The sequence below is a fragment of the Peromyscus maniculatus genome, chromosome 10 (assembly GCF_049852395.1).
Source record: "Peromyscus maniculatus bairdii isolate BWxNUB_F1_BW_parent chromosome 10, HU_Pman_BW_mat_3.1, whole genome shotgun sequence".
In the NCBI taxonomy this organism is placed as follows: Eukaryota; Metazoa; Chordata; class Mammalia; order Rodentia; family Cricetidae; genus Peromyscus; species Peromyscus maniculatus.
The window spans coordinates 99593456-99733251 of NC_134861.1; the positions used below are offsets into that span (position 1 = coordinate 99593456).

A 139796-nucleotide genomic window follows, 5' to 3' on the forward strand; every position below is an offset into this window, starting at 1 on the left:
CAAATTTGACTCAATAAGAGCATGTTATCACAACAATGATGGCTTTGTGTGTAAGCACTGTTTGCATACATAAAAATGTAAAAGCTTAATAAATGAAATAAATGAAGACATGTCCTGTTTTCACACTTGTGGGAGAGGAAATTCCCCAGACCTTGGCTCCATGGAGTTCAGCATATGCAGTGGTGACTCCTCGGCTTGATGAATCCTACTGGGATACCGTAGCTGCCCGAGGTATTTCCCAGGGCCACATAAAAGCAGGGTGCACATAGCCACCAAACATACTGATATGCATATATATTTCATTTTTTGTCCAGTTCCTTTATGAATACTATGAACGTGCTCCTAACAGTTACATCTGTATAGTTATCACAAATACATCTTTGTATTTACACTTGGAAAAAACATAAACTACTATTATTTTATTGTGTAAAGTTGCATCCTGTCATGTTTCTAAGTTTCACAAATAAATCCTCTTCAAAATGTTAATACCTTAAGTATGTCATTTAAATAACTTCAAATTGCTTTTTCCACAATTATTATTTGAGGGTTATGATATTTCTGGGTTTTAGACCTTTGGAATTTTGATCTCTAGATTTCCATGTCTAGGGTTAGGACATTCAGGATGGTATGCTGTGGGATGGTCTTTCTGTACGCTGTGAATATGTGTTGCTACCACTGGTTAATAAAGAAGCTGCTATGGCCTATGGCAAGACAGAATAGAGCCAAGTGGGGAATCCAACTAAAGATACAGGTGGAAGGAAGGCAGAGTGAGGAGAAGCTGAGCGCTGTCGGGGGAGCAAGACGTAATGGAACACAGGTAATGCCACAAAGTCACGTGGCAAAACATAGATTAATAGAAATGGATTGAGTTAAGTTGGAAGAGCTAGTTAATGATAAGCCTGAGGCCTAGGCTAACAGTTTGCGAGTAGTGTAAGCCTCTGTGTGTTTCCTCGGGACCAGCAGGCTGCAGGACACAGGAAAGCTTCTGGCTGCAATGGTATCTCTCCAGAATTATGGCCTAAACTGCCCATTCCACCGAGATGTCACATACACTCCAGAGCGACCACCTGTCCTCATCTGGCTGTGCTACTGCCCACGGAGGTATGTGTTCTAGTTTTGACAGACAGTCCCAAAAGTCCACAGGCTTGGTGACCAATGAGTGGGGCATGGAGAGCTCTACCCCAGCCCGCTCGTAGCATCTGTCTCCTTGTAAATGGCAACTGCACCACTGTGCTCGGGCAGGACACACAGCATTCTACGAGGGCACTGCAGCCCCGCCCCTTGAACTCAACAGGCCGAGCTCCATGCTATATCACTCCTACGCCACTCGATAGCCACAAACTGGAAAAAGCTGGTGTTCATAAACTGGTGAACAGATAATGAAGATGCAGTGTATTTACACAGTGTTACTAAGAAAAATGAAAATTTCAAGTAAATGAATGGAGCTAGACAAAGTCATCCTATGGAATTCAAACCCCAAAAGAAAAATATCATATGTTCCCCCCCCTTATGTAATGTTGTTTTAAGTTTTCTATATGTGTGCTACAATACAATCTGAATAACCACAGAGGTTAGGAACCTAGTAAGGGACCAGAGAGAAGAGAGGCTCTTCTAAGGAAGGGGAAATAGGATACAGTTTTTCTGGATGATAAAGGGGAAACTAGGGGGATTAAACTGGGGGGGGGGAGGTAAAAGAGGGGACATGGGGGGAAAACAAATGCTAAAGGGCATTACTTACTATTATAGAAGCTGCCTAAAATATATGCATATATGAAAGGAATCTATATGGGTCACCATATAATGGAGAGATGCCCTAACTAAATATCTTTGTCACCAAGTAAAACCTCCAGTTCCAGGGATGGATTACACATTGTTGGCCAAAGGCATTCCATGGGACCTCCTAAACACCATAGGCTCTTGCCAAAGCTGTAGCTGCTAAGATCTGAAGGAAAGGCCCCGCTGCTGAAGACAACACTATGTATGTCATTGAACATGGAGAAGCTGAGGTTCTGCCTAACTACATAAGATAATCACCACTATACCTAGCTATGAACCCACCTGTTATACACAGGTGTAAGAGTGCACCAATAGTGTAATACTGGCATACTGGTGCAACAGTGCACAGATTTCATGGGAGTAACTGACCACCGATTGGTTTAGAGCCAACTCCATGAAATGGAGCCATTCCTGACACTGCTAAAGTGACCCAAACCTGAAACTCAGTAGGCCATGGGCCTAGGGAAAAACCTAACACTAGTATTCTGCCAAGGGAACAGAGCAATAAACCAACTCCTAAATGATGTTCTGCTATATTCGCAGTGTCTCACTCAGCCCACATCTGAGAGGCTTCTTCTTGCAGCAGGCAGGAGCTAACACAGAGACCCACGACTGGACAATGTGCAGAGATGGAGAGATTTTGGAACACCCAGTCCTAAATGGGATTTTCTTTTCACCAAAACCCTCCCCTTAAGGAACAGGGATCTGTGCAGAAGAGAAGGCAGAAATGCTGTAAGCCAGAGGTAACGGTTGGTGTTTCCAAGGAACAGTGTCATGACTGAGGCACATGTGGACTCACTTGCAGCAGGCACAAGACCTACACAGGTTCAAGGCAGATGGGGTCCCAGCTGAGACGGGGAAATGGACACAGCCCAGGGTCCCATGCCTAACCAAGAAGCTAATTGTAATTGAGACCTGCTTGCAAAGAGAAAATCAGTTCTCTCCCAGAGTATCACTGAGAATACCAATTACACTCCAGGGCAGGCCCCATGGCCAGGATTAGTCCCAACATAAAAAGAACTCCGTGTTTTGCTTCTTAGACTTTTGTTTTAGCATTTCTGTCTTATTGTTCTTTTGCTTGCTTTTTTACTTTTGTCTTTTGTGGGTTTTTTAAGAGAAAGTGAGGGAAGGGTTGGAGGAGAGAGAGAGAGAGAGAGAGAGAGAGAGAGAGAGAGTTAGGAGGTGAGGCAGTTCTACAAGGAGTTGAGGGAGCAAGGAAAACATGATCAAAATGTATAAAATTTCTTAAATAAAAAGTAAAATTTTCTTTATACACTTTATATTTATATAATTTTTGCTTAAACTTCAACTATTATTAAACAATGTATTTCCATGATGTACTGCCAGCCTGCTAAATGAGTATGCCTCATTTGTTTTCAGTCTCTTCCCTTATCTGTCAATCTGTCCCTCAGTGACCTCTTGTTCCTATTTACTCTGTCTTCTAATGCCCTTTACACTCCATTGTCTAGAGACTATGCAGCTTTGCTACTTGTAAAAACTGGCCATGTCTGTACAGTGTCTTCTTAAGAAGTCCAGACATACCTCTTATAAGAATCTAGAACAAAAACTTTAAATCAGAAAACATTGGTAATAAAATTTGATGGGCATAATGTCGATTTAAAAAAACTCTTAGCCAGGTGGTGGTGGTGCACGCCTTTGATGCCAGTACTCTGGAGGCAGAGGCAGGTAGATCTCTGTGAGTTCAAGGCCAACCTGGTCTACATAGTGAGTCCCAGGACAGCCAGAGCTACACAGAGAAACCCTATCTTGAAAAAACAAAAACAAACTCTTGATAACATCACCCATATCTTTATCACATTTTGATCAGTCACCTATTACTGATGACCAGGTCATATTCATCTTTCTAGGACTGCAGGGTTCAGCTTGACATAGCTACAGCCATCTTGTTATCAATGCCATTTGAGCTTCCAGGTGATCCTGGCACCCACTCCAAACCCTGAAGCATAGTTAGCCAGGTCTGGATAGTCTCCTGCCTGGCGTTTGACACATTCACAGTTTTTGAGAAAGCCCAGGTATGTTCTAGCTGTCCAAGTCCCAGTTTTGTCTAGCCTAATGTATAGTAGCTGTTTAACTAGTATTTACTGAATAAAAGAAAAGTAAGATGTTTGTCTGTTTTCAAATAAAGCATATCAAATACATTCAAATATGCAAATACTTATATATAATATAATATAATATAATATAATATAATATAATATAATATAATATAATATAATATAATATAATATAATATAATATAATATAATATAATATAATATAATATAATATATGTCTGAACCTCAAAGCTGTAAACACAGCTTGGGTTACAGACAAAACTGTGTCTAGAATGGACTTATTAGAGGTCACAGCTAGAAAACAATCCCCTCACACTTTTAGGACAACACAGCTGAAGAGTTCATTTTACATTTACATTTTACATTTCAGACCGAGTTTGTAAATGTGAGCATTGAGCTATAAAAGCCTTACTATTAGGATCTAAAGTTAAAAAAGTGTGGAACCAACCTGACTTCCAGTTCTGGCCTACCAGTTATTTGCTAAGAATCCAGGGACAAATAATTTAGTGTTTTGAAGGATTCTTTCTCACCTAAATTGAAGCTTTGAACTACAGTTTCTAAGTGTCATTTATGGCACCATTCAATTATTTCCCTTACTTAGAATTATATCAGCTAATGGTAAAAAGAATAAAAATATTTTTATAAGCAAAACTCATTAAAATTGGTTGTTTAAAAATTTTGGTAAGTTTTTTTTAAAAATAAAAAATAGTAGTAAAATTATTTGGGCTAAAGGCAATGTTTCTGTTTTGGAGATAAAGCTTGGTGGTACAGAGCCTGCTTGGAAGGCCCAAGGCCCTGGATTAAATCCCCAGGGTAGATGTAAGGGTAAAGTTCTAATTTCTAACTGGTAAAAGGCTTTCATTTTCCAAACTGATCACAACAGAAGCTCACAAAACAAAAGAAACCAAACTACAATAACGCTATTGTGTATGCAGTTCCTAAAGGCCGGCAACCGTCTGCTGTCATAAAGAGGCAACATAATCAACTATAACTCCTTTATTATTAAAATTATTATTTTATGTGCATGAGTATTTTGCCTGCACATATGTCTGTGTACCTCATGCATACATACCTACAGAGACCAAAAGAGGGCACTGGATTCCTAGAACTGAAGTCACCGAGGGTTGTGAGCCACCATGTGGGTGCTGGGAACTGAACCCAGGAAGAACAGCCAGTGCACTAAATATCTCTCCAGCACCCTAATTCCTTTTATTAAATAAAAAATTATAGTTCTAACATGTATGTGCAAATACCAGCTAATGTACATTTTTTTCTAAATCATTTGGAATGAACAAGTATGAGGTTTTTGTTTGTTTCTGTGGTTTTTTGTTTGTTCGTTTGTTTGTTTGGTTGGTTTTTCAAGACAGGTTTCTCTGTGTAGCCCTGGCTGTCCTAGAACTTGCTCTGTAGACTAGGCTGCCCTCAAAGCCAGAGATCTGCCTGCCTCCAGAGTGCTGGGATTAAAGGTGTGTACCACCACCACCCGGTGTTTCTATGGGGTTTTGCTGAAGTGTGTAAGGCTCACTGAGGGATATATTAGGCTAGGGGAAGGTTTTTAAACTGAAACAAAGATGACTCTTCTGAATTATCTGCTTTTATTATGCTAATTAAAATAGAACTCTAGAGCCCTTAGATCTTTGAGTACCCCTCAAACTACACACCCAGCTGATGCACGAGAATTTTAAATGTAATTACACAGTTGGTGAAGAATACCTACTCTGAAAGGCAATTAAACAGAGCTCTGTCATTATACTGTAAGTAGGAAACATAAGCAGGGCATAGTGGTGCACGCCTTTAATCCCAGCACTAGGAAGGCAGAGGCAGGCGGATCTCTGAGTTCAAGGCCTGCTATAGAGCGAGTTCCAGGACAGCCAGGGCTACATAGTGAGACGCTGCCTCAAAAGAAAATAACAAAGAAGGAAACGTGCAGAAAATAGGAATAATCATCACTCTGAATTATGTCTTTTGGAATAGATTCTCTTAAAATTCTGATATTGCCTCCTTCCTTTCATATATAGGAGTTCCTTACACTTTAAACCTTGTTAACATTCAAATTCTGACTGAGGCCTGGCTTTCCCATCTACTGGCTCCCCTTCATAAAGGGTGTTTGCTTTGCCCTGCTGACCACAGCCTAAGGAGAGTCCCAGCTTGACTATGTTGTTGGATGCTGTGCCCCACTCTTCCTTGCCCTAACTTCTTCGCTGGCACCTTTATATCCCCATGGGAGCAAATGTCTTCATTGCAGACACCGGTTAGAATCCACAACTCCATAGGTAAATATGACCCTACGGCCTCAGGCCTTTCAAAGAGTGTTTCCTACTATGCCTGATGAGGATATTTACTAGAAATAGGCTCAGAACAAAGAAGTGATTCTACTGAGGAGTAAATCAAGCCAAAATTTACAACAATGAACAATTCAAGTTCTTTGGTTCTAGAATAGAATTTCCAGAACTCTTTTGTAATTACATTTTACTTACGCTAATAATAATGATTTATATGTTGTGATTACACACCAACTAATAGTGTTGATGAGGAGCAGATATGGGTAGTGAGATATGTCTGAAAGGACCAGAAAGTACAGGAGTGAGGTTTAGGAACAGTATTTTTATATGGATGATACATCTCTTGAAGGTTTGTTCTCAAGTCCTTATGTAATTCAAAGGAATATTCCACTATCTCCTCCTACCTCGCTGCTCAATAGAAGATTTAAAATGTTTTTCAGAAACGTGTGTGTGTGTGTGTGTGTGTGTGTGTGTGTGTGCAAATAGCTACCACTTACTGAACACAAACTATGCATCCATTTTTTGAACTAAAAGCTTTTATGTAATGACTTATTAAGTTCTTAAAACATACCTGTTAGATGGATGCCATTATGCTAACAAGATGAAAAATACAGCCCACTGAGGAACATCTCAAATGAGAAAACTTTTGAAAACATTTAGCTCTCAAAAGAGATTTTTAATTAATCATTTTTTATGTGTATGGGTTTTTTGCCTGCGTGTATATCTGCACACCACATGTGTGCAATACCCGTGGAGGCAGAACAGGTTGTTGGGTCCCTTGGAACTGGAGTTAGAGATGGTTGTGAGCTGCCATGTAAGTGCTGGGAACCAAACGTGGGTCCTCTGCAAGAGTAGCCAGGGCTCTTAACCACCAAGCTGTCTCCAGCCCCACAAAGAGATTTTATTAACAGCTCTAACATATGGCTCATTCAATTAATAAACAAAATCTAACTTGTAAATAGGAATATTTAGGGTGATTATTCATTTTATGAAAAGAACAGCAGTAATTGGTCTCCTCTAAGGGGTTAGTATATATAGCTGGTTTTCTGTTGGAATTACACATACTTAACACAGTAACACTTGTCCAGGAAACTTGTAAAATGATGCATAGCTATAACACTGCCAGCTTGACATTGGTTTTTATTACTTAAGATAAGAATTTAATGTGAGATTTCCCTAACTGACCTGATTTTAAGTATCATTTGTGCCAGGTGATGGTGGCACATGCCTTTAATCCCAGCACTTGGGAGTCAGAAGCAGGCCAGCCTGGTCTACACAGCAAGTTCTAGGACATCCAGGGCTACACAGAAAAACCCTGTCTCTAACCTCCCCCCCAAAAAAAATCATTTGACATGTTGATTTAATCTACAGGATTCCCTAATCCCTCCACTGGAGGGAATCACTAGATCTCAGGTAAGGTCCATGAATTTGTATATTTAATATACTACACATGCTTTTTATGATAATGCAAATTTGAGAAACTTAGTCTACTGATTAAACCTAGGCTTCATTTCATGACCTGCACAGTCTGGCATTGTTACAGTCTAAACCTCTACAGCATTAACATATGTTAAAAAAAATTGATTCACTATTCTCCAAACAGATCCTTTCCTCCTTGGATCTTTGCTTAGACTGTTACCTCTTTCTAGAATATCCATTTCTTATATTTTCCCTCAACAAAGTACCACCCATTTTTTTTTAAGAGTCAAGTTTTAACTTCTCTCTGAAGTCCTCCTTAACTCCATAGCCAAGACTTTGATTACAGTGTGGTCCCTGGACCTTCAGCACAGCGCCTTTAGGGAATTGGTTGGAAATGTAAACCACTTAGGAACACTCCAGACCTAAGTCAGAAACTCTGTGTATGTCGCAGAGCATCCTGTCTACAAACAATCCCTCCAAGTGACTGCAATGCACTGCTCCAATGCACTCTGTATGCTCCCTCTATGGGCACACTGCACCTTATTTTCCTTTATTTTATTGTCCTTTGCAGATACTGCATTGCATGTAAGCTGAAGGTGATGCAACCCCACAACAGTTCAGATGATTGTTAGCATTTTTAGCAACAGAGTATTTTTAAATTAAGATACCCACACTGCTTTTAAAGATATTAATGCTATTGTATACATAATAGGCTACAACATAGTATAAACATAACTTTTATACTCACCAGGAAACCAAAAAATTAATACAACTTGCTTCACTGTGAGATTCACTTTATGCTAGAGGTCTGAGGCATGCCTGCACTTTATTACATCTCTCACTGTCTCTACCAGTGTGTAAACTCTGTAAGAACAGAAACAGTGGCCTCATCCTTTGCAGGACCAAATACAGTGCTTTTCACTTAACAGATCACACGGAAATGAATTGTTATTTCTTTAGTACCAAAGAAGAAGATAAACATGTTTTAGTGTGTCCATTTTTCATTTTAATAGATCTGAAGAATCTTTAAAGATTGTGTATGATGGGTTCAGATACAGAGACACCAATCATAAAGGCAGGCAGACTTCCTTAACAGAAGACAGACTTCTTAGCTTTGTTCTAGGCTTTTGAGGGAGGTATAGTACATATTCCTAATAATGTTTGTTAGTAGTGACAATAATCATTTCACTAACAAGCTCCTCTTCTTTCCTTCTCTGGCCTCTAAATCTTTATGCACAGAGACAAATCACTGTTCTAAAATTTAAGTGGTTTCCACTTAACCTATTATTTATACAGTAAATTAGAAACTAGCCTAAATTCTTACTTCTCAATAAATACGCGTGAGATGAGACTTACGGTAAAAAATAGAAACTATCTTTTGCTATAGTAAAGGCAGAATAACAGTTTTTAGATCTCATGGCTCTGCAAAGTCAGGGAAACATGGCTGGAGAGAGAGAGTGGCGGCTAAGAGTGCCTCCTGTTCTTGCGGAGAACCCGGGCTCAGTCCCCAGCCCCTACATGACTGCTCACAACCACCCACCTGTAACTCCAGTTCCAGGGGTCCGACACATTCCTCTGGCCTCTGTGAGCTCCTGCACTGACAAGGTACACATAAACTCATGTAGGATCATATATAGACACATAAATAAATAAAATACCGTAAAAAAGAAAAGCAAGGTAAATAAAACAATAATTCATACCAATTAATATGTCATTTATTACTGCTCAAAGTGAAATAACATTTTCAAAAGCTACTGGGTTCTTGAAAACCCAGGAGTGAGAACAACAGAACAGAGCACAGGAGACCGTGTGAATGAGGAAGCTGCAGATTTACGGGCAGCATTGTTTTGCTTTCTCAGATACCTTTCTTAAGAAAATAAAAAAAATCTTAGTTTCTATTAAAATTGGTTTAATAACAAATTACTTATAATAACTTAATTATCAGTTTGCTGAAGCAAAACTTTCTTCAAGAAGTTACAAGAGAAATAAAAATGTATCAGTTCATATATTTTGTTGTAAGAAAGTCAAGAAGTGAATCGAATTTGAGAAAAATTCTGAATGATTATCAATTATTTTTAAAAACAAAAAGCATTTGGGAGGATTAGATATGTTTATACTTTGCTCATTAGCAAAATAATTGTTTCTTTTTTCTTTCTTTTCTTTTTTTAGAAAATGCCATTAAATATTCCCAGAAGAGCCTTCCTTTCTTCAGCTGCATCATCAGGATAATACTTACTGGAGGAAAAAGCAAATGAAAAAGTGATTTTTTTTTTTTGTAAACTAGCTTATTTTAAAACACAGAGTAAATAATGTAACATTACAGTGTAGGTAAACTTGAAGATTACTGTGAGGCTAATACAAAAAACATACTTAGTATGAAAACCCTGTCTGTGGGTAGTTTACAAGAGACTGTAAACTGATTATTTCTTTAAATATGTTGGAAGTAATGCTACTTAATAAAAAGCATAAGCAGGTTTCTAAGCTTGGACTCTTAAAGGAAAGAAAAACTGTTGCAGAGTTCCCCTCTTAAAAATGGCCAGCAGCTAGGTAACAAAGAGAGACACATGGATTTCCCTGGGAAGGGGAAATGGATGAGATCTCCTGGGTAAACTTGGGTGGTGGTGGGGGACATGAGGGAATGGGATGGTCCACTTGGGGTAGGACGAAGGAGGAGAGCAATAAAAGAGGTATCTTGATAGAGGGAGCTATTATGGGGTTAGGGAGAAACCTGGTGCCAGAGAAAATCCCAGGAATCCATAAGGATGACCCCAGCTAAGACTTCTAGCAACAGTGGAGAGGGTGCCTGAACTGCCCTTCTCCTGTTATCAGATTGCTGACTACCCTCCATCCAGTAACTGCTGGAAGTAGATGCAGAGATCCACGGCCAAACACTGGGCTGAGCTCCTGGAACCCAGTCAAAGAGAGGAAGGAGTGATCACATGAGCAAGAGGGGTCAAGGTCATGATGGGGAAAACCACAGAGACAGCTGACCTGAGCTAGTGGGAGCCCATGGACTCGGGACTGACAGCCGGGGAGCCTGCATGGGACCGACCTAGGCCCTCTGCATGTGTGTGACAGTTGTGTAGCTTGGTCTGTTTGTGGGGCTCCTAGCAGTGGGATCAGGACCTGTCCCTGGCACACAAGCTGGCTTTTTGGAACCTATCTGCCAAGCAGGGATGCCTTGCCCAGCCTTGACGCAGGGGGAGGAGCTTGGTCCTGCTTCAACATGATATGACATGCTCTGTTGACTCCCATGGGAGGCCTGCTCCTTTCTGAACTGAGGACGAGTGTATGGGGGGAATAGAAAGGAGGTGGAGGTTGGGAATGGGAAGAGAAGAGGTTGGTATGTAAAATAAATAAAAAATTTAATAAAAAAAATAGCCAGCAGTGAAGGCACTGATTAGATTTATTACGACTGTGACATTGAACCTGTTGAACTGTGAAATAGCTGAACTTCTGTAAGTTAGCTGATGTCATTTGTATTTCTCCAATGACATTACAGCTTATACTGTCAATAAAACATACTGCACTCAAATGAGTAAAAGCAGCTTTATCAACTCAGTGTTTTACAGTTAATAGCATTAAACTATAGGTTTTAAAAATTAGTCTATCTGCTCTTCATGGCTCTAAGAATCTCAGTTCTCAGGAGATCTAAAATTGCCATGCTTTAAGTAAGTAAAAGGTGTCTTTGATCTTTAAAACGAACAAAGAAAGGTCTGGAGAAATAGTTCAGTGGTTAAGAACATGCACTACTTTTCCAAAAGACCAGCATTCAATGCCATCACCCACACCAGACAGTTCACAACTGCCTGTAACCCCAGCCCCAGAAGGACCCAACTCCTGCACTCACTTGCAAACACCCCCCCAACACACACACACACACACACACACACACACACACACACACACACACACATCTTTAAAATGAACCAAAAAAGAATGTGAATTTCTTTATAAAAATTTTTGCTCATAAAGCCTTGAAATGTTCTTACCTGAGATCAATTTCCTTTTTAGAGTCACTGTTTCCAATAAAAATATCCACTTCCTTAAAATTGAGGGACTGTTGTGTTTTCTTAGAGTGGGTAAAGCATACCCTCTCAATCACTGGTGAGAGAGTTAGCTGTTTTCTCTCTTGTAAATTTACCTATGTTTTAATGTAAAAAACAGCAACTACTAAAAGTTAAGTATTCAAGCAAAATTTAAAATAAAAACAAAAAGTACATGGCTTACAAGATTTTCGTTTCCAGTTTGTTGAGGTAACTCTGCCACAAGAGATGGACCAAACTTGGACATGGCACAATCTGATGGATAAATATCTGGCTTTTCATGTGATGAAACAAAACTAAAAATTAAAATAAATTATTTATGAAATATGAAAAACAAACTCTTCTACATTAATACTCTATAGAGAATATTAAGCTTATATTTATTACACAAAAGTTGACATTGTTTCCTATACTCTTTGAGAACTTGGTATATTTTCTTTCTTCCTTCTCTTCCTCCTCCTCGTTGTTCTCTTTGAAACAGGGTCTCACTATGTAGCCCTGGCTGTCCTGGAACTCACTATGTAGACCAGGCTGGCCTCAACTCACAGAGGTGTGCTAGGACCACACCTGGCCGTTTTCTTTCCTTAAGAACAAATTCAATTTGCATATTCAACATTAGTAGGAGTCCTATTTTAATAAGTAATCACTCAACAATTTTAGGATTCAATGTTATGCTTAATTTTCTATGACCTAGAAACCTGTAAATCTTTTCTAAACTCCATTGCTTAACCTTGATCCTCCTTTCTGTATTCTGGATTCACATAATTACCATCTTCCTTCATACAACTACGTACTAGACTTCACAACATTTATTAAATTCATAGATTAGAATACATTTATTATTTACTATTATATGCCATATATTAGCTAGAAGTAGATACAAAGTGGTAAACAAGCCAAAAGTGAGGTATTATCTAACACAGAAATAGACCATATGCGAAAATAAAAGTCACAGCTGGAAAAATAGTTTAGTTGATAAAGTGCTTGGATTGTAAGCACTTAGACCTGAGTTTGAGCTCTAGAACCCTGTTAAAAACAGATCAGTGTCATGGTGCATACTTGTAACCGTGTTGGGGAGATGGAGATAGGTGGATTATGGGAGCCAGCCTAGCCTACTTGGAGAGATCCAGACCAGTGAGATATCCTGTCTCAAAAAACAAAACATAAAACAATAAAAATTCAAAAAAGGTGGGTGGTGGTGGTGGTGGTGGTGGTGGTGGTGGTGGTGGTGGTGGTGGAGGTGGTGGTGGTGCACGCCTTTAATCCCAGTACTTGGGAGGCAGAGGCAGGCAGATCCCTGAGTTCAAGGTCAGACTGTCTATAGAACGAGTTCCAGGACAGCCAGGACTACAAATCTGCCTTGAATCCCCTCCCTTCAAAAAACCCCCAAACAAAACAGACCAGAGAGATGGTTCAACATTGAAGCGTGAAGTCCCAAGGACTGGAGTTACAATCCCAGCACCCACAGAACAAGCCAGGTGTCCCTCCACACCTGACTCCAGCTCTGAGCAGGGCAGTTGTAGAAGGCTCACAGGTGCTTGCTGACTCCCAGTCTAGCCAAGAAAACATGAGCCTCAGGCTCAGGGAGAGACGCACTTCAAAGAAATAGATGGAGAGTGATAGAGGAGGATACCCAATGCCCTCTTCTGGCCTGTATGTGCTTAACATATTCCTTCCCTACTTGTGCATATATGCTCACATAGATACACAGAAATAAATAAAAACAAACAAACAAATAGAATTATATTAATAATAAAATGATGTACTGCACCGAGGTATGAGACCCAAGATTGTCCTTTGGCTTCCACAGACACACACATACAATGTGTACAAGCATCTGCACACATACATACATTATATGTGTTTATATAGTTATATGTACAATTATAGGTTCTGAAGCTTGTGAGAAAATTGTCTGAGTAATATCATGGGAAACAGCAGTGTGGAAACATATACCTAATTTTGAAAGATGGTCATCCATGCCTTGCTGAGTGGGCGACAATTAAGATGTCATTTAAAGACTAAAATTGATAGCCATGTAAAGAGCAATGAACAGTGCATACAGTAGGAAAAGTCATATAAGCTGACTGTATCTTTGTAGTTTTGATTAACAAGTATTATGTACATAGAAAAGAACAAAGAGAGTGAAGGGGGCATTAGAGGAAAAGCAAGCAGCCTTGCATCCCAGGTCCTCAGCTCTCATGGGCCTTCTCCCCTGGAGCAACTTCTGATACCGTTTATCACAGGCTTCTTGTGAGCACACATTTTAAACCATTTATCTTCTAAATTATTCCAAAATTATTTGTAGCTTTTTTTTTCTTAATGTGTGGGGCAGAAAACAGTTTTCATGCTGTTTTTTTTCTTCTATTTCTTTTGCTATTTCTATCTGCTTATTTTATCAGACTCAAACTTAGAATCAATAAATGAAAGGGATAAAGGACAACTTTTTAAAGATGTTAGATAGTCTGGGAGATCCAAACCCAGAGCATCTTAGGGAGGATAAGCTCCCAGCTCGTGGAGCAGTCTTGGCAGACTTGTGAGAGACTCGATGGTGTGAGAGCACTGGTCTAAGGCCCAGTGGCAGAAAAACGGAACAGCATGTAAACAAAGCCAACATCTGCAGGTCTCTGGAACCAATGGTCCTGTAGTACTGATGCTCATAATCAGTAAGTGATTATTTATATAAAATACTGAACCCTAAATAAAGGGCTGCCAGCATTTCTTGTCTGTTGGCCAAAATTCCTCTCCTGTCTTGATTTCTAATCAAGTGCAGTATTTCCAAATGCACTTTGCACTTTGACAAAACTTTTGAATTGACCTTTTCTGAGATGATTTTTTTCTTTTCCAAATCTATGGTTCCTGTATTCTCAGATAATATTTCCATATAACTAGCTGCAATGTATTCTTTCCTCACCTCCATTATCATATTCTATTAATTATCAAACTGAATGGAATTTATCGCTGAGATTTTAAAACTCTCATCTTTAAAATTAATTTTTTACATTTACTTTGTGTGTGTGTGTGTGTGTGTGTGTGTGTGTACACACGTAGGCACAGGTATGGAGGTCAAAGGACAAGTTGTCGAAGTTGTCTCTGTCCTTCCAATATTCGGATTTTGAAGGTCAAGCTCAGGTCATCTGGCTTGGTGACAAATACTTACTCAGTCAACCATCTCACAGGAACATCTCTGAGATGTGTGAAAAGTCCAACTCTAATCTCTTTTCCCCATCATCTCTGCCCAGGTTAGGTCTCACCATGTTCTGTCTTTTTTATTGGCCACAATACTTCTGATGGTCCTATCCTCTATGATTCACTCTTCATCTGCTGCTGGAATAATTCTTTTATGATTAAATTGAATGTCTGTATCATCTGTCATGGAGGGGAACCACTGGAGACTCCTAAGCTAACTCTAGCCTATAGAGATCCCTGTTGAACTTTGATGGAGGTGATGTCAAGTACACTAATTTCTTTGAACTAGATGCCAAAAGTTTAAAATTATGAAATGCCACATAAATGTTACATTCCTAACTTTCCTTGGAAAATCACAATGTCTGCCAACACTAAACCTGTATTTCATATAGCAATAACTAGCTGGAGCTTAGTGTGGTTTCCCTTTTTTTTTTTTTTTTTAAGATTTTTATTTATTTATTACGTATACAGTGTTCTGTCTGCAGTCAGAAGAGGGCACCGGATCTCATTACAGATGGTTGTGAGCCACCATGTGGTTGCTGGGAATTGAACTCAGGACCTCTGGAAGAGCAGCTAGTGCTCTTAACTGCTGAGCCATCTCTCCAGCCCATGGTTTCCCTTTATGGGACATTTCACAATTAGTCTTGGTCCCTGAATCCTGATGGCCTTGAGTTTGTGAATCTTGTCCTCTTAGATGTGGTACTGACTGCGGCATTCAAGACCCTTACACTCAGACTCAGCAATTTCATCCTTACTCTGCAGCCACACAAAACAGACCTCAATGATCCTTGTGCATGGCCCGCCCTTTTAAGCCCTATGTCCTTTTGTTTAAAACAATTTAAACCTAGAGAGAACGTCTATTTGCCTCTTTCTCACTTGTTTTAGAATATGAAGTTCCTGGACTCCACCCCAGAGACCGTGACTGCTTAGGTCTGACGTGGGCCAAGAACTCATCGTCTTTAGTAAGCACTGCGGATGGTCTTGATGAAAGTGGTCTGACAGCAGCACTTGGAGAGACCTCTAATGTCAGCAGAGGTTAGGTTGGTTGACGCAATAATGCTTCTCTGACAGCTGGAGAGTTAAACCCAATTTCCAATTACGTTTCAAGAGAATGCAAAGTTCTAAGATTTATAGACCAAAGTTCTGAAGCTTGCCTGTTTGAGATTTCTCTTTGGAATTTGCTGCTTGACTTTTGGAAGGGTAGCTTACTTCCCCTGGGACTTGAACGACAAGTGTCTTCAAATCCTGAGAAGAGAGAACATTTTGAAATGAAATGCTAGTTCACAGTTAATGGAAGTGTGGTACAAGTTTTACAAGGGATCTCTCAAGCTAGGATTAGTTAAGAAAGACGTGGGAGGGCTGCGGAGGTCAGTGGGTGAAATGCTTTCTATGCAGGAATGAGGACCGCATTCAGCTTTCCTAGAACTCAGAAATCGGGACATGAGCTCACAATCCAGTTGGTGAAGCCATAACAAAGAAAAAAAGAAAAGGATGTCCCAGTTTGCTTTTGATTGCTGTGATGAAACATCAAAAGCAACCTGGGGAGGAAAGGGTTTATTTCAACTTACAGCTTATCATCATGAGGACATCCGGGCAGGAACCTGGGGGTGGGGACTGAAGCACAGACCATGGAGGAGTGCTGCTTACTGGGTTGCTGCCTACGACTTATTCGGTTGGCATTTGCCTTCACAGGGATGGTACTGCCCACAGGATGGCCCGCCCACATCAGTCATTGAGAAAACGCCCCCACAGACTTGTCCAAAGACTAATCCGATGGAAGCTTTTTCTCAACTGAGGATCCCTCTTCCTGGATGACTCTAGTCTGTGTAAAGTTGACAAAAACTAACCAACACAATGGCTAATTCTCAATAATCAAAACTGATTTACATAGAGAATATAAGGGCCAAAAGCTAAGAAAATAAAACTATGAAACACATACGTTAGTTTATCAGCCACTGTACTTAAAGGTCTTAAAGTCAATACTATTTACTTATTTTTTAAAATTCAAGTGTATGACCAAATTGAAACTTAATCAGTATTCTCAATGCTCCACATATAATTGTCTTAAATACTCTACACATGGAGAAAAAGGTATTTACTGAAAATGGTTTTCCCAGTGATGACGCTGTGTCTTCACAAGATTAGGTCACCTCAAAGGGTCAGCATACACCAACTTCTAGCTAGCAGGACTCATCAACAATCAAGTTAGAAATTAGCAGTTGTTCAGTGATAGAAGAAATATGCCCAGGGATCCCACATCATAGAGCTCCAGGCCTATTCTGTGCAGGTGATCAAGTTCTGATCTTTCTGAGAAAAGCTTGAGCTCTTTAGGATTCCAAGCCAACAGCATTTGAACTTCTCACTGGTTCTTGTAGTTGTTGCTTTGTATTATGACTGTTTAGACAGTCTGAGGCAGAGGACATCAAGAAGCAACTGTGGAGGAAGATGCTCTGTTGGTTGAGGAACTGGTTTCTTCTGTCTGGCCACATGGGAAGAGTATCACCACTTTTTCCTCTAGTCAAATAACTGCTAAGAGTTTCAACTATCTGTTTAGTAAATCAGAACAAGTTTGTCTGTAACCCAAATATGTAAGTCTATGATTTTGGGTTTATTTATGGGTTAAACACACCTTCTAATAAAGCACTAGCCCTTTTTACTTGTTTGTTGATACCTGAAAAGTGAGCATTTCCACTAGAAATAAAGGTTATTTTCTTGCAAGCAGATGAATACTCTTAAAAAACATAGTACTTTTTTATTTCACAGAGCAGTAGACCCCCTGTGAACTCAGAAGGGAGGCCAGGGTACTCTGTTTTGTGAGGGACAACTTAATAAACATAAGGATTTAAACAGGACCTTTCAGAAGTGACAGGAGGGGTAGAGAGATGACTCAGTGGTCAAGAGCACTGGCTGCTCCTCCAGGAGACCTGGGTTTTAGTTTTGATAAAAATTCTAATCTTACTTAAACAAATACATACAAAAAGACAAAAAAAGCAGTCTCAGGGACCAAAACAAAAATATCCAAAAAATTCCTAATGAATTTATGCAAAAACAGTTTTACCTGATATAGCTGTCTTCTCAGCATCAGATGAAAAACTCATAACTTCTATTAAGCTTTCATCATCAAAGTCATCCCAAACTTCATTTCCCAACTCGAAGTTCACATCCAAAACTTCAGAAGACTTGTTTTCATCTGCAACACTGTGATTTTCAGATGTGTTAGTGTGTCTGTTGAACATCATTGTTTGAGGAGTCTTTTCATTTGAAGTTGTGCAAGAGTTCCATCCAAGAAAATCTGTCACACGTGTACAAGAGTGTAGGCACTTGTTAAACCACATAAGCATTATTTTGAACTGATATATAACACATCTTTCAACTGCCATGCAGAGATCTTGATCCCCAATTTTCAAGAACACATGTTGTCAAGCACTGGTGGATGTTTTCTCCAGACAATTCTATTTACTGGATCACATGACTGAGAGATCCACTAAACTTCATTTTCAATGGATTAATTTTTATCATTTTTACTATTGTGTATATGTGTGTGTGTGTGTGTGTGTGTGTGTGACATGTGCATGAGGGTGCGCACGCCACAGAACATGGGTGGAGGGCAGAATACAACTTGAGGAGTCAGTTTTCTCCTTCCACCTGTACGCGGATCCTGGGGATTGAACTCAGGTCTCTAGACTTGCCACCACAAGCTCCTGTACCCATTGAGCAACCTTGCCAGTCCCATCATTTCAATTGATTTTAATTCCCAGAGTAGACAACTTTGCAGCACCACACTCTACAGTATTTCCTATACAGAAAAATATTAAGAACACCACTAGTAGTAACACACAGTAGATTAAGAAGTTTTAGATTTTCAGCACTGTCATCTTTGTTTTTAACATAATTTATTTGACTGGAATTTATTTATCATAAAATGTTTAGTATCAAATTTATTAGTACTTTAACAGTGTTTGAAGGATTTCTGACACTTTAACAAGAACTTCTCGTAAGGCAGTGAAGTCTTAGTTAATTTCACTTTAAATATCCTGTCCTCTTCCTCATCTGTTCACACCTGCCTCTTCTGTCAGCTGTGCCCACAATTACAGTCACATTATTACACTTTTGTATGTTGACACACACAGTGTGGTATGCACTGAAGACAGAAATAGTATTAAATGCCATGGAAATGCAGTGAAAAGAACAACTGGAGCAAAAGACTCCTTTAAGATTAAAAATGTGTGAAAGAACAGTGGTAGCTCCCTCAGGCTGTGGAGCAGGCACACTATTCTATCCAGGAGAACAGCACAGTAGAGGTGAGGAGCAGTGTGAGCAGAGAGGGCAGGAGCTAGGAGTTTTCAGAATTCAGAGCGCAAAGCAAGAGAAAGAAGGACCCATTGGAACTGCACAGGCAGGCATGTATCAGATCATGCCGAAAGTAATTTGTCACGATAAGTATTTTCTCTTCTTATCAGCACAGATGACTACTGAAGATGCTTCTTCGAGAAGGTCAGGCGCCTGTTTGATCACTTGGGATATTTATGGATCAGAGGATAATGAGACTGAAGCAGGGGAAATGTAAGAAAGTTATCAAAATAAGGAGAGGAAATGAGCATTTAAGCCTAAGTATCAGTTAAAAATCGTAGATGAAGAAACAAATAGAGGAGTGGTGTAGGACACAAAACATTAGGTCTTAGTGCTCAGCTACATGTAGAGTAAGAGGTTAGAATCCTCCTTTCCCTGCCTTTAGCAGCACAGAAGAGTCATGCACTGAGCTGAGGAAAGAGAAGGGATGGAATGCTGCACAAAGACCAGAGCTCAGGTGCAGGAACGGCTAACTTTCTGGCAGCTATACCCAAGAGGGTGGTTATAGGAGTGGGTTGTACTTAGAAAAAGACAGACTTAGCAACCACGGAGAGTTAACTGGTGAGTGAAGATATGGCTTAGGAGGTAATGTGTAGAAGTTTTGCAGTAAAAAGAATAACGAGGGAGGAAGGAGGAGATAGGAACAGTAAGCAGAGGAGGGAATGAGGTGAGGAGGGAGACAGACAGGAAAAGAACAGATGGATTCATGTGGAGCATCAGCAAGAAGAAAAGCCCAACAAGAGTCTGAGAAGTAATCAATAGGATGATTGAACTGGATCCAAAGGAGAGACTTCCCAGAGGAAGGAACAGAAGCGTCAGATCCTCCATAGAAGACTTCACAGAATTGAATACCTTAGTCACTAAATGCCCAAGGAAGAACAGCTTCAAAGTAATGATGAAGAGCCCAAATTTTAATGAGTGAGTAGTAACCAAGATGGAAGAAATAAGTATGAATCTCTCAGTACTTTTTAGTTTGACAAGAAAGTAAGATATAAATATAGAGAAGATCACAGGATGATGATGAGGATGATGAGGATGATGATGATCTTTCTGGCTTGCTGAACTTTCTATCAGTAGAAGCACTCTTCTTTTCCTTTGGGGAAAACATGCCTCTGTCATTTAGATAATCCTGATGAGGCCATTGGCCATGATACTCTGCTTTCTTGGGGCCAAAGGGACAGAATGACCATCCCCAGCAATAGAGATTTATCCAGGATAAATACATTACTCAAAATAGACTAGTTCAAATGAATTCACATCTGTACAACTACAAGTGAAAACTACCTTTCTCTAGTGAGATTATTAAACTGGAAAGATGAAAATTTGGGAGGGCTTGCCATGTGAGAAAGCCTATTTAACAAGTGGAGCAAATTAACAATAAACATAGCTAAAAGACTGAGAGAAAGCCAGAGATATAAGATCATCTGAGTGCCTGGAGCTAGCAAGATTAAAGCTAGATGCCTACTTGGACTTCCAGTTTATAGGAAGATAACCAGTTACCTCTTTTGTGCATAAGTCCCTTTCAAATCACTTATTATCACAAGAGGTCAAGATTAGCTAGATGGAAACTTGTAGCAGCTGAAGAAAGAAAAGACTTAAGCATATTTATATGCTAAAAAGAAAAAGACAATAGAAAGCAGATAGTGTGGGGTGCACACCTGTAATTCAGCATTGGGAGGCAGAGGCAAATTAGAAGGTAGTATGGCCATCATAGTGAGTTCAATGCCAGACAGAGGTCTATGGAGAGACCTTATCTCCAAAAATAAACCAAAACCAAAAAGTAGACAATGAAAATATTGAATAGAGGAGCGAATAACTGGCCTTCTAAATTTCCAGAGAAAGCAAGATTAGAAAGAATTCACATTAAGCCTTGAATAGAAGAAAAAAATAATTCTTTTAAGACAATAGAGGGTTAATGATAGATGCAAAGTCAAAGAAATACATCAGTTGGGTGAGCTGGGATGAGATAGCAGAAAGTTGAAAGAGTTCATACACTATAAGTTCAACACTCAATTTTCTACTGATAACTAAAAGTCAATTTCATTTTCTAGAAATGGCATTGGACTGGGAATCAGGAGATATGGAATCTATTTCTGGCCTGCCATTAATTAGGTATGTGATTTTGGGCGAGTCATTTAATCTCTTAGAATCTTGGCTTCCTTTACTGTAAAATGAGAAACTGCACAAAGGTCCCTTCCAAATTAAATTTTATGATTCAAAATGCTTTCTCATATAATTTCTAATACTTTTTTCTTTTTCTCTTCGTGAAACTGGAATACAGATAATAAAATTGCCATGTTTTTCTTACAAGTCTCAACACTTAAAATGTTTTGATGGCCGGGCGGTGGTGGCGCACGCCTTTAATCCCAGCACTCGGGAGGCAGAGCCAGGCGGATCTCCGTGAGTTCGAGGCCAGCCTGGGCTACCAAGTGAGCTCCAGGAAAGGCGCAAAGCTACGCAGAGAAACCCTGTCTCGAAAAACCAAAAAAAAAAAAAAAAAAAAAAAAAAAAAAAAAAAAATGTTTTGACAATAAAGACTAATGTGTGGAAACTATAATAAACATACTTAACTGCCATCCCTGAGAACAGCAAATATTACTTTATGAGCTTTATAAGCACTATCTCATTTAATACTAAAATGTCTGAAATAATCAGGTAGGAGAGTTGAGGTAAAGTCTGTAAGTATACTATGAGGGTGACAGTGAATGGCAGAGTTAGAATATGGACCTCCAAAGACCGTTTTAGATCCTGTCAGCTTCACTACTACATAGACGGTCCTTCCTGACAAAGAAAGAGACAGAGGGAGCCTGAGAGCGGGAGGAAGACCAGGTGGCTCATTCAGTCAAACGAGAACTTTGGGTTAAAGTAGCTAGATGAGGCTTTTACACCACACTATAAATTAGAGTTTGGGTAATGAGTAGAAAAAATGGGAAACAACAAACATACAAGAAGCAATCTGGGGGAAGTGTAAGCCGTGCATCGGAGGAGTAGAGACTAGTGCAGCAGCATAAGAACAACAAGTCAGAGGGCTGTGGGCTTAAAAAAGATAAAATAAAAAGATCAAAACATCAGCTGCCTGTTTTATAATGATTAGTTTTGATAAATTTTCTGATTGTCCAAGTGAGATTTGGAAACGTCCCTGATCTCATCTCGGGCCTAATGGATGTCATGATGTCATAAGAGTTAGCAGATCTTCTTAATTATATATCTAGTTATTTATCTAGTTATTTATTTTGAAATGTTGTGATCGAGCCTAGGATGTCATGAGTGCTAGTCAAGCACTGTACCACTAAGCTGCATACACAGCTACTAGCGTCTTAAATTGTGACCAAAGGAAACATGAAGTAACATAATGAAGTCAATGCCAAATGTGAAAGTGTTTTCAGGAGACTCCAAAGCTCATCATTTCACTTACATTTACATACAGCCACTTGAACAAATGACTCACAGGTTAGGGCTATTTCTCATATTTCAATATAACGTGCTATTAATAGAATGAAGTAGGGAAATAACTAATAATATAGGTATTCAAAAATAGTGCTGAAGAATTCATATGTATTACTTCATTTTTAATGGCAAGACACAGATAAAAGCAAATCTAGATTACAAAATTTCTATGCCTTTCACAGTTTATCATCTCATTGTATCTAGAAATTGTAAGAATCATAGATTTAAGAATGGAAGAAATACTAGTAATCAGCCATTTTGATACTTTCATTTTATTTATTTATTTATTTATTTATTCATTCATTCATTCATTCATTTATACTTTGTTTTTGCTTTGTTTTGAGACAGGGTTTCTTTGTGTAGCCCTGGCTGTCCTTGACCTCACTGTGTAGACCAGACTGCCCTTGAACTTAAGAGATCCACCTCCCTTTGCCCACTGAGTGCGGGGAATAAAGGCATACACCACCACTTCCTGGCATAATACTTTATTTTAATATTTTTTACATTTATTTGTTTGTGCGTGCATGTGTGTGTGTGTGTGTGTGTGTGCGTGCGCGCGCGCGCGCGCGTGCACGCGCACACGCGAGAGTGTGTGTGATTGTACACATGCCATAGTGTGTACGTGGAGATCAAAGGACAACATGCAGGAGTGAAATCTCCCCTTCCACCAAGTGAGCTCTGGAGAACAGGTCCTCAGGAGCAAGCACTCTGACCCACCCAGCCATCTCACGGGCTCCTAATACTCTCCTTTTAAAGATGAAACGAAGACCCCAAAAGGTTAAATAATTTCCCCAAGGTCACACAACTATTTTATGAAACTGGACTAATTTTAAAGTCATTATTTAAATTTCTAAAAAGATATAAAAGTAACAAGTCATCATTTTAATACTTTGTTCACACGAAGATTTCTAATTCTCCTAGTTCTTCCTCATATTGTTGTTTAATAAAATAGTCAACACTTTGTAGGAAAGATACTTAAAAAAAAAACTCTGACACATAAGACAATTTTAAATAACCTAAGGATCTGAAATTGGCTCAAAAATCCAAGAGAAAACTGTTTTCAGTTGATATTTATAATCTTTTTAGATGCTGGGTTTTCACTTAAATGACTTGTTAACCTTAGTGATATCAAACTCCCTCGCCAGTCAATAGCAACAGCAATTTACCTTTGTCATGATACTCAGATGGTTCCTGTTGAACTTTTCCATAGATTTCACTCTGACTCCACTGTTCCAATACTGGTAATTCAGGGATGTTTAAATATTCTGACCTTTATGAAGGTAACAAAACCATAAAAAAGAAGTATAATGAATTTCGCCTTGGAAACTACTTATTCGTATAAATAAAAAAGCATAGTTTATTCACTGGAACATTCTGTGACAAATTTATTACCTGGGATAGTAAAGGGCAAAGACAAATGTTGAATGGAAGAGGCCAATATGTAGTCAACTTTACACGCCCCAGCAGATACCTGCCATCATTACAGTCTTTAAAAATCGACTGATAAGGCTGCTCTCAGCTAGATAACAGAAGTCAAGATCTCTAGAAGTAGTGGTGGGATCTAGACTTCTGATAGGTCGGCTCTTATTCTATATTGGTTGGTAAATAAACAGAATGTCATCTCGGTAGATAGGATTCTATCCCTCCTCCTATCTGAGAGACACTGACAGTTTGTGTGGGCTGGAGGGAGGGGTACCACTTTCTTCAGCGAGGTAGCCACTGGTAAGTTGCCCATGCTCCAGTAAATAATCTCCATCAATGCTTATGCAAAGGGTTCTAATCACACTCAGTGGATCACATACAGAACAGACAAGACAGTCGGAGTGTGTGCCAGAAAGAAGTGTTTCAGTGGGAAAAGGGAAGTGGGTAAGAGAAAGAAATAGGGAGTGAAGATACTAAAATTCATTATATGCAATATTAAACTGCCAAAGAATAAAAAATTAGTTTAAAATGCAGAAAAGAATATCCTGAATAGGATAAGCTGAATAGGAAATTATATATGCAATATTCTCTTCTCTGAATCATGATATAAGAAAAGAACGATGAATTATCATCTGAGGTCTTCTGCTTATTAACTGGGAATATGAGGTTTGCTTTTTTATTAATAAAATGAGTTAAACATCATGTATTGAGATATACAATTACAATTGCAGCACCTGAGAGGTTACAACAATAGGATTATGAGTTTGAGATCATTCTAGACTATATAATTAATTCAAAGCCAGCCTGGGCTACATACCAAGATGTTTCAAAATACCAACCAGTAAATAAATGTTATAAAATAGCATAAGGTAAAATAATTTTATGAGCTATGTTGTTATGAAGGTCAAAAGGTATACTGTACAAGCACAATTTCAAGTTATAAAGTATTTTCAAGCCTAAGGCATTATTAGCATGAAGGGAGCACCTGCAGTGAAAATCAGACAGGAAAGACACCAACACAGGCTTCCTTGTAAAGCACAGTGTGTCCTGTCTCTCAGAAGCAGAGAACCAGGGGAGGACATAAGGGATGGGTAGTTTCTGAGAAGAGGAGATGCACGGAATGGTAACATATAAGATACTGAAACCCTTATGATAGTGTTGCTATATAAGGAAACTAAATGATTCCTGTGATGGTCATTGAGCAGTCAGTGACTAACTTCCCTTGAATAAGTGGCTATCCGGAGGAGCAACATTTAAATGAATACTTTACCTTAGATATTCACATTGTATTTGTACCTTGATATGCTGGACAGGGAAGGCCTTGGAGTAAAACCAAACTCTTTCAGGTCCACATTTTGAGATTTGTTCATCTGTATCTGTTAATAAAAAAATGCCATCCAAGTTCAACTACCACTTTTACAAATAAACCAAATAGTAAAGTTACTGCTGGTAAATAAAGCCAGAAATCAATGAATTAGGAAAATGTTAGGCTAGTTCTCAACTCAAATATTTTTCTGAGACCCTTCTGAGATATAAACAGCTTTTATTTTGCTTTTTGTTTTTTTGTTTTAAATTGGCCTTCTCCTCTTGTTCTATATGTGATGTTTTCAGAAAAAAAATATCTTTTGACTTTCATGGCTTAAATTATCATCCTTCTGTGGATGACTCTCAAGTCTGTATTTCTATTTCACTTCCCCTTCTGATTTCCAGTTATAGCCAACTGCCTCTAGGAAATCTTTATGTGGATATCTTATTTTTTTGTGTGTGTGGTGGTGGTTTTGGGAAATTGAACTCAGAATTCAAATGAGAATCCCCACACACACACCGCCATGGGCTCATGTATGTGAACATATGTGAACACCTGGTCTCTAGCTGGTGGCGCTCTTTGGGAAGGTTTATGAAGTGTGGCATTGCTGGAGAACAGGTCGCTAGAGGTACACTTTGAGAGTTTAACGAATTCCACCATTTCAAGTTGCTCTCTCTGTTTCACGCTTGCAGCTCAAGATGAGAGCCCCGAGCTTCTGCTCTGGCCACCACGCCTCCTGCTTGCTGCCACGCCTCCCACCATGATAGATCTGACCCTCTGGAACCACAAACCCAAATAAACTTGTTGTGAGTTGCCTTGGTCATGTTTCATCACATCGAGAGAAAAGTCACTAGTACACACTCTCTAGGCTTGCACTGAACCATTGAGCACTTTACTATTCCAGCCCTACATCCAGCATTTCTCAAGTAGACTCTACTCTGTCTTTATCCCCAAACTTGATTTCCCTTTACTCTCACTGCCCTAGAAGGGCCCAACTTCTCTCCCAGTTCACCAAGCCAGAAAGCTGGACATTGGTTTTGCCCACTACTTCTCCCACCTCACCCCTCACAACCAATGAAGTACCTCTGAAAAAAGTCCAGTCACTGACCTAGATTGCCATCAGTTTGGTCAATTACACAACCTAATGACTTTCCATGTTCCTATTTTTTAATCTTCTAATTCCCTTTTTGTCATTGCAGCCAGAATGTCCTTTATAAAACCCAACTCTGATCAGTCCATTAATTAAAGCACTTTAGTATTTCGAAATAGTTTGATAAAATATAACTCTCTAAAAATAACAAAATGATCTGCATGATCTAATTCCTATTCACTTCTTCAGCCTCATTGCTCTCTATTTACAATTAATCTCCAGACATACTGTGCTACTTCAGCTACTTGGAAGATCTCTTGACCACCACCAAATACTCCAGAACTTCAAAATTTCATCTATCAGTCTCCATCATTATTATGGTGCCCATTCTATATACTTGGATTATCCTTTCAGTCTCAGCCACATCTATTAGGATCCTTTCCTGGCTCATCAAATATGTATTGAGTACACTTTCTATCTAAAACCAAGTGTCTTACACTCCTGTCACAGAACCACTCATCACATTATACTGAAAAGGCCTATTAGCTTATTTGTATTCTCTATTCAACTATCAATTCAATGAGGATTGAGACTAAATTTGTCTTATCACTATAAATGTGGCATACTGGCATAGCCTTGATTCTTTAAAAGATGGAAAGAAACAAGAATATAAAAAGAAAAGTAGGAATGAAGGAAGGGAAAGAGGAAAGAAGGGAGGAAGGGAAAACTTAAATCATTTTCATTGTTTTTGTTTTGTTTTTCATTTTTTTGAGACAAGGTTTCTCTGTGTAGCCCTGGCTGTCCAGAACTCACTCTGTAGACCAGGCTGGCCTCACACTCAAGAGATCTACCTGCCTCTGCTTCCTGAGTCCTGGGATTAAAGACATGTGTCACTGCTGTGGGATGTTCTGTATGGCAAATGTGTTGCTCTGATTGGTCAATAAATAAAATACTGATTGGCCCATGGCTAGGCAGGAAGTATAGGCGGGACTAACAGAGAGGAGAATTGAGAGAACAGGAAGGCAGAAGGAGTCACTGCCAGCCACTGCCAGGACAAGCAGCATGAATAGATGCCGGTAAGCTAAGAGCCCCGTGGCAAGGTATAGATTTATGGAAATGGATTAATTTAAGCTATAAGGACAGTTAGCAAGAAGCCTGCCACGGCCATACAGTTTGTAAGCAATATAAGTTTCTGTGTTTACTTGGTTGGGTCTGAGCGGCTGTGGGACTGGCGGGTGACAGAGATTTGTCCTGACTGTGGGCAAGGCAGGAAAACTCTAGCTACATGCCACCACCACCCTGGCCACAAAATTATATTCTCAGAAGACAAGGGTGATCACGTTATATCTCACGGTTCTCTTTTATATTAGGGTTTCCTAATATTCCCTTTGTTTAGCCTCCCTGCACTCTGAGTGTAGAAAAGCCTACAAAAGACTTTTCTAGGATGTGATGACTTAGGCTTAAGGAAAGTCTACTTGTGGCTATCCCACCAAGCAACAGACACTCATTTCTTCATCACTTGGAAGGAAAGCTCTTGTTCATTCACACACTGAGGTGCAAGAATCCAAATTAACTTCAGAATTTCCAACCCAGTCCAATATAAAGCCAAGACATAGGGCAAGACTATTTAGTTTTAACTATTGCTGAACTAAGTCAAGCTCAGACTCTTCTCTTTTTCTAGTTCTCTGGCTTAAACACACACTAGCATAAGGTGAGGAAAGGGCTGGACAGTTATGTTCCAAAATAGATGGAGAGGTTGATTATAAATAATGATCATATTCCTAGTCAAGCCCATAAATAACTGTAAAGAATACTGTAGATCTCTACCTCCTTAGTGATGCAGGGGACAAGTGACATTTACATTCATTTAGTTGCAGAACAAAGGATAAATGCTATTAAAACTAACCTTGAGTCGTTTAACTGGAGGAAGAGAAGAAACAGCATTTCTGCTTTTTAAGTCAGACAAATATGAAGACATTGCTGACTCTTTAACTTCTGGCTTTTGTGGAACTCCAATTTTACCTATTAAAAGAAATTGTAGATTCTCCTCTTGTTTTTGTTTTTTAAGGCAGAATCTTGTTATGTAGCCCAACCTGGCCTTCAACTCACAATCTTCCTGCCTCAGCCTCCCAAGTACTTGACAATAGATTTGACCAACATGGCCAGTGAAATTTTAGAATTTTTTGTATTACATTTTTGGTAGTACTAAAAAACAAAAAATTAAATGTCTTTGAAATGTCAAATCTAACGTTTACTTTTTTTCATGTTGTTCTCCCCTACCACAAAGGAAAACTATTTGAAGGGTTTTAATTTGAATGATATAAATATTTACTCAAGATATTTCTTTTTTAAATTACTTTTTATCCTTAGTTATATGTGTGTATATGTGTGCACATGAGTGCAGGTGCTCTTGGAGGCCAGAAGAGAGTGCTAGAGCCGCTGGAAGTGGAGTTGTAGACAACTGTGGGTGATGGGAACTGAACTCAGGCCCTCTGCAAAAGCAGTCCATGACCACTGAGCTATCTCTTCAGCCATATTCACCAAAGACATTTCAGTTTTGAAATAATCTCAACAGAACTCACAGCAGTCATGTCCACACATGTGTTTATTTTTACAATGATGATTGCATTCTCGGTTCCCAGGTTTTTTGCAGGTAGTCATCCCTAAATTAGTATGAGAAAGAAATACATTTGTTATTACCTCCACTATTATAATTTTAGTACAAATACTTTCAATCCACTTTCTTTTTCCCCTAGGTAGTAGCAACAATATGACTTTCATACCTCCTCAAATATTAACCTATACAGCAAATAAAAAGGTATTTCTAACAGCACTCCCTGTCCCACTGTTAGCTCCATCAGCTTTGCCTGTGACATCCTGTAAGCTGCTTTCAGTTTCTCGAAGTACAACCAAATACAGCAGAACACCAGCAACAAAGTTTATCCTTATGGAAGTAAGAATGAAGGTGGGGATTTAAAACTTTGTTCCATACTCAAGACTGAGCATTTGGAAACAAGCAAATATCATATCATTGTGATGATATCTTGACTAGTTAGTAGATAGGACATCATAAATATTTAGTAAGTTATAAATAAATTCTTTAGGGACATAAAATTTACTATAAGAATTCAAAGAAAGAAAAGAATGCTTCCAGGTTAGTGTCTCTAAACTATAACAAATGTATCCAAATATATAATTTATTAATATATATTATATATGTATATCATATCCACCTATATGTGGGTTTTCTGGGTTTTTTTTCTTGTTTTGTTTTTTGTTTGTTAACAGTACTAGGGGTTGAGTCTAGGGCTCTGTGTGTGATAAATAAGCACTCTACCACTGAGATGTATATGTCCCCAGCCTGCTTTTCTATATTTTGTTTTGAGGAAGCATCTTACTAAATTGCCTATGCTGGCCTTGAACTCATGAGCCTCCTGCCTCAGTTCCCCAAACAGAATTACCAGCCTGCCACATTTACTATGCTTTACATACATTTTTCTTGATCTTAGTTCTGGCTAGTAACATTGAGGAGGGGAGAATATTATAATTGTCCTTATAGGATAGACAGGATCTGGGCATAGGAAGGGGACAAGGAGAAGATATTCCAGATAGAGGTCATGATACTCAAGAGCAACAAACCAGATTATGGGAACTAACACCTGCCTGCTTTTGCTGGAACACAAATTTTAAGCAACCTGGAAATACTGAACAGCTTTGAAGACCTTTACAACCATCCTTGGCATTTTTATTTTCAGTGTCATTGTTCAATCAATCTTTTTCAAGTTAGGGCACAACTAGATGCTTATATCTGTAGCAACCTTGGATAAATGGATGAGGCTTTTCTCTAGAAAGGCAGGTGTCCGGTCTCTTTGAGGACTGAGGTGGTCAGTATGCTGGGCACTGCTATGGTTTGGATGTAAAAGGTCTCCCAAAGGCTCAGGGGTTGGTCCCTGATTGTTGATCACAACCACTGCAATGTGACTGATACCTACAGGCTCTCGCCTTCCTCCGTGGACTATTCCATCCATGGTTTTATAGTCTAACACCATTATTGCAGGTATTAGGAAGTGGGGTCTGTCTCTATAAGCTTGCCCGAGCAATGGCTTTGTAAGACCTGTCCATCCCTGGATCCTACTTGTTTCTTCCTGCTTCTAGATCCTTCAGGTGAGCAGCTCTGTCCTACTACACCCTTACTCCATGGTGAGCTACCTCACTACAGGCACAGAATTATTGCAGCAGCCAGCATGGACTAAAACTACTGAGCTGAAATAAATCCTTCCTCTGTTATGTTGTCTCGGGTGTCACAGCAATGAAATCTGCCTGGCAGTATAATAGTCACGTGTCTGGTGCTGGGACAAACATCTGACAGCTACAGAGACAGACAGCTCAGTGGTTAAAAGCACGTACTGCTTTTGCAAAGACCCAAGTTCAGTTCACAGAAGCCACACGGAGTGGCTCATAACTGCCTCTAATTCTGGCTCCAAGGAGATTCAACACCTCCAGCCTCTGTGGGCCCTGCATTCACGTGCACATACCCAAACACAATGACATACACTTTTCTGAAACCAGAAATGTGTTTCCTAGGTGAAGATAAACCCAGTCAAGTTCACAGTGAAGAATAACCATCTCACACAGTTGCTGATAAAGTAATAATAATAATAATAATAATAATAATAATAATAAATCTGTGGCATCTGAAAGTAGAAAGTTACACCACAGTGTTCCCAACTAAGCCTGACTTTTAAAATACAAACAACACTAAGATAAAGCCATTGTTGACCACAGTGGAAGACATATAAGACCTTCTGTGTAATTATTTCTGAAACTATAGATAAGAATGCTCGAGAACCACAACTATAATGGAACATCCCCATCTTCTGGCTAATACAGATGACTACTAACCTTAAAAATCTACTTTAAAAATAAAAGTGTTAAGACGGGGTGTGGTGGCCCACACCTTTACTCCCAGCACCTGGGAGGCAGAAGCAGGCACCTCTGACTTCGAGGTCAGCCTGGTCTACAAAGTGAGTTCTAGGACATCCAGGGTTAAACATGAAACCCTGTTTTGAAAAACAAAACAGTGTGTGTGTGTGTGTGTGTGTGTGTGTGTGTGTGTGTGTGTGTGTGTACACAACTTGCCTGCGCTGCTTCTTTCCTGCCATGTGGACCCCAGGGACCACACTCCGCTCTCTGGCTGGCAGCAAGAGCTCTCACCACTGAGCCGTCCTGCCTGTCTTCACGGTCTTTTGAAATGCTGCAATGACGCCTCATTAGCAGATTTTCTTTCATCCATCCTAACAGGAAGTGCTCTTTTCTGATGGGCAGATTTATACCTCATGGTAGGTCTCAAAACTTTTCTCCACTTTTCCCTCTGATTTTGTTTTGTTTTCTCTTTTTTAGAACACTTACTCAACTCTAGGCTCCTGGGTTGTCTCTGTCCGTTTCCTTGGTCTCTGTTTTGCTTTCACATAGCTTGTACTTTGTCTCCCACGTGTGCATCTAATCACAGATTTGACTTCTATGTGCCTATTCTTGTTCTTTTCGGTTATGGCCTATTATTACATTTTATAGTAGCAATATGTTGCTTAATTTCTAGGAGGTTGCTGTTTTAATATTTTATTACGTTCTGGGATTATCCCATTGCTCTTTTGCCCACTTTTGTTTACTTTGGGATTTTTACCTGTTCCACATTTTCCTCCACTATCTGATCATCCTTAGCTGTCTTCTACTGTACATCCACTGTGCATGTGAGGACCTAACTCACAGCAGATGCAGAGTACATAATAAGTACTGTGAGCTTAATACACAGAAAATGGGGGAGATTCTGGTCTCTGTTGCCAACTCCCAGACCTTGTCTCTTGACCATCCCACCTCCTGAATCATATTAGCAGTGTTGATTCTCCCCCAAAAGGTTCACTTACTTCACTTAAAGATGCGATGACTAGGAGGAAAGGCCGTGTAAATGGTTTTTGGTCATAAAGCCTCTTAATCAGTCTTTTGAAAGCTGCACTTTGAAACAGTGCCACAAGATGGTGCACCAGGACAGTGTATGCTCCTGCAGCCCCCCCCTCAGCAGAAATTAACAGAGGTCTAGAAGCCTGACAGGAATCCTGCGAGCTCCCCAGTATTTCAAGGTAGGTTTACAAAGGTCTTGCCAGGAGTGAAGTAATTTTGTAGATATCTGTTAAGCCCTGTTGACTGGTAATATGATTCTTTTTTTTTTTTTTTTAAGTTCCTTTGCTGTGTTTTAGTTTGAAAGGCCTCTCTGGATATGAGAGTGAGTTAGGGAAGTCTCCTACTATCACTGTGTCAGGACCTACGTGACCTTTGATGTTGTTACTGTTTGTTTCAAGAAACTGTGGGCCCCAAGACCCAGTCCATAAACATGTGTAATGGTTATATCCTCTTGATGAATGGTTCCCTTTATTAACATGTGGTTAAAATGTTTCTGAGTGGTTTTGGTTTGAAGTCTACTTATCAGTATGGGAATCACTAATCCAGCCTGTCTATGGCTTCTACTTGCTTGGTAAGTTTATTTCTAACCTTTGACTCTATAAATTTTTAGTTGTCTTTTCTAGTTCTGTGAGTCTCCCCTTCTTTTCTGTTTTCTAATGTGACTGTTCCTCACTGGGTTGTCTTCCCTTGGATTTATGTTCAGGAGAACACTTGATGAAGTAATAATTGTGATGGTTATTGCCAGCAGTCCTGGTGTCGCTTAGCTCTGTCCATTGGGATACAGCAACAAGTTCCACTACAGGCTTCCTGTGATTCAAATAGCTACCCCTATTGTGGCACAGTATAAGAACTGCTGAAATGACTAGAGGCAAGCCAAAAGGGTTCAGGGGACAACATGGTACACCTAAGTAATATCAAGAGAGTATATTCCTTATATGGCTATGAAACAGTAATTTGAACACTGACTCAGTAATGGATGGCATTCATTTTTATGTATAAAATATAGCCTTAAAAACTTTGCCATTTACAAGCTTACAATGAAACATTTACATTGGAATGGTGTGCTAGTTGGTATTTGTTTCAGATTATAAAAAGAGAAAAGTGAAACAAGGTATTGGGTACACAGTAAAAGCTATGAGTTGATTCTTATTTAAGGTGGCTAGTGAGTATCTAGGAATTCTTTACACACTTCTGTGTATGTTTAAAATTAATCACAATAAAAAGTTAGATCCACTTTCACTCTGGTCTGCTTCATCAAGAATGTGGATTCCCACACATCACCATCTCCCCAGAGGATGGTCCTAAAAGTGAAGTGCATATGAAAAGGGATAATGAATGTAAAAACCAATCAAATCATTTGTTGCCCAACTAATATACCAACTTAAAAATATTAAGATCAGAGATAATTCCTACTATATATTATTAGTATAATATGTTATTATTAAATGAAACCTAAATATTTAATTCCAGAGACCAACAATTTGAGTGAAGTCATCCTGTAGTAACGCTCCTCCTAGGCCACATTGACTTTTTATAGAAAGCAGAAATTAATAGTGCTATTACCTTTACTGGATCCTGCTATAGTAGCTCTGTCTGAGAGTTTAGAATGAGAAATATCTGTTTCTAGTCTTCCTTGCATAACTGTTTGGTTTACAAACCTTCTGGGTCCTAAGTAAAAGACTGTAAATTTCTGCTGAATATCAAGACCAACTGGAAAGAGAAAAATATGTATGCAAATTCTTATTAAAATCATATTCAGTCTTTACATGAGGCTATTTATTTCATTTTATATATCTTATTATAGCACTAGAGCTAAGAAGTATGGGAAATTCAAATATTTTTGAAAAGATTAAAATAATGACAAATGAAAATGTGTTTATCTTAATATTTTTTAATTCTATAATCAAAATTTAACTATCTTAGAAAACAGAAGTCTATTAGTGAACAAACAAAATTGAATTATGTTATTTATATATATGAAATTTTCCTTAATGTTTACTCGTATACGTATATTATCTTTATTATTTTTCTGTACCAGCTAGCATAAAGGAAATAATTTTTAAATGCTGTCACATTTTTGTATTGATATCTTCATTACTTCGACTAACTTACCATAATCAGAACTAATTAGATTTATGCTAAGATCTTCAGATGTAAGAGCTCTCTTCACATCAATTTTTTTAGCCCAATTTCCACTTTTTAACAAAACAGAATCCCTGAAAAACAGTAATGTATAATTTAACATGATCCAAACCCTAAATGAACTAATATATTGATTTCAAGGATGAGTTTTTCTTAAGATGGGTCTTCAATAGTAGTAAACAATACTGAAAACTACTTTCACCAGATTGTGAGGAGAAAGAATGAAGTGTGCATGGAGATTTTCTGTTTGTTGTTTGCCCCTCAAACCTAGTACGTAACCACGAATACCCTGGAACTACTGGTCCTCTTGCCGTCACCTGATTGAGGCGCTGAGATTATGGCATATGCTACCACCCATGACATGGAGCTAGTTATTTTAGCAGTAGTTGATCCCAAGCTGCACTGGTTCACTTGAAGTCAAACAGAAATATACAGTTATTATTAATAAGACATGAGTTGTTTCTGAGTCAATACCACTTTAATGTGGTTTGCACAAGTTCTATTTCTTTGTGAGAAACAACTTCAACAATCTTTTAAATTGAGTGTGAAAGAGTTTGTGTCCAATGCTGACACAGACAAGAAAAAAATCACTGAACGTATTTCATTCTCATGCCCCAGGAACATGGATTTGCACAATGGTGTGTCTCGCTCGCTAAGTGTGCCGGGGCTAGTTGTAGGAGAGCAGTGACTGTGAGAAGAGCATCCTGGTGCTGCAGCTCCTTTAGAAATCTCCCTGTATCCGCCTGTATCCTGACGATTAGCAGACTACAGTTGTAGATTCTCTGCCATTCCTAAACTCAGCAGTGTATTAATGGAGTGAATGCAGGCTCTGGCCTGAGGATGTTAGCATCAATGTAGCCTTTGTTATCAACTAGCTACATGATGTTGGCATATGTGACTAAGACCTGTTTCAATTTCTTCCTCTACAAAATGTACATTATGGTAGCACCTATCTTATACAAATATTAAGTAACTCAGTATTTTGAGTATTAAGTACTAAAAAAGAACTAGCAATTACAGAAACTGGTATCTTGAAAGTTTACTTATCGCATTTTGAGGGAAAAAATAATATCTAGAAAACACTGAAGTAAAACTTATAAAAGGCACTTTAGAGAACAGATATATCTTCCTTATATGGTTGATCTGACTGCCTGTATCCTCCAAAGGAGTTAAAGTAGCTGTTTACATGTTATTTTAGAGACAGAATTTGGAGATAGAGGGTATAATCTGAATTGAGTACTGTATTCAAAAAGTAGTAAGGCCATAGAATAAGAAAAACAGAAATCGGAAGGCCCAGAGGCATCTGTTCTCTTGTCACAAGTCTGGTGCTGATCTTTAGTTGGCAGCTGTTCAGAGTTTCTTAGTGGTGACAGATTTTATACTATCTCCATCTAGTTCTAAAGAGAATGACCTAAAGCAACACACCCAGAGTTTGTATCACCCCTCCTTAACAGACAAGTGGAAAACTTGCCCCATTATTACACCAGGGAACTGTAATTTAATTGATTATGTGGTGATCTAATTATTGTATCTTATAGTAAAATTTTCATGTACAAAACACTTAAAAATAAAATCAAATAGGTATTTCATAATTACTCACATAATTTTGTGCTTAAAAACGACTTGATTATCTGCATCACCTATGATTAAGGTAACATAGTGAGAGTCTGGTGCTGTTCTTTTAGTTTGCAGCTGTTCAAAGTTTCTTAATATAATGGTCACCAGTATTTCCGCCTTGGTATCACTATATCTTGCAATCTTAAAAAAAAAAAGTATAAAATGCTTTAAAATGATCTTACTGTTCATTCTCAGCTTCAGTTGTAGTCATGGAAAGCTTTACTTTTAAAAAGACAGATTATTTAAGAAAGTGGGGGCTGGGGATTTAGCTCAGTGACAGAGAGCTTGCCTAGCAAGCTCAAGGCCCTGGGTTTGGTCCTCAGCTCCGGGGGGAAAAAAAAAGAAAGAAAAAAAGAAAGAGAATACTCACCTGCTCCACTTCAAGTTCATACTTTGGTAGATACATCACAGCTTCTTTTATCTGGGTTCCGAAAGGCGGATGTCTGCTTAAAATCTAAACATATTTTATCATTATACTCTTACACAACACTTGGAACTCTCATTGAAATACTTCTTAGAATCTATAGATTTCATTGGGTTTGTCACTCCAAGCATCTGTAGTTGAAACACTTTTGACTGTTACCACTGGCTGTCTTCCTCCACTGCTCACCACCTTGGTCTTCAGGAGACAGGGTCCTCACCGTACCTGGTGCCCACTGGCTCCTCTAGAATACATGGCCTGCAAGTCATGTATCTTCCTGCGCTCACCTCTGAAGTGCTGGGTTATAGGTGTGTGCTTCTAGGTCCAGTTTCTGATGTGGTGCTGAGCTCTGAACTTGGATCACAGGCTTGTGTGACATGGACTTTACCGACAGAGCCACCTCCCACATCCAAACAGTTTTAACAGAAATGAAGACATACACAGTGGGGTTCGGAATTCAAATAGAATTCAGTAACACTGGGAACAGAGAATACTACATACCAGTTCAATTTCTCTTGCATTTGCTTCTTCTATTTTTTTAAAAGAAGTCAAACCTGCATTTACCATGGTATTTGACAATGATATGCCTGTGGAAAATTAACCAAAGAGTAATTTTAAGTCATTTTAGATGGAATCAAAATGTAAGCAACTACACTAATAAAAACCCTTTCAGCGGGGTGCGCACTTGGTGGTAGAGCACATGTGAGACCTAGTGCCGATCCTGAGGGCCACAACAATCCATCCTTAATTAACCCTTAAAACAGTCAGTCAAATATCTAACAATGCAGTTTGTGTGCTGTTGAGTGTGTCCTCCAAAGGACTGTGCACTGAAGTTCTTTTCCCTCAAGGTGGCAGGGATAAGCAGGTGGAAGATTTAGAAGGTCCTACTGGAAGGTAATCAGGTCACTGGGGGTTTTACCCTCCCCTAAATGGATTAATGCTAATGTTTTGGAACTGCTTGGGGCTAAACAAAGCGAGCAGATTCAAATAAAAAAAAATGGGTTATTGCATAAAGAAAAACCCAGGCATCTCCCCCATCCTTTTGATTCCTGTCTTTCCATGTATCTCGTCCACATGAACATCCTGCCATCTTGATGCCACACACCACAAGACCCTCATTAGTGAGAACTGGATGGCAATGCCATGCTCTTGAACGTCCAGAAATGCAAGATAAATTAGTACTTTCCTTTAAAAGTCCCCAGCTTCCAATGTCTTGTTATAGGAACATAAAACTAACTAGTTTAAGATTCAGACTTCTAATGCATATATATATATGCATTGTGGACGATATCTATATCTATATCTATAGATATATAGATATAGATATAGATATATAGATATATAGATATAGATATAGATATCTACACACACAAACACACAATCTTCCTGGTCTATATAATGATTCAACCCTCAGTTTTACTGAATGTAAAGTATGACACACCTATTTCCGTACCAAATTTTCAACTCTTCTTGGGAAATTCTCACACTCATTCCTTAGACACAGTCACCTCGGTGGTGAAGGGGGTTCACTGCCAAGCCTGACGACTTCAGTTTGACGCCTGGGACCCACACGGTAGGAGAGAACCAACTCCATCAAGCTGTCCTCTGACCTCCACATACGCAGTGTGGCGTGTGTGTAAACACTCACACTCACATACACAAATAAATAAGTGTAATTTTTTTTAAGACAACCTCTGGCATTTACAACTCCTTAATATTCATTTCTTAACATGGCAAACATCAACAGGAAAACATAATCATACCTGAATCATAAACAAAGGCGACGTGATTCAAGATAGGAATGTTCATGAAGCTATAACTCGCTGAGCATTTCTGTCTTAAAAATAAAGCTCACTGTTTCTGTACCCAGCCTACATAGTAACAGTTTATGTCTCTGCCTAGAACTTCGGATGCATTTGGATAAAGTGTCAACATTGTTTCTGTAGCTGAATTCTCCTAGCTGTCTGACTTGACCTAGCCTAACTGCTTCCATTTAATTTTCTGCCCTCTACTCTGACTGAGGACTCCTCAGTCATGTTCGCTTTTATTTTGTTCCTTAAATACATCAAGTTCATTCTACTTTTGGACTACTCTATTTGTTTACACTTTCAGAATCTATCATTTGTTTTATGATAAATTTGTGCAAATCCTGTTTAGAGGGTACTTTAAGAACTGTGTGATTCCAAACAAGGCCTCCTCATCTAGAATGCGCATCACTGGTGAAGGTGTGAGACATCTCACTCCTTACTCTCTTTCAGGCACACTTTCTAGTATGAACAACTCCTTCATATTCCCTGTTTGGTTTTTAGAACTACTTTCTCTTTTATGTTCAGCGGTACTGAGTCATGTGTGAAAGCAGACTGCTGCTTCATACATCTGGAAAGACAGAATCCAACAGACACTCAGACTAACAGCACTCTAGAAAGCAAGAAGAGTAACTGAAGCAGAACAAAGCTGATGTCATTTAGCCAATTTGTCTATAAAACGCCATTTTATAAATGTTGTACGGAACCTCCTTTCCCAGTTTAGAGTGCCTGCCTTTATCCGTGACTGAGACATTTAGTTTGCTAGGCCTTCAGTGTGACAGTAATCTTCACCGTTATTGACTAGATTAGGAGTCACCAGGAGGAGCACCCTCTTCTGGCCTCCAGCAGGCAAAACACCCTGAACACAAAAATAAAATAAAAACCACCCAGGGAACATCTCTATGGGCGTGTCCATGAGAGTACCTCCAGAGAGGTTTAACTGAAGAAGAAGCCCCACTCTGAACGCAGTGGTCCTGTCACACAGGCCAGGGTCCTAAGCAAATAAAAAGGGAAAAAGCAAGCTAGGCAGCGGTGTTCCCCATCTCCTGACTGAGATGCAGGGGGGCAGCCACACCACCCTCCTGCTGCCAGGCCTGGCCCCTTTGTGGAGTTCATGCCATCAAACCATGAGCCAAAACACTCTTCCTTTCTTAAACTGTCATCCTCGATCATTTGGACACAGCAATGAGAGAAGTAGCTAATGTACTGAACCTTTCCAGAGGAATTTCTACTCTATTTTTATCTTACTTTCACCAGCGAATCCCACCACTATCCCAGTTTCCAGGGATTTTTGGCCAGTTCTGTCACCCTCATTGACTTTGAATTCATAGAAATTAGAAAGCAGGACTTGCAGAGCATGGTGGCCCACACTTTTAACCCCAGCACTGAAGAGGCAGAGGCAGGCAGGTTTCTGTGAGTCAGAGGCCAGCCTGGTCTATGTAGTGAGGCACACATCAGCTAGAGCGTTAGCATAAGAGCTTGTTTCAAAAAACAAAACAAAACAAAACACAGTGGGATTAAAAAGATCAGCTGGAGATCTTCATTCAGACAACAAAGCTGTGGTTAGAGGGATGGTTCAGTGGTTAAGAGAACGGACTGCTCTTCCAGAGGACCTGGCACTCTCTTCTGTAATCTGTGGGTATGCAGGCACGCACGCACGCGTGCATGCACACACACACACACACACACACACACACACACACACACACACATATATATAGAAAATATTATTTGTTTAAAAAAGCTTTGTGATAGTGAATGCTTATAATTCCAACCTTCAGGAGACTGAGCCAGAAGGATCACAAATTCCCCAAAGTAGACTGAGCTATATATAGCCAGATCCTATTGCAAAAAACAACAGGATGAGGTGTTGGGGCTGTAGTTCAGTGGTAGAATGCTTGTGCAGCTTGTACAAGGTCCTTGGTCTGATCTATAGCTCCTCTCCCCCGCTGAAAAAAAGAACCCAAACCAGCTAAATGATAATCCCTAAAGATTCATCACATAATTTATTGTTTGGTCGCCCCAACTGTACTTCCTGCCTGGATGCTGGCCAATTAGTGTTTCATTAAACCAATTCAAGTGACAAATGTTTACAGTGTACAGAGGATTATTCCACAGCATCTCCCCCCTTTTGTCTAATGTAAAAGGAAGGTTTTAAACTTTAATATAGTGAGATTATATATAACAAAAACAGTTACTAAGTGAGAATTACAGTAACACTATCTAATACATTTGCATTTGGCAAAATTAGAGAAAGTACTTAATTATCTACCTTATCTTGGAGAGTCTCAAGTTTTGTATCTGATTTTCTTTCTCCTATAACTAAGGAAAACTGTAACTATTTAGACTTCAACTCCATCAAAGACCACAGAAGAGTGGAATGTTACCTAATGACAGGGACATCAGGCTGCCTGGACAGTCACCCAAAGTTCCTCTGCAATGTTGGGTCATCCAGCTCTGGCCTATAGGCCTAGAATGTCTGACAGACTTTCCTGTGAAGCAGGGAATTCTGAAGGACTGTCCTACCTTGTCTTGGCAAAGTCTGGCAGTAGCCTTTCTTGTGTCCTTCTGGTCCAGTTTGGACAGTAACTGTCAGCAAGTGAGGCAAGGGCAGTCTCTTTGTCCACATGGCTAGATTTTGCCATAAAGAAAACAAATTCCATATGGAGTTTCTTCAATTCCCATCAGTTAGGGTTTTTTGGGGGGCAGGATGCTTTTCTAGATAAGGTTACTCTGTATGGCCCTGGCTGTCCTGGAACTCCCTCCTAAATCAGGATGGCCTCAAACTCAGAAAACTGCCTGTCTGTGCCAACGAGGATTAAAGGCATTCACCACAATGCCCAGCTCTTTGGTTGGTTTTGAGACAGGGTCTCACATATTAATAGTCCAGGCTGTCCTTATACTTACTACATAATCAATGCTGGCCTTGAACTCCTGATTCTTTGGCCTCTGTATCCTGAGTGCTGGGATTATAGGAGTGTACTACCACACCCAGATTCCATTATATACCTTTTAATTTTCCCAAGACACATATAAAGTCACAAAACTAATGAGGCTGTCAATCTTGGGATAATAATTCTTTTTATAATATTACTTATTTAGGAAGTAGGGTAACAAAGTCAAGGTAAGAAACTGGAAAAACACCAGAATTCTTCAGTCTGATCCAGTTTGTATGACTGGCATGCTGTAGTATTTTAAAGTGTCCTCTAAACTGGGTCCTAACAGAAAGTCAGGAACAAGCTTCTGTCTGCAGAAACACTAAAATGGGCACTGATATCCTGCTATTATTGAAAACAGAAATAATCAGGATACATCTGATCTTGAAAGTTTTATATCTTGTCACTAGTGACACAGTAAATTATTCATCACAGAAGTAATAGATAATACGACATAGTTACATAATTACTAAAACAAAGTCAATTAAAGAACAAGTTTCAAAATGAGAACTTTAAAATTAGATTTCTCGTATATTTTTGCACTTGATTTAATTATTCAGTTGGTTTATAATAATTGATTGTTTTGCATTCACTTATTTACTTGTGTGTGTGAAACACACAGGGGAGGTCAGAGGAGCAGGTTCTCTTTTTGCACCATGTGGGTCTGAAGGACTGAACTCAGGTCATCAGGCTAGGCAGCAAGCAGCTTTACCCACAGAACCATCTCACCATCTCTTATTGGTAATTATTTAAGCAAGAACAAATAAAACTCTGGTTTTTCAAATATAAGCATAGTATTCTACAAAGGCATATTTTCCTTAAAAGTACATAATCATCATAAAATAATATTATTAATAGTAAAATATAAAAGAAATTGCAGACAATGACAAATGTCTGTCTTGAGTACCTACCAATTTTATCCAGCTGTTTGGATACATGCCGGGAGTTTTCCCAGAGTTTACACTTAAAACATTTAGCTAAAATCACACTGTTTAAAAGCACAACAAACTTCTTTTCCTGGGAAGCCACAAAATCTGACAACCCTGAAAAAAAAGTTTCCAATATTAAATATACTATATTAATTTACTGGAAAAAATGAAGATCCATTAATGATTTAACATACATCTTGCAATTCGTGAGCCATTTTTGAAAATTTTCGAGGTATCTTGTGTCAAAGCAAAATCTTGGATAGGAATGCATCCCAGCTGTGCCTGAATAAGACTGGAGAAAACATACTTCATTATTTCCTTTTAAAGATCACTATCACACAGGACTTGGCATGACTGACTGAAGTATTCCTTAGAATTTCTCTCCCCTTTGGTCTGTATGGTACTAAGAGTCTGTTTATTTAATTATTGTTGCAGGTCACTTTTGACTTCCCTTTCCCAACCTGCAAAATAACATATTATCTAACTTAAGGCAGGGTTGGTAAGCACTTCACATACAAAGTATTCTACAGATGTCTGTGAAAAAAAAATCTTGATTTGACTTAGTAGTCGATACAAGAGAGTATACTGGGAACAAAACATGAAGTTAAGAGTTCTAGCTGCAGCTTAGTTTCCCACATAGCAACATACTTGGCCAAGCCATTGCTTATCTGAATGTCATTTCATTTGTGCAATAACAAGATTGGGTCATATGATTTCTAAGGTCTCCAAAGCTGTTTGAATTGCTGCAGAAATATAGTTAATAAACCATATTAACTTCTGCTCCAAGCCGTAGATCTGTATGAAGAATTGCAGTGAGAAGACTGTTTTTATGAATATCTGGGAGATAAAATTGAAAAATATCCTAAAGAAAGAATAACTTCCTCTAGCTAAAGAAGAAAAAAATTCCTGTGTTAACTGGCTTCACTGAGCTAAGTTTAAAAAGTCATTTTACTGGCCAGGCATGGTGGCACATACCTTTTATTCTAGCACTTGGGAGGCTGAGGCAGGCAGCTCTCTGTAGGTACGAGGCCAGCCTGGTCTAACTAGCAAGTTCCAGGACAGCCAAGGCTACATGGAGGGAGGGACTTAGTCTCAAAACAAAAACAAAAGAAAACAAACAAAAAACTTTTTACTTTGAATCACGTCATTTAAATCAAAAGACCTAAGTATCAAGACCTAAATATCCAAGAAATCACTTTTCATGTCAGAAAAGTAAATCTTTGCATTTGCAGTTACAAACGGGGCAAAAGTCAGAGGTCACAGTCTACCTTAGTTTATAAACCCAGCAGTTCTTCTATATAAACTCCCCATTCCTGACAGAATGGTTATCCACTCACATGTGCATTCATGCACTTGGGGTTGGTTTGTGGGTTTTTTTGTTTTTTGGTTGTTTTTTTTTTTTTTTTTGGTGTGTGTGTGTGTGTGTGTGTGTTTACTACTTTTCTCTCCTAGAATTCCATGACTATTGAATTTGTGCTTATTAGTTATGTTTTAATGATGCCAGTTATTTCCACGCATGTTTCGTTCATGCTGACTTGGAAGCATAAGTACACTGTATTCCTTTCGTCTACTTTGCCTCCACAGAATATACTGCCAACAAGTGACTTATCTAATTAAGATTTTCTTTCATCTCTTTGTTACACCTCTGCCTTTCCTCCCCTTCTTTTCTCTCCCTTCCTTCCTTCCATAGTAGTGGGGCTGAAGGCAGGGCCCTGTGCATACCTAGGCAAGCACTCTACCACTGAGTTTCACCCCCAGACTCTCAATTTATTTTAACTAAAGTCTGAAAGTTCTTGGAAATTAATTTCACATATAAATTCCTTATTTTTCTATAAACACATTATTTTTAAATTAAAGAAAAATATATTTTAAAACTGAAGAAGAAACTGGCATGGTAGCTCACATCAGCAGTCCTAGCACACAGGAGGCTATGGTCGTTTAAACTGTGAGATCTGACACCAGCTGGAACTATATATGGAGACTTCTGTCTCATAAAAGGGGGGGACCCTCATACATATGAATCATGAATGTATATGCAGTATTTTAGGATGTTAAAAAATAAATTTTCATTACCAGTTCACTTTCATTTCTCTTGTTTTAATTTTCCCATCCATTGGAAATCTGTAAATAAAACACATGGAAAGTGTTTTATTATTTAACTAAATATAACCTCTGAAGTTATAGAAAGCATATATAATTTCTATACCTGATCGTTATCCGGTTTGGGTCTCTGTTTAAAGCATTCAATGCTCTCTTTTCATTTATCCTCAGCTGCACGTCTAGAAACTCATTGCAGCTGGCTATCATTGAAATCTATAAAATTTAAGCATTTATCAATTTAACAAATTGCATTTTAAACTTTTTTCTTACCCCCTTTCTCTGAATTTACTTATTTTTCATGCTGCCCAGGGGCACTCTGGCTTTATTTGTTAGCAAAGCAGAATTTAAAGACGGCTTTATGCATTTTATTTCTTTAAATATTCTATCACTGACAAATCCTTAGAAGTTTCTATATGCTAGATACCGTGAGATATAATGTGATCAGCCATTAGGATAATATCAGTAAGACTGTAGCCATGAACAAGGTCAGATGTTCCATGTAGTGCAGAGAGAGACACTCAGTGCATGCTGATCTTCTTATTAACTGTAATTGCTGCTCTTCATCCTTTCGTAGTTTACAAATCACCATCCCAATGACTTAGTAAAGGGAAGATGTTTTACATACTAAGAAATTTGGATTTGTAGACTAGCTCTGGGAGATAGAACTAAGTGTTCTAAACCTCTCACACAATAAACTCAGCCAGATGGTGCTGACACTGAGCATTTGTTCATTTTGACTTCTTCTTAGAGAAGACTGACTAATATTTACACGGAAACACAAACCAAGTTTGCTCACGTGACTCCTTAACAATAACCAGGATTTCTACTGTGCAGTCTTTAATATAATAACCTTATCGTGGTAATTAATTGATAATTAAAATAGGGATGCAGACATAGGGCACTGCAGCAACATGTTGTCATGTTATGACTCAGTCATTCATTCATGGCACACTTTGCTAATATATCATACTATACTCGCTTGGAATCCTTCTCACATATTATATTTGGAGGCACTCCTGAGGTAAGCATCATTACCAAGTAAATTGTAAGTTGTAAAATAGTAGCCACACCTATTTGTATATAAATTTTCTTAGCTTTGATAAGAAACACAAATGAAAATACAATGTATTCCTTGGAGTTATATTCCCTATCTCATGATCAAAGGCAGACATGCTGTGGGATGGTCTGTATGTCAAATTACTCTGATTGGTCAATAAAACACTGATCGGCCAGTGGCTAGGCAGGAAGTATAGGTGGGACTAACAGAGAGAAGAAAGAAGAGAACAGGAAGGCGGAGGGAGTCACTGCCAGCTGCCGCCATGACCAGCAGCATGTGAAGATACCAGTAAGCCACGAGCCACGTGGCAAGATATAGATTTATGGAAATGGATTAATTTAAGCTATAAGAACAGTTAGCAAGAAACCTGCCATGGCCATACAGTTTGTAAGCAATATAAGTCTCTGTGTTTACTTGGTTGGGTCTGAGCGGCTGTGGGACTGGCGGGTGACAGAGATTTGTCCTGACTGTGGGCAAGGCAGGAAAACTCTAGCTACAGAGACATAACCATTAAAATGATTTTCCTTTCTGCTCATTCCATTTTAAATTATAGGAGATATATAAATCAGTTGTCTCTCCAATATTATTTTTATTCTACAATTATTAATTTCTAATGAAAACTTACTAAATCGGATAAAGTTTCTTTTCCACTGATTGTACAAAATTTCTTCACTGTCTCAAATGTAATATAATACCAAGCCATTTGTCTTCCTGCCTCTGTTAGAAAAGATGGAAAAATAAACATTTCCATATTAGCTGATACAACACGCTTTTTAAGAAATCAGTTAAACATGCATTTTCTTACCATCTACTTAATGGGCACTGTGTGCTTGTAATGACTCCTGAGCAAAGACACCCCACAAACCATAGAAAACACAACCTGTGGACCTTACGGTTGATGTAAGCACAGGTAAGCTAGAGAACAAAGTACACTGAACAGTAATGTTTATATACAAGCTGAAGAAGGGAAGAAATTAACCCTAAGAGAACTGTCAGTATGGGATGACCTAATAGAAAAAAATGAGTTTTACGCAGTGACTAATATGACTTGGCAGAGAGGAAACAAAGCCATTATGACCTTGGAGAGAATCAAGATTGATTTATCAAAACTGAAAAATTAAGAAGACTATCTTTAGACTACTTTAGAAAGCGATATGGCTTGATGATCACTGTGAGTTCCAGTCAGCTGACCTAATATGAATCTTCATTTAGTACATGGCAGAAGATCATGTGTACATGTCTTAATATATCAGGAAAATAGAAATACATGCCTCAAAGTTTGGTTGTAGTGCCTAATACTTTGTAAGTGCTGCCTAATTTTTAAAATGAAGAAATGATGACTAATAAACTAGAGGGCCCCAGGGAGCTTCTAAGGCCATTCAAAGGAGTTCAGAATGTGGATCAGATTTGTAAAACAACAGGGCCACTTACAATGCTTGAGCAATATTTTTAGTTAAATTGGAGTTTCAAAAAAATTGTTTTGAAAAATAAAATAGCAGGAAGATTGGGAGGGAGGATGAGTGAAACAGGGATGAGGAACTGATGGAATAAAATTTACTTCAGAGCCTACTGGATCTAATTGTTAATTGTCCAAAAGTATCTCAAAGAATTCTAGTCCTAACAAACATACACAGAAGACAGCTGGGAAAAGCAAAGTGGCAAACATGCTCTCAAGGGAAGAGCTAGTATTACATGTGAACCACAGGTTTTCTCAAAGAAGGGAATATTTTTGGCATGTCAACAGAGTGACAGGCATTGAGGACATTGTAAAATGGACAGAATTAACAAACAGAGCTTGAGAAGGAACTAGACCAGTTCAGAGTCACTGTCCCAACTAGGAGCCTGCTGAGAATGCAAATGAAAATGCAGGTAATGCAATGTCAGGAAGGGGGCTTCTGAAAGACCAATGTGATGACAAGAATAAGGTTATTTGGGGAATATATTTAAAAATGGTCCTTTCACCATCTGTCCAAAAATTAATATAAAGTATCTCCCTACTGCAAAATATAAAAAAACTTAAGAAAAACATATATTTGTTGCTTTGTTAATTGGAATGAAGCTTCTTAGGTTAAAAAAAAAAAAATCTAGAGAAGAAACCATGAAAAAAAAAGAGCCAAAGTCGAGGGATGGGAACAAAGTGGAAAAAGGCTTTGGAGTAAACAGGAGTGCAAAGCAAACTTGCTAATATAGTTATCAGTGGATAGACGTTCTCACAGCAGTGAGTCCAGAGTCCAGGGTAGAGTGTGCAGGGCAGAGGCAGGGGAGCTGTGAGAATGCACCTCTCAGGTGTCTTACTGCACGGAATATTACTGACCAACAGTTCCACTTGTACGAATCCATCCATCGCCATGAAGTTAACACTAAAGTCTCACTTTCACTAGAGCCTCCCAGCTGGTGCACTGACACAATGAGCAGGCGTACAGTAAGAGACTGCCCCAACAGACAACTTTATCTAAACTCAGCTCCCATCATTTTGGTCAATTGAGCCTAAGATTACAATGCAAGCTAAAATTTGCCCTCCTGGCATTCTTTCCTTTTATTTCCTCCCTCCACGGATGATCTCCATCCCAATTGAATGACTGCCAAGCTTCTTACAGATACCAGCTGTTTTTAAATGACTAATCTCTCTTAAAATAGGAAAAAACCTTGTTAAGCTAACAGATAAAACTATCCAAATATCTGAGTATTGTGACCACAAATTAGAAAACAAAAACTATATGAAGCACACTATTAGAATATACAGATAGAATTTATATATAAAATAATAAACTCTAGCAGATAAAACAAGATATTAGTAACATGAAGGAACAAGAATTCATTAAAAAAAAAAGAACTGTAGTTTCAGCATTCAAAACAAAACAATTTAAAAACCCAAAGAAACTAGTTAGAAACAGCAGCTAGGGACTGCTATCTACATTAATGGCAGTCTAAATAATTAGGAAATAGCAGTCTGCCAAAATAAACTAAACCAGCTAACAGAAATACAGCTATCATTTATAAACTCTCAAAGAACTAATAGAATATCTTATCTGGGTAGGGCTGAAATCCAAAAGATTCCTTTGATTCTTGTGACCTGTGAGACTACCCTATGACTTAGCTTACCAAAAAGGAAGAAAAATAGGAGGAAAAAAGTTCCTTAGAAATCTTTTCAACAAGCTCTGGTGGTGCACACCTTTAATCCCAGCAGAGGGAGGCAGAGGCAGAGGCTGGGGGATCTTTAAGTTTGAAACCAGCCAGATCTACAGAGTGAGTTCTAGGACAGCCAAGACTACACAGAGAAATCCTGTCTTGAAAAACCAAAACCAAAAAAAAACTTTTCAACAAAGTAACAAAAGACACTTAAGTGTGACTCTCTTTGAGGAACACATGTCCACGTATGCATATTATCCTTTCTCTTTCCCTTAATGTCATGTCTGAAATCCTCTTCTGTAGTAAAAGTCAACAATACTGCTTCGCCTGAGCAGAAAGGTCTCTGAGAACTCCTTGAACTGCTGCACATGGCAGCACAGAGCCATGTTTCCTGTCCAGCTTTGCTGCTGCCAACACACAAAACTGCAATTCTTAATGACTTATATAAAGTAATCATAATGCGTCTGTGAAGGTGAATTGTATTTAAAAAGAATGGAAGCATAAACTGAAACAGATCCCAAGCCTGAAGCCTCCACAAGCAGAAAGGTCAAGAGGGCACTGTTAGAATCAGGAGAACAGACACAGCAGTGTCCAGGAGGTAAAGTCAGGTAGCATTCACTGATCACTGAGGAAGAAAAATATTGTGTGATCATTTATTAGATGTGTTTATTAGCAAAAAGGATGGTTTCAGTGGTGTCGAGGGACACTGTGAGAAGCTAGGCATGCGATCTCCGCATTCAGAAGGACCGGCTGGATGACTGCTTCAAGCTCTAGGCTGGCCTAGTCAACAGAGTGAGTTCCAGTTCCTGTCTCAAAAGAACTCAGACAATGATAACAATAAAACAGAAAAATGATAGTGAGAACATGAATTTTTTATGATAGTAAAATATCGAAGAGTAGGCAGGGAAGTTACATTAGAAATTCTCATGGTCCCTCTCATTAGACAATCAAGAACACAGAAGCCAATAAAGGCCCAGAAAAAAAAATAGGAAAGGGTTAAAACACAAGCTGAGACTCAGCAGTAAACTGTTTCAGAACTCTAACTTTACACTGGCTACAAATGACGCATGACACAAACTCCACATCCTAGAGCATGGCCACAAATATGTAAAATGTTCATCAAAAGTAGAAGGATACATACCAAATTCAATAATTATGAATTTTATTAAAAATCCCATATACTTTTAATTATAATGATTAATTTAAATAATGAAGTCAACATGTTCCTCCAAAATCAGTTCTAACTCTAAATCCTAAAAACTATGAAACACTTTCCTCTTTAATTCTTTTTCTAAACAAAACTAAGCTGAGAAAAAAGAGAAAGGCAGAGAGAAGGAGCCTGGAGAGGGAGGGAGGGAGAAGCCAGTGAGGGAGGGAGCTCAGGAAAGCATGGCATCTGGGCAGGGCTCAGTGCTCCACACTGAGAGACAGCATCACAAGAAGGTGACTTTCCCACAAAGTCATGACACCCTGTGCCTCCCCCTCTTAAAACATTAAAAGTATTTCTTTTCATAATTTAACTGTATTTTTATAAGAGCATAAATTTTGTAAATATAGAAACATTTTGTAACATGTAAGACTCAGATCTGAGGTGTTTTAAGGCTGTGAGTGTTGCATGGGGTGACATCATGGGCTGTGCAACGTGCATGTGTGTCTTTAGAATCAAGGCTGTAGTGAAATCACACGGTGCACCACGGGCAAGCACTGCAGAAGCAGAGAGGTACCTTCCTGTGCCTGGAGGACAAAGGACTCCAGCTTATGCACAGCTCACAGCCCTGTCAACAAACCTGCCATGGGCAGAAGGGGATGTTACTTTCCTGCATAGAGGAGCCTACGTAGCCACCCAGATAATCATGGTTGAGCATTCAAATAGCAAAGGTTATTTGTACTAGTTATAACCGGCCTAAAGACTTCAAACCCTCTGCCGAGAATTACCAGAATCAGTGAGGTCTTGTGTCAAGAAGCTGTAGTTTCAAAAGGGACTCTTATGAACTGACGCTTTACAGCTAAAAATGATGATATGCTATTGAAAACGACGATCACAATCTAGTTTTACTGTTGTCTAAATTTTAGTAAAACAAAATTTTAGTGACATCATAAGGAAAAATACCTGTTGGTTTGAAAAAAACATCTTCATCCATTTTTATCAAGTCTAGTGATGATAAATCTTTCAGATTCTTCAAACATAATTCTGTTCAATTATAGAAAACACATTTTAAGTTTAGTAAAATAAGGAAGAAATAAAAATAGAGATTTACTATTAGATATGTTAAAGATATGTGCTATAGCATAACTTTTCTGGAAGAACTGAGTCTTTTAAAAGCCAAGAAAAAAACTTGAAATACATGTAAAAAAAAAAACCAACACCCATACATATAAAAAAACTTGAAATATAATATTCAATTAATATGCTAAATACCATTCAGCACTTGGAACATTTGAAATTTTATATATATATATAAATTATGTATATTTATATATATATTATGTATATAAATTATAATATATATTACTTTAGTTACTTCTAAAAATTATAAAATAAAGTATGAGAAAATATTACTTCCATATACACATTAGGAAACTAGAGAAGTGAAGCTGAATGTCTTGTTCCAGGTCTGAGGAACTGTTTAACTATCTGTTCTCCATTATGACTTGTTTCTATCCTTTAAACTTTGTTTGTTTTTCAAGACAGGGTTTCTCTGTGTAGCCTTGGCTGTCCTGGAACTCACTCTGTAGACCAGGCTGGTCTTGAAAAGATTCCCCTGCCTCTGCCTCCCGAGTGCTGGGATCATAGGTGTGTGCCACCACCATCTGGCTACTCTTTTAAACTTTTATCAAAGATAGAATAACACAAAAACAAAATACTGGCTGATACCAGGATTAAAAGGGCACCTCCTGAGTAGTTCCAGGTTCTTCTGCTCCAGATCAAAGAAGTGCACAGAGCCATGTAGATAGGTGTGGGGCATTTACCCATCAACCCCACAGCTCCCCAGAGTTTTCTTGAGTGTGAGCAGCAGGAAATATTAGATAGAAGGATTTATAGCGGAGAATCTTGCGGAGATAAACAGATAGAAAATAAAGGACAGCCTCAAGAGGGCCTGGAACCTATTCCAACGGGCCCCGACTATCTCTGCCCCAGGGTTTTTACAGAAACGCCAAGGGGTGGAGCAAAAGACCTCCTCCCCAGCACAGCCAAGTGCAGACCATCTCAGACACCTGCACTCAAGCCCTGCACTCATAGATCATCCTCTATGTGGACCTGCTGGGTAAAGCCACGAGGAACCCTAGAATGGGCTCCCACAGATAAGAGCAAGAAAAGCAACAGAACTGAAGTAAAGACATACTTCAAGGATGAAGCAGGCTGGAGAGGGAGAAAGTGCAGCAGCTCCATTGCCTAACTTCACAGAGGCTTAGGGCTGTCTGCCTCATTTGCAGAGAGGAACCCAGGGCATGCTCTATCTGTTGCACACAGTTCTACATACTACTTCATTCATGGCATGTCTCATTAACATCTTAACTTTCAGCATCATGAGCCATAGGTTGCTTGCTGTGGGATGGTCTGTATGTCAAATCTGTTGCTCTGATTGGTCAACAAATAAAGCACTGATTGGCCAATGGCCAGGCAGGAAGTATAAGTGGGACTAACAGAAAGGAGAATTGAGAGAACAGGAAGGTGGGGGGAGACACTACCAGCCGCCACCATGACAAGCAGCATGTGAAGATGCCGGTAAGCCACAAGCCACGTGGCAAGGTATAGATTTATAGAAATGGATTAATTTAAGATGTAAGAACTAGATAGCTAGAAGCCTAAGCCATTAGGCCAAACAGTTTAAACAATATAAGTCTCTGTGTTTACTTGGTTGGGTCTGAGCGGCTGTGGGACTGGCAGGTGACAGAGATTTGTCCTGACTATGGGACAGGCAGGAAAACTCTAGCTACAGTTGCTCTCTACACTTCTTGAGTGCCTCTGAGCCAGGAACAATGACTTGAGGTGACTCTAGCTGGCCTTAGCAGAAGAGGCCATTACTGCCTTCCTCCTTGCCAGCCTAAGTTTTCATAGCTGCCTTTATAAGGTTTTGTGTGCTGTTTATGGACCTCACTCACTGCCCATTCTCTTGCTTCAGAAGTATAGAGTCAAAGAGTTCAATGAAGTTTGCTCTCAAACTCACCAGTCTTCCCTCCCTCATTCCTGTTTGCCACTTTATTGAAACAATCACTTAATTTCTTTCTAGCTGATGCTTTTAGTTATTTACTTCTATTTCTCTGGAGAAGCTGCCATGTGTACCTGAAGAAATCTCTGAATAGGAAGCTGCAATTAATTGATGGGAACCAGTAAACTACTTGTAATTATAGCCTACCACTTACTGTTCTCACTGCCCCATGCAACAGCCCAGAAGGGAGGCAGCTCAGAGCAGAGTGAGCAATGCCCAGTCCTAAATAAAGGGACAACTCATAAGAAGCCCTTACATCCCTTACAAAGATTAGTGTCATGTAGACAACTTGACACACTTTAACACATCTGATAACTATGGCTTTTCAAATATTTTCTAATTCTCTAAGTTAAAATTAGTTCACTACTCACTAATTAGTCACTCAATCAAGGGAGATTCTTACTGTCCTGTATGCTGAGCCCCACTCTCAGGTTTAAGTTTATAGAAGTGGATGGCAATGATCCCATATGGAGAACTTTCATTTTAGTGAAAAAAATCAATACACAAATAATACAGTTTTGGTATTGAAAACTACTATGAGGAAAACTAAAGCTGAGAAAGGTTTTAAAAATAATATATTTTAAGCTCTTACCTAAAGTCTGTATGCATTTTTATTTAGCAATATAATTTCTGTATAAAATAAAGATATCCCTAATCTTCACAATAAAGACATCTTTTCCAAGAACAAGAAAAATAGTAACAACCACAATATGAAAGTCATTTCATCTTTAAGTAAAGATAGATTTAAATAAAGCAGTAAGGAAGAGTTCTCTGACAACTGATATTTGAATAGAGACTTAAATAAGTAAGATACAAGCCATGTAAAACACTTGACAATGTTCTGAGGGCAAGGAACAGACAGAGAAAAAAAGCCTGAGTGAGAATGAGCATGGTGTAATTAACAAAGAAGGGCCAGTTTGGACATAGAAAGATAAACCGGGCAAAGCGACAGGAGCAGAAGTCAGAGGAACAGACAAGGGCTCTCATGCTGTATCTGCAGGCTATGTGAAACTGCGTTTTATTCTAGGCTCTCATGCTGTATCTTCAGGCTCTGTGAAACTGCGTTTTATTCTAAGCATCTGTACAGTTCCTAGAGGCGACTGACCAAGACACATAACCATTTAGTTAACAGCATACCCTGTGCTACTGACCATCCTAAGAGATTTAAGGCAGACCTCCAAAGGAAATGTCAGGACTCAGAAAACACTAAGTTCCAGCCTCAGAACAGTTAATCAGACATTCCATTGCCTTTCTGTGGAAAGCACAGTCACAGAGCAGCCTCTGTCCTAACCAACATTCCTAAGAGAAGTTCTTAAAACCTTCTTTCCAGAGGAGTCCGACGCCATATTCAGGGGGAAGAAATGGTACACAGGGAGGCCAAGAGAACTCAAAGGGCACAGACCATGCTGTGTTCCTCATGCTCATGCGCATAGACGACAGCCTTTTATTCAGTCATGTAACATCACAGCTATCCACTTCTTTATCAAGCAGCAGTTCTTGAGGGCTTCATCTCCAAAGGCTCCCACGACAGGTAAAACTTTGATTAAATATTTACTATGTTTCAACCTTTTGTTATAGGGGTGTGGTCCATGGGCCTTGTGTGGTAGTATTCTAATTGTACTGAAATGTGATTTTGATTGTATGTTAATAAATAAAGTTGCCCGGGGGTCAGGGCTATTAGAGCCATAGACAGAGTGTGGCGGTGGTGGCACACGCCTTTAATCCCATAGATCTCTGTGTGTTCAGGGTCAGAGCTATTAGAGCCATAGACAGAGTGTGGCGGTGGTGGCACACGCCTTTAATCCCATAGATATCTGTGTGTTCAGGGATACAGCCAGCATTGGAGACATATGCCTTTAAGACCTAGGGGGCTGTACATTCAGACAGTGACGAGGCAGTCACGTGTTTGGGTTTACAACCAATGAGAAGGCAGAATGACTATGAAACGACTTACACACAGGAAATAGCTCTCTTTCGGGAAGCTGGGACACCACAGGAAGAAGGGTGAGATTTTAGCTCTGAGCTCTGACCTCTCGGCTTTCTCTTTTACATTGGTTCTGTGTTTCTTATTTAATAAGATGGTTGGTTACATCTACAGCCTTGCAATGAATGAGAAACAAAAACCTATTTTCCTCTCCTATAACCACAGCGTTTTATTAATGTATAAAATAAACAGACACCCTTCTACATAGACAAAACTCATTGTATCAATTAATAATGGAAAATAAGGCAAACATGAACAGTGATTATGCTAACTTAACAGAAAATAAAACATTAAAGTTGTCAGACTAGAGCAAGATATAATTTTACCTATCTGATTTCTTATATGCAATTTATCATTATCATAAATGTACTATTTAATTTAAGATTTTCAATTACAAAATGGTTCAAGAGAATAATGTAACTATTTTATAAATATATTTTAACACCATGTTCAATAACATATTTATTCTTTTTTTTGTTGTTTTGAGATAGGGTCTCACTATGTAGGCCTGTCTGTCTGGAACTCACTATTGAGCAGGCGGGCCTCACACTTGCCATCATCCTTCTGCATCTTCTTCTTGAATGAAAGATTACAAGTATATGCCACCACACCCAGCAACATATTTATTCCTCAAGTGAGCAATTTATTACTTTACCCTTATCTCTGTATTTTTATTTGCCATATATAAATATTCAGAGAACAAATTAAAATTAACATTTTTAGTAGATTCAAAATTCATTGTTTATACTGAAAGTCTCAACACAATGAAAACATAATAATGTTTAATTAAAATAAGTGCTTATTGAATTTTTATAAAGACAGGTAATGAAATACATTAAAGTTAAATCTTAAAAAGTTAAAATTTGAAAAGGAAATTTTGCACAGATCGGGATGAGAACCCCACAATAAATCTAGGATTATATTTTCAATTAAAATTAAGCTTAAAAAGGAAAATAAAGTGTTTATTAGTAATGTTTTCAAAGATCAGAGTCATTTTAAAAACAAAATCCAAACTAACCAAGTTAACATACTATATAAGGGCAAATATTCTGACAGAATTAATCAATAAATACAGAAAAGCTGTACATGCCAAGTTTTGTGTATGAAAAATAAATAATTTTTAATAATTTTTTCTCCAGATAAGTTTACTTTTAAAAATAATTAACATATCCTTATTTCTTTAGTAACTGACATTTTTTCTCAAAATTTATACACTATATATAGAAATATTAGAATGAAATACATCTAACCTTGTAATTTTGCTTCGATTCCATCTTTGTTCAATCCAGATACAAAACCTGTGAAGTCATAAAACTTTATTTAAAAAATCAGAGTGTATTTAATCAGCCTTTATAGGTTCAATTTAAACTTCACATAAAGAAGAGCATCTATATTTCATATATATTAATAACAGTCTAATGAGCTCAAAGAGGCTTAACTATTCATGCAACACAACCACTATTTTGAAATCTTTTCAATATCAACTGGCTATATTTTGTTTTTTAAAATGGTATTAAGTAATCAGAAATACAATATTTCAACAAAAACTACTATGTAGAGTCAGCTTTAAAAATCTATTTTTGTTATTTTAATTATGTGCATGTGGATTTGTGTAGGGACAAATGCACTTGAGGCAGGTGTACATAGTCAAAATTTGTAAATGATCTATTTTTCTATCCACAAAATAGTTGATTAAACTGTGGTATATTGATACAATCTGGGGTTGCACTATAATAACAAAATTATTACTAATAGACTCAATTTTATGAAGCAACCTCATGAATACTATGAATTTAAAGGAACTGAAGACACACTGGGCAGTGGTGGCACACACCTTTAATCCCAGCACTCAGGAGCAGAGGCAGGTGGATCTCTGAGTTTGAGGCCAGCCTGGTCTACAGAGCGAGTTCCAGGACAGGCTCAAAAAAAAAGAAAAAAGAAAAAAAGAAGAAGAAGAAGAAGAAGAAGAAGAAGGAGGAGGAGGAGGAGGAGGGAAAGTGAAGAAAAGAACAAATACTTCCATTTACCTCAGGTTCAAGATCCAATGAAACACAAGGGGACTTGTGGAAAACCTTCTATATACTGAACTGGATTGTGATTGTATGTGGGTGTCTGTGTCTATATGTGTATATTTAATTGACTTTTATACCTAAGATTTGTGCAATTTACTGTGATCATGCAATATAAAAATTCTCTATAAAAATAAATTACTCATGAGAAGAAACAAGTGCAAATTAAGAATAAATGACACTGGTAAGAAGATACAGTGTATACCGCAGGGTTTATGTGAATGCAGTACACTCAACCACTGTTGACAGCTATGTACGCCATTACGGGCAGCAACCTAGCAACAGCTATTACATACATAAGATGCATGTACCTTCTGACCGGGAAACTTCATTTCTAAGAATTTAGCATGCAAATGGGTTTGCACAGGTGAAAACACATCGCTGATATCAGCAGATCATTTTTAGGATGAGCATGCGCATCAAGTGAACTGCTTAGAGATGACCTGGGGCTGGTTAAGAGATGGCTGCTCTTGCAGAGGGTCTGGTTTGGGTCCCAGCACTCAGGTCAGCAGTTCACAATGGCCTGAACCCTTGCTGCAGGGGATCTGATGCTCTCTTCTGGGCTCTGTGGGCACCTGCACTCCCGTGCACACACACCCATGCCCCACACACAGACATAAAATAATATGCAGATAAAAGAGAGTATTATTAGCTACTTTTCAAACCTTACAAGTCAGTGTGGAAGTTCCTCAAAAAACAAAGGGGCTAGAGAGTTGTCTCTTCAGTTAAGAATGCTTGCTGGCCAGGAGGTGGTGACACACACCTTTAATCCCAGCACTCGGAGGCAGAGGCAGGTGGATCTCTGTGAGTTCAAAGCCAGCCGGGGCTACAGAGTGAGTTACAGGACACCCAGAGCTACACAGAGAAACTCCTGTCTCAAAAATCAAAACAAGAACAAATCAAAATAACAACAACAACAAAAGAATGCTTGCTGTTCAGTCACGAGACTGGAATTTGGATCCCGGTATCTACCTAACAAGCTGAGCATCCTATACATGCTCATAAACACAGCTCCAAGAGAGGTGGGAACAGGAAGATGACTGGGGCTGAGAAAGCATGAGCTGCAGGTTCAGTTACAGACCCTACCCGAAGGAGTACAAAGAGTGACGGAGGAGGCCATCTGACGCTCTTCAGCTTCCACTCACGAGACAGGTGCACTCATCCCTACCCACCTATACATGTGCACTCACACAGACACATATACAGACATATGTAGACAGACGAATGGATAAAGAAAGCACGGTAATCTATACACTGGATTTTTCCAGCCATGAAGGAAAATGAAATCATGACATTGGCAGGAAAATGAATGGAACTGGAGATCATTATGTTAAGTGAAATAAGCCAAACTCAGAAAGACAAAGACCACATCTGATACCATATATGTAATCCAGATTTAAGTGTGTGTATGTGTGAAGAGAGTAGACTATGAGAAGGAGAGCTTTTAAGAATGATGGGAGAAGGTAATGGATCAGTGACATGAAGCAGAAGGCAGGACCATTTGTGGGGATCTAGAGGTCCAGTCACGGGGGCTGTGGAGGTAGAGAGGGCAGGAGGAGGGAGAAAAGCAAGAACACAATGACAGAAAAGCATGACAATGTCATAGTGAAGCCCATCACTTTCTATGCTGGCCTAAAAATTAATCAATCAGAAAGTTTCCAGGACATATTAGGGAAAACTAGAAAAACAGTGCAGAACAGCAGAACAGTAGCAGTTAAAGTACACTCAAAGACGACGACAGTGGCACGCAGCTCTACATGTCGAGTGGCTAAGGCAGGAGATTTCTGTGATTCATGGTTTGCCAGGCTACATAGCAAGAACTTATCTCTTTAAAAAATGTTCATAACAATTTTGATACTCTTGCCTCCAAAAAGTGAATTCCTTAATTCCTCTCCCCTTCATGTGGCTAGGAGTACTAACTTGTTTTTAAAATAAGTGATAATGTGTGACCATGGTTACAAATAAGGAAATGCAGTGTTTTATTCAGTCAGTCTCATATTATTCATCCTGCAGGAAGAGAGATGCAGGAAGTCCACACTGAACAAACTAAGCCTCCAAACAGGAGCTCTAGGAGACAGCCTTCTTGGATGAGAATCCTCAGGCCTGCCGTAGCCTTCATATAACTTCCGCCTTCAACAACATGTTGACAACACTCAAGAGACTGACCCAGAGCTACTGGCTGACTCTTGGCTTCATAGACTGCACGAGAGAATAAATGTTGGCTGTTCCAAGATATTATGTTTTAAGTAATTTGTTAGAAAACTAATACAACAGAACATTGTTTGCATTAAAAATGGAAAATAAAATTACACCTTATTTGCTTTTATTATTTGCTTTGTGTTCTTATAAATTGAAAAATGAACAGCCACAAATTTAGAATAAGAGAGCAGCTAAATGATAACATGAACAAGATTCAAAACTATAAAGCTTTAACTTACTTTAAATTAGTTTAGGTACTTAAGGTTTTTTTTTTTTCATTGAGTCTATTTTTAACAGTGTTCATTTAAAAATATCAAAGGACTAGGTGTAGAGCAGACAGTGTGTTCTCATTTTTGTACACTCTTGCCTCTGAATACATTGGTGACTGGTACTATTTTTCCTGTTGCTTATTAGTTTCTGTAAACTATTCTGTAACAGTATAAATACAAATCCCACTGGTTTGAAAAAAAAATCACTATATTTCCAGGTCAGAGTAACAAACCGTAATGAGATGGGTTTTTCAGAGCTCTGATATACAGCAGGGTTGATCGGATCCAGTCCAGAGCAATGCTCACATCTGTGATGGTGTGCAGTACTATCTCTGCATTTAAATGGTCAATAAGATGTCTGTGCAAACTAATGGGGAAAAAACTCTGTGTTACTAATGTGAATTTCAAGAACATAAATCTTATTTTCTAAACTTTAATAATATATAGTATACTAGTTGCTACTTTAATAATTCATGAAAAGTAATTTTAAAAAATATGAGAGAAAAATCTTAAAGTCAGCTCAACATCTTAAAAATTTGAGATTTCTCCTTACTTCATAGTTCTAGAAGATACATTTTTGTATAAGAAAGTCAGAACAGTGATGGTAGTGCAGATAATGCCCTCTCTTCCCCAAAGAGGAGTGCTTATGACATACTGAAAACAATCCCAGCAGTCATATTCTCTCGTTATAAAACAAAAGTTTAAGGTGTGAAAATATTTCTCTTACTAAAAGTGAGTAATTACAAAATTAATACTCATAAATTATGATAGTGATAATTAGTAAAGGACTTTACAACAAAGATATGTACTATTGTGTGCTAACAACTGTTACTTATTTGTCAGCGTTATTTACCAGGTACAAGAAAACACGAGATACAACGGAACCCACTCTAAGAGTTGTTACCAGGGAGGGGGAGGGTGGAGGTGGGTGGGCCTACCTCAAAGAAAGGAGCAGAGAGGAAGAGAGAGTGGGGATCGAGGAGCGCCTGCGTTTACGGTCACCTTGGGCATGTGTCCTTGGGCTTACGTAGCTACGCCATGCATGCGGTAGATTACATGATTACGCTGTGTGCAGACTGCGTGACCACACTGCACATGGTTACGTAGGACGGAGGCCCTGGAGTGACTAAGCATTCTGCCTGACTGCTGACAGCACAGGAGCAGTCATGTGACTCCAGAAGTGGCCAGGATTAATACCAAGCACCATCACCAAGTAAAACTGTTGTCTTTAAATAAATCTATTTAATTCCTAAAATGACAAATGCTTTATAGAAAATCTCCAAACCAAACTTCCTTCCCATATATTAAGGAAAAAAACAACAAGTGATATTAGTTTTTCTTTTTGAGCTGTTCTTTGTTACCTGCTTTCTACAGTGTCGTTGCAAGTTAACATCTGAATGTACTTCTCTCTCGTACTTAATCGGGTCATAATAACGGCAGTAGCTGTAGTGTCAAACTGGAATGTAACCAAAGCACAGAGATTAGCAGAGCCCAGACCACATTACTGGGGCAACCCTTTCCTCAGAACCTTAAGTTCACACTGAATGGTTCTTTGTCTTAAATAGTGGGCCAAACGGACTAAAATCTGCTTCTGAATTTTAATATTAACAAAAAGTTTCATTTAAAAAATTCTCAAGAGTATAACTGTAAATATCACTTTTGCTTCAATATAACATAATTTTGACGATGTTAATGTCAAATCTTCTAAACTGAATTAAAAACTTACGATTTAGTGTAGTTTCCATAAATGCTAGCTAGTTTTACGTCAACTTGACATAAGTTAAAGTCATCTGAGAGCAGGGAATCTCAGCTGGGAAAACGCCTCCATCAGACTGGGCTGTAGGCAATCCTGCAGGGCATTTTCTTAATTGGTGATTGATGTAGAAGAATCTAGCCCATTTTGAGTGGGGCCATCCCAGGGCTGTGGCGGTCCTGGGTTCTATAAGGAAGCAGGCTGAGCAAACCAGTAAGCAGCACTCTCCACTGCCTCTGCATCAGCTCCTGCCTCCAGGATCCTGTCCTGCTGAGTTCCTGTCCTGACTCCTGATGATAGACCTTGATGTGGAATGTACCACAAATAAGTCCTTTCCTCACCAAGTTGCTTTTGGTCATGGTGTTTTATCACAGCAATAGTAACCCTAACTAGGACACCACATAATTTGATATATTTAATTTATCCTTTAAAATTAAAAACTTGTGTGACATAACATACTTTGAAAATGATATTTTCCTGAATTTTCTCTTAGTATCTAAATGAATGACTCCCTCATTCAAACACTTGTCAGACATATTTTGAGAAAGATATGGACTGACTTTTAATTGTAACATTAGTGCTACAACCCTGGGATGTTACATGTTCCGTAATGCACAACAACCCTTTTCAATGAAAAACTCCTCATCCAAAATGGCAAGACTAGACATGTGGCATATGCCAGCAATGTTAGTATTTAGGAGGCAAAAATAGAAAGATGGCAACTTCAAGTCCAGCCTAGGCTACATATAGAGATCCAGTTTCTAAAATAAACACACATAAAAATGACAAAACATATTTTTTCAGAATAAAAATAAGATGAAAAATCCCTTTAAAATTCCTTTACCAGTACACTTATTTATACATCCACCCTTTCATTCAGAGAGTAGTTGGAATGGGAAGAGTACATTATACTCTTATAATCTCAGTTAGTGAGTCTTGTCTATGTTTATTCCTCCATTAAAGCTGATCTTTAAATGACATCATTTTTTCAATCTCATTATAAAATGCAAATTAAAAACACACAAGCCCTTTCTTGGCTACATTTAGAATGTTCAAAAGAAAAGCCATTGTCCCTCACCTGAGGTCTGCCGGCTCTCCCGATCATCTGCAGAATGTCCGTCTCACTGTACTCCTCAAACATGCCTCCACTGTAGTGCATTGTGGACTTGATCACTACCAGGTGAGCCGGCAGGTTCACTCCCATAGCTAGAGTACTGGTAGTGACTGCCAGAGTGAAGAATAATCAAGCCATATAACTTTATTATCCTGGGAAGACATTTTCTTATAAAAGATATAGTGATGTAAATGGAATAAAACCTTTAAGAAATTTAGAAAAAGGAATAGAGGACTTTATAATCTAAAATAATAGTGTACCTTAAAAATAAAATAGCTAATAAGATCTTTTCAAAGTGTACTAAGTTGAATGAAATGATAAAGAATTAAACTTTGCCAAAGAATTTAGTATAATACATATATTCACAATTCTTTTTTAGTTCTTGAAGAAATGAATCAGAATACTTAAGCTTTTTTTCTCTTAAAAATAAATTTCCAAAATACTTTAATATACACAAGAACTATATTTTACTTACAAAGAACCGGGAGATCTCCAGAAGTAAAGAGTCCTTCAACCAGTTTCCTATCTGAGAGCTCCATCCCAGCATGGTGGTAACCAACACCACACACCAAGACATCTACAGCAGGGATACACCACTGTCAGCCATTGCTACCCAGGATGATGACCAACACCACACACCAAGACATCTACAGCAGGGATACACCACTGTCAGCCATTGCTGCCCAGGATGATGACCAACACCACACACTAAGACCTGTCAGCCACTGTTACTACTTCATCATCCATCCCAGCATGATAACCAGCACCCACACCAAGACATCTTCCACAGGGATCCACCACCTGTCAACCAGTGCTACCACTTCACCAGCACGGACCCTCCTGTCTATATTTAAACATGCTATTCAAAAGTTTTCTCTAGACTGGAGATGTGGTACTGTGGTAGAATGTTTGGCTTGGCATGCCTGAGGCTCCAAGTTCAGTTTCCAGAACAAAAAAAGAAAATTGTCTTTAAACCTACCTTTTAATTTTGAATCCCTTATAGAATATGCAGACTTCTGTAACCTATTAAATATAAAATTAATAAGCTATACCCTGTAACATCAGGAAATTCTGAAATAGTTTATTTTAAAAATAAAGAAATCTTCACAATACCATTATCTGAAAGCTATCTTTAAAAAACAAACAAACAGAAAACCGCAAGCTCTGAAAGGTTTTATTAAAGGAAAACTTTCCCCATATCCTTTCTATGAGTCTGTCCTGGCATGCTTCCAACAGTAAGGGACTGCCCTGGGCAGGGGCAGCTACTCTGTAGCAGTGGAAGTCCTGCAGCTGTCTTTAAAGGCAGGGACTGGCTCAGGGAGAAGTGGGGGAGGGGAGGGAGGGGTGTGGGGAGAGACAGAAACAGAGCACACCATATGAAATGCCCTTACAAATACGTGCCAACAGGGATAGCACAGGATATCTAGCTCTCCTATTCAGAATGTATTAGCTGTTAACATTTAAGCTCACTTCTCAAGCACAAATTTAGAAAAACAGAAACATCTCATTTTCCACACATGGTTACTGTGTGCACGGAGTCAGAACTAGAAAGCTAGCCCATAATTTGTCTAGCAGTGCTTGTAAGAAATAAGGAGTTTCAAGCCCGTCCTGGTGACAGCGCGGAAGATGGAGGCGGAGGCCTGCATGTGCAAGCAGTGCCCGTCCACGCTGCAAAATAAAAGCGAAGGCAGGGCCGGAGGTGGTCGGGAGTAACGCCCTGCCTTCCACATACGGCCCACCTGACTTCAATTCCCAGTGTCAACTTTTACTACTACACATCACTAGTAAGTGAAACAAAAACAGACCTAACTTTGTATTGCATTGTACGTTTCTCCCTGCCACTGGCATCTATTCATAAAGACATTTTTACTTTGTAAAGAAAATAAGTTAAAGGGGAGAAGGAAGTTCTGAAAGAGCTTTGATAACTTTGGAAAGGATCTGGGTACTCTCAGGAATGTAGACAGCTGGTAAGCTTGGTTCTTAAGTATGTGTAAGAAAACCATGTTGTTTTCTATTTTCTTATTGCAGATATGAAACTATGAGTTATAATTTTCTCATAGTCATAATACTCTTTAAGGATTCACAACAAAATGAACAGTAGGCAAAAAGACATGCCATGTGACTAGTAACATAAACTGTCTACACACAGGAACTTTAGAAATGTTGCCTTCTGTCATTATCAAATTATGATAAGGTAGTTTATTCTCATACTGAGTCCTAGTGAAGATACTGAAGCTAACTGATGCCAAGAATGGTGGTATATGCCTGTAATTCGAGCACTCGGGACACAGAGGCAAGATTGCAAATTTGAGGCCAGCCAGGGCTACCTAGTCAGACTCTGTTTCAAAAATAAAATAAATCATTGAAGCTGGAGGCTGAGTATATAACTCCTGACAGCCTGCTTGCATGTATGAACAAGGCCCTAGGTTTCATCTACAGTGCTGAAAAAAATTAATGCAAAAAAAGAAAGAAAAGAGAAAGTGACATGAATTGAAGTTGAGAGAAACAATGTGCCCGATGGCACACAGGTGGACAGTGGAGTGCTGTAACTTAAATCTGTCTCTACTGTCACACTACTCCAGTTCTGGCATTTCATTGCTGACAAAACGTCAAAACTATAAAAAGAAATAAAGATTAAAAAGTGGTGGGATCTGGGTGGGTGGTGGCACATGCCTTTAGTCTCAGCACTCGGGAGGCAGAGAGACAGGAGGATCTCAGCAAGTTCAAGGCCAGCCTGGTCTACAGAGTGAGTTTCAGGACAGCCAGAGCTGTTACACAGAGAAACTCTGTCTCAGAAAACCATAAAAAAAAAAGGAAGGAAGGAAAGAAGGAAGAAAGAAAGGGATGGGAAGTGAAGAAAAGATCGAAAGGAACTTTCCTTAGGGGATGAGGTAAGAAGTGAGAATGGGAAGAGGAATTAAAATACTGCATACACTTCTGTTCAAGGAAAAGATTATCTGAAACAAAGGACTCCACTGTGTGCAGCAGACAGACAGGAGGCACGTGACATGTGACCTGGCACTAAGGGAGCCTACAGCCTGTGTATTTCACCTCACAGCAGTTAGTGTTTGCCTGAGAGGACAAGAGTCTATGCAAATGAATCTCCCATAGCACAAGAATTCCACACATCTTCCAAAACTGCTTTCAGAATTGGTCTGCAAGCAAGGGGACAAGGTTTTTAGTGGTCAGGTCATACTTCCGACTACAGGTGACATTGCACAACTTGGTCACTGTTCACACCCAACAAGCAAAGGGCTCTGAACTACTGACAACTACTTCTGGCCTCCTCTCCTGTACCTATACCTATAATTCCACTCTTACATTTCCTCAGCCGACCCGCAAAGCCACTGCTGTTTTCATTGTACAGGTAACAAGCTAGGCTTGAAGCTGTTGAGTAACCTGCCCAAGGCTAGGGGAGGAGGCACTTTCTCATTTCACCCGACTAGTCCTCAAAAGAACCCCCACTCTCGAGAAGAAGTTAGAGCACATACCTCAGTTTCTGCTCCACTGTGATAATAAATTTAGCATCTTTTACAAGAACAGAAGCAGCCTGCTGCACACCTTTCCTTGTGGCACAAAACTGAAAAGGAATTAGTGACCTCTGTATCAATCAGGTTAAAAACTCAACACCACACACAAAACCAGCAACTAATAACCCTTACCACAAGTGTGGGCTTCTGATCCGAGTATGTTCGTATAACACTGTACACTTTATAGTTGAGGGCTAAGTCAAACTTGAATTCAGTTTGGTTACTACTACAGGGGAAACCCAGGACCACTTTCTGAAGTTTCACAGGTCTATGGCTCTCATCCATTTTCAGACATACAGCAGGTCTCTCACCATCCGAAAGCCATTCTGCGATCTGAAAAAAACAGACGCGTGTGCATTACATTCTTTTTCTAGTGAAGTTCTATAGCTAAAAACAACACAATTCTAGACCACGTTAAAGTCAAGTTCTGAAAGTGTTTAATCAAAGCATCTTTTTCAACATTACAGATTTCACTGACACTGCTCTATAGATATGTTACTAAATGCTACCAATAGTAGTGTTTCAAGACCATAAACACTTTCTCGTGGTAAATTCTGACTAGTTATTAGTATTTTGTTTGACATTCCCGCATTAGAGCCCAAACTAGAATTAAAATCAATTTGGTCATAAAAATCAAAGTTCCCATGGCACCACAGTGCTGGTTATTGTTCAGAACTATTCCTGGAAATGACGGAAACATTTGCACTTCCCTAAACACTAGCAGCATAGTAGCAGAGGTTGGTCTTCTAACCAAAGAACAAATAAGCTTTTTAAAAAATAAATAAATAGTAAGTTAAAAATAAATAAATGGTAATAATAATTCATTTTTAAAATTTATGTATGTATGTATGTATGTATGTATTTATTTATTTATTTATTTATTTATTTATTTATTTATTTATTTATTTATTTATTTATTTATTTATGTGTGTATCTGCTATGAGTGTGTGGGTTCCTGAGGGGGCCAGAAAAGAACATCAGATCCCTTGGAGCTGGAGTCAGTGAGGTTCCCAACCTGAGTGCTATGACTCAACTGTGGTCCTCTGAAGATCAGCAAGTGCTCTTAACCTCTGACCCATTTCTCCAGACCCCAAATAAACTCTTGAGAGATGGTAGTAATTCAGACCCAGTATTAGAATTACTAATCAGTGCCTGATTCCGTGGTAAGAGGTCCTCATCCTTCCTTGCTCTAGTTAGTAACTGGGCTCCAGGCCTTGCCATGAAACTGCCTCTTGTCGGGGAAAGGTTTCTTGTTGGAAAGGCAGGAATATGGAAATAGTTGCAAGATTATTATGGGACAGGATCTGAACACACAGGAATTTGCATTTCTAGCGGGGTGGAGTGGTTGGCCAAGAATAAGGATTATTATTTTAGAGGAATATTGAGGGAAAGGACAAGAAAAACAAAAAGAAACTAGTGTTCACAGATCCAGTGATTATCACAATGAAGAAAGTTTCAATAATGTGATGGTATTTTTATAAGAATTGCTGTAAACCAGTAAAATGAAAAAAGAAAAGGGCATCACTGACTTGGTTAAAAAAATTTATGTAGTTGACAAATATATTAAAATACTCTAGTCAGTAAAAAAAAATCAGTGAAGTAAAAATCTTTAAAATAAGTATGTACATTTGAGAATAATTTATTACTATAAAAATAATTTCAAAGCCAGGCGGTGGTGGCGCATACCTTTAATCCCAGCACTCGGGAGGCAGAGCCAGGCGGATCTCTGTGAGTTCGAGGCCAGCCTGGGCTACCAAGTGAGTTCCAGGAAAGGCGCAAAGCTACACAGAGAAACCCTGTCTCGAAAAACAAACAAACAAACAAAAAATAATAATAATAATAATAATAATTTCATTATTTTGTTATCTAATGTTAGGATACAAAAAAATGGCTGCTAACAGGGAATAGAGAAATGACTTCTTAAATAAACGAATATAACTTTTATTGAAGGCAGTGTCCCCTGAAGGTTTAAACTAGCATTTCACTTACTTCATAGTATGCTAAGAAAATGAGTATGAATATTTTCAAAGATATATTAACTTCAGCACTGTTTATAACAGAGAAATGGAAATAACACTATATTATGAGATTAGATAAAAAACAAACTACAAAAAGTAAAGAATATTTGATAACATGGAAATTCTTACAGGTAAAACAACAAAAAATATATATGATTCCATGCTGCTATGGTTAAGATGTACTTTGTAAATGTCTCCCAAGGGTTTATATGCTAGAACCTGGTCCCAGTGTAGCAACAATGCAGAGGGAATCTTCAAGAACAGAATCTAGTGCAAGGTTGAGCATGTCATGGAGGATGCTGCCCCTGGAGGAGAGTAACACTGGCCTTACAGAGTAGGTTTCTTGAGAGTGGGTTGTTAGAAAAGGGTGAGTCTGGGTAGGTCTGGTGCTGCAGGCCTGTAATCCCAGCTCTGATAAAACCTGGACTTTTTATTTGGCCTGATCTGATTTACTGCGTTGGCAGAGAGGTTTAATGTCGAGGTACAGAAACTTTTCATCTGGTGTAGTGGCCCCTGGACACGTGGGAAAACCACTCCACTACTTACACATCTCTCTGCCAGACCAGATCGGCTCTCAGCCTGGAGAGTTACCCCTTCTAAGTCGCTGCCTTTAGGGGTCCAGGACGCTCCTCCTCCCAATTTCGGGGTACCCTTGCCAAGATGTGGCTGCGCCTGGGGCATCCCACCTGTTCCCACTCAATGCGATCCTCCCTGGATGTCTGGGATGCTGGGACATCCTGGCCTTGGATCTTCCTCTACACAACCCAGAAGCCTATCCCAACGGACGCATTGCACTTTTGACTTCAGGTCTGGAAAAGGCTTGTGAACCGTTGCTTACGGGTTAAGTCTGATCCCCAATCGCTACAAAACTTATCCAAAGCAGCTCCCTCATCCAGGTTTGGGAGCACTGCACTCCTGTCCCCTCCCCGTCTCACTGCCCCTTCTCTCTGGAGCTGCCCTCTCCAGACCTCACCCAAAGAAAGCCCACCCAGCAGCAGCTCCTTCCCCAGAGGGTGTTTAAGGTCTGCCCTACAGCCTTCCCCTAGTGGTTCCCCCCCTGGCTTCTCCTCTTTCCCAGGACTGCCCGGGAATGTTTTGCTCAGATTAAACCTGGACTTATTAATTTGGTCTGATTTGACTGACTGCATCGGTGGAGAGGCTTAATAACGAGGTACAGAAACTTTTCAATAAGAATGAGTTTTATGACCTAGAAGTAATGCTCAAGATTTAGGGGGAAAGGGTCTGGGATAAACAAAACAAATCCTGGGGAATATGGGCGGAACCTGGCTCAACAGATAACAAAGAATCACCAGGTTATAAACTCCATTCTTCTAAAGCATTCCTGGAGAAACAGCTAAGCAGCTCACTCCTTTGAAGAGAGAATCTGTGTGCTTAACTTTTCCTGGCTTCTCCAGTGCTTGTCTCTGTGCACAGGAATTTTTGCCATCTATACCTTGTCTATATGTTTAAAAGAATAAAAATTCTATATTGTTCTTGAACATGAACAAAACCAGTTGTAATTTTAGAAGAAATTTAGAGATAAGAACAAAATTTGTTATTGAAACAGACAATATAGCAACAATTTACAAAAATAATTTCTTTTTTTTTCCTTTTTTTTTGGGGGGGGGTTCGAGACAGGGTTTCTTTGTGTAGCTTTGCGCCTTTCCTGGAACTCGCTTTGGAGACCAGGCTGGCCTCGAACTCACAGAGATCCGCCTGGCTCTGCCTCCCGAGTGCTGGGATTAAAGGCGTGCGCCACCACCACCCGGCTTACAAAAATAATTTCTAAGTAGTACCAAAAAACAAATAAACAGGCTGACAAGTAAACAGGAGTGAGGAAGAATAAGACTATATACTTGTTTTTAAGAAGTTTGCTTAGGGGCTCGAGAGATGGCTCACAGGTTCAGAGCACTGGCTGGTCCTCTGGAGGACCTGGGTTCAATTCCCAGCAACTCAACTCACAAGCATCTTAACTCCAGGTCTCATTTTTTTTTTTTCTTTCCTGAGACAGGGTTTCTCATTGTAACAGCCCTAGCTGTCCTAGAACTCACTCTGTGGACCAGGCTGGCTTGGAGCTCACAGAGATTCACCTGCCTCTGCCTCCTGAGTGCTGGGATTAAAGGCGTGTGCCACCATCACCTAGTATAACTCCGATTCTAAATGACCCAACACCTTCTGACCTCCAAGAGCACCAAGCACATATAAACATATATGCAGGCACAACACCCATATATGGATAATAAAATAAAAGAAAAAGAAGTTTGCTTAGGGATTAAAGAAAAAGTCATATATTATTACAGAAAGTATAATACTCCAAACAACTGTCGGCCTACACATTCATGTCCCAATAACCATGAAATCATCCTTATGGCTATACTAAGGACAAGTCCACATACCTGCATTTTAGAAATAGTCGCTAGTGCTTACCACAATACAGACACACAGAACTGAGGGAAAGTGGGTGGTCACCCCAGCCACTGTTTGGTTTTCTCCACCACACTGTTATACAATTAAGAGTCAGCTCATCCAGCAGGCGGCGGTACACCTTTGGACACAGCACTGGGGAGGCAGAGCTCCATGAGTTCAAGGCCAGCCTGGTCTACAGGAGTTACAGGACAGCCAGAGCAGTTACACAGAGAAACTCTGTCTCAAAAAACCAATAAATAAGAGTCAGCTGTGGTATTGTATTCCCCGAAATATTGTGCGTGCTAATAAACTTATCTGGGGTCAGAGACAGAGCAGCCACAATATTAAACATAGAGGATAGGCAGTGGTAGCACACACCTTTAATCCTAGCATTCCAGAGGCAGAAATCCATGTGTTCAAGGATACAGCTAAGCATGGTGACTCATCATGCCTTTAATCCCAGAAAGCGAGCCTTTAATCCCAGGGAGTGGTGGTACAAAGCAGAAAGGTATATAAGGTGTGAGGACCAGAAACTAGAAGTATTTGACCTGGTTAAGCATTTGGTTGATTAAGCTTTTAGGCTTTGGAGCAGCATAGTTCAGCTGAGATTCATTGGGATGAGGACACAGAGGCTTCCAGTCTGAGGAAACAAGACCAGCTGAGAAGTTGGCCAGGTGAGGTTAGCTGTGACTTGTTCTGTCTCTCTGATCTTCCAGTTCACCCCAATACCTAGCTCAGGTTTGATTTTATTAATAAGAACTTTTAAGATTCATGATACAGTCAGCTCATCCAATGATCATGACACATTACTAGCTAAGTAACAAAGTGTCTGAAATAAGTGAAAACTATGAATTTTAATTAAAAGCAAATAGCAGAAATCTAGCACTAACTTTCTACATATACTAAATTTATTAAGTGACTGATAGAAAATGCCTTCTTCTCTGAGATCAAATTGATTAAACAGTCCATAAATAATAAAAAATCAAGCAAGTGAAGATTGTGACTTACATCCTCAGTATTGGGAATTGTTGCAGATACAGCTACAAATCTCATAGGAACAGGGCTGGCATTTTTTAAGGCCCTGGATAAAGACTGTACAGTTTTCATTCTGCTAACTACAACCTCAAGAGTTGGACCACGGTTTTCATCTTTTATAATATGCACCTAGGTAAGAAATCAAGAGAGAATCATTAGGTATAAAACAAAAAATCTATTTAATCAATTAAAATATACAACATTAATATTTTTACTTAGAAAAATAAGCATTTTCCAATTTGAAAGACTAAAAACATTATTTTACTTAAAATGTCATTTCTTTCCATCCATTTTAAACATCATTTTGTGTCTGTCTCTGAAGGTGAATGCCTTCATTACCTCATCAATGAGAAACAGTCGAACCAGCTGGACTAAAGAGTTGTCTCTCCACTTCCTAGTCATGGTGTCCCACTTTTCCTACAGGAAAAAATGCAAGTGGTTTATTCTACTAAGGAATCACAAGCATTGTTTAAGATACTGATAAACCTTATCAGACCTATTACAAACAAGGGCAACATTTCAGTTGATTCTTTAAAATCTCCCCAAAGAGTTGAGGATTAAAAGTTACTTAAATGATCTTAAGAGTCCTAAAACACAAGGTCTTCAGTCTTTGAAATAATCACAAGTCAAAATCGAATCACACTCTTCATGTTTGATGTGTGCGGACGTTCTGCTTGCATTTGTGTCTGTGCAACATCTGCATGTAGGTCCTGTGAAGACCAGAAAAGGACATCACATCTCCTGAGACTGGGGGGTGCTGGGAATCAAACTCAGGTCCTCCAGAAGAGTAACCCAGCCTCTTAACCACTGGGCCATCTCTCCAGCCCACTAATTATATACTTTAAGCCCTATCAAGGCATCACTTCTATAACATATGCTTGGACAAATGAATATAAGGAAAAAACGTGGTTATAGATTGTCCACAATTACAAATTGGTTTGTTTTACTCGTTGTTCATATATGTGATAATTTCTCTTCCACTTTTTTATCTATGGATATTCTCTCCATATCCTGAATAACAGTACTTTTATGGTAATTAGTTTACATTGCAAATACATGCTTGTACTTTGTATTTTTCTAACGATCTTTCTTAATGAAGATAAACAAATATTTTCAAGTAAATAATGAAACATAAATAATACTTACTGGAGTTGTCATAATTATATTGGCATGCTGGATCTCAAATAGGTCATCCATTACTGTATCTCCAGTAAGTTCTTTACAACTCAAGCCTATTGGTCCAAATTTTTCTTTCCAATCATCAAACCGCTGACTACAAAGGGCTTTTATTGGTGCCACTAAAATAATATATTTATTTTAAACACCAGTGTAATTTTTAAATTGTTTTCTCAAGGTCTAGTTAATAAAATTAGTCTAAAAGCACACGCTTATTGCTGTATAATACTGATAAAGTGAAAGCTAAAAATACAAACATAGGTAGCTATTAAAGCAGTCACCAGGAAGAACTAAAAACTGAAATGGAAGTGATTGCTGAGGGAATCTAAAAAACGGGGAGAGATGGAACAAGTGATTATTGATTTTTTCATAAGAAGTCTTTTGTGATTAGTCATTTCTTTTAAACTGTGTACATACAGCACTTAATGGAGTTTTATGAAATATACATCCCAAAAAAATGAGAACAGTTTTTTCTATGTAAAATTCTAGAATTGTAAAATATATGATTATTTGTTCATTTTGACTGTCCTCTTTTTTTTAAATGTAAAGTTCAAATCCTTAATTCAAATACATTATTTTCTATTTACAACTCTGGGAAAATGTGTTTCAAATTTAATGTAACAGATGAAACCAATTGTGACATGTCTTTATTACACTGCACAGAGGGCTAGGGTTACAGCTAAGTGGTGGAGCTCTCACCTAGTGTATGCAAGGCCCTCCCCGAGCTCAATGTCTAGCACCACATACACACATGAGCAAAAACGGGAGACTCTGTAGGTTAGTGGTGCTCGGCAGCATAGTACTTGTCTATAGGTTCAGTCACAGCACCACAACTAAATAAATTAATAATATTTTTAATGTATGAGCTACCAAGCTACCAAATAATAATCTCTGCTCTGAATTTAATTGACTTCATGTCTGCTTCACTCTTTGACTATACTTAACATTTTTACAATATATACTTACTGTAAACAATTTTCATGTTGAGCCATGGCAATGGTACTTCCATTAACAATCTTGTTATCGCAAGTTCAAACACTACAGTTTTCCCAGAACCAGTGGGGGCACAAATCACAAAATTCCTATCTGTGTAAAGAAGCTAAGAGATAAAAAGTCAACTGATTATCAATATATAGAATTTTTATATACAGTCTCAATTTTCTAGAAAATGTACTTTAAGAAGATGGTGTGGGGGGGGGGGCTGGAGAGATGGCTCAGAGGTTAAGAGCACTGCTTGCTCTTCCTAAAGGTCCTGAGTTCAATTCCCAGCACCCACATGGTGACTCACAACCACCAGTAATGAGATCTGGTGCCCTCTTCTGGCCTGCAGGGATACGTGCAGACAGAACACTGTATACATAATAAATAAATCTTTAAAAAAAAAAAGATTAGGAATATAGCTTCAAATGTGTTTACCTCCACAATTCCTAAGTGCAGTCCTGCTCTAGACATTTCAACCTGAATAACAACACATTTTGTCATATTATACTATTTTGTCAAAATGAATGCTAGACCTAAGAGAAAATTATCCTTTACCCTTAAGAGAACTTCTTATAAATTTATAAGATACTTACATCATCAAAGGCTTTGGATTGTATGTAGTTGAAGTAAGGGAATTCTTTGAATATACTTCTAAATTTTGCCGCTTAGAATAACATTAAGGAGTTAAATGTTTCAGAATTTTAAAAAATGTTTACTTTTAATTTAAAAATTCAGTTTTAATTCTATTGACTCTCACAGTATCCAATGATAAAGTTGTAACATTTGCTATTTTAGTATCTAAGAATTAATGGAAGGGAGCTGTTCTTGCAGAGACCCTGGGTTTGAGTCCTAGCACCTCCACGGTGGCTCATAGAAGGTACACAGAATCTGATGCCTTCTCCTGCCATTGTCAGGCACCAGGTATACATGTGGTACAACATACACACATGCAGGCAAAACACATACAAATAAAATACAATTTTTTTAAATAAAAAAGATAATGAAAATGATTCTACTCTGCTTCCACATTCCTTATTCTAAAAATAACTGATAAAATCTCTGTGGGAAAACAAAGTTACATAAGGAATATAACTTGCAAGTTAAATATGATGAAGGAGATCTGAATATATAGAGACATGCCTAAGAGCTATTTTTAGTCTGTTTTTCTTACTTGTCTTGACTAAGACATTTTTATATTGTCTTTAACTTTCAAATTTTCACTTATTAACTGATTTTGACAGTTTCATTTCATTAATAGAAGTGTTCTGGTCAGTTAATCTTGAATCTCTGCATTTTTAAATATTATTTGTGTTGTTTAATTATCAGCATATTTGCTCAGTAAAATGAACTTGGACTATACTTCTTCCCCTGTTAGAAAGTTTAAAAATATTAATAGGATAGTAAATCACCCCATTCTCTAAAGTGAGACTCTATTGCCAGATTCAGGAATATTAACGGCACTCTTCTTAGGAAGTTGCAACTGGTCAACTACATTTATTAGCACCATATGCAAATGCATTACTAGATCTAAGTCACAAAAAAAATGAGTTCCTACAAGTGAGGCCTTTAGGATTTATTAGGGGGCAGGAACAATGGCTCAGTAGTTAAGAGTACTTGCGGCTCTTGCAGAGAACTGGAATTCTGTCCTAATACCAACATCATGTAGCTCACAAACCCTGTGATCCTATTCCAGGGGATCCATTGCCCTCTTTTTGGATTTCATGGTCACCTTCATGCAGGTAGTGCATATATAGACAAGTAGGTACAGACCCATACACACAAAAGAAAATTAATAAAAACTTTAAAATATATATTTCAAAGAACATAGTTGTCTAAAAACTCTATTTTTATGATGTACTTAAATACTCATGGGTTGTTGTAGTAATGCTTTTTAAACCTTAAAAATGGATTATATGACTTTTCTGTCTAAATTTCACCCTTCCCTTCAAGAAAATGGCTACAAGGCCCTTCATCCTACCTCCCAACTCTCCCTCCAATCTTCCACCAGCCTTCATTGCTCTGACTTCAGATCCTCTGTTCTTTTAACCTCAGACTCTTCTCTAGTTACAATGGGCTCTACTATTCAGAACGTCAGCCACGACGTACCTGCCATGACATCTCCCCTATCTCTCCCCTGTCTTCATGCCTCATTCTACTCTCAGGTCTCCTTTGTTCTTCCATCTTATTGCTTGTGTCTCACATCTTAAGAAGGTTTGCCCTGTTTACTTTATTGAATGCTGTATCTTGAGCCTTCAATTCCAGCAGTCTCAATTTAATTCTCTTTTACCTGTTCTACGTTTTCTTTCCCCATGGTACTCATCACCTTCTAAAATTCATCTGACCCAATTTTTACAGTTACTGTTCAGATCTACCTCAGCCCATCTTCCACTGCAAGATTAGCAGTAACTCAAGGACAAGGACTCATTACCTCTTTTCTTAATTGGCATATCCACAAGTTCAGAACAGTGCCTAACTTAATGTAGGTTTGCACTTACTAAACCATATGGTTAATTTCTAAATCTTCACTTGACTTTCAGCATGTCATAATATTGTCATAATATATACAGACAAGCACACACACAAGTGAAAATAAAAACTTTAAAAAATATATTTTAATTATGTGACAAAATAAAAACAAAATTTAGAGTTAGTCAGAGTCCACCAGCTTTTTAAAGAACCGCATTTTCCCTCAAGGAATGTTTTTCCATATAAAATATTTATTTATAACAAGCCTAGAAGTGGCCTATCATGCTGGTTTTTCTCTCATTAGCTAGGTCTGCATCAATTTATATTCACAAAAATGAGTGTTTGATTCAGAGTACAGGCAGATCCAGTCTCCCAGTGCACGACAAACTCTGCCGTTAATGCATCATCTATCATCACTGTGAACACTCGGAATCAAGTTTTCCTTTTGTCCGTGACTCCCAGCAGCACCGCTGCAATTGTCTGCTACACTGGGGCGTCTGCACAACTGAGGAGGCAGTGCCACAGCAATCTGACCAAACTTGGGACGTCCTGAAGATTCAGCTAGAGAAACACACCGAGAAAGACCCCGCAAGGACCCACGTCTAAGCAGTCCACAAACGCTGTCTTTTACTTTGAACACATTCAAATAACAAAGTACACAGATCAGCGAATTTGACAATATATGAAACTGTTAAAAAATAGACCAATGGATACAAGTATAGACATCTATCTTTGTAGCTCTACTGAAGTGTGCAGCACACTGAAGGGTGCTGTAACATGAAAAGTCTTTAAAACTTTTCAAAGGCTAGTATTAAATTATGAAAAATTTTCTAACAAAAGAAGAACATCCCATTATACAGATAACCTGTTGTGTGATATTTTGATTGTGTTCTGACAAATAAAGCTTGCCTGGAGTCAGAGGGTGGAGCTAGCCACTAGCTGACCATAGAGGTTTGGAGGACTGTAGCGAGAGGAGATAGAAAGTGGTAAGGCAGGGCTGGGAGAGGATCTCAGACCTTTTGGTGGGAGGAATCGGAAAGGTAGGAAGTGACTATGGCTGCTCCCCTGCTTCTCTGATCTCTTAGGTTTTTATCCCAATATTTGAATCCTGATTTTTTATTAATAAGATTAATTAGATTTATGCTTCAATAACCAGACAATATTTTAATTATATTTTTGAGATATGATTACATTTCTCCCTTCAAACCCTCTCCCTGTCCCCCTTCAAATTCATGGCCTCTTTTTCAATGTTACTGTATGCATATATGCTTGTATATATACTAGAATAGAATAGAACATAACAGAATATAATAGAACATAATATAATATACTTTTCTAAATATAACCTTCTCAGTCTGTATAATGTTATGTATATGTATGTTTTCAGGGCTGTTTAGCACTGAACAACCAAGGGGAAAGACCACCTCTCCCGCTCCCAGTGTTCCTCAGTTGCCTATAGTTCTTTGGGTAGGGCTGAGGTTTCCTGGACTTTTTTCCCCGTCCACTCGGCCATTGGTGTCATCCTTGTTCAGCTCACGTTTGGGTGGCCATGTTCCCCAAACCTTATGAGTATAGTTTCCACTGTTACTAGGCGTCACACTCGCACAGGAAGCTCCCTGGTCCTTTTGGCTCTTACAATTGTTATCCCTCCTGTCCTGCAATATTCTTTGAGTCTCAGGGATTATGCTGGTTTGGTAAAGTGATGGTTGCAGGTTCTTCTCTGAGATCCATGAATTCACTAACACTGAGATGGGAGCTAAATTTCCACTACCAGCATGGCCTCCCTCCTATTGAGTAGGTCTTCAGTCCAATTAGAGAGCTGTTGGGTACCACCAAGGTACATGTGCCATTACTGCACCCTTATGATTATTGTACCATGCTGGTTATTGATGTGGTTCATAGACATCATAGCTGATCAGTTGGTTGCTCCCTCTTTTGGAAGCTTGCATGTACTTTCTAGTACTATGAAAGCTAGTCCTCAGAGATGGGATATTTAGGTCTAACTAGACAATAGTTAATTGCCTACTACTAAACTGTTTCTTATTTTCCCCTTCTACTGGTGCAAATACATATGTGTGTCTTAGTTAGGGTTTCTATTGCTGTGAAGAGACACCATGGCCGTGGCAACTCTTATAAAGGAAAAACATTTAATGGGGTGGCTTACATTTTCAGAGGTTCTATCCATTATCATCATGGTGCGACATGGTGGCATGGAGGCAGACATGCCACTGGAGCTGGGAGTCCTACATCTTGTTTCACAGGCTACAGGAAGTGGTCTGTGACACTGGGAGTAGCTTGAGCATGGAGACCTCAAAGCCCACCCCCCAGTTCTTCCAATAAAGCCACACCTCCTACGAGTGCCACTCCCTTGGGGGCCGTTTCCTTTCACACCACCATAACGTGGCACCCCAGAAGTTGACCTCGGGTGTTTTTTCTTAGCTCTCTACTTCATACATTGAGGCAGGCTCTCTTGCTAAAACTAGAGCTTGCTGTTCCAGGCTATTCAAGCCAGTTAGCTTGCTCTGGTGATTCTATCTCCACCTCTCTAGTTCCATGACAGGCTGCTGTGCCAATCCAGCTTTTACTGGATTCTGAGATCTGTTCCCTGTTTGTGGAACTGTATAGGATGGATTAGGTGTTGTGGCCTTGTTAGAGCAGATGTGTCACTGGGAGTGGGCTTTGGCCATTCTCAGGCTCTCTCTCTGCCTTCTACATGCTGATCCAGATGTGAGCTCTCAGATGCTTCAACCAACATGCCTGCCAATTTTTGCCACTCTGCCCTGCCATGATGGACTCTTAGCTCTCTGAGGCTGGAAGCCCAATTAAACGCTTTCTATTATAAACTGCTTTGGTCATGGTGTTTTATCACAGCTATAGAAAAGCAACCAAGATACTGCTCAGTATCTGAAATTCACTTTCTGCTTTTCAGATGTAAAAGGGATATCACCACCAGAATATTCTGAATACACTCAAGTATTTACATCAGAAATACTCAAACATGCAAACTTGACTATTCATTTCTTTTTTGTTTTGTTTTGTTTTGTTTTGTTTTTCAAGACAGAGTTAATCCATGTAGTTTTGGTGCCTGTCCTGGATCTCCTTCTGTAAACCAGGCTGACCTCGAACTCACAGAGATCCACCTGGCTCTGCCTCCCTAGTGCTGGTATCAAAGGTGTGTACCACCATCGACCAGCCCATTCATAACCTTCAAATGAAACTCCTTCTAAAATAGTAAAACTGTCCTCAAATCCACAAAATGTCCAATTTGCTTTGAGTTCTCCTATTTGATTTAATACAATATCTCTATTCTTGTTCTACCAAAAGAAATTTTTTATACATAAGTAAATTTCTGTGTTTAAATTGTCAGAATGAAACAGTTCCCAAACTGGACCAGCCTGCAGACCACACTTGAAGTAGCACTGACTATCATACAATGTATCTCTTAACATGACCCAAAAGATTTACTTTTCCATCTTTTTCTATGCTAACTAAAATAAACACACAAGAGTTGAATGAAACAAAACATTTTAAATATATAATTTCATAAAAATGAAGGATACGGATTTCTGTGACAGCCTTCAAGGAACCTAAGCCATTTGGGGTTATACCTAAAAGCAAAAGATACTACATATTTATAAGGATATTTTTAACCATTTCCATAAAACAGCTCCAATAAATTTTGTATAACATTTTACTGAGAAGTTAAAATATAAAGATACAGCTACAAAATAATGCAATATAATAAATGCATCAATTCCACATGGAGAGAGAACTTACTCTATTTTGTATTCTCCATTATGCTAATAAATGCAAATTAGTTTGTATTTTCACAAAAAGCAACTGAATAAAAAATTACCTTGAATGTCATGAGGCTGAGATGCAACGGAAAAGGATGGTACTTTGAATATGTTTTCTCCAATTTCAGAAGCAGAAAAAGCATCATTTGCTTTCAATTTATTTGTAGAATATTGAAGTTTCTGCTTACTATTGCTACTGTTCCATGATTTCTCTTTGTTTATTTTTGTTTGGGCTAGTTTCACTGGGCTAATATGAGAATCCAAGTTTATATTTTCATTAGCATAATCACATTCATGTATATTGTCACATGTTCTAAATAATCTGGAAAAAAAAAACCATGGTTTCTGCTTTTAACATTTGCTTAAAAACTAGCACAAGATATCCACTTAAAAACATCCATAACTACAGTTTATCACAGATTTATGTCTCTTCATTTTCCTAAAACTCAGCTAAGATTTTTGTGGCAGCTTGTCTCCAAGATGGCTCCCATGATCCTTGTCTCCAAGTAGTCACAGCTTTGATGGTCTACAAACTGCGTCACTACATCAGAACTGAACCATGTAACTGGTAGAGCACCCTAGTATGTAGTGCTGTAAGTAGGTGACTTCGAGGCTAAGTCACAGAGACACTCTCCCTTCCCACAGGGGTTTTGGATAGCTCATGCTGCGGAGAGTTAATTAGCATACCATGGAAACATTTAAAAACCCTGGAGAGGCCCATGTGGAGAGGTACTGAAGACTCCGGCCAACAGTCAACACCAACTGACAGACAAAATGAGTAGTTGACAAAAACAGACCAAGAGTCCTTGGGAAGTGTCAGGTAACCACATACAACATGGCATTTTGTTTGTGGCCCCTTGCAAAACCCCAATTATGCTTTTTCATGGGAGACCCCAGACTCAAACTACTAATTAACTTGATCCTAACTCATAAAAAAAAACTATCAAAACTAACAAAGCTTACTGTTGTTTTAAACCATTAAGTTTTGGAGTAATTTGTTCACAGCAATAGATATCTAATTAAACTGATGGAAATCAGCTAAGTGCTGAGGTGGGATGCCCACTAAATAAACTATAATAACAGCAGTTTCTCTAATCAGGTTACTGTAGGATGCAAAGGTCCTCTTGTAGGGTCCTGGCCTAGTAGATAAAAGGATTCAGAAGGAGCTCAGAAGGGAATCTGATGATGATTTATTGGAGAGAATAATAAGGCAGCCAAAAATGTTGTCTGCACAACTGTGAGGAAGGATCTAGAAAGAGGAGCAACACTTTCTGAGCTTGAAGTTAGAAAGCAGACAAGTTCACTGGCAAGTCTGTGAACAGCTGCATGGATGGAGGGGCTTCTGGTCTATGTCAGTGGTGACCCCCAACCATACAATTATTTTCATTGCTACTTCATAACTGCAAATGTGTTGTTATGAACTGTAATGTAATACCTGTATTTTCTGATGGCCTTAGGCCACCCCGGTGAAAGGGTCATGACCCCTAGAAGGGTCATGACCCACAGGTTGAGAACCAATGCTCTAAGGGGACAGTTTTTCCTCCCATTTTTATAAATTGCTTTCAGTCATATTTCTTTTCATTTTTCAGCCTTAGGTTGAAACAGGATTTTAGGTTAATAAAACAGGATTTTATCTTTAACACATACTCAACTGCTGACAATTCTATCACTGAAGACAGAAAATTCAAATACAGATAGGTGAAAAACAGAATCCATTAAAAAATGATCCTGGGAATGAGAAATAACTTATGCCCTAGAGTGACTCCATACACCACACCGTGATATTGGTTAAAATCAATGACTGGAACCAGGCAAATCTGGACTTAAGTACAAACCTCATCCATTTTTTTTAGGTGGGTGATTTTAAAGTTATTTAGATTCCAGTTATCAACATTCTATGGAGCTTTCTAGTCCCCTGAAAATGCTTCTCCATGAAGTCCTTTATGTCTTCAACTTCACTGATACTTTATTTTCTCCAGTCTTAAAAAAAAAGGCTCTGCGGCTGGGCGTTGGTGGCGCACGCCTTTAATCCCAGCACTCCGGAGGCAGAGCCAGGCAGATCTCTGTGAGTTCGAGGCCAGCCTGGACTACAGAGTGAGTTACAGGAAAGGCGCAAAGCTACACAGAGAAACCCTGTCTCGAAAAACCAAAAAAAAAAAAACCAAAAAAAAAAAAAACGTGACTCTGCCCTGAAAGCTCTTGCCTCTTAAAAATCCTTAGTTCTTTCAGTTCTCAGGTACTTGGAGGTTGAGACTTGTTTTCTTTATTCCAAATCTAGATCATTAATCTGCTTTAACCATAGTGTCTATACTATCTATAAATATCAGTATCTTTAGTGTTTTGCCACATATCAGTTTCTGGTTACTTTAGAATCTTGTTTCTTCATGCTATAATCTGTCATCATCCCATTACTTCAAAATTCATGCAGACACATTCAAAATATATCTCTCATTTTCTTAGGCAATTCATTTCCAATCCATCCTCTTTCACATGGCTTCAGTGACATGTTGTCATTTAATTTGCTTAATATAATTACCTCCAGCAGAATCCATTTTTCTTCAAATGGCATTTCATTTTTCTTAATAGCTAAAAACAAAAACACTGTGTATATACACCACCTTTTAAACATCTAGTCCTCTGTTGGTAAGCACTTAGGTTTGTTCCATTAAGAGCCATTATGAGCAGTGTAACTATCTCTTTGATATGTTAACTTGGGCATTTGTTCAATGGCTGACAGCTTCCATTCACACCAGCAGAGTATAAGGTTTCCCCTTTGTTCACATCTTCACCAGCATTTCAGCATTTGCTTTTTTTTTCCTTTTGGTTTTTTCAGACAGGGTTTCTCTGTATAGCCCTGGCTGTCCTCGAACTCATAGAGATCCGCCTGCCTCTACCTCCCAAGCGCTGGAACTAAAGGCGTGTGTCACCGCTTGTTGTTTTCTTAATGACTGCCTTTCTGACTGGAATGAGATAAAATCTCAATATAGTTTTATTTGCAATTCTCTGATGGCTAGTATTGTACACTTTTTCTGTGTTTATTACACAGTTGTACTTTTCTGAAAACTACTCATTTCATTAGCCCATTTGTTGAATGAATGGAGTGTTCCAAAGAATTGGATTAAGTTCTTTTTTTTTTTTTTTTTTTTTTTTGGTTTTTCGAGACAGGGTTTCTCTGTGTAGCTTTGCACCTTTCCTGGAACTCACTTGGTAGCCTAGGCTGGCCTCGAACTCACAGAGATCCGCCTGGCTCTGCCTCCCGAGTGCTGGGATTAAAGGCGTGCGCCACCACCGCCCGGCTTTAAGTTCTTTATATATCCTAGCTATTAATCTGGTCAGGTATATAGCTAGCAAAAATTTCCCATTCTGTAAGCTGCATCTTTTGATTGTTTCCTCTGTATCAATTATATTAGCATAATTTCATGAGCAACTGGACTTTTCAGAAAGTATATACTTTTGCTGACATCATAAAGTGCTTTTCCTACTTTTTCCTTTAATAGTTTCAGAGCCTAACATTAAAGTCTTTATCTATTTGGAGTTGGATTTCATATGTGGTAAGAGATACTTAGTTTCATTCTTTCATAGGTAGAAATCCTATTTGCCCAGCATCATTTGTTTAATAAGGAGTTTTTTTCTCCAATATGTATTTTTAGTGTCTTTGTAAAACATCAGGTGGCTACAGCTATATAGGTTTGAAATTTAAAATTTTATTATTAATTCTATGAAGGGTGATACTGGAAGTTTGATAGGGATTACACCAAATCTTGCTTTTGGGTGTATAGCGATTTTCAGTGTTAACTCTGATCTGTGAGTGTGGGAGGTCTTTCCATCGCCTAGTGTCTCCCTCAGTTTCTTCTTCAGTATTTTCGACTTTTCACTGCAGACATCTTCCACTTCTTTGGCTAAACTTATTCTAAGGTATTTAATTTTTTGAGGCAGTTGTGAATGGATTTCCCCCCCTTGATTTCATTACCGATAATATGTTTATTGGTGGTATACAAGAAGGCAAGCAACTTTTGTACATTGCTTTTGTATCCTGCTACTTTTCTGAAAGTATTTATTAGATCTAAGAGTTTTCTGGTGGGGTTCTCAGAGTCATAGAGAATCATATCACCTGCAAATAATATTTTGATGACTTCCTTTCCTATTTGTATCCTTTTATCTCCTTCTCTTGTCTTATTGCCCTAGCTAAGGCTTTAAGTACTATTTTGAATAAGAGTTGAGAAAGTGAGGGACTGGAGAGATGACTCAGAGGTTAAAAGCATTCTTACTCTTCCAGAGGACCAGAATTAGATTCTTAGCACCCAACTTAAGGTGGCTCACAACTGATGGGTGATGTCACTCTGCATGCTGTGAATGTGTTGTTCCCACTGGTTGATAAATAAAATGCTGATTGGCCAGTAGCCAGGCAGAAAGTATAGGCAGGATAAACAGACAAGGAGAATTCTGGGAAGAGGAAGGCTGAGTCAGGAGTCACCAGCCAGACACAGAGGAGATGCTGCCAGCCGCTGCCATGAGAAGCAAGATGAAAAAGTACTGGTAAGCCACAAGCCATGTGGCAACTTACAGATTAATAGAAACGGGTTAATTTAAAACATAAGAACTAGATAGCAAGAAGCCTGTCATGGCCATACAGTTTATAAGTAATATAAGCCTCTGTGTGTTTACTTGGGTCTGAGTGGCTGCAGGAGCCGGGTGGATACAGGAAAACTTCAGCTACACATAATCACCTGTAGCTCCAGCCCCTGGGGATCTGTTTTCTCTGGCCTCTACAGGTACCTACACCCATTATATACACTCACACACATCACAAGATTTAAAACAAAATAAACTTGCACCATTAATCCCCGCACTAGGGAGACAGAAGCAGATGGATCTCTATGAGTTTGGGGCCAGCCTGGTCTACAAAGTGAGTTCCAGGAAAGCCAGAGCTATAAATAGAAATCTTATCTCAAAAAAAACAATAATAACAATAATAATAATAATGAATATTTTTTAAAGTGGAAAAGATGAACACCATTGTCTTGATTCTGATTTTAGTAGAAATTTTTTGAGGTTTTTCCCAATTAGTATAATACTAGCTACCAGTTTGTCATGTATAACCTTCATTATGATGAGATAGTCTATTCTAATTTCTTTGGGTTTTCATCATAGAGGTTAGATTTAGCTGAAAACCCTCCTCTGCATTCAATGAGAGGATGGTAATTTATGTCTGAGTCCATTTATGTGAGGCATCACACGTAAGGCCTGTAGATACAACTGACCTATGCTCTTTTGTTCTTGTCGTGTCTTTGGTTTTGGTATCAGGGAACTACTGGTTTTGTTAAGAGTTTGGTAGCATCCTTCCTTTCTATTTTATGAACTGGATTGAGAAGTACTGGTGTTAGCTCTTCTTTAAAGGTCTGGTAGAATTCAGCAGAGACTCCATCTGGACCTGAACTCTCTTTAACTGATTTTGTTTATTACTGTTTCAATATCATTGCTTATTATAGATCTGTTTGTCTCATTTTGGTTTAACTTTGGTAGATTATATGCATCTAGAAATTCATCAATTTCTTTTATATTTTCTAGTTTACCAAAATATAAGTTTTTAAGGTATGTTCTAATTATTTTCTGAATTCTATTTGTATCTGTGGTAATGTCCCTCTTTCAAGGTCCAATTTTATTAGTTTGGGTGTCTCCCTTTTTCTTTTGGCTAGTTTGATTAGGGATTGATTATTTATTTATTTGTTTGTTTGTTTTTCGAGACAAGGTTTCTACAAAGGTAGCTTTGTAGACCAGGCTGGCCTTGAACTCACAGAGATCCACCTGCCTCTGCCTTCTGAGTGCTGGGATTACAGGCATGCACCACCATCCCCCAGCTATTTATTTATTTATTTATTAAAGAACTAACTCTAATTGATTCTAAGAATGAATGTTGTTGCTTATTCATCTTCTGCCCTGATATTTCTTTCCAGATATTGATGTTGACTTTGGCTTGCTTTTCCAAGGACCTAGGGTTCATCACTGTTTACTTGAAATATGGTTTTCATCTATTTATTTTTGAGATATGGTCTCACTGTGTAGGCCTGGTTAGCTTAGAGCTTGCTCTGTAGAGTATGTGGTGAGTCTCTTGCCTTTGCCTCTTGACTGCTCATATTACAGGGTATGTCACTTAGTGCCTGAGTTATCTTTGTTTTTGTTTGTTCTCTTTTATGTAGGCATCTGAAGCATAAACTTCCCTCTTATGGCCACTTTCACTGTATTAAATAAGGTTTGGGTATGTTGTATTTTCATTTCACTTGATTTAAGAATATTTTGTTTTCATTTGATTCAGGAATGTTTTGTCTGTTGTTCAATCTCCATGAGTTTGTGTGTTCTTTAGTTTCTTTTGCTATTAATTTGTAGTTTTATTCTATAATGGTCAGATTGAATATAAGAAATTATTTCAGTTTTTATACATTTGTTAGATGTGCTTTCTTTCCTACTACAGAAAATGTTCCATTAGCTGCTGACAATGTGTATTCAGCAGTGTTTGGATGGAATTTCTGTAGAAGTTTGTGAGGTCTTTGATCTTTGATGCTATTTAATTCATGTTGTTTCTAACTAAGTCTCTATTGTTCTATTTTATCAAATAAAGACTTGGGAGCCAGAGGCACAGAAAGCCCAGCTGCTTCCTCCTCCACCATCATCCCTATAGCCTTATGGATATGTTTATGTTTCTCTATATCCAGAGAATTCCTTCAAGTATCATATAGAGTGCTGACTAAGTGGTATGAATTCTTTAGTTTGTTTTTGTTGTGGAAAGTCTTTCTCCTTTAATTATGGCAGACAATTTTTCTGGATATAGTAATCTGTATTGGCAGTTAGTGACTTTGAGAGATCAAAATGATTCATTCCATGCTTTCTGGCTGTTAAGTTTGTATTGAGAAATCTGCTACTATTCTGATAGGTTTATCTTTATGCCTTTGTTTTTATGGTTAGTATTTTAAATAAAATGTCACAGGGAGTCAAAGCACAGCCTCCATATGAAAATATAGTAATCATCAATGAAAAAGAATCTTCTCAACTCCAGTCATTGTAGGAAATAGAGAAACACTGATAGTACTGTTTATTAAGATAGAAGCTACTTGGGTATGAGAAATAAAAGAGAAAACAAGTAGTTAATATTAGGGTTATAGAAAGAGAAATAGAGGAGGTAAAAGTAAACAGCAACAGGTAACAAAAGGAACAAGGTTGTAGCTCTGGCTAAAGGCAGACTGAAAGAAAAAAGCATAAAGAAATATACAAATTGGATCTGACCCAAAATCCTCTTCCCCCAGGACTAGCTTTCCTGGTACCAGAAGATGCCATACAAACTCCCATAGGAGGGAAGAAATGTGGAGGCTCACAGCAGCTTCCTAGTAAGACCTTACTCAGGGTCAGAGAATCTGGGTTTGCTTTACCCAGCAGGGCTGAATAATGGGATGATTTGGCCACAGGTGTGGTTATCAGGTGTTTTGAAGGCTCTACACTTGAAAGATGTGCTTTGATCTTGAAAGGGGGAGGTCTTTTGCCTCACCGCTCAGCATTATATAAAAAGCCCTTCAGAATAAACCTCAAGGAGGCTGGGTATTGACCCAGGTGTCTCCCAAAGCTATCCTGTGTCTCTGTCTTTCTTGTCCTCTCTGCCTATATTTCTATCTAATACTTACTCATTTCTCTCCCCTCCCGACAAGAACCTTTTGACAGGTCAGAGCTGGACTCTGACAAGGGAACCGTCAGTCCTACCCAGCTATGACATCTATTAACCCCAACAACACCAGCATGGCATGATAACGGTGATGATACACTGTGTATACTAACAAAATTTGCCTGAAGATCAGAGAACAGAATAAGCCACTAGATTAAACATAGAGGGCAGGCAGGGGTGGCACACACCTTTAATCCTAGCACTTGGGAGGCAGAGATCCATCTGGATCTCTATGAGTTCAAAGCCAGCCTGGAATGAGATTGACTCAGTCTAGGAGAGAAACAGAGCCAGGCAGTCATGGCACACACCTTTAATTCCAGCACTAGGAAGGAAGTGAAACAGCTGGGCAGAGAAAGGTATATAAGGTATGAGGAGGAACGAAGGCTTTTTCAGGCTGAGGAATCCTAGAGGTAAGAGGTGGCTATGGCTTGTTCCTTTGTCTCTCTGATCTTTCAACATTTACCCCAATATCTAGCTCCAGGTTTTTTATAAGACCATTTTAGAATTCATACAACAGATAACCCTAAGGGTGCATTAGTGGCACTCATACTTGGTGGGTCTTACATTTCTAATTGGATGTTAAGACTTGCTCAGCAGAAGAGATATCATCTTGTTACAGGAAACCAACCAACTACCCAGGGCTAGTGAAGTCATGGATCTTGATGGAGAACCTACAACCACTACTTTACTAAATCAACATAATCTCTAACATCATTCAAAACACTTGTTGGTCCTTATACCCACAGAAAACATATAATCCTCATTCCTCATCAAAAAAACTCAGCCGGGCGATGGTGGTGGTGCACACCTTTAATCACAGTACTTGGGAGGCAGAGCCAGGTGGATCTTTGTGAGTTCAAGGCCAGCCTAGTCTACAGAGTGAGATCCAGGAAAGGCTCAAAGCTACACAGAGCAACCCTATCTCAAAACAAAACAAAAACAAAAAAACAAAAAGAAAACTTCTCTTTGCAACAGACTGAGACCATTACAGAAAAGTCTAACTAATCAAAATGCAGAGTTGTGGAGCCTAATTTCAATGGATAAATCTGCAAAACACTCCCAAACCCAGGTATCAGGGAATCCAGTGGAAGAGGGGGAAGAAAGATTGTAAGAGCCAGAAGATCAGGGAGTTTGTTGTGAGATTGTGTTTCTTAGGAATGTCAGAAGCTACAACCCATAAAGTCTCCCCAAAATGACTGCTAAAACATGAGCTGAATAAGGACAACAGACATGCTAAGAGGGATATGGGAGCAAGGAACCCCAGGAGGCCTCAATCCTACACAAAGAACTACAGGCAACTAAGGAATACTGAGAAGAGGAGAAACAGTCTTCCCCAGACAAGGGCAAACCAACTAGCCAATACTATCTGAATACTAACTGGCCAGCTCTGAAAACATACATACAAGTAACATAATCAGACTGAACAGGTTATATGTAGAATATTATTTAAGGTGTGTTAAATTTGTTTATAATGTGGAACATTTGTTTTAATGATGCAAAGATGTGTTGCATTTGTTTAACTCTGTGAGGCTGTGTGATTTTGCCTGTCTAAAACACCTGATGGTCTAATAAAAAGCAGGAGAAGGAATGGGTGGGGCTGGCAAGCAGAGAGAATAAATAGAAGAAACCTGAGAGAAAAAGGATCAAGGAGCAAGAGGAAAGAGGAGGACACCAGGGACCAGTCACCCAACTACACAGCAAGCCATGGAGTAAGAAGGAAAGAAAAGGTATTCAGAAATAGAGAAAGGTAAAAGCCCAGAGGCAAAAGGTAGATGGGATAATTTAAGAAAAACTGGCTAGAAACAAGCCAAGATAAGGCCAAGCATTTACGATTGCCTCTGTGTGTGATTGGGGAGTTGGGTGGCAGCCCCCCCCCCAAAAAAGAGCAAAAACAACAACAGTTGTATTTATGTATTTAGGAAAATACATATACATCGATGCATATACATCTGTACATACAACATTTAATGAAAATAGAGACTATGCTTTTGAAAGAGAGTAAGGAGTAAAGGGAAGGTTTAGAGGGAGGGAAGAAAGGAGAAATGATGTAACTTATTATAATCTCAAAAAATAAAACGCATGAATCCTAAATGGTCTTATAATAAAAAACCTGGAGCCAGATATTGGGGTAAATGCTGAAAGATCAGAGAGACAAAGGAACAAGCCACTAGAGAAACTTTTTACCACTACTGAATCCTCAGGCCGAATGGAAGGTGAGATCCTATCTCCACAAATCCTCTGATTTAAAGCCTCTGAATCCTCAGCTGAAAAACTCTAGTTCCTGTTTCCTCGCGCCTTCTATACCTTTCTCCACCCAGCCATTTCATTTCCTTCATAGTGCTGGGATTAACAGTGTGTGTGCTTCCCAAATACTGGTAGCAAAGACATGAGATCTCAAGTACTGGATTAAAGGTGTGTGCCACCACTGCCTGGCTCTGCTTCTCTCCTAGACTGAATCAATTTCATGCAGTCCAGTGTAGCTTTGATCACTGGATCTCTGCCTCTGCCTCCTTGAGTGATAGGATTAAGTGTGTGTGCCACCACTGCCTGGCCTCTATGTTTTATCTAGTGGCTAGCTCTGTCCTCCGATCCTCAGGCAAGCTTTATTTGACACAAATATATCACCACAATAAAATATATAACTTAAAAAAAAAAAGAAATACAATCAAAAATATAATCTAAAATAACTCCAGCTCTCAGGAGGCTAAGGCAGAGAAACTACCCAAATCAAGAGAGACCAAGAGCAAAGTAGGACAAAAGTGGTCTGCTAAAGTAAATTGTTTCTGTTTTCACGTTGTTTTCTCCTGTATGTTAAAAGCAGTAGGACGCTAACACATGTGAGATCATACAATATACATACTTAGTCTCTGTCCCTGGTTTGCAACATTACTTTTAATCTATTCATCCACTGATTTGTGAAAAGGGTCATTTTGGAGTATAGCCAAAAATATATCATTTAGAACCAAACATGGTAGCACATGCCTTGAATGCTGGTACTCAGGAGGTGACGACAAGAAGATGTCTATACTTTTGAACTCATCTGTGTCTACAGAGTGAATTCCATTTCACCTACACAATGAGATCCTGACTCAAAATAAAACAACCAGTGTGTGTGTGTGTGTGTGTGTGTGTGTGTGTGTGTGTGTGTGTGTGTGTGTAGGGTTAACTAGAAGCAGGTTTCACACTGTTTTAAAATGAACTATAACATATTTTAGCTTTCAGTTATAACTTTCAGTATGGCTAAGTATTAACAGATATAATTACCCACCTAAAGAAAACTGAGATTCCTCAGTTAATTTTAAGTATTAAAGGGCACCAATAAGAAAAGTTTGAGAATCTTTGCTCTAATCATGTATGTTGTTAAAATAACTGTCACACTACGAAACATTCAGTGAGTTAGTTTTAGAAGCTCATTGTCCTTGCCTTTATGGTAAGTTTTAAGTTCTGAAAGACGAGAACTGGAGACTCCTGTGCACAGAACCCCAGGCCTGGCAATGTCTGGCACATAAACTACTGTTGCTACTGTTTTTCTCAACAACCTCCTATTAAATTTAATTCTTTTCCGTGTTCACCTAGTACTCAGATTTGCTCAGCGTATTATGCAACTAGTTAGTTACCCTTTTTTGAATGCTGATGTGTACTTTCCTCTGTCTTCTGCAGCGTTAGGGAATTTCAGATCCCCAGGACCACTCTTTGCAGGTGGATTCTCAGTGCCCATGTGATCTTTATACTTCTGAGAAGAGCCATAGAACAGTGTGCCAGCAATATGGGATGAGTCATTGTTACTTGATCCTCCTAATTTCAGGTGATCCTGTTTATGCACATTACAGGGAAAATGGAATTTTTGTATTGGTGAAATACAACTTTTGTCTTCATTAATGATCTTCAGATTTGATGCTATCATTTTTGGCATCTTTCCTTGGCCTAGGATAAAAGAAATACACTAATTATTATTACATATTACATGTTCTTTGTGAAAAGAATTTTCTAAATAATGACAGAAAATTTCAATGAAAAGTTTCTAAAGAGGGCCAGTGACATGGTTTAGTGGGTCAAGTATCTGCCATCAAGCCCGAGAACCTGAGTTCTGTCCCGAGGACGCACATGGTGGACGGAGAGAACTTACTCCCACAAGTTGTCCTCTGACTTCACAAACACTGTGGTAGTACCCCCATAAACACAGGCACTAAGTAAGCATAACAAAATTAAAAATTTTCTAAAGAGCTTACTAGATAAATACAAAAATTAAAAGAATCAATACAATAATAAGATAATCTGTACTACTGTAGTCATGAAATAAAGATGGTTGTTTCTGGAGGCAGACACAGACAGACCTCTGTGAGTTAAAGGCCAGCCTCATCTGCATAGTGAGTTTCAGGCTAGCCAAGGCTACACAGTGAGGTCCTGCATAAAAAATATTATTATACAAATTCATATGCAAACATATATAAATTATGAGTCATAATAAAACATTAAAATTTTGAATATTATCATATAAGAAACATACATTGTTTGAACATGCTTGTTTGGGGGAAAATTTTTTTGTAGTATTGGGAAAGACTGAGGCCCTCCTGTATGATAAGCTCATGTTCTGCTACATCATTAGCTTAACAATGTTTAAAATAATCTATTATACATAACCTTCTGCATCTTGGTGTTTTTCACTGAGAACACTTCAGAGATCTGGCTCTCAGAAAATTGTACTTTTTGTAAAGAACAACACAAAACAGAATTGCATTAGCAAGTTTTAGTATTCATAGAGCAGCAGAACAAACAAGTACGTGATAGTGTATTATGCACTGTGTGAATGTGTTTGTAGAGAAGGTGAATGTTCTAGACCTTGAGATTTGATGCACAAGCAAAAAAGGAATTAATACTTCAATACATTAGTAGATTTTTTTTTATACTGACATAAACTACATGAGTTTGGCTTCACAAGAAACATGACAACTTACTTAATAGTTTATAACTTTCAATTTCTTCCTCTAACTCCTGAGTATCTGGAATTTCTGAAATCAGTGGAGCTGGAGGGAGAAACCAATCCAGTGATTTTTCCTTAACTGGAAGGCTATACAGAAAACAAAATGTAAATATATGTTAATAAGGACAGGCTATCAAAAACCATCTATTTATTAAACATTACTCAAATACAAACTCTTAGAATGACACTCCATAAACAAACTGTCACAGACTTGCTTTGTCCCTGTATGTATGGCAATGCTCTCAACATCTTGCCCTGTGTGTCACAGGACGAATGCACACTGCTGTATGAGGAACGCTGGCTGAATGATAGTTGTGAGGCCACTTCATTTTCTCCTCACTCAAATGTTAGCATTTCAAGTACTGCATACAACAAATTACTTGTGACATATTGCACCTAAAACCATGGGCTATCAACATGTAAATGTCACCATTACTATATTCTAGATTATTCCTGCAACTATTAAGAATTAAAAGTCCCTAAAATTATAAAACTGAAAATAATACATTAGATAACCCTCCTTTCAGGCACACTTACTTTTCAGTTTCATCTGGGCTACTAAAAAACAAATTATCCATGGAAAAAAAGCAATTGCTTGATTTCAGCATTGTTGAAAACCAGACTTTGTCTGAAATCTACAAGAAAAAAAAAAGCAGTTTATATTCATTTACAGGAATGTAAAAAACAATTTCTGGACAAGTAAGTGAGAATCATTAATTTCCCAGAATGTTTTCTAAAATATAATCACAGACAACTATTTAGCTTTGTCTTTCGAAAGTTCTTTGAAAATGCTTCATTATGAAACACATTATTCTCCGTTCATTCATGTGTTTTCCCACATGCATCCCTCTCTATACTGCACTAATGTTTAGAATGTACTTCCATTCTTCTCCTGGCAAATTCTAATACATCCTTCAGTGTGTAGGTCACCATTGTTAAAAGCATACATTGCTCCTTTTTCATTTCAATTATCACCCCCTGCACATCAAAACTATATCTCATTTTTCTAAATTCTGAAACATAATGAAGTGTTCTATAGGTCAAAGCAAGAAATTAGATGCACGAATCATAAAACATAAATTACAAAATTACGTCTCCCTATTTTTAAGATTTATTTATTTATTATGTATACAGTGTTCTGCCTGCATGTATGTAGGCACACCAGAAGAGGGCACCAGATCTCATTACAGGTGGTGGTGAGCCACCATGTGGGTGCTGGGAATTGAACTCAGGACCTCTGGAAGAACAGTCGGTGTTCTTAACCACTGAGCCATCTGTCCAGCCCACATTTCCATTTCTTATGTGATAGTCAATAACTGGAAATTTGTCCTCAGGACAGAAATTCAAAATTTTAAAACTACATGAACACGATCTCATAGCAAAAGTGCATTACCAAGTTAGAATCTACGTTACCAAGATGAGAGTTCTCTAGTGAAAATATAAAACACATGTAGGGTGAGGTTAGGAGGAAGGCCATTTCCAGTGTAGCTCTTGACGAAATGCCACAAGAGGCTAAATCCTGCACACACTTTAGGACAGTTCTTACTGAACCAGAATACTGTGGGTTTTTCATTGTTTTATTTGGGTTATATTTACTTTTAATACTCTTCTCAATTTATTAATCACCCAGTCACCAACAAAAAGAAGTAGCCCAAACTAAAACAAGTAAATATAATTCTATAAACATCTAAAACAATTTGACTGCATGATAAACAGAAGCCAAGGAAAACTGAGCAGAAAGTACAAGGGAATCATTCTGAAACACACTAACAGATCTTCACGTCTACTTATGAAACAATTTCAGAACTTGAAAACAGTTATCTGAAAAACCCACGCTAATCAACTTTGTATTTATTGTCCAAGAAGCTGCAAAATGCTTCCTGTCTAGTGTCAGAACTATATTTTAATCAACAAAAGGTTAATGAAGTAAAACCCATCAAGCCAGGTTTATAGGGCTCTACTACCTCAGAGTTTAAGTAGAAAATCTCATTACTAACATGTATGATCAAGTTCTTTATTCTAAAAGAAAGTGGAAATAAGACAACAAAACAGATTAAAACTAACTTTAAATGTTACACTATACAAAAAGACCTCCCATATACGCAGAAAATACTGTCACAAGAACTTTTTTCTAGTTCTAGTACAAAAGGTGGTATAACTTATTTTAGTACAGAATAAAAACGTGTGTGTGTGTGTGTGTGTGTGTGTGTGTGTGTGTGTACACACTCTGGTTAAAAAAAACTTTATAATTTTCTATCCCTCAATCCTGCATTATTTTTCTTTATAACACTCATCTATAATTGGAACTTTGTATTTAGTTGTTTATCTTTCTCCCTGCAAAGCAAAGAAGGGATTTTTTTTCTTATATGTTTCAATAACCTAGAACAGTTCCTGACAGAGTAGATAATCAATAAAAATTCAATGTAGAAGCCAGCCGGTGGTGGCGCACATCTTTAATCCCAGCACTTGAGAGGCAGAGCCTGGCGGATCTTTTTGAGTTCAAGGCCAGCCTGGTCTACAGAGCGAGATCCGAGAAAGGCACCAAAACTACACAGAGAAACCCTGTCTCGAAAAACCAAAAAAGAAAAAGAAAAATTCAATGAATGCACTAGCAATCACCTATAATTCTAAATAAAACAATTTCAGTTAATTGATTACCCACAGTTAATGTTAAGTTTAAATTTCTGAATTTTTCTTCTAGCTCAAGATTCATGTAATCACACCATTAAGGATCTAAAAGATTGTAAATTTGGAACTTTCATCTTGTAAATAAATCTTTTTTTTTTTAAAAAAAACAACAACAACAAAAAAAAACCATAGTATCTAGCCAGCTGGTAACCCCAGCACTTGGGAGACAGAGCCCGGAAGATCTCTGTGAGTTCGAGGCCAGCCTGGTCTACAGAGCAAGATCCAGGACAGGCACCAAAACTACACAAAGAAACTCTGTCTCAAAAAACCAAAAACCAAAACCAAAAAACAAACAAACGAAAAATAGTATCTAAAATAAACCTTGTTACATTTGATGTAAGATAATAAATTTTTAATTAAAGTTTTAGGTTTAGATTGAGATATTTTAAATTTATCACAAAGTTCTTATTTCAGAGCTGGGCACGGTAGTAGAAGTCTAAAATCCAGCCCTGGGAAAGTGGAGGCAGGAGGATCAGTTCGAGGCTGGTCTCAGCTGAGGTCAGCCTGGGCTACAACAAAAAACAGGTTTCACCACAAAATACAGTGCAAACTCAGTAAGTACTCAGTCACGAAGTAGCTTTACTTCGTGAGTGCAGTGTGTTGCTTGTAGAAGTTAGCACACACCTCTCTCTAATTCCGTCGGCAACTCTACTATCCTATTCTCCGTAATCGTCTACTTATGTGTAAACTGCGGGTTGTGGGCTCTCATTTTCACACTGAAGAACGCACACCGTCCATGGGAGTGGTCCCCGGCAGGAACTCCCACCGAAGGCGGTGAGAGAGTAGAACCAGGACGGGCTGCCCAGAGACTCCGGGATAGCCTCGGCTAGCCGTGGGGAGCCTGTTACACACACACAACACTGACTCGCAGGAAAGCACCGGTCAGGAAAGCAGCCCGGCCCCGGGGCCAAGCACCAGATGACCACGGGCCGGGCAGGGACTGGAGAACCAGGTCGCCCGCCCGCCGGTCCGCATCGCGTGCCCAGGGGAGGGAAAATGGACCTGGTGAGCTGGAGGCGGCGCCCGCCCTCATCCCAGCACTGGGGAGGCAGAGGCGGGCGGATCTCAGTGAGTTCCGGGCCAGCCTGGTCTACAGAGCGAGTTCCGGGACAGGCTCCAAAGCTACACAGAGAAACCCTGTCTCAACCCCCCCCCCCCAAAAAAAGGGCTCAGCGGCTCCCGGTTAGCGGCTGACGTGGTGCACGTGGGGGCCCCCGGGTCCCTCATCCCGGCCTCCCCCACCCCGGCCCCCTCACCCCGGCCCCCCCCCCCGGGCAGCTCCCCCTCAGGCCTCCCTCAGGCCCCTCTGACAGGAACGCCGAGGAGTCGCGCGCCCTCGCCCGCCTGCCCAGCAGATGGCGCCCGGGCCAAGCCGCGCCGCCGGGCGGCCCGCGCCCCCTCCACACCCACGCGCGCCCCCTCCACACCCGCCCGCGCCCCCTCCACACCCACCCGCGTCGCTCCCCGGTCCCCACGCTGATGCCGACGACGCGCGCCCAGGCCCAGGCCGCGGCCACTCCCCGACCCTCACGCCGAGCGCCGATCCATCGATTGCGGATCCATCGATTGCGGATCCACCGATTGCGGATCCACCGATTGCGGATCCATCGATTGCGGATGCACTGATTGCGGATCCACCGATTGCTGATCCCCAGGCCTGCAAGCCCAGCTCAAACTCCATGCGCTCCACCACGCGAGCCACCGCATCTGCACAGCCCAGGCTGCCATAGCATTCGCGCTGGGACCCCAACTTCTCATGACCTAAAAAGTATGTTAAGTGTCTGATTAAAACAACAACCATCAGGTCACCATTACCGTGACAACTTTATTTCAGAAACAAATATTTTTAAAAGTCACAGTGCAGCCGGGCGGTGGTGACGCACGCCTGTAATCCCAGCACTCGGGAGGCAGAGCCAGGCGGATCTCTGTGAGTTCGAGGCCAGCCTGGGCTACCAAGTGAGCTCCAGGAAAGGCGCAAAGGTACACAGAGAAACCCTGTCTCGAAAAACCAAAAAAAAAAAAAAAAAAAAAAAAAAAAAAAAAATGCTCAATAATATCAATTTCTTTCAACTCTCTTGGACTATAAAAATCAATCCTTGTAAGTTGAGAAACCTACTCATAACCTGTTTTTTTTTTCCCCAGACAGGGTTTCTCTATGTAGCCCAGGCTGTCCTGGAACTCACTCTGTAGACTAGGCCAGCCTTTAATTCAGAGATCCACCTGCCTCTGCCTCTGGAATGCTGTGATAAAAGGCATGTGCCATCATGCCTGGCCTGACTATTTCTTTTGAGTAAAAAACTTGACTCCATGGACGACAGTTCATAGTAGTTGACACATCACGAGCTCCCCATAGATCAAACCTAAACATAGAAGAAAACATTGGAGAAAATCTTCCTTTGATTTTGTTTGGGACAGGCCTGTCCTTAGCACTAATCAAGAGAAGAAGATATGATTTCCAGAAAGAACAGGGAAATTTAAAAGATGAATAATAGGCATCAGAACAAGACAATATTTTAACTTCATGTAACAGGAGGGGTAAATTTCTACCAGGGGGAAAATTAAATATGAGTACAATAGTCTTATGCAATATCATTCAGCAGTGAAACTTTTCTGAATCATTTCTAATCTGTGTCTATTTTCTTGGTTACATAATTACTCCATCTTAACAACTATCCCTTGACTTGTACTTCATTCCATCATCCCTTTGGTATTTAAGGACCTACTAAATGTATAGGTAGCTTTGGGCTCCTCCATATAGAAATATGATAACTCTGAACTTTTCTCTACTCCCAAGAACCCCTTCTGTGGTAGTTTTAATATAAATGGCCCCCATTAATTTCATACAGAGTGACATTATTAGGAGAGGTGGTTTTGTTGGAGTGGGTGTGACCTTGTTGGAGGAAGTGTTACTGTGGGGGTGGGCTTTGAGGTTTCCTATGCTCAGAATACTGCCCAGTGTCTTCCTGTTGCCTGCAAGATGTAGGACTGTCCGCTATTCCTCCAGCACCACGTCTGTTGTGGAATATTTGTTTACACTATCAAATGTGTCTTTGCCAAGGTGTCTTCTGATTGGTTTAATAAAGAGTTAAATGGCCAATAGCTAAGTAGGAAGAGGTTAGATGGGACTTGCTTAGAAATATCATACATTGAGATATAGACAGAAGAACATAAGAAATTCCATGAAGATGCAAGTACAATACATTCGCCTGGAAGTCTTTCCAAGAAGAGGGGAGGGCAGTGGGAGATGCTATTACAACTAACGTAATTTTCACTTATGATTTATGTTGAGTTACAATGTATTTAAGCATGAGTTATCTCATGTTTAATTTTGTCACAGCATGGAGAAAGTGCAGTGCCTAAAATAGCAGACATTTTAACATTTTGGGTGAGCCTTGGAGCACAGCTGAAGTTCTGTGTCCTTATCTTCGAGGAGTGTAAGTCTAGCACAAGGGAAGTAGACTATTTCTCTCTCAGACAGCTGCCAGCATTGGTCACCACCAGAGAAAGGAAAGAACTACATTTGGAAAGGGTCTCTGGAAGTTCTGGCTGTCCATGGCTCACACCAGACCCAAGAACACAAGCTAGCTTCTTTGAGAAAAGGCGTCTGGTACAGGCACACAAAACAAAGGCAGCTCAGGAATCCTAAGGAAGAAGCACTAGGAAGCTGCAGGCTTAGGAGACGGTAAGAGACGCTGCAGTGTCAACGGTGGGCTTTCTTTCAGCTTCCACTACTGAAACTTCCAAAGCCAAGTTCTGCGAAGAAGAAAACTCTGCCTCAGAAAACACTGCTGAAGCAAAGGCTGTGGTACAGGCAGATGAACGGTCACCATGACAACAGGCAGGTGATGAACGGTCACCATGACAACAGGCAGGTGATGAATGGTCACCATGACGACAGGCAGGTGATGAACGGTCACCGTGACAACAGGCAGGTGATGAACGGTCACCGTGACAACAGGCAGGTGATGAACGGTCACCATGATAGGAGATGATGAACAGTCACCGTGACAACAGGCAGGTGATGAACAGTCACCATGACGACAGGCAGGCGATGAATGGTCACCGTGCATATTAGTTCATTTTGCCCTGCTATGACCTTCTCAGACAACTTACAAGGAAGAAGGGGCTACTGCGGCTGACGGTTTCAGAAGGCCTTATGTACCAGCGGGGCAGGAAACAGACTGAGCTGCGATGGGTAGAGATGGTCCACCCCAAAGACCCACACCCAGCAGCTGACTTCTTCCAGCTAGGAAACTTATCTCTCAAAGTTTCTAGAACCTCTCTAGAAGTCCCTCCATCTAGTCACCATGCAGCCAAACCATGTGCCTCGGAAATATTATGCGTTCAACCCTTAACATGGTGAGTGCAGTGCAGCTTAAAAAGTGGGACCTGTGAAATCAACCGGGGAGAAGCCTCTGGCTTATGGAAGCAGATGCTATTTATGGTGGACAGAAAGACAGGCTGCAGGAGTCAAGAGCACATCAAGCCCTTCCCCTGGGGGGTATCTGGGAACCTAGGGGGCCTGTCTTTGGGGGTCAGCGCCAGAGAATTTAGGATTTCAACAAGTGAGGGGCATGGTCCCATAGTAATAGCTGGTTTCTTTGTCTCTGGTGAGCAAAAGACTTAACCCCACTGTTAACCGGCTTTATCTACTTCAGATCGGTGGCCTAGAAGACACCTTAGAATTCTTATAAATGGTGTGTGTACTTGCTGAGTGATGGGTAAGAAAGCAGATGTATTAAACCAGGGCAGGGGAGGGAGAGGGGTTTGAACCGAATAGACAGAGAATGAGTTTGTACACAAGCAGAAAGACTAACACAAGCCGAGGTAAGAATGGCCCACAACACACCCCAAAGGACAGAGGAAGACTTCAAGGAAACTAAACATTCCACGTGAAATAAGCCCACAGACGTCCAGGGAAATGTAAAAGAGACTAGAAAATGTGAAAGCTCAATAATTCAATGTACATTAGGGGAAAAGTTGGACAACCATGGTGAATGCCCTCAAATTATAGAGTATTATCAGTAATTTATTCATCAATATCCTGTTTTTGTAATTAATTGTACTCTTAAAATATCTTAGAAAAAAATTACAACATTAACTGAAGAGAAGCTTTGCCATGTGGGAAAACGTATGTTCACACTTCCTATTCTACTCACACAGGCTTGCTACTGAGAGCCTTCCAGTAAAACACTGTGGATCATAAGTCCCTGAGCAGGTTCGGACTAAAGTTAATTTGTTCTGCTGGCCATGGTGGCACTTACTTTTGATCCCTGAACTGAGGTGGCAAAGGCAGGCTTGTCTCCAGAGTGGGCCCCAGGCCAGCCAGGACTATACAGCAAGACCCTGTCTCAAATGAAGAAAGATGGGGCTGAAGAGATGGCTCAGTGGATAAGAGCACTGGCTATTCTTCCAGAGGACCTGAGTTTAATTCCCAGCACCCACATAGTGGCTCACAGCTGTCTGTAACTCCTGTCCCATGGGATCTGGCACCTTCACATAGACATACATACAGGCAGAAAACTAATAAACATAAAATAAATCTTTAAAACACACAAACAAGCAAAATAAAGAAGTGACTGCTTCTTGTAAGCTACTCGACTGAGTTTAAACATTTTATCCAGAGGTAAGTTAGGAAATAAATATTTGGTAATTGAAGCTGGGTAGTGGTGGCACACGCCTTTAATCCTAGCATGTGGGATGCAGAAGCAGGAGGCTCTCTGTCAGTTTGAGGCTAGCCTGGTCTACAGGGCAAGTTCCAGGTCAGCCAAGGCTACACAGAGAAACCCTGTCTCAAAAATCAAAACAAAACAAAACAAAAAAGTTTAAAAAATTTGAACAGATTTCCACTATACTTGCAACATCTGCTGTTATTTAGGGCAGATTTAAATATACAAAGTGCTTTTTCCCCTTGACTTTATTCCTAAGTGGCAGCTTTGCTCACCATACAAGTCATATGCAGATCACATAAAACATGTATGTGGCACAGCAGCCTCTGAAATTTGTTAATGTTTTATTTTCCACAGCCAGCCAGCCAGCCAAGCCACCATATGCGTTAAGTCTTCCCTTCCACGGAGACTGCTTTGCCCTCCTCAGTATAAAGCACCAGGTCATGGCTTCTTGGCCTCTGCAGCAAGGCTGAGAGCAGCGAGCTGCTGGGACGTCAAGCTCCAAGAGGCAGGAGCTGTGACGCAAATGAGGAAGGCACACCTCTGCAGTCACACAAGGCTAAACAACCCTTCTCAAGCCACAGAACCAGTGTTTAGGCCTCCTTTATAAACAGCGTATCTCTGGTGGAGCCTGCTTCCTAAATGAGAAGATTTCTCAGAACTTTCTTATCTGCTTTCATTTCTGGATTCTAAAATGGAGTAAAAACTTAAGCCAGATAAATAACTAAAACTCCTTCATTATACTGCAAATTCTATAATAATTAATTTCTTTAAGATGAAAACATTAGGACCTGGAGAGATAGCTCAATGGTTAAGAGCACTGGCTGCTCTTCCAAAGGACTCAGGCTTGATTCCCAGCACCCATGGGGTAGCTCACACTGTCTATTACTCCAGTTCAGAGAGTCCTATGCCCTTTTCTGGTCTCTGCTGAAACTAGGCATGCACATGATGCACAGGAATACATGTAGACAAAAAGCCCATACACATAAAATATTAAAATAAAATTATTATAAAGACTAAAAAGAGTAGTCATGGGCAGAGCCAGAAAACCACATTTTTTATTCAGTAGTCCCAGCTCTTCCTTTGCTGCTCTCCTTGAGCAAAACTCAGCAGGTAATTCCCAGAGTGTTGCCTGGGTGAGTCGTTCTATAAGGACTGTTGGCAAAATACCATGGGAAAATAGGAAAGCTAGGCAGCCCAAGGCTTAAAGAATATCTGAAACCCAGGCTGGGAGGACAAAATCCAGCAGTATATAATACAGAGAAGGAAAGACTCAGGAAATAGCCGACTTCTTTCAAATGTTCAAGGGGCTCTTGTAGCAGCATAAACATTCTTTGGCCATGCTTTCATAGGCATAATTTCTGAAAGCAGACCCAGAACCACTGAGTCAAAACCAAGGCTGAATGAGAAATAGATTGCAGCCCAGAAGAGTAATGAACAAGGCCTTTCTGTTTTTTAATCATAAAATTTATGGATAAATAATTTATGTACCTCAAACTATATCCATTTAAAAGTACAACTCAATGAATTACAACAGCTGTATATATTCAAGAAGTCACCACCTTAACAGAAAACACCACAGAGCATTTCCAGGATCCCTGAGATCTTCCTCCCCTTCAGTCAGTCGCCCTGTCTGCCTTGGGCCCCCAGCAGCCCGTGATCTGCTTCTTATCCATGAGGAGCACTTTTTATTCTCTATCAGTGGGATCTGTGTCTTGGGTCTGGTTTCTTTCATTCTGTCTAGTTGTTTTCTGCTTCATCCCTATTGTTTGTATACCGGCATCTCATTCCTCTGGATGACTGCTGTTCTGTGTTGTTCATTTTACTACTGCTGACCAGAACAGTCCTCGTGTGGATACACTGGTGTGTTTGTCCATTCACCGATAGGTATGCTTCCAGTTTGGGCTGATTATGAATAAATCTATAAAGGTTTCTTTTTTTTAAATTTTTTGCTCCATTTTTATTAATTTATTTTGTGCATGTGCGGGGCTGGGGGATGATGAACACGTGTCCCTGAACGTGTATGAAGACAGATCAGAGAAGAGCTTGCAGGGCTCTGTTCTCTCCTTCTACCACCATGTGAGTCTGAGGGATTACACTCAGATAAGTCAGACTCGATGGCAAGTGTCCATACCCACTAGTCATCACCCCAGCCCTCTGTGAAGGTATTTACATGCCCATATGTTTCCATTTTTCTTATGTTTATATTGGACTAGAATAAATGATTGTACAGTCGTGTGTGCTTTGCTTTTTAAGAAAGTTCTACATTGTTTTCCAAAGTGGTCATGCCATTTTATATTCCTGCCTTAAGTGTGAAACATTCCAGTTAATGTTCAGCTGTGTGGCGGTCTGAGTAAGAATAGCTTCCATGGGCTCAGGTTCGCATGCTTAGTCCCTAGTTGATAAAGTGTTTGAGAAGGATTGAGAGGCGTGGCCTTGCTGGGTGAGGTATTGCCGGGGGAGGGGGTGTGAGGGGGGTGGAGGGGTGGGCTTTGAGGTTTCAAGAGCTCACGCAAGGCCCAGGATCAAAATTAATGGACTAACCCTCTGAAGCAACAAGCACACATACAACCCCCCCCAATTAAATGCTTCCTTTGATAAGAGTTACCTTGGTCATGGTGTGTCTGCACGGCAATAGAACAGTAACTAAGACAAACTAATAAACATTTCTTGTGTCAAGCTTTTTTTTTTTCCTCCAAGACAGTGTTTCTCTGTGTAGCTTTGCACCTGTAAGAGCTGGCTAAAAACAAGCCTAAGCTTTTGGCCGAGATTTCATAACTAATAAGAAGTCTCCATGTGGTTATTTGGGAGCTTGCAAGTGGGACAGAAAAATCCAGCTACACAATAGCTTAGGCTTGTTTCTAACTAGCTCTAATAACTTAAATTAACTCATACTTTTTATTAATCTATCTTTGTGGTTTTTACCTCTATCCCATTTTGGGTGTTTGACTTGTTCCACATCTGGCTGGCTTCTCCACTCTTCTTCTTCCCAGCATCCTCTCTGCCCCCAAAATCCTGCCTAGCTATTGACCATTCGGCCTTTTATGAAACCAATCAGAGTGACACATATTCACAGTGTACAAAAAGATTATTCCATAACACACACACACACACACACACACACACACACACACACACACACTATATTTGAGACAGGGTCTCACTATGTAACCTTGGCTGACCTGGCCTGGAGAGTGTAGACCAGGCTGACCTCTAGCTCACAGAGATCCCCTGACTCTGCCTCTCAAATGCTTTGATAGAGGCATGCACCATCACCCCCTTTTCTATATATTTGGTAAATTCCTTATACAATGGTGTCAATTTTGCTTCCAAAAAATCATGTATGCTTTAGAAGAACTCACAGAAAACTCAGTTTTCTAAATTTTCCCACGTATTCAGCATTTTTCCTGCTCCTTATTTCTCCCCCACAGTCAAGGTTTTGTGCTTCTATTTGAGGTTTCCTTTAGTAGTTTTTGTATCACAGGTTGGAAGAGAATTTTCCTTAGGGTTCGTCAACTGAAAATACATTTATTCTAACTTCTTTTCAAATTATTATTATTATATTGCTGTTTTTTGAGACGGAGTTGCTCTGTAGCTAGCCTTGAATTCACTGTAATCCTGTCTCGGCCTCCAAAGCATTTTCTCTGGATATAGAGTTCTCAGGTTTTGTTCTATTAGCACTTTGAAGATGTTTGTGTTGGTCCATTTAATGTCAACTTGACACAGGCTAGAGTCATCTGAGAGGAGGGAACCTCAACTGAGAAAACGCCTCTACAAGATCCAGCTGTAAGGCATTTTCTGAATTAGTGATTGACGTGGGAGGGCCCAGCCCATGGTGGGTGGTTCCATCCTGGGCTGGTGGTCCCGGGTGCTATAAAAAAGCCAGCTGAGCAAACCATGATGAGCAAAGCAGTAAGCAGCACCCCTCCATGGCCTCTGCATCAGCTCCTGCCTCCAGGCTCCTGCCCTGCTTGAGTTCCTGTCCTGAATCCTTCAGTGATGAGCAGCAGTGTAGAAGTGTAAATAAACCCTTTCCTCCCCACCTTGCTTTTTGATCACGGTTACAGCGATGGTAACCTTGACTAAGACTGTGTTAGTGTGTTATGTTGTGGCCACTGTGGCTTCTGACAAGAAATCTTTGATGTCTGAACCATGTTTGTTGCAGAATATCTGTATACTGTGTGAAGATGTGTTGCTGTGATTGGTGTAATAAAAAGCTGAATGGCCAATAGCTAGGCAGGAGAGATAGGCGGGACTTTCAGGCAGAGAGAGGAAGAGGAGAGAAATGCCCTCAAGATGTGGAATGAGTTGGACACACAGAATGGGAGAAAGGTAAAAACCAAATGGTAGAATATAGATTAATAAAAACATGGGTCAATTTAAGTTATAAGAGCCAGTGGGACAAGCCTAAGCTACAGACCAAGCTTTCATAATAAATAAGAAATCTCCATGTCATTGTTTGTGAGCTGACTGGCAGGATAGAAAAAAGACTTGTTACAATTGTTGCCTTATCCTGAATGTGTCTGTCTCCTCTGGGGTAAGAGATTCCTCTTTGGTTTTTAGCATTTTAGGCTTGGATTTCTCCAAGTTTATCCTGTCGGGCTCTACCAGACTTCCAGAGTCTAACATTTCTCAGGTTTGCAAGCTGAGATGCTATCCATGTTGTCTCTTCACATCCATCTGCTGCTCTAGCTCTTCTTCCTCTGGAAACTCCCACTGATGTGTCTTTGACCTTTTGTTTTTGCCCAATAGATCCAGCAATGGTCTAGTTATTTTTTCCAGGCTTTCCTCCATCCCTTCTTCAGTTTTAATTATTTTATTGGGCTCCTGTTATTGACCTCTCCCTCTGTTATCTCCACTCTGACATGCCCATCGAATCTATAACCTCATGTATATATATGATGCTTATTTTGGAGATGTCCATGTCTGGCAAGATACAACACACACACTACTACCTAGTCTTTCTAGTAAGTGTAACGAAGGCCTCAGATGTCAAACATGGAAACAAGCCTCTGAAAGGTGGAGAGAAGGAAGACCACCTCGGATGTCAGGACAAGGAACTACATGGTGTTAATCCTGTTAGATTTTTGTGTTTGTTTCTGGTTTACCTCTTCTAACCCATATGGAGTTGAAGAACCCATCAAACTTAAAACACCAACTGTCATATACCAAAAACAATAAAAAAAAATTACCAGAACAAAACTCAACAAAAAGATCTTTTTTTTTTCCCAGCTAAAGAACCAGGAAAGGGTCAGACATGCAAGACAGAAATTTTAGACAATAGCCTACGCTAGCAGAGTAGCATGGGCTTCCTTTTTCTTTTAATTTTACTGCCAAGTGAATGAGAAAAGGCTAGGTATGTGCCCAGGTTCTCGTGGCTGGCAGGTTCTAATTAGGTCCCCTAACCATTGTGGTGTCAGAGACGCCCAAGTGAGGGGCCAGAGCTTCCCTTTCCCGGTCCCACCTGCCTCTGTACTGTCAACAAAGGTCGAGCGCGTCTAACTTCTGAAGACCAGAGATCTTGAAAACAGCGAGAGAGACAGACAGTTTGAATGTCGGACACTGTCTCACCAAAAACCATAGAGAACAAAATAACCAGTATAGTGTCTTTCCAGTACTGGAGGGAAAGGATAGGCTTGCCGGCTCTGAATCTTTCTGAACTTGGAATCAGGTATTTAGGGGATGCAAGGTGGAGCATTAATCTGTCTGGGAATAGGTTCGTGGTTGGGACACACGTCACTCACTCCCCTGCTCTCATGGCCCCAGGATCTTGCTCTGAACTGTTCCACTCAAATCTAGGAAGGGCTTCTAAGGAAATGTCAGTTATGACCCACCCCTCCCCCACGCCTGCATGCATGTGTCGGGAGGGGGAGTGGGTTCTGCTGACGTGTACCAAGCTATGCCTCTCAAATCAGCCTGCCTCTGTTCAGTCTCCAGAACCCTTAAGGAAGGCTTTTTATTTAATCACATGCATTCTCTCCAAATTTTTATGGTTGTTATTTGTGAGGGTACGAATACTAACTTGCCTGACACTCAATTCTCCATATCAGAAGCAAGCCAGAACTTATTTTAAATCTTACTTATTAATAAGGTATCAGAGACAGAGATGCAAGTTTTTTGCATTATATATATATATATATATATATATATATATATATATATATATATATATATATATGAAACTTTCTGCAAGCTAGGTGCAGTGGAACCCCGCCCCCCCCTCCCCCCGCCCCAAACCTGACCACTCTGTGGGTAGAAAAGCAGTTTACTGGAAGACAGACTTGTGGCTGCTTCATGGAAGCAGAGAGCAGCAGCTTGGTAGGAATCCAGCATCTCACATGATAGCCAGCAGGGTGGCCTTTGAGCGGATCCAGGCTGTTGGGGTGAAGTAGGAGCCAGTGTACTTTGCCTGGGGTAGCTGGCCTTTGGGGGCCGAGAAGGAAAGTAATGTCTTTCCTGACAGAGACCCACATCATGAGGTGTCTGAGGAATGCTGAGTTTAGGTTTCTGTTTACCTGATAAGAATCCTGTTTGGAGGATTCCCGCTGGAGAGAAGGCTCAGCGGTTAAGAGCACTGGCTGCTCTTCCAGGGATCCGGGTTTGAGTCCCAGCAGCCTCATGGCAGCTCACAACCGGCTGTAACTTGGTCCCAAGGAGTCCAGTGCCTTTTTCTGGCTTTTGCAGGCATTTCATGCACATGGTACACAGATGTATATGTAGGCAAAACACTCATAAAATAAAATAAATAAAGGTTAAAAAAAAGAACAACAATAAAAAACAAGCGTTGTTCTGTTTCCTGGGTAAGACCCTGCCCTGGTTGGACCTGGGCCGCCATCGCCATCATCATCATCATCTCATCATCATCATCATCATCATTGCCAGCAGCACTGCCGTTTGGGGGCTGCCCTAGGATCTAACAATTTCTTAGTAGTCAGTGGGATACCTCCATATTCTCTCTTAATTTTTTGATACAGGTCTCCTGGATAAGCCAGGCTGATGTCAAACTCACTATGTAGCCAAGACTGGTTTTGACCTCACTGTGTAGCCCAGCCTGGTTCAAATTCACGACAGTCCTCTGGCCTTAGCCCTCCAGACTCTGAATTTACAGGCATGTGGCACCACACACAACTCCTATTTTCTTTATATTATCCACACCTCTTGCAAAATTCAAACGTTTGCTTATTTATCCTAATGATTTGATTTAGGATAGGATGAGACATGAAATTAAAGTTCTAGATTTATAAACCCTAGCTATTTAAAGAGAAATGGGAATTGGGAATAAAAATTTTCTGAATTTTGTAAAATTCATTATTAGTGTCAGATATTAGTTTTCAAATTTTGAGAGTATTTTATAGCAAATGATTTATACATACCTCCAGTATAAATAAAGTTTATCTCAGTGTGGTGTGTGTGTGTGTGTGTGTGTGTGTGTGTGTGTGTGTGTGTGTGTACATATGTGGTACTAGGGATCAAACCCAGGACTTTGAGCAAGTGTTCTACATGGAACTATACTACATACTATACCCGGAGTAGCTATATATTGTTTTAACAATAGATGTAATCTATCTTACCAGATCTGTTTACTCCTCTATCCTCCCCAAGGACTACTGCCGAATAGTCACTAAGATCCACTTTCTCATCTTCCACACAGAGAGATTATGACTGGGCTCACCATGCCAGGGTTGGGATGAGGGGCTCTGATGTGCCTGAACTCCTGCCAGTTAAATCGAATGAAAATGGAGTGTGCTGCGATGACTCAGACATTAAGATGCACCCAGTTTCTACCAGCTAGATCCTACAGTGACCCCACATGTCTGTGCAGAGGGCAACAATGCCTTCAAGGAAAGATAAAAGCAGACAATAACAGTACAACAGTATGGGTAGTCCAAGCTAGAACAGAGCCATGTCCAGGCTCCACAGGGTCACAGGGGAGGGAAGCCTCCTGAGTCTGAGGCAGAATGTAGCATTAAAGGCTGTATCATATACACAGTATAGTTGCCAGCACAAAGTGTCAATGAATTCTTCTATAATCTATACAAACAGAAAAAGTATAATACTTACAACTTTTGTATGAGAGAGTCATACCATAAACAATAGCACATCTGAAAAGGTCATGAAGTAATGGTTATTTACATCTAGTCTCTTTGAAACTTGTGGCCTCAACAAATCTTTTTTTTTTTTAATTCTAAAATATGTCTTGCACAACTCTGTCTGAGAGATATCTGAAGGGGAACCAACAAGCCCGAGTTTTCTGTGATTCTGTAGCCCTTTAATCATAGTGTTCCCAGAGCAGAAGAACAGGACAGGATAAAACTGCTTCGGGGAGCGGCTGCTTTGGTGCGCTAATGCACAGGCCTGGAGCGAAGTCTGTTTTCACAATAGCTGCAGAGTCCTTCCTAAAGCACGGCACCAGCGTTAATATTTTAAGCTCAACACCTTAGGAGATGGGTGGGTTACTCTGCTCCCTCTGGACGACTCCTGCTTTGATGGGTTGCTTTAGGTCCCGGGGTCTCAGCTCATCGTCTGTTGGGTTCACAGAAACACTTCATATGTGCTGCCAGGATCTCTGTACACTTCTATGAAACTCTTGGATTTGGGTTTTCTCTCAGTGTGCTTCTTTCTTTCATCTCAGGGTTTAAAATAATTTTCTTGTAAGTCCTCAGACCATTTTTTGTTATTGGAAGTGGATGAAAAACAAGTAGAAATCTTATTATACTTCACTTTTGACCTAAGCACTACAATAGACCTTTTGAAATCTATAATCTTTATGACTGAAAAGTTCATAGATTTTGATTTCTTACAAAAGAAAGTCAAGTTAAACAAAATCTGCTATGGAGAACTTACAACCTGAAATTTTCCAAAATGTGCACACAGTAGATGCTTAACAAATTCATGTTAATAAACTTCCTCTGAGATCATAAGGAAGTTCCTCCTTCTCCTCACAGAAGCATCAGTGTGTTTAGATTATCCTTGAATGCTTATGGACTTGGAGTAATGCTTAGTGGGCAAATGATTTGTTTTTAACTCATCACCAAGATTGTGACTGGAGATGGGCTGTGGGGAGAAACAGGCTGTGACTGAAGAGTGTGGGCTCTGGCAATGCCTAGACCATGTTGGAACTCATTGCTCCTAGAAGCCACTGTGTCCAATTTCTTCACCTATGAAACAGAGGAAGCAATACCTATCCCAAACAATGTGGATAAACTGCAATTACCCAACTAGAGCCTGGCACAGTAACTTACATTGTGAGGGTGGTTATGTTATTAATTGCATTATTATCAAATATTTGAAGTATTACATGTTCAAAGTGAAAACTTAGGCTTTACTGTAGATATGAAGGTGTGTCTTTATTCATTGATGTATACTAAAGGAGATCTACATGTGATATGAACATGAGAAAGCTGTTACTTTCTTTTTCCATTTTCATGTGTGTGTTATTCATGTGTGTGTGTTTTGCATATATATGGGAGCATGAGTGTGTATACATGCATATGGAGTCCTGACATTGATGTTGAAAAATCATCCACAATCACTTGTCCACCTTATTCATTGAGCTCTCTCAATCAAATCCTGGCAAATGTGCATCTTCCCTTCAATAACTGTGCTTATCAGTACTCAGCTAAACACTTGAAAGGACCCTTTACACATCTCTCTCTCTCTCTCTCTCTCTCTCTCTCTCTCTCTCTCTCTCTCTCTCTCTCTCTCTCTCTCTCTCCCTCCCTCTCCCTCTCCCTCTCCCTCTCCCTCTCTCCCTCTCTCTCCCTCCCTCCCTCCCCCCACCTCTCTCATACCCCCACCATGTCATTTCTCTCTGAAACTCTTTCGAGTGAAACTTAACTTACACTCTCAGTTTCCATCTAAGTCTTGCCTCCCTGTGCTGGGATTCAGAACTCTCACGGTCCAAACACCACCCAAGCCATGGGGTACCAAGAAAAGAGCCTGAGTGTCCGAGGCACTCACAAAGCAGGTAAGCTGAATCTCCTTCTTCAGGTGGATGCTTTCCTAGGCAAGGTCTCATTAGTCCACTCTGCAACTACATGAATCAACTGATGGACACAGAGAGATGTTGTTCACAAAGGCATAACAAGAATACATGTTTCACCAGGCAGTGGTGTTGTATGCCTTTAATCCCAGCACTCGAGAGGCAGAGACAGGTGGATCTCTGTGAGTTCGAGGCCAGCCTGGTCTACAGAGTGAGTTTCAGGATGCCCTGGGCTGTTTCACAGAGAAAACTTGTCTTGAAAAAAAAAAAAAAAAGAATACATGTTTCCCAAGGATGAAATATAAGAGTGCAGAAGGACTAGAGTGGTGCTGTGGGTATCCCTGCTAGATGGCTGTGAAGGGATGCCAGCAGTAAGGGGCAGGATATTACAATTCCCACGAGGGTCTCCCAGTCGTTAGGAACCTGCTGCAGAGTGGGCACAGATGCCCTGGAGACGTTTTTGAGAGGAGCAGTCATGCACAGGATTTTCAGCAATGGGTTCAACCAAGTAAAAAGAATAATGCCTTTTCTGCTTCGTCTCTCCTCCCTGCCCTCAAGCCCAGAAACCTGAAAGAGGATGAGGGAGCAGACGGCAGAGTTAATGAAGCTCTTGCTTCTCTGACCTTGTTGTTGAGTTACAAGCAAGCTGAGGTTTTATAAGCAAAATAATAATAATAATAATAAGACTGGTGTTTAAGATGACTAGGCCAAATGTTTGATACAACAAGCCTATGCCTCTGTCATAGACGCCATTGAGAAAGCAAGGGTAAAGGGAAAATAAAACCACTGCATGTCTACCAGCCACTGAGTTTAGACTATTTGCTAAGTGCTTATATGTCTGTCCCCAGCACTGAGTAACCAGTGTTTAACAGTTATTTGATCAATATTCAATTAATAAATCTTGGATATTTGGAATTATATTTTTTCGGTTGGTATGTATAAATCAAAATTTTATATCTCTTACACTAAAACTTAACCATTATAAAGCAACTTGCATGCTTTAACATTTAGTTTAATCAAAGAAACTCTTAGTCTACTATATAAAGCTCGTGTGTGTGTGTGTGTGTGTGTGTGTGTGTACATGTGCATGAGTGCCCATGGCACCAGTAGCCAACACTGTAAGTCTTCTTCACTCGCTCTCACCTGTTTTTTGAGGGGCCCTTACTGATCCTGGAGCTCCCCATTCTGCTGGATGGGCTGGTCAGGGAGCCTTGAGGATCTTCCTGTCTGTGCCTCTCTGGTGCTGGGTCCCAGCCTCATCTGGAAATCAGAACCTGGGTCCTCGTACTGTGCAACATGCAAGTAACTGAATGAGCCATTTTTCTGCCCCAAGAAATGCTATTATTTTTTAAAGATTTATTTTTATTTGTGTGTGTGTGTGTGTGTGTGTGTGCGCGCGCGCGCGCGCGGTGATACCCACCAAGGCCAAAGGAGGGCATCAGATTCCCAGGAGCTAGAGTTATAGATGGCTGTGAACCGACGTGGATCATTTTGAAGAGCAATGTACATTCTTAACCACTGAGCCATCTCTCTAGCCCCATGTTAACCAAACTTTAGTGTTATTAATAAATATTCATTAAATGAGTAAATTATAAAGTAGAAGGTAAGAGAATCACATATTTATGGTCAATGTCAGCTATATTAGTGCAGTTAGAGTCTGATGAATTAATTTTTTAAGTAACTAATGAAAATAAAATATTTGGTAGTGTTAATTAAATGTATTCTATTGTTCATTCTATTATATTTTTCTCTTCACTAAAAATCAAAAATATATTCCAAAAATTTTTATTTTAATAATTTTCACCATTCATATTATCACATAATTTTTAAAGCTTATTTACTTCTAGATTCTCTAATCTCTAATCATAGAATATTGATCATCATTGTATTTAATTCTATAATTAATTCTATAATCTATAATTATAATTCTATAATTAATTCTATAATCATCATGCATACAAAGTAGGACTCGGTAGCATGTAGTACCAACCAAATTTCTAAAATAGATACTGCATCAACTTTCAGGAAATGCTGGCTCAGGTCTTGGAGTGGTGGTAGCTGTCTTTGAAACTTCTAAACCTCAATTCTTACCTTTTCAGAAATCAGAGTCAAACTCTATAAAGATCCTTCAAATTTTATATTTAAGGTTCATTGATGCTATCTATGATTCCATTAAAACAACAACAAATGAAACAAAAAAGAAAGTATATTAGCAAGATTGGGCACATTCATGGTGGTATGGCCACAGACCAAGAAAGTATCAAAAACAGCTGTGCCAGGCTGGAGAGCTGGCACAGCAGGTATGGGAGCTTGCCAGCAAGCCTGATAGCTTGGTTTCTTTTTTAAATTTCTATTTCATTTTTATTTATGTATGTACACATGTCCGTATGTGTGTACACCACATGTGTATGGGGGAGCCTGCAGTGGCCAGAAAGAGATCACTGGGTTCTCTGGAGCTGTAGTTACAGGCAGTTGTGAGATGCTTGGCAGTGGGTGCTGGGAACTGAACTCAGGTCTTCTGGAAGAGCAGCAGATGTTTCACTGATGAGCCATCTCTCCAGCCCCGTGACAACTTGATTTCTACCCCCAGATTCACACTGTGGAAAGAGAAGACCAACTCCCACAAGTTGTCCTCTGATCTCATGTCATTTCAAACATGCCACCCAGACACAATAAATAAAAAAAATTTTTAGCTGTTCTTTTTTGTTTGTTTGTTTTGTTTTGTTTTGTTTTGTTTTGTTTTGTTTTGTTTTGTTTTGTTTTTCGAGACAGGGTTTCTCTGTGTAGTTTTGGTACCTGTCCTGGATCTCACTCTGTAGACCAGGTTGACCTCGAACTCACAGAGATCCACCTGGCTCTGTCTCCCGAGAGCTGGGATTAACAGCGTGCACCACCACTGCCCAGCTTTTTAGCTGTTCTTAATTGTGGTAATTTCATAAATAAGTTCCAGACCAGCCAGAGCTACATAGTGAGAACTGTCTTGATATATATATATATATATATATATATATATATATATAGAGAGAGAGAGAGAGAGAGAGAGAGAGAGAGAGAGAGAGAGAGACTCTATGGGACATCTACAGTTATAGTCTGTGTTGAGTGTTGGGATTACTGTCTAAAGAGAAATTCTCCTCTCTACTCTGAGGAAGAAATACTTACTAACCTGTTGTTCTTTGTTTTCTCTTTACCTGGTCCTCACTGAATAGCACCTCTGGAAATTTTCAAGTTAATTTATTCCCAGAGGAAATGCTATGGAGTAGAATGCTTCAATGACCTTGCTTGCCAGTTCAAGCCCAGAAAGCCGGATCTGGACAGCAGTGGTGTGGAGCGTGTGCCAAGTGCGGCACATGGTCCCTTAATTTTATTGGTGTTCCATGCTGCACACGGAGGTTGTCAAATGACATCTTTAGTGTGTGTTCAATATTACCCAGTTTTAAACTTTGACTTTAATTTATTCAGGAGAACCAGGATGCAGTCATTCACTTTAAAGCGATGGTCTCTGAGGTCCTCTGCTGTCATTGTTCCAAATTGTTTGCCTTGGACATCAAATAGTTCCAGAAAACAGTCTAGTGTCTCTAGACTTAACTTTTAGAGTGATTAATGATCCACTGTTTCAAAGAACAAATTCTACTTTACACGTTAGAGTTCCTACGGCTAAATTAGAAAGTAACTTTGTACAGGGTATTTTTATGGGATGGCGGGGTTTCCTTTGGTAAAATGCCTGTGGCTCGAGCTTCACAACCTAAGTGTGGTCTCTCAGGGCTGGGGAAGGAGCAGGAGGGTCTCTGGGGTTAGTTAGCAGGCCAGTCTAGCCAGCTGGTGAGTTCTGGGTTCAATGAGAGACCTTGTCTCAAAAGATAGGGTGGAGAGTGATTCAGAAGACACCAGCTTCCCCATGCACACTCATGCGTGTTTATGATATCTCCATACACAACCACCACACACACCTCACACAACACACACACACACACACACACACACACACACACACACACACACACACGATTCAGAAGACACCAGCTTCCCCATGCACACACATGCGTGTTTATGATACCTCCATACACAACCACCACACACACTTCACACAACACACACACTATGAATAAATAATATGATTGGATAATAATATATAAAGGGTATTTTGAGTCAGTCATGGTGATGTACACCGGTGAGTCCAGCACCAAGGAGGCAAAGACAGGAAGGGCTGTGAGTTCAGCGGCAGCCTGATGTACACAGTGTGCTCAAGGCCACCCTAGACTACATGCCAAGACCCTTCCGCACCAACTTCCACCCATCAAAAGGGTATTGTGCAGCACTCTGATTTAGTCCCCCAACACACACACACTCTTCAGTAAAAACACTGGACTCTGTCTCTCTGACACGCACTCATGCAGGCTCGCATGTGCTTCTTTCTTCGAGGCAAGCCTTGGTCTTCTCAGCTTACTCAGTGCTCACCCTCGTTAGCACATCACTGCTGCTGTTGCTCCTTGCAAGGTCACCACCGGCAACATCTCTTTCTGTTGTTGCTCTTTTGTTGCTAATCCTGTTAAGTGCCTCGTCTTATGTGTGTAGCAAATAACTGAAGTGGCCTCCATTGTAGAGGGCAGATGCATCACGGCGCAGCGGGCAGCATTGTCTGGTCTATAACAGTGGCTGGTGTGCTAAACCCAGGACACTCTATTCGTGGCAGTGCCTGGGTATTGCTGTGTACTCGGAACTTATGTCCATTCGAAACACCTATACACTTTTGTAAATAGTCTCAGACCTTTGTTCCATGAAAGCAGATTTGTTGGTTACTCTGTCTTAGTCTCTTATGTCTGCTTCTCATTTTCTACCCAAAAGTTAAACGTCGGGAGCTCGGAATCATGCCTTCTACTCTTTGTTTTCTGTGTATTCCCCTGGGGAAAACATGATGGCCTCCTCTATCAGCCCCTCTGACTTCAGTCATGTATATGCTGACAAATCCCAAATTTTTGTCTCTGGCTCAGCTCCCAATTCTGAGTAACAGGTCTGCACAGAGAACTGCCTCCACTACAGTTCAATTTGGAAATATCAAAGGCACCCCTATATCACTCTGTGTCCAAAACTGGACCCACAGTCTTATCGCTACATAAATAAAATGGCTCTGTTATGCGTCCAAATATTTAGTCATCAAGTAACTGGGAGAGGACATCTTTAATTCCTGCCTCTACCTCAATCTCCTGGACCCAATTATTGAGTCAACTTCTTAGATATGATTTATTATTGTCATCATCCAAGAGAGAGAGAGTACCCTTGGACACAGATGCAAGAGCCTTGTCCCTGGAATGGATAAATCTCCCTTACAGATGATCCATCGCCAAATACTGAACTGAAGAAAGACCATCACTTCTGGAATGGACCTACCATAGAGGGTCGTTTGTTGCCAGTTTCCCCAGCGATAATATCTGCTGAAGGTTATGTGCAGTTCCTGGAATTAACTCTACCTCCCCCTCCATGGATGTTATAACACACAGGCTTCCCTTACTCTTGTCTTTGCTGAATATGATGCTCCATCAAGCATTCCAGTCTTCAGGAACGCTACTAATATATAGATATACTGGCTTTTTCTATCAGTCTTTGAGAGCTGATTAATGTATACCAGTAATGACAAATAGATCTGCTATGTTGATAAAATCCAGTTTCTAAAATCTAAATCTATAGGCTGAGAACCAGAGCATGGGCTGTGATAAATCCACCAAGATAATTTATCTTGTGGAGTCTCTTGGAAGGCAGCCAATTGATCTTGCCTGGAGTTATCCATGTGCTTTCCATTTGAAATATTTCTGAGGAAAAAAAAAACCTTGTTGACTTAAATAAAAGACATGCACAGGCTTACTGCAGTTGATCGAGATTATTAACAAAGATATGTGGGACTCTGGAGCAGCAGAGGGAATTGCTTCTGAGGCCATTCAGAGAACCTGGCTTCGGTGCTCCGAAGCCAGGGAGATGCAGTGGCTGCTTGAAGAATGTTGTATTTGCCATGATAAGCCAACTGCAAATAAGCCATTCTTCTAACGTGTTATCCTTCCCTAAAAGAAGACTGGCCTCAACGGGGTCAGGGTCAAGCCAAACAACCCCTGAGGCGGCTTAGCCGAAGGCGCCTGGTCCAGCCAGCTATGGCTGTGACACTGGGTTGAGCTCACAGAATTCCTCCTCTAAAGTGGCTGGAGGGTGCACAGAGAGAAAAAGGAGGCAGGCATTTCAATGCTTCAGGGCCTCTTCCTACAGCTAACTCGGCAGAGGCCACACACTGCCCTAGGAAGCCATGGGAGCAATAAGAAGAAAGTATGGAGAGATTTCCAGGAAGAAGGATCCAACTCTGAACACAAGGGGAGAACAGACCAAAAAGTTAAGCCATGAAGACAAAAGCAGGCTTGGATGAGCCCAGCCTCGAGAGAGCATGAAGTACAGATCAGGCCACAGTTGGGAAAACAGTTTAAAGGAAGAGTTAGAAAACCAACTCACAGGAAGCGTCGGTGCTGGATTTTTGGAGGGCCAGGCAAACCAGAAGAAGGAGTTTAATTTTGATATAATCAGAAAGAAGTTTTACATCGAAGACTAGTTAGAGCATGGAGACTAGAAATCAGGAAGACTTAATGAGTTTGCCACCGTCATAACCAGGGCCTGAGGATGTGACGAAGTTGGTTGCTGTATGAAGAGACATTCTTCCTAGGATGTAGCTCAGCGATAGAGTGCTCTTCCGGCACAGGTGAGGCTCTGGGCTCCACACCTAGCACAACTGAAATAAAGAATTAAGCGAAAGTATTGAAAGACACTATCTTGTTTAGTTTTAACTGTCAACTTGACACAACCTAGAGTCACCTAGGAAGAGTCTGGATGAGGTTATGTCAAGTTGGCCTGTGGGTACCCATCTGTGGGGGACAGTCTTGATTGTTCACTTATGGAGGAAGACTGAGCCCATGGTGAGCAGCGCTGTTCCCTAGGCAGGGGTCCTGAACCTGTCAGAGTAGAGGAAGCAGCCGAGTAGAAAGTAAGCAGGCAGCCAGCAGGGGGCCATGTGTGTCTCTCTGCTCTTGTCTGTGGATATCATGTGACTGACTCGTTCTGAACGGAAAACTGTCGAGTGGAAACTAGCTGACTCCGTGGGTACAATCGGCTCCACGCAGAGTGGACACTATGCCCAGTGAAGTCCCTCCACTGGGTTCATAAAGCACTCACTTTCAACACACAAACCCTGACTCAACTTTATGGAATATTTTTACTATTTCTATCTCTTCTTCCAAAAGAACTATCCATGGGCTTCTACAAATGATTTCTGTCTGCAGAGCAAAGGATTTATTCGGGATCATCCATCTCTTTTTATCTTTTCTATTTAATCAGCCACCACCCACTGCAGACCCCACACTGACCTTGCACCTCTCTTCTCCCCCCACCACGCCTCTCCTCCCACTGCTGTATTGGGGTTCCTACCAAAGGCTTGTAGCAGGTAACCATTTTCTAATCTCCCTCCCACCTGTCCTGTACAAGGCACTGTCATCTTTGCAAAACGTAAGTCTGAGATGTCAGTCCCCACATTCAAATGTCCAGAGATGCCCTGCTGGTGTGTTTAGGAAGTGTACTGTCTTTATCTCCACATACAAGTCATTATTTGACTTGGATGTTGCAAGCAGATGCATTCTATCAGGCTCCATGATTCTTTAATAATTGGGGAAGTTCTCGCACCTGCAGGTTTAGCCTTCCCTGGGAAAACGACAAAAGGAATCTGGCAGTTTTGGAGCCAATGGCAGTGTCGGGCTGGAATGAGAAGCAGTTGTCCATTTGGAAAGCAGATGTGTTCTCTGGTTTGCCACAGTAGAGCTCTGTTGTAATTAGTTCAGACTGCTTTGGTTGCTGGCCTCATCTGGATAGCCTCTCTCAATGGTTTTGTTGTGGCCTGTGAATCCGCTTGTACAACCTCCCGAACTTCTTCCGACACACCCCAAACTGACTGACCTGCTTATAGTTCACCAAACGGTAACAGAGCTTCAGTGAGTGTCATTCTGTCTTCATTCCAGCCCTTCCTGCCTTTATTTCATCCCGACCTTCCTTGAAGAATTCTGTACAAGATCTCCTTCTCTAAGAGTCTCTTAGTTTTCAAGTTGATTTTTAAACAACACACACACAAAGACACACACACACATACACACACACACACACACACACACACACCCTTTTATATTCTGACTTTTCTGGTCCAGCCCACTCTGAGTCTACCCTTTCACAGTCCTACCATACTATGCTATAATTAATGACTGGTATGTCTTCCGTACTAGACTGTATTTTTGGATAGATTTATGTTTTCGTTACTTAACATAGTATCTAGCATATAATAAAGACAGAATAAACACTTGTTAAGAGAACATTGGAGAAGTTAATTTAGAAATAGGAATGAGTAGACAGTATAAAGAACAGTGTAAAGAAAGATGGAAAGAGGAGCCGGGGAAGAAAAGAGGACGGTCATAGTGAGCCATGGTGACACAGACTGCAATCCCAGCATACCCCAGTGCAAAGGAGGTGGAGGCAAGATCAGGAGCCTCAGCTACATCGGGAGTTCAAGGATGGTCTGGGCTGCATGAAACCATACAAAATAAATAAACAAACAAGCAAACAAATAAATAAATAAACCTAAAAACCAGAGAACCGATTCGAAAGAGAATCTGGCATATGTGTGGTCTTAGAAGCAGAGGAAAGCGAGTTACAAGTTCCAGAGGAGGAAGACTCAGCTACTCAATGCCGGAGGAACCAGAACCTGCTTCCAGAACGCTCCGATAAGAATGAAGTTTTGGGGCTGGAGAGATGGCTCAGAGGTTAAGAACACTGGCTGCTCTTCCAGAGGCCCTGAGTTCAATTCCCAGCAACCACATGGTGGCTCACAACCATCTGTAATGAGATCTGGCGCCCTCTTCTGGCCTGCAGGGATACATGCAAACAGAACATTGTAGTATACATAATAAATAAATAAATCTTAAAAAAAAAAAATGAAGTCTTACGCTTTCTTTGCCTTCATGAACTTTCTCTTAAATTCTCAAACCAAAGACCAGGCCTCCTCTCCCATCTCATGGACTGACCTGAGTATAGTTGGAGCCCTCAAGGTCCGCTGTGGTTGAAGAGCTGATTCTGGGGTGGCACCACTGGAAGGTGGTGGCCCCTTAAGAGTTCAGACCATGGAATGGGGGTGAGGGGTTTCTCACGCAGCTCCTTTGATTCTTCTTGGAAAGGCTGTGATAAGGGCCTGGGCCCGTCTACTCTCCGACCTAATTGCTATTAAGAATTTAATGACTCAGTTCTATAAAAGAACATTTAAAAGATAAAAAGAATCGTATTTCCTAACAACACAGCTGAAAATAGCATTCTCTATATAAAACTAAAGATTTTTAACAAGGTCAGGCAATGGAATTTTCTAAAATTTGTGCTGAAGCTTAATCTCAAATGTAACAACATCAAGAGTCGGTGCCTTTAGAAGATTAAACCATGAGGGATCCTCCCTCGGGGATGAGACTGAGATCCTTATCATCTCTGGCCTTCTCATTCCTTCACCATGTGAGGATACAGCATTCATCTTCTCTCCCAGAAACACAGTCAGGGAACTGGACTCTCAGACACAGCGCCTGCAGTGTACGCGCACACACATGTACAAACCCAAGACCGGCACATGTGAATTCGGTCATTTGCTAGGATCCGTGTTAGTGAGAGACCACATCAGTGGTGGAAAGGGCCAATTGTTATCAAGGAGGGGTCTGCTTCACTTGACCACAGTGAGAATTCCAAACTGAAAGACTGAAACACGCAGCAGGAGACAACTGGCGAAATTTTAAACCACTGCAAAAAACATCATGAGTGACGGCTTGTGGTGGCAGCGACCACCTTTAAAACCACACTCAGGAGGCAGAGGGCAGGCAGGTCTTCGGGAGTTTGAGACCAGTTTCCTCTCCGTAGCAAGTTCTAGGTCAGCCTGTCTCAAATAAATAAATAAATAATGATGATGCAAAAGACGGGGTTAAATGACATACTTTTATTTGTTTATACTGAAAATATTATTTATATAGCTGACTTATATAAATATTTTTCATTTACTTCACTACATGTGGGGAAAAAAATTCTTGGAAATTAAGACTTTTTTCAGCAATGGCATTTTTCTCATTTGCTCTCCATCTTATTTTCTGAGAACCACCACCTCTGAATCTGGCACTGCTGGGCTGGCTGGCCAGTGAGCTCCTGGAATCTGTCTGTCTCCACTCCCAGTGCTGGGGTACAGAAACATGTCAGCACTGTTTTATGTGGGTGCTGGAGATCTGGACTCAGGTCCTGATGTTTGCAGGACCAACATTTCACTGACTGAGCCATCTCTCAAGCTTTGAACAGGGTTGTATAACCTAGAAGCAGAGAGACTCGCTGTCTAATCCATGGTGGTTTGAGATGGCACTGACCAGGTGGCTCCCGGGAAAAGGAAAAAGCCAGTGCTGTCCTGGTAAACAGGGTGAAGGCTCCCTCTGGTCCAGCCAGACACAGGTGTCATCTTAGCTTCCACGGGTGTTTCCTGGTTTGAGTGCTGGACCACGCCATGGCCCTAAGTCAGTACTGACTTCCTCTAATGCAAAGACCAGCGCTTTCTTGTTTTCGAGGGATGACTTCACTAGCGACATTCTACTCTGCCATGTTCAGCATCAACAAGTCAAACAGCGGCCAGACTGTCAACTGCAGGAAAGATTAAAGAGATTGTCCGTCATATAGACCGAAAACACCTGTGAAGAATTAATATACTGTTTTTCTTTGGGACCTCCCCTTCCCCATTAGCACTTCCCATCTTTCATGAGCTTTGAGCTCCAAACTCTAGTCCCTGGGGGAACTGAGCAGACCTACAGCAACTGGAAACAGAGAGAGGCAAACAAAGAAATAAACACAGGAATCTGGCTTCAGGCCTGGAAACTCGGGGAGGGAGAGATAGTTAGGTGCTCGGTCCTTGAGAAAAGGGTGCCTGGACTTCCTTTTCGCATTGGTCAGGTGGAATTGAGACTTAGTGAGGGGTCCGCAGACACTCTGACTGCATTTAGAGGGCCAAAGACTAACCAGAGTGTGCTACTCCACTGTGATCCCAGGAAGAGGCAGGCAGATGCAGAGAACAAAGCCATTATTGGCCACAGAACGAATTTTAAGGGAGCATGTCACAGATCACCTGACTAAGCTGTAGAAAAACAATCGCTGCATACCTCTGAGAAGAGGCCTTAACCAAATGGGCTTTGCAGTGAGCCTGAAGGTCATAGCAGGACCAGAGGGTGTTAGCCTGGCTAGACCATGCCAAGGAGCTAATCTACAACCCCAAAAGTCTTCGCTGGCAATCCTGGAACATAAGTACATACATAGCAATAGTAAAGGGAATTTAACGGAAGTGACGTTTTTGCCTCCTGTGAGGGCTGATCCCGGTTGTCATCTGGAATCAACTTAAACCCAGGCAGCTGGGCACCTCTGTGAGCCACTTTTCTTGATTGGATCATTTGAGGTGGGAAGACCAACCCTAAATGCAGGCCACACCTGATGGCAGCCCTCATAAAGGACATGAAAGAAGGAAGCTTTTCTTCTTTACCTGCTGATCCTCACCTTCACTGGCAGTTCATCCATCCTGCTGCTGGGACATTCCTTCACCAATATTAGAACCTCTTTCTTTGCAATTCCAACATCCTGAAGACCTGATACCCAACCTTGTGGACTGAACAACTTGGATTCTTGGCTTTTCATCAGGAGACAGCTGTTGTTGGACTACTCAGACCACAGCCTGTAAACCACTCTAATAATCCCCTTTTAATATTCTCTAGATTCATCCTATCAGTTCTGTTCCTCTAAAGAACTCTGACTAATATCACCCAAGGAAAAGTAATAAACAACAATAACAATATCTGAATCTAGCAAGAGAAAAACTTTCAATATTGTGCACATCTATCTTTGTGGATGAGATGTAAACTCAGGACACACAGAAAATTCAAGCAAGATGATAGTCATTGTATGACTTACTCAAAAAGAGGTATTGGAAAAGACCACAAACCAGGACAGTTTTGAGTAGAGTCCCACAGTTACCCAGTAAATTGAAATAGCTCCCCTGAGCCTACTGCCTGCCTGCCTTCCTGCCTCCCTCCCTCCCTGCCTCCCTCCCTCCCTCTCCCCTCCCTCCCTCCCTCCCTTTCTTGACTTCTTCATAGGGTCTCACTGCATAACCCAAGCAGACCTCAAACTCCAGATTCCTCTGCCTCTGAGTCCTAAGCTAAGATGACAGGTGTGTGCCGCCATGGGCCGATATGTTCTCTAACAATGAACCAAGAACCGAGCCCTCTTTTTCTTTTGGTTTTTCCAGTCAGGGTTTCTTTGTGTAGCTTTGCGCCTTTCCTGGAACTCACTCTGTAGACCAGGCTGGCCTCGAACTCACAGAGATCTACCTGGCTCTGCCTCCCGAATGCTGAGATTAAAGGCGTGCACCACCACCGCCCGGCCTAGCCCTCTTTTTAAAATGTTCAATAAACCAGATAATTCTTTTTAAAAGTTAGATTCCTTTATCTTATGTTTATGTTTATAAACGTTTGCCTGCATGCATGCGTACCATGTAAATACCTGGTGGCTGCGGAGGTCAGAAGAGGTGTTGGATCCCCTGGAACTGGAGTTATGGGTAGTTATGGGTAGTTCATTGCTGGGAACTAAATCCAGGTCCTCTGCAATATCAACACATGCTCTTAACTGACAATCCGTCTCTCCAGTCCCCCAGGTTTTTGTTTTACTTAGTTTAAGACAAAGTCTCAGATTTGAACTCCAACGGTACCCAGGAAGCCCTGTGTCACAGGAAGGCCTGGTGATGCTTCTGCCCGGGCTCTCCAGGAGCTGGAGTTACAGGTATCAATCACCAGTCCCTGCTCTCCATTCCCTCTAAAGCCACCGTAATCAGCTCAGTTCCGGTCCTTTCAATTCCATCCCCTTGAAGCCTCCCCTTCTTTCCAAACTCACTGTCGTCGCCTTATCCCAGATTCTCATCGGTTCTAATCTACAGACGATGTAAGGTAACATATTTGCTCTCATAATAGAGCGGGCACCGCAATGTTTGTAATAGTTCATTAACTCTTGTCGAATTTCACTGGACCTACAAGGTCTGTAATGTTTTTATCTTGATTGCACAGTTAAGAAAGCCAAGACGGCCAGGTGGTGGTGGTGCACGCCTTTAATCCCAGCACTCGGGAGGCAGAGACAGGCGGATCTCTGTGAGTTCGAGGCCAGCCTGGTCTACAGAGTGAGTTCCAGGAAAGGCACCAAAGCTACACAGAGAAACCCTGTCTCAAAAAAAAAAAAAAAAAGAAAAGAAAAGAAAGAAAGAAAGAAAGAAAGAAAGAAAGAAAGAAAGAAAGAAAGAAAGAAAGAAAGAAAGAAAGAAAGAAATCTAACACAGGGGCTGAAGAGATGGCTCTGGTTAAGAGCACTGGCTGCTCTTCCAGAGGACCTGGGTTCAATTCCCAGCACCCACGTGGCTGCTCACAACTGTCTGTAACTCCAGTTCCAGGGGATCTGACACCTTCACACCAATGCACATAAAATAAAAAGTTAAATGAATTATTTAAAAGAAAAAGAAAGCCAAGACATAAATGGACTAAACAAGTTGTCTATTACCATGTGCCATAAAATAGTTAAGCCAGGAAACCTGGACCTCCTGTCCATGTGCAGTGGCCAGGCAGTAACCTAGCTGTTTCCTGACTCTCCACATGGGGTATTGTGTCTCTTCCCTCCATATCATCACCTAAATAATGTTTCTAAACCACAATCTGAACACGGGAAGACTTTCACAGTCTTTCAGTGATTCCCTCTCACATTTGGTACTGGTAAGATTTCACGGTCTGCTTTCTAGTCCCATTTCCTGGGCAGATTTCCCTGACAGTTAGTCCCTCCTTCTTATGATTAGATAGGATGAACCAGATCTTCCCCCACCTCCCACCACACACACACATTCACCACACATACACGTGAGTCACACACACACACACACACACACACACACACACACACACACATACACTGATCTCTCTTCCCAGTTGCCATTTCTCTTCTTATTTTTACTTTTTCTGTAGAGCTGAGGATAGAAATCAAGGCCATGCACACACTAGGGAAACACTCCATGACCAAGCTCCCCACTGTTTTTCAGAGTGCATTGAAGGTGGGTATGATAGCTTACTCCAGTACTGGCGAGACTCTTTAAAAAAAAAAAAAAAGAGTACACATCCTCAGCATCGAACTAATTATATAATGCCCATTCTGGTTTTAGAAGTACCCTTTTTAAAAAGTATCCTGTCCTAAAATATGTAACATTAAATTCTGATTAAAAATAATCTGATCAGTGTTTTTTTAAAGCAGTTTTCTCTATGCTGTGAGCATCCTAATATTGTGCTTTTTTGAGACAGAACATCCTCTCAAAACCAAGTCTGTCAGCATATGTTTTCAAACTCAGTTATCCCAGCAATATTGTACGACAACACAACATGACCATTCCAGTTTAAAGACAAGGAAAACTTCAGCTGGCATTCCACACGTAGAATAAAACAATGTCGTAACACAATGGATGTCTTGAGAATTAAAGATAAAACAATGCCAGCATGGTGGCACAGGCTAAGGCAGGAGAATTACCATGTGTTCATAGTGAGAACCTACCTCAAATAAACAAAAAACCAACCACAACAAACCATTGAGTCCCAAGCCCCTGGCCCTGGACATAGTAAGTCTAACCAGTGATCCTTACTGACCAGTGCTAAGTGCCAGACATCTCTGCCGGCCTAGACACACACAGCTGCTCTGAACTGTACAGAAATGGATTTTCTTCTTTCCCTACAACCACACCTCATTTCTTCCGTGTTCACCTCCTTTCTTCCGTGTTCACTCTAACCCTTGGAGCAACTCCTTGGTTCCCACGAGGCCCAGGCTTCTAACTTCTAGAGGACTTTTCACAAAACGAGACAGGGCTTCCCTCTGGGGACTTCGCAGCCCTGTTCCAGAGAATGCATTCTTACGTTTTCCCAGCGTTTTAAAGGAAGTTCCTTCCTGGCCTTCGGATCTCCATGCCCACTTCTTGTCGTTTGGGAGTTGACGGTTTGCAGTCCTGCCTTAGCCGGGTCAAGCCAGCTCAGCTCTCGGGGACCCTGGAAGACCAGCTGGCTCTTTTCAGATGAACCAAGCAGGACTCCCTCAGCTCAGCATCAGGTTCCAGCCTCTCTCAACTGCGCCTCACTGTTTACACTCTCTAAGGGAGGAACATTAAAAGCACCCTCCTGTGATGGGATGGCACTGTTTTTCAGGAGGCCATGCCCTCACTGTGCCCAGCTCTGACTATACTGTCTCTCCCAGGATTTACACAACTTCTTGGGGATTTTGGTGAGAAGGAAGGGACAAGAGGAATCAGAGTAGGAAGAAAAGCCAGGAGACCCCAGACAAGCGCATTCTCAGAAAAGAAGCTCTGGAGCAATGGTTCCCAATCTTCCCGGTGTTGTGACCCTTTAATACAGTTCCTCATGTGGTGGTGACCCCCGGCCATAAAATTATTTCCTTGCTACTTCATAACTGTGGTTTTGCTACTGATATGAAGAGCAATGTAAATATCTGATATGCAAGATATTTGATCCCCAAAGGGGTCAGGACCCACCGGTTGAGTACTGCAGGTCTAGATGAGAAGATGCATGCGTTAGCAGAGCATGTGTTAGCATGCATTCTTTCACCTCATTCCTGTAATAATAATGTTAAATGGTAGGGAAGACAGAATAACGCCTCACACCAATATGTCCATCTCCTAATCCCCCCAAACTATGGCAGATATGTTTGTTATCTTATGGATCAAAGAAAAGTATGCAGATATAATTAGGCTCAGAAGTTTAAGATGAGAACATCAGCCTAGATTATCCAGGTTAGAACGAGCATGGGAGAGTCAGGAAAGAGGGAGATATATAACTGGACACAACGCAGAGAGCATGGACGCACACTTAGAAAGCCGAGCGCCTTAGGATGCAGAGAAGAGCTCCTGCTGAATGCAGGTGGACTCTAGAAAAGAAAAAAAGTGCAATTACCTGGCCCCTTAGTGAAGATTCAGTGTAGAAAATGAAAAAAAGCAAAACCAAAAATACAGCTTCTGTCACCCCCTCTGGACTTGTGACTTCTAGAACCATAAGGCGATAGGTCTGGTTTGTTTAAATCACTGTTTGTGATACATTAGTTTAATCCCAGCACCCAAGAAGCAGAGACAGTCAGATCTCTGAGCTCAAGGCCAGCCTGGTCTACAGAATGAGTTCCAGGACAGCCAAGGCCACACAGAGAAACCCTGTCTTGAAAAACAACAACAAAATATCACAACAGTAGAAAACCAGTGTGTGTGTGGGGGGGGGGACTGTTCATCATGTTACACATTATTTTACATATTTCCTGAGGTCAGACAGCCAGTTCTATAGAGGCCGAGTGTATAGAATCTGGATGCTTCACTGTACTGTATGGCGCTGGTGCAAAAACCAAGAGATTAAGAAGAGTGGATAAGGAGAAAGATTACCCTGGGATCAGGAAGAGGGGAACGGATATCAGAAGAGGTATAAATACAAATGACATCTGGAAAAGGGCTCCAACAATCCTTTCTCTAAAGCCAAGAAACAGGAAGATGTGAAGCAACAAGAAAACCTCAATGTAAACTGGTCCACGGGTCAGTAGCGAGTTACGGCCTCCTTTCCCCGAAACAGCTCTGGAGCACAGGAGGAGCAGAGTGAGCCGTACGGTGTTTAACTAACAAACCCACTGGATGTGCTGCTCTGTTCTCCCTTGTTGTTGGAAGACCACTAACGTTAGGAGGAAAAGGATCCATTCAGGAACTCTTCCTCCTTTACCTCAGGACCTCCATGTCAGTTAGGATCCATATGATCCCGAGGTCTTTGATACTAATGAATAAACACAAACCACAACAGGCGGAGGCCCTGGTCATACCTTGTTCCCTTCTCATACTGCAAAGTGGTTTCTTGGAATGCATGGGGTGGGCCCTCCTGGGCCTGACCTACCTTACAAATTGTTGCCCTACGCTTCACTATCCTTGAAGGAGGCTTGCTAGAATATTACAGGAAGAAGAGTGAACTAGAGCTTGACTCATACCAGGCCCAGTTAACATTCTGAGTGTTTGATGAGTTACTGATGCATCCATACTGAGACTGAGGGGTCTAGGGCCAACGGCCTGGGATTCCGAGTTCTTATAGCATGTGACAGCTTTGCAGGGCCCCCGGCAGCTGAATAGCTCTTCTATTGCTTCTGTTCAAAGGATTTCCTAATCTCTTACTGTAGAAGAGCAAATATACAATTATATAACCAGGAAAAACACCATGAAGAGGGAAGAGAGCAGATCACAAGAACACATTGGTTAAAAGAAGAAAAAAAAATAACTTGTAATGCCAATTCTTAGACCCTTATTTCCCACTTTTTTCCAAGCACCGCCTGAGGTTTGAGGGAATTTACCCCTCATTTTTAATATTCATGGAGACTATTCAAGGGGAAACAGCGGCGGCGTGACAGAAGGAGGGCCCTGGCCAGAGGTGTTGCTACGAGCAGCTACCTTGTAAAGTTAACTTGCTTTGACAAGTTCCAGATGTGACTCACATGACCAGAAACTCTGAGATCGTGAAGCCTAACACCGGTCCAGAGATGTAATCTCTGTGAGAGAGAAGAGTGTTTAGACAATCCTTGGCTCTTTCTAGGTCCGAAAACCAGAATGTATTTTGGTTTCTAATTTTAATTTTAAGGCTGACATATGAGATGTTCTGCTTTATACACTGTCTCTAAGAAGGCACTAATAACTCTCCCTTGTGGGCCTCTGTTTTCTCCCCTGGCTTTGGTCCCCACATACAGCTACGTAATGACTACAAGAAATCATTATATTCTTTTGTAGCTTGGGCTGGAGAGATGGCTCAGTGGGTAAAGTCCTTGTCCTACAAGAGGAAGAACCTAAACTGGATCCCAAGAACCCACATTCAAAAGAGGGGATTGTGTTGGGAGTTTGTGATCCCGATACCAGGAAGACAGAGAGGAAGGTGGATCCAGCAGGCCTGGCCCAGCTGGTGAGTTCGAGGTCAGTGAAAGGCCCAGTCTCACCAAAACAAAGTGTAGCCGGAACTGGAGAAATGATGAACCCTGAGGATGTCCTCCAGCCTCCACCCACACGCACACTAATGTGCACCCTCCCCCACACACATGTGCAGACACTCACATACAAAGTACTTAATTCAAGATCTTCCAGGAGACCCTGACCCCCAACTGGCTCCCTTATATACAGCAGTTTCTCTGATCTCGAAGTCACTGTTTTGGAGGAATAGTCACATGCGGGTATTTCTAGCAGCAAATGTCTAATCATAGCTTTGTCGTGTGCAGAGCAGCTTCTGGTATGGTAAAGGGGCATCATAATTTAGCTCCAATGTCAGATCATGTGACATTCCAATTTCCACTTGACCAGAGGGGTGAGAATGTATTAGAAGACATCAGCAACAGGGCTAGAGAGACAGCTCTGTGGGAAATAGCACTCGTTGTTCTTACAGAGGCCCGGGTTTGATTCCCAGCACTCACACTGCCGCTCACAGCCATCTGTAACTCCTGTTCCGGGGTTCTGACTCCCTCTTCTGGCCTCCATGGTCACTGAACTGCCCACGGCATGGGGGACAAAGACATACATTTAGGCAAAACACTCACACACTTAAAGACACTATCACAGAAGAAAAGCAACAGTGTAGGGTTTGACTTGTTAAGGTTTAGAATCGTTGCTATTGAAGCAATCTACCGGCTGCAGCCGCAAGGGAAGGCTCAGTGTGTCTTTGCCCCGACTTCCAATAGATGGGGCACTGAATCCAGGCTTGCCGGTGCTCTCTGTAATTCCAGCACGTGGGACTGAGCACAGGAGGAGGGGGAAGCCAAGGTTAGCCTCGGCTACTTGGTGAGTCTCAGGCAAGCCTGAGTCCCATGAGACCCCACGTGCCAGTTACTTTCCATTGCTGTAATAAAGCATCATGGCGAGGGCAGCTATGGGAGGGAGGGGTTACTAGATTTGCAGTTCTGGTCTGTTAAGACTCCATCACCCTCAACATCATGGCGAGGGCAGCTATGGGAGGGAGGGGTTACTAGATTTACAGTTCCGGTCTGTTAAGACTCCATCACCCTCACCGTGCACACCAGCAAGCCCCGGCCTGGAGCAGGAATAGCTGGGAGCTCGCTTCTTAAATCCCAAGCAGTAAAGAGAGAGTAAACCAGGAACGGCAGGTAGCTTTGAAACCTCAAAGCATGCCTTCTAAACCTACACAAACAGAGCTACCAACTGGGGACAGAATGTTCAAAATCAAAGTATTCTGAGCCTATGGGGACATCCTCATGCAAACCACCACACTGTCTCAAAAAAAAAAAAAAAAAAAAAAAAAAAAAAGAACAGAAAGAAGGGGAGAAGGGGAGAGGAAGGAAGGAAATGACAAACTCTCAGAAAACACTAATCGCAATTCTGTATTAAAATGCTAAAGTAAAAATAAAAATTTGTGACCTTTCTCCACATTAACTGACTTAATGCATGGTGATAATATGTCTACACTCCTTTGTGATAGTCATTTACTATGAATGCCTTTACACACACAAGCACACCCGCGTGTCATGTGCACATGGACTATAGCATGAAAACTGCAATCGTGATATTTCAGGAGCCAGCAAAAATTTTCCACGGAAGGCCAGAGAGTAGGACTGGGGGTAGACAGCCCGGTTAATAAAGTGTGGAGTGGCCTGAATGAGAATGACCCACAGGCGCATGAGCTGTGGGGTGTTCTGTATGTCAAATCTGTTGCTCTGATTGGTCAATAAATAAAACACTGATTGGCCAGTGGCCAGGCAGGAAGTATAGGCGGGACTAACAGAGAGGAGAAAAGAAAGAACAGGAAAATAGAAGGAGTCACTGCCAGCTACCGCCATGACAAGCAGCATGTGAAGACTCGGGTAAGCCATGAGCCACATGGCAAGGTATAGATTTATGGAAATGGATTAATTTAAGATGTAAGAACAGTTAACAAGAAGCCTGCCACGGCCATAAAGTTTGTAAGCAATATAAGTCTCTGTGTTTACTTGGTTGGGTCTGAGCAGCTGTGGGACTGGCGGGTGACAGAGATTTGTCCTGACTGTGGGCCAGGCAGGAAAACTAACTACATTCATGTATCTATACAGTCTCCAGTTGGTGAACAAAAGGATTAGAAGGGTGGCCTTATTGGAGCAGATGTGGCCTTGTTGGAGGAAGTGTGTCTATGGGGGTGGGCTTTGAGGTTTCACATGCCAAGCCCAGTCTCTCTCTCTCTCTCTCTCTCTCTCTCTCTCTCTCTCTCTCTCTCTCTCTCTCTCTGCATGTAGGTCAGGATGTAAAGTTCTCAGCTACTGCTCCAGCACCATACTTCCCGCCATGATAATAATGGACTAAGCCTCTGAAACTGTAAGCAAGCCCCTGATAAATTCTTTTATAAGAGTTGCCTTGGCCATGGTGTCTCTTCATAGCAATAGAAACCTAAGGCAGTACTTGCCTTACAAGCATGAGGATCTGAATTTAATTATCATAACCCATATTTTAAAAAGAAAAAGTTAGGCAGGGTGTCACATGCTTATAATCCAGCTTCTGGGGGAAGGGCCTGGCAAATCCCTGGGGCTCAGTGGCCAACCACTCTTGCCTAATTAGCAAGCCCAAGGCCAATGACAGACCTTGTCCCAAAAACAAAGTTGATGGCACCCGAGGAAGGCCACCCTTAGATGTCCTCTGTCTTCCATGACCATGAGTATAAATGTACCCACAGACATGTATACCTGTAGACGAATTTCTAAATAGTCTTATAAAATAAAAAACACGGAGCCAAATATAGGGGTGAAAGCCTTAGAGAGATCAGGGAAATTAGGGAAAGCCACCAGCCAACCTTACCTCACCAACTCTGCAGCTTCCAAATGCAAGCTACTTCCTGTCTACCCACGCCTTTATTGCCTTATTGTTCTGCCCTCTCCTTGACTCTTAGCCCAGCTACCTCACTTCCTTGTCACTACCTGTCTGTACAGACCTCCAGGTCTCTATGGTTGGTACTGGAATTAAAGGCATGTATCACCACACTTGGCTCTGTTCCCTAGTGTGGCCTTGAACACACAGAGACCCTGCCTGCTAAGTGACGGGATTAAGGGCATGTGCTGCCTGACTTTGTTTACTTAAAATGCTGGCCTTTCCCCCCTGATCTCCAGGCAAGCTTTATTTGTCAAAGCACAAATAAAATATCACCACATTTCAGCACAAATAAAATATCACCACATATACCCACACACAAAAGGCCAAATAGTAACTATGAATCTGATATTGAATAGTAACTATGAATTTGATATTAAAGACCACCCAACTCTATAACAAGCAATCAACTCAACTACTGAAGGGTAAAAGTGGTCATAGGAATTATGTACGACAAATGTGTGTGGCTGTGTTCCAGTAAAACTTTATGGATATTAAAGGTTGGATTTCAAAAGATTTTAATACGGGCCTGGAGAGATGGCTCAGCGGTTAAGAGCATCTGTCTGCTCTTCCAGAGGTCCTGAGTTCAATTTCCTGCAACCACGTGGTGGCTCACAACCATCTGTAACAAGATTTGATGCCCTCTTCTGGTATGCAGGCATACATGCAGACAGAACACTGTATATATAATAAATAAATTAAATCTTAAAAAAATTTAATGCAACACAAAATATTATATAAAAATTCAATCATTTAAAACTTCAACCATTGAAAATGTGCATTCTTACTTGCAGTATGCACAGAAGCAGGCAGCAACCTGGGAATGCCCTGGAGGAATGCGGTCTAATCCTCAGAGCCCTGTGCCTCTGTGGCACCGGTGACAAACTAAAGAGAATTATCTCTGTGTAAAGCTTCAGAGTGAGTTTCACCCTGTCTTCATTTCATATCCAATACTAGCATTTTGGAGGCAGACATTTACAGATTAACTCCTTTGGGGAAAATTTTCATTTTCAAAAGCTAAAACCAAGAAGATAATTGTTCTATTTCTGGGAGACACTAGCTATATGCCTCAGTCAACGTTATTATACAAATCTGTGTTTCAATAAGTTGCCTTAATAAACAGGCACACACGTGTTTAAATTTTATAAGTTAAAGTTAGCTAGAATTTGAAAACATACAAGAATCTTAAAAGTTTAATACAATATTTGATATGCTTAAAAAGATGTGCCCTCAAGGCATATTTCTTTCAGCAAAGGGGCACCTTCACCTCAGAGTTTTTAGGAATATTTAAAGACTTAAACAATCCCCTTTAAAGATGCCAAGCACTTTGGAAGTGAAGCCATCGTGAGTTCACTGCAGTGAGTACTGTTTTACCACACTAAGGACTGAACTGAAACTGTCAGCCTGTGTCAGAACCGGCCAGAGAAACAACTTTCAGCCCCTGGGAACCTGGGAAGGAGGCCTGCCACTCCAGATCTTGATGCTTGGCCTCTGAGCGGGAGGAACAGTCTTGAACCCCAGCCTCCAACTTCACATGTTTACATTTGAGTATTTAAATGTGAATTTGATCACATCTCTAAATTTTAGAAATGATAACATGATTTTTCCGGTGTTTGAGATATTTGTTTTTTGGGGGAGCATTCTATTTTTAGTCTATGAACTACAGTTACCTTCAATGCAGTCACAGTATTGTTTTTTCTTTTCTTTTCTTTTCCTGCATTGCTAGATTTCCACATGTTTCTCTGAGAACTTCCCAGTCTTCATGTTTTTAATTTTTGAAACTGGGTCACATCTACCCACAGATGTCACATAAAAGGATAAACAAACAAGGCAGACAGATAATTTTTATAATAAGCGGACTTCCTTCTAACAAGTTGTTTTGAACTTAATCCTGAGATTTGTATCTCTTTCAACCATGTTATAGAACAATAAGACAAAAATGAGTATCCTCTTCTAACTATAGAGAATGAAGTTACTTGTATATTTAACGGAATTTAAGGTAAGCATTTTGATACCTACCTATGTTGAAAAAAAAAACAAACAAAAATATTGGTGAGTGTACTGGTAAAACTGAATAAGTACAGACAAAAGAATAGTGCTTTTTAAAAAGAACAAGATTAGACCCTTATCTAACATATGTAAAAATTGACTCAAGAGCTGTAGACGGACTCAGTGGTTAAGAACACTTGCTGCTCTTGCAGAGGACTAAGGTTTGGTTCCCAGTACCTACACAAAAGCTCACAACCGCTTGTGACTCCAGTTGTAGGGGATCAGATACCCTCTTCTGACCTCCCTGGGCACTAGGCATGCACACGATGATCATACATGCATTCAGGCAAACCCTCATATAAATGAAACAAAAAGTAAGTCGTTTTTTGCTGTTAGATGATTTTTTAATTTTTAATGCTGTTAGCCATCTTTCTGTTGTTTCTTAGCTGGAATGGACACTCCACTGCACCACTGTTGTCTTACGGGATGCCACGAGGTGGTGGCCACACAATGCTGCCTGCGAACCGTTCAGGGCGCCCAGGGTCTCCTTAATGGAAGTTCCCCGGCTGAAGCCCAGGGCTGCATCTGTTGGGCAGTGCTGGAAACTCTCGTTCACAGTGGTGTTTCCACATGTTTCACATTTTCCTGCTTCCTTCTGTCTCTTGGTGGCTCCATGAGGGCTGTGATGGTCAGGGCAGAGACAGGGGGAGCCACCTAGTGTGGGCCTCTCTGTCTGTCTGTCTGTCCTGAGTGGCCCCTTTCACTATTGTCCCCAGACCTTTCCAATCAGGGGCTGCTGTGGTGATGCCATCACCAACTTTTTTTGGAGACTCTGGGGACCAATTTGGGGGGCCAAGGAGGATGTGGTGCCCACTCGCCTCCAGTGCACCTCAGGTACTCAACGTCGATCCTGTGAGAGTCTAACTTGGACAGCATGGTGCAGGTGTCTGGTACTACATAAACCTGGATTTGGGTACTAAAGAACGTGCCTCTGAGCTGAAAGCAACACACACACATACTATGGTGGTTTGAATAGGAATGGCCCCATAGACTCAGGCGTTTGAATGCTTTGTCACCAGGGAGTGGCACTGTTAGGAGGTGTGGCCTTGTTAGAGTAGGTGGGGCCCTGTTGGAGGAAGTGTGTCACTGGGAGTGGGCTTTGAGACGTCAAATGCTCAAGTCAGGACCGGTATCTCTTTTTTCCTGCTGATCTGGATGTTTAATTCTCAGTTCCTTCTCCAGCACATCTACCTGTGTGCCTCCATGCTTCCTGCCATGGTGATAATGAACTAAACCTTTGAACCTGTAAGCCAGTCCCAATTATGTTTTCCTTATAAGAGTTGCCATGGTCATTGCCATGGTCTCTGCACAGCAAAAAACCCTAAGACACACAGACACACATACATACACACCTTTAAAAAATTACTCAAAATGTATTAAAGAACTACCTACCCATGAGAGCTAAAATTCGGGGCGGGGCAAGGGGGAGGACTTACAGCATTAAACTTGGCAATGATTTCTTGGACACTAGAAACACAAGCAACAACAATAACAACAAAATAAAAACAAAAAAGTCCACAAACTCCATGAAAATTGTAAACTTTATGGCTGTCTGCACGGGAGCCTGGTAACTCAGCTGTTTGTGAGGCTTAAGGGTCACAAGTTACACAACAGACTCAGTACTAACCTGGGTAACTTAATAAGACTTTGTCTCAAGATGTAAAAACCATATTAGGCTGGGGTATGGCTCAGTGGTAGAGCACTTGTCCAGCATATGCTTAGGTCAAATCTCCAGGGCTGCCCCCTCCCCATCTCAGCAAAAAGAGATGTTAGCAATCAAGTAAAGAGGTCATCTACCCGAAGGAGGAAATATCGGCTAATTACAAATCTTAACAAGAGACTAATATTAAGAACATGTAGAAAATGCCTAAAACTCAACAACCCCACCCAATAACAATAAACAGCAATGGACCCGAATAGACATTTCTCAACAAAATATACAAACGGCCAATGAAGACACAAAAAGATGCTCTATATCACAAATCATTTTGAGAAGAGAACACACAGTCTTTCTCCATTATCAGAACAGAAATGATTCTGACACAAGTTCTCCAAGTGTCCTGATTTGCTTCAGCCCCATAAGAACAGCTAAGTGTGCTGTGGAACAATCCTTTTCTACACTGTGAATATGTATTACTTTCATGGGTTAATAAAAAGCTGACAGGCTGGTACCTGCTCAGGAAGTTAGGTGGGAAAGCCAAACTGAGGATGATGGGAAGAAGGAAGGTGGAGTCAGGGGAGTTGAGAGAGATGCCAGCCAGCCAATGAGTAAGCAGTGTAAAACATGAGGTAACAAGCCATGAGTCACGTGGCAAGGCATAGATAGAAATATGGGTTAATTTAAGTGTTAAGAGTTATCTAGTAACAAGCCTGAGCTATCAGCCGAGTATTTATAACTCATATTAAGCCTCTGAGTCAGTTATTCAGGACTGGGCGGTAGGGACAGGAAATGTCTGTTTACATATGGTGCCCAATGTGGGGCCAAAATTTCCAAATAAAACCTGACAAAGCTTAAAAAACATACAAGAACAGAGTCAAGCACAGCTTCTTGGTAGCTGCCTTTTTCCCAGTGGGCTCTGTCTGCTGGTGGTGAGCAGAGGCACGGCTCCTCTAAGAGACAGCTTCCTGGCTCAGTGCTAGTGGCAGAAACAGGTGGTTCTTTTAAGAAGTCCTACTACCAAACACTTACATGATGTTTATGAAGAGTCTGCAGCACGCTACTCAGTGGCAGTGTGGACCCAGAAACTTCAGGATGGGGTGGCAAACATGGCTCCCAGAGCTGGCAATAAACGTACTTCTGCCATGAGAACAGATTCTCGGGGAACTGAGGGGGAGGAGTCAGCAACAGATGCCATGATCTAAGTTACAGAGCAGTTTTTTGCTCATGCAGATGGAAAAGGTTACAGGTGTACAATAGGGACAGATCCAGACAAAAAGAGCCTCTACACAGGTCAGGTCACAGAGTGTTTAAGAATATATATGTAGGCTTGGGAGGGAAAAGGATAAAGAAAGTCCTTAAAAAAGAAACAGGGTAATAAAAAATATAATAAGCTACTTAAAGATGGAAAATACACAGAGAGTCTAGATTGTGTATATTATTGTGTTGTCTTTAAAATTTTTGGCTGCTAAGAGACCTTGGATTACGAAAACTGCTATAGTAAACCAACCTATATATTTTAAAATTATATTGACTTCAAATTTTAAGTCAAAACATATGTTACTTTTGGGGAGAGGTTATGCTTTTGTTTCCACAGGAAATGAGGGACTGTGGATTCATTCTGGGTTAAGAAAAATCATGTTTGATCAAGGAAGACTCCCTGAAAAATCTCCAATGGGAACAGATGGCCCAGATGACCCAATGCTTCAGAGCGCCTCTATTGCAGTTTCTTCTGAGTTCTTCATCCTGAACAGTTTCAAGGCTGCTGGCTGAGATGATCCAGCTCCACAGAATACTCCAGTCAGGACTTGACCATAACCCTAAATTTTCTCAAGGTCCCCCAAAGATTACCAGAACCCTAATCAACAGGAAGTAGTCTAGAAAACTATGCCCACATTCCCAAAAAATGTATTATGGACATTTATTATCATTTAAGAGGGGCTGGTTACAAGTTGTTACTGATAATGGTCATGAAAAAAGCTGAACAAAGCAGATTAGATTTAGGGATCTCATTCTAAAAAGAAAAGGGGGATATAGAAATAATAGGATAAAGGAGTAAATTATTGAATCTACTTTAATCCAAAAGACAACTATTAGGCCGGGCAGTGGTGGCGCACGCCTTTAATCCCAGCACTTGGGAGGCAGAGCCAGGCGGATCTCTGTGAGTTCGAGGCCAGCCTGGACTACCAAGTGAGTTCCAGGAAAGGCGCAAAGCTACACAGAGAAACCCTGTCTCGAAAAACCAAAAAAAAAAAAAAAAAAAAAAAACCAAAAAAAAAAAAAGACAACTATTAATCTTACATATTTTACATTAGTATGGATTTTGGTTTATTGATACAAATTTAAAGTTACTTTTGTTATACAGTATGTGTATTTCTACTCTTGTTTAAAGTATTATGTTTATGCAGCCCAATTAAAAATAGAATGTATAATTAAGAAATACAGATTAATAATTAGTCATCTATAATAGTCACCCATATCTAGCAAACTTATGGTCATGTTAGTTAGGTTTTCTAGGTACACAGAGATATATTTCAAATAGATAAGTAATCTTCAAACACTTCAAAGACCAACAGCATATGGCATTTAAATGTTTAATAACTTAGGCTTTTTAAGACAGTGAGATGTCTGTTACAGACATACTCCTTTCTCCTATTTGCATCATGAGCGCCTGTTAATTTCTCAAAAACCCAGTTTGGACTTCAATTCAGAAAAAGTTCGTCACTCCCTCTCCCCAGCACATATTTTGTTATACACACTCATTTACTCAACACTTGAGAAGTATGTCCTGACCATTTCCTAACATGTCAGTGACTGCTAAGGAATCTTACCATCATGGTCCTCTTGGTGAACAGATGTGACACAAAGCCAGGCTTTCAATGCACACTTATCAATTCACTGATCTGTGAGATAACTGCAGACACTCTTGTCATCATCACTGTATAAAGGAGGAAACAGCATCCTACTGTGGAATAACCTCTTGTACACTGTCAAGATTTGTCACTCAAACTGGTTTAATAAAACACTGATTGGCCAGTAGCTGGGCACGAAATTAGTCAGGAAAGCCAAACTCAGAATGCTGGGAAGAGGAAAGGCAGAGTCAGGAGTCACCAGCCAGATACAGAGGAAGCAAGATGAGAATGTCGTACTGAGAAAAGGTACCAAGCCACGTGGCTAAACATAGATAAGAATTATGGGTTAATTTAAGTGTAAGAGCTAGTTAGTAATGAGTCTGAGCTACTGGCCGGGCATTTATAATTCATATTAAGCCTCTGAGTCAATTATTTGGGAAGTGGTGCTGGGTATTTGGGAGTTGCTGGCGGGACAGAAACTTCCCTTTGCAGAGTCCTAGGCAGTTAGGGTTCAGAATGCACGTACAGTGGATTTTGTCCTCACCCTAGCAGAGCGAACCCACAACTATTTTGACTAAGTACAGATGTTTAACAAGTGGATAAACACAGTAGAGCTTGGTACTGTATGGCACAGCTCAGAGTGAACGGTAGCTAGTTCTCCCTCCAGCTCAGTTAATGTAGCACTGTGATAGAGAACTTGCCTCGAATGCATGAAGCCCTGGTTAAGTCTTCACACTGCAGAAACACTGAAGATGAACAAATCAACAAGAAGCCCCATGGAATCACATCCATGCCTATTCAGTCATAGGAACTTGTCAGGCAGTTTTAGTTTCTTCCGAGAGGACACATTTCTTTATTCATTTGAATCAAATACAACTTCCCCCTGAGCCACCATTCTGCGACTATATTGAAAACTCATTTCCTGTAGCCCCCCTGACCTTTCCCTAGGATCACAGAAAGGCTGAGCGAATGTCTTTTCTTCTTAAACCACGCTTTAATATAAAATATCTCTGCCTAACTTTCTGCCACAGGGTGTATCTTTTTGTTTTGTTTTGAGATAGGGGTTCTCTTTGTAGCTTTGGAGCCTGCCCCGGAACTCACTTTGTAAACCAGGCTGGCCTGCCTCTCCTTCCCAAGTGCTGGGATTAAAGTGTATGCCACCACTGCCAGGTGCCACGGGGTCGAAATCTGTATCCTGAACTTTCATGTAGCAATTGCTACCGTTGGTCACCCCTCTGTAACTGTAAAACTTCCTTCCTTGGTGCCTATGATTATTTTAATCTCTCAGGCCCACTGTTTCTCAGTCTCATTAGCCCTCTCTGCTCAACCAAAAAATGCTGTAAGCTCTCAGAGCTCAGTCATCTATATATGCTTAGATAACATCTGGCCCAACAGCTGTCCTTACGGAGATACAGAACTGGTCAAAGTCCTGAGAATAAGAGACCAAGTGATCAGCCCTAAAGGGGAGGGAAATCTGTATCAACACCCTTCTCCTTCACCAAGGCTCAGGATATTTACTCAAAGATGAAACGGTAAGAATGCAAGAGCTAGGCTGGCCTAGTGGAAGTCGGCTGTCACCCAAGAATGTAAGAGCTGGGGGTGGTAAAGAGTGTTGTGAAATGCTGCCTTCCCTTCGGGATAGGGCATGGCGTTCGGTAGCTGCAGT

General features: G+C 40.3%; 1 protein-coding gene across 4 annotated transcripts; it reads right to left on the reverse strand.

Moving 5' to 3' along the window:
• Positions 1 to 9245: 9245 nt before the first annotated feature.
• Positions 9246 to 96427, reverse strand: Hfm1 (helicase for meiosis 1). Of its 4 annotated transcripts, none has more exons than XM_076546901.1 (39): positions 96331 to 96427; positions 92728 to 92825; positions 92165 to 92277; positions 90827 to 91133; positions 79561 to 79823; positions 79265 to 79312; positions 73832 to 73902; positions 73224 to 73356; positions 72228 to 72379; positions 71421 to 71498; positions 71055 to 71210; positions 65755 to 65955; positions 65584 to 65672; positions 63072 to 63115; positions 62568 to 62669; positions 62057 to 62202; positions 60587 to 60681; positions 59459 to 59592; positions 55939 to 55986; positions 50604 to 50684; positions 45990 to 46081; positions 44414 to 44520; positions 44281 to 44328; positions 42402 to 42499; positions 42190 to 42321; positions 37039 to 37124; positions 36487 to 36570; positions 36100 to 36257; positions 34470 to 34573; positions 33921 to 34067; positions 28985 to 29065; positions 28309 to 28424; positions 25303 to 25382; positions 23751 to 23854; positions 17846 to 18079; positions 15942 to 16032; positions 11783 to 11894; positions 11545 to 11696; positions 9246 to 9787 (listed from the first exon to the last, which is right to left on the reverse strand). In XM_076546901.1, the coding sequence occupies exons 2-39, from the start codon at positions 92796 to 92798 to the stop codon at positions 9718 to 9720; spliced, it is 4428 nt and encodes a 1475-aa protein (XP_076403016.1). In that variant the 5' UTR covers positions 92799 to 92825; positions 96331 to 96427; the 3' UTR covers positions 9246 to 9717. The 4 variants fall into 4 exon arrangements, 3 of the variants coding, with proteins under 3 accessions (XP_076403016.1, XP_076403015.1, XP_076403017.1); XM_076546900.1 differs by lacking the exon at positions 96331 to 96427 and adding an exon at positions 95881 to 95909; XM_076546902.1 differs by lacking the exon at positions 96331 to 96427 and adding an exon at positions 95503 to 95719.
• Between the last annotated feature and the right edge of the window lie 43369 nt (positions 96428 to 139796).

Coding starts and splice junctions, on each gene's coding strand:
- Hfm1 (XM_076546901.1), bottom strand. CDS start 92,798: ATGCTGAAATCAAGCAATTGCTTTTTTTCCATGGATAATTTGTTTTTT. Junction 34,574..36,099: donor GTTTTTAAGCACAAAATTAT/GTGAGTAATTAT, acceptor ACTGTTTTTCAG/GGATTCTGTTTTGTTAAAAA. Junction 23,855..25,302: donor TCCCTGTCCAGCATATCAAG/GTACAAATACAA, acceptor ACCTTCATAAAG/GTCAGAATATTTAAACATCC.